The sequence below is a fragment of the Hippocampus guttulatus genome, chromosome 2, assembly GCF_054856545.1.
Source record: "Hippocampus guttulatus isolate MCC_2025c chromosome 2, RoL_Hgut_1.0, whole genome shotgun sequence".
Lineage (NCBI taxonomy): Eukaryota > Metazoa > Chordata > Actinopteri > Syngnathiformes > Syngnathidae > Hippocampus > Hippocampus guttulatus.
This window is the reverse complement of record NC_141262.1, coordinates 15,857,376-15,988,339: the sequence shown is the minus strand read 5'-3', so window position 1 is coordinate 15,988,339 and position 130,964 is coordinate 15,857,376. Positions and strand designations below refer to the sequence as shown.

The 130,964-nt window shown below is 41.8% G+C and overlaps 11 protein-coding genes and 1 non-coding gene across 14 annotated transcripts in view; 5 read left to right on the top strand and 7 right to left on the bottom strand.

Moving 5' to 3' along the window:
* Positions 1–14,017: 14,017 nt before the first annotated feature.
* Positions 14,018–16,327, bottom strand: her11 (hairy-related 11). Of its 2 annotated transcripts, XM_086106086.1 has the most exons (5): positions 16,274–16,327; positions 15,168–15,263; positions 14,990–15,083; positions 14,171–14,649; positions 14,018–14,128 (listed from the first exon to the last, which is right to left on the bottom strand). In XM_086106086.1, exons 1-5 carry the CDS (start codon positions 16,325–16,327, stop codon positions 14,018–14,020), a joined length of 834 nt encoding a protein of 277 aa, XP_085962212.1. The 2 variants fall into 2 exon arrangements, with proteins under 2 accessions (XP_085962212.1, XP_085962211.1); XM_086106085.1 differs by having other exon boundaries at positions 14,018–14,649.
* A 3,950-nt stretch (positions 16,328–20,277) lies between these two features.
* On the top strand, positions 20,278–21,712 carry her5 (hairy-related 5). The gene is made up of 3 exons (XM_086106078.1): positions 20,278–20,325; positions 20,408–20,503; positions 21,263–21,712. Exons 1-3 carry the CDS (start codon positions 20,278–20,280, stop codon positions 21,710–21,712), a joined length of 594 nt encoding a protein of 197 aa, XP_085962204.1.
* Positions 21,713–26,636: 4,924 nt separating this feature from the next.
* Positions 26,637–28,628, bottom strand: pfdn6 (prefoldin subunit 6). Its single transcript, XM_086138942.1, has 4 exons — positions 28,433–28,628; positions 28,194–28,264; positions 27,992–28,116; positions 26,637–26,911 (listed from the first exon to the last, which is right to left on the bottom strand). Exons 1-4 carry the CDS (start codon positions 28,494–28,496, stop codon positions 26,791–26,793), a joined length of 381 nt encoding a protein of 126 aa, XP_085995068.1. The 5' UTR covers positions 28,497–28,628; the 3' UTR covers positions 26,637–26,790.
* A 498-nt stretch (positions 28,629–29,126) lies between these two features.
* Positions 29,127–32,336, top strand: mmgt1 (membrane magnesium transporter 1). Its single transcript, XM_086138929.1, has 4 exons — positions 29,127–29,250; positions 29,522–29,574; positions 29,663–29,766; positions 31,634–32,336. Exons 1-4 carry the CDS (start codon positions 29,172–29,174, stop codon positions 31,779–31,781), a joined length of 384 nt encoding a protein of 127 aa, XP_085995055.1. The 5' UTR covers positions 29,127–29,171; the 3' UTR covers positions 31,782–32,336.
* A 2,115-nt stretch (positions 32,337–34,451) lies between these two features.
* On the bottom strand, positions 34,452–53,562 carry ints6l (integrator complex subunit 6 like). The gene is made up of 18 exons (XM_086138881.1): positions 52,745–53,562; positions 52,542–52,619; positions 47,697–47,846; positions 45,748–45,837; positions 45,445–45,628; positions 45,202–45,330; positions 44,720–44,883; positions 43,667–43,819; positions 43,372–43,504; positions 43,030–43,124; positions 42,820–42,930; positions 41,017–41,232; positions 40,812–40,938; positions 40,576–40,718; positions 39,450–39,681; positions 38,561–38,941; positions 37,829–37,922; positions 34,452–36,961 (listed from the first exon to the last, which is right to left on the bottom strand). Exons 1-18 carry the CDS (start codon positions 52,889–52,891, stop codon positions 36,859–36,861), a joined length of 2,730 nt encoding a protein of 909 aa, XP_085995007.1. The 5' UTR covers positions 52,892–53,562; the 3' UTR covers positions 34,452–36,858.
* Positions 53,563–53,618: 56 nt separating this feature from the next.
* Positions 53,619–58,364, top strand: mospd1 (motile sperm domain containing 1). Its single transcript, XM_086138917.1, has 6 exons — positions 53,619–53,720; positions 55,843–56,120; positions 56,206–56,281; positions 56,787–57,019; positions 57,564–57,725; positions 57,823–58,364. The coding sequence occupies exons 2-6, from the start codon at positions 55,967–55,969 to the stop codon at positions 57,852–57,854; spliced, it is 657 nt and encodes a 218-aa protein (XP_085995043.1). The 5' UTR covers positions 53,619–53,720; positions 55,843–55,966; the 3' UTR covers positions 57,855–58,364.
* A 107-nt stretch (positions 58,365–58,471) lies between these two features.
* pabir2 (PABIR family member 2) lies at positions 58,472–69,110 on the bottom strand. 2 transcript variants are annotated; one of them, XM_086138903.1, is made up of 11 exons: positions 67,505–69,110; positions 67,224–67,335; positions 67,030–67,108; positions 66,896–66,949; positions 66,588–66,631; positions 64,957–65,011; positions 64,568–64,669; positions 63,290–63,375; positions 62,869–62,933; positions 61,996–62,092; positions 58,472–59,888 (listed from the first exon to the last, which is right to left on the bottom strand). In XM_086138903.1, the coding sequence occupies exons 2-11, from the start codon at positions 67,313–67,315 to the stop codon at positions 59,747–59,749; spliced, it is 816 nt and encodes a 271-aa protein (XP_085995029.1). In that variant the 5' UTR covers positions 67,316–67,335; positions 67,505–69,110; the 3' UTR covers positions 58,472–59,746. The 2 variants fall into 2 exon arrangements, with proteins under 2 accessions (XP_085995029.1, XP_085995021.1); XM_086138895.1 differs by having other exon boundaries at positions 67,224–69,100.
* LOC147208657 (small nucleolar RNA U109) lies at positions 64,743–64,866 on the bottom strand. The gene has a single exon (XR_015100368.1). It is a non-coding gene; the product is annotated as a small nucleolar RNA U109 (small nucleolar RNA).
* A 1,863-nt stretch (positions 69,111–70,973) lies between the features above and the next one.
* Positions 70,974–78,606, bottom strand: hprt1 (hypoxanthine phosphoribosyltransferase 1). The gene is made up of 9 exons (XM_086138868.1): positions 78,345–78,606; positions 75,091–75,197; positions 74,333–74,516; positions 74,184–74,249; positions 73,929–73,946; positions 73,759–73,841; positions 72,888–72,934; positions 72,723–72,799; positions 70,974–72,329 (listed from the first exon to the last, which is right to left on the bottom strand). Exons 1-9 carry the CDS (start codon positions 78,369–78,371, stop codon positions 72,282–72,284), a joined length of 657 nt encoding a protein of 218 aa, XP_085994994.1. The 5' UTR covers positions 78,372–78,606; the 3' UTR covers positions 70,974–72,281.
* Positions 78,607–82,460: 3,854 nt separating this feature from the next.
* phf6 (PHD finger protein 6) lies at positions 82,461–89,817 on the bottom strand. The gene is made up of 11 exons (XM_086138855.1): positions 89,668–89,817; positions 87,870–88,012; positions 86,660–86,761; positions 85,055–85,188; positions 84,915–84,961; positions 84,606–84,760; positions 84,344–84,487; positions 84,093–84,197; positions 83,860–83,993; positions 83,582–83,718; positions 82,461–83,458 (listed from the first exon to the last, which is right to left on the bottom strand). Exons 2-10 carry the CDS (start codon positions 87,999–88,001, stop codon positions 83,589–83,591), a joined length of 1,083 nt encoding a protein of 360 aa, XP_085994981.1. The 5' UTR covers positions 88,002–88,012; positions 89,668–89,817; the 3' UTR covers positions 82,461–83,458; positions 83,582–83,588.
* Positions 89,818–93,195: 3,378 nt separating this feature from the next.
* Positions 93,196–100,092, top strand: cab39l1 (calcium binding protein 39, like 1). Its single transcript, XM_086138842.1, has 9 exons — positions 93,196–93,627; positions 94,000–94,139; positions 94,209–94,373; positions 94,595–94,713; positions 95,957–96,125; positions 96,209–96,268; positions 96,344–96,409; positions 96,492–96,635; positions 97,195–100,092. The coding sequence occupies exons 2-9, from the start codon at positions 94,023–94,025 to the stop codon at positions 97,384–97,386; spliced, it is 1,032 nt and encodes a 343-aa protein (XP_085994968.1). The 5' UTR covers positions 93,196–93,627; positions 94,000–94,022; the 3' UTR covers positions 97,387–100,092.
* A 6,765-nt stretch (positions 100,093–106,857) lies between these two features.
* gpc3 (glypican 3) overlaps positions 106,858–130,964 on the top strand; it is a 98,666-nt gene continuing 74,559 nt past the window's right edge. Inside the window, exons 1-2 of the mRNA XM_086138831.1 lie at positions 106,858–107,325; positions 114,852–115,013. Of these exons, the coding sequence (XP_085994957.1) occupies positions 107,106–107,325; positions 114,852–115,013 (382 nt within the window). The 5' untranslated portion in view covers positions 106,858–107,105. The remainder of the gene's footprint in view (positions 107,326–114,851; positions 115,014–130,964) is intronic.

Below are 130,964 nucleotides of genomic sequence, written 5' to 3'. Positions count from 1 at the left end.
TAAATTTATCTCCAGAAAGCCATCCCGCAGGCCTTGTGATGAGTGAGGGGTTTTTGGTTTTGTTTTTTTATCGCTTGTATCGCTGTTTCAGCTTAATTCACGATGGAGAACAATATCAAACCATGTTTAAAAATTTACTTTCAAGGCGCGCTTGAAAGCTATGTTTGACAAAAACCACAACACTGATCTTCACCAATAGAAAACCATACAGTACCTAAAATGAATCATGGGTGTGGGAGGATATTGGTCACATTAATGGTGGAATGAATTTTGAAATGACTTATTCTGGTCTCTCTCTCTCTCTCTCTCTCTGCAAGCTTGTCCTCCTCCTCACTCTAAAAAGTATCCATCCGCTCACTTCCCAGCAGCTAATCACGGCACAGATCTGGCAAAGAACAGACTCAATGGTCACAGGAAATATCATTGTCAGGTTGTCTTGAGTTTCAACGGAACCTCCGAAATTCATTTCCCATGTCATGATCAGGAGGATCTCCATGTTGTCTGCTTCATTAGGTACAATTCACTTTCATAAGCTTGGACAGACCCTGACAGAAAGCAGGATTGAATGTTTTAGGGCAGATAAAATTAGAGTTTTCTTTGAGTTAGTTTTTTTTTTTTTTTTTAAATGACATGTTGAATGTGTTGAAGGCTGGGCTGTTGGGCTAATGAAATTACAGTTACAGGGTTAAACAATGCAACTTGAGGTTGATATATGTGGTGATATTCAATGCTATGGATGGTTTGACTTGAGAATTATTATTATTATTTTAACGTTGGAAAGGATAAAAATAGAAATAATCTGTAACAGAGTCAAACTACACAGAGTATTTAAAAAAAAAAAAAGCTTTCCCAAAAACAGGTTAGAGGTTCGCTGCAGTTACTCTGGTTACAACTTGTAACCATTCTTGCTTGTGATTGAGGATGCCGCTTTATGCTTCAATGATATTTCATGTTGAGTTTTTCATGCTCAGGTTTTTTTGGATTTTTTGGTTTTGTTTTACAATGACAATGTGTGCAAGGGTCATATTCCCAGTGAAATTATCCCCCTACTTAAACCAAACCCTATCTGCATGTATTCTGCCTTTATTCAAGTTTAACGCGTTGAATGTTTTATATTAGGGTTTAGTATTTCTCAGCAATGTCTGTTTGGATCGGGTGTTGCGCTAGCCCTGGTATGTTTTTATTGGAGCCAAATTTATCAGTGAGATGATCAGAGACCTGCTGCCAACGGGGCAGGTCGGCCTCTCTGTGTTATGAAACCAGAACGCGTCATTAAATTGCTGAAGGGGAATAAAAGTACGTACCTTGATGTTGGCAACAGGTATGGTGCTCAGATTGTCGTGGACCATATGACAAATTCGTGGAAGCTTACCTTAAAAAAAAAGGAAGAATCCCCCCGATTCTTTTCGACAGCTGACGCCCACCTGCTTGGCAAGATCAAAGCGCTTGTGTGTGCGAATGCAGGGACTCATTTGAGCTGCTCCAAATGCCACATGGATGCTTAGCCACACATTCCCCCTGTCAGAACCAAACAAAGATAGTTTTCTGGGAGGCAAATCGCACGGCGTTTCCACAACAAGCCTCGACGGCGGTGACCAATCACAACAGTCGTTCCAATCCCAGGCCCTGAAGGTGGATAGGTGAGGATTTACGTTGTCATTGGTTGATGCTTTACAATAGGGTGTTATACACGGCGCAGATCGTGTTTATTTTCATAAGGACCACCTCATTCCTTTGGTCTGACCCGGAGAGATGTGGCTTGTAATCATAACAACATCGATAGGGACGCGTTTCAATGTCTGCACAGCGGCAGACGTTACACATCCATTCAGCATGCGCTGTGTCAACAAGCACCCTGTCATCCTGCAAAAAGTCGTCATTAGAAATATGTGCAAGTAGTGACACACACACACACACACACACACACACACACACACACTGCTACCAAGGGTCCTTTCTTTAATCGTGTCTTTGTCTTTTTGAGTGGTGTCTATTCTCCTCTTTTTACAATCTCAGTGGAGTTTTGGAGACAGAAGGTTCAGCCAAAAGAAAACAGAAGTGCCAAGTTCCCGAAGACAGGGAGTGGTGGCTGCTTCCTGCCTCATTGTATTTATTTCACTTAAAAAAGCAACTACAGTCCTGTGACGTCTAAAATGTTGCAATCTATTCTAAGTCATGGGTTGATTCGACTTGATTTTCTCACGATTCATGATAAATGCATTTTCTTGTTGAGCTTATTTCACCAATAGAGTTTTCAACAACTTGCTTTTTACTTTTATTGTATTATTGCTTTTACTGTAAATTTCCCCAGTGTGGGACAAATAAAGGATATCTTATCTTATCTTTGCACACTTGCCCTCAAAATAATGCAGATGTTCTTTAGCTGTGTTGCAATTTTTTTTATATTTTTACAGAAGTCCGTCACTGATAGTGTAGTTGTTCACTCCTATGATTTACGCACAGCCAGTGTCGTAGGATCAACTCCCACTCGTTGATGGTGTCTACGTAAGTGTTGGTTGTCTGTCTCTCTGTGCCCTGTGGTTGACCGGCGACCAGTCCGGGATGTAGTCTGACTTTCGCCTGATACTGAACAAGATAAATGGCAAGAGAAAATGGATGTTCCCAGGTGAGCGACACCACATTCTTGCATCCCATTCTTGCAAAATATAGAATCTTGACAGCATTTGGTAGCTTTGAAAATGGTAATACTGTAGATGGTGATAACTATGATGTCAGCTTCGATCACCTTTCAGAGAAACTCATGTGTTTCCAACTTCAAGTGAGAGCTGTGCCTCTACAGACTGTACACTCGCCAGCAAACATCATCAGGTTCAAAAGCACTGTCCAAATTTTCTTTGTTGTAAACTGATTTCGCCATACAATGCTATTTTACTTTAAGACAGGTTACTGATTCAGTTTCTGTATTCCTGCATCATGCAATATAAAGAAACATGTCTCCGACTCTTTGTCGAGTTATTTTTGTGGAAGGTGTATCAGGGCCACACTTACAAGAGAAAAATACATGATCATCTCCATATACCTTGTGACTGGTACACCCCGCCTCTCACCCACAGTCAGTTGGGAAAAAACACCAGCTCACCCGCTACGCTAATGAGGACAAGTGCTATAAAAATGGATGAGGAGTCGTGCCAGGCTGTAAGCAGTCCAGAGGTGAGGAGGCTGAGAATATGCTCACCAAACAGTAGAAAAGCCATCGACAGGGCCAAGCTTTACTTCTGAAAAAGGAGTAACGTGCCAACATTTTTTTTTTATTGATGCTGCTATGTTGTTGTGGGACAGATAAGAGAGAAGAAAAAAGCTGATGACAGGACACTTTCATGTTACTTATCGCGACGTCCTATCAGAAGCATCGAGATGTGCCAGACAGAGTACCACCAGGTCCCGTAGCAGAACTTCATCTCTTTTATCATATCTCGCCGCCTTTACTCCTCAGAGCAGATGAGAGCTTGGTGGTCTACACTGTTGTGCCATGTTCTGAATGACAGATAAGTTGTGGTGCATCCAATGGGGGGCATCTGTGTCTCGTAAAAAAAAAAAAAGCACACACACACAGAAGAGGAGAGAGTAAATCTCTGATGAACTACACACACTCACACACACACACACACACTCACACACAGTCTCACGCAACACTTCTCAAAAGGAGATAGAGCACTCATCTCTCAAATGTTCTGACGCTTCAAAGATGAAACGTCGGGATGGAGGCAACATGGATGAAGAGGACAGTGATTAGACAAGAAGGGATGAAAACCTGCACACACCAAATGTTTTTCAGGGCACATTTACTTGCTTGAATGGGTTTTCCTTGCGCACTCCGACTGCTTCTCACAAACATGAGTGTTATTTGCCCATATGTGCCATGCAATTAGCTTGCGACTAGTTCAGGGTGTACTTGCATTTGCGCAGTTATGGGAGTGAATGGAGCTAACTTATTTCTTGGTCAATGAAAGCAGCTCCACTCATTCCTTTTAAAGTCAGTGCAGGAGAGGCATGCACAGTCATTGACATTGTGGAAACAGAAATAAGACTCGCTGGAATCCTTGCAGAAGATCAAAGAATGCAAAGTATGTCTATAAGAAACTGCAAGCAGAACTCCACTTGCGGATGATGTAAAGTTGGCCTTCCGGACAATCACAGATCATCACTGTGAAGTGGGGACCGGCTTCCACCCTGATCGTTTGTGTCTGTGTGTGACTGACCAAAAATGTTTTATCATTGGAACTTAATTTATAAACCAACTTGGCAAAAAAAAATAAAAAATCCCAGAAAGATATGACTCACAAATGCAGCTCTTCGTAAATGATATAATACTTATCTGCACTCGGATCGCGGGTAAGCTGAAGCCCACCCCAGTGGAATTTAGGCAAGAGGCAAGGTACAGCCTAAACTGGTCGCCTGCCAAATGCAGAGCATAAATCGACAGACGAGAATTCACGCTCACTCATACTTACATAAGGTGTCCTCAACGAACCTAACTTGCAAGTTTTTGGAATCTTGGAGGAAGCGGGAGTGATTGCGCCGTAAAGCCACGGCTCGCACATGCAAACTCCACATTGGAAGCCCGGATTTGAACCCACAACCTTGGAAATGTGAGGCATATTTGCTAAACACCATTCCACCTTTTCATTGCAGGTAACCTCTAGTGTTGGCTTGGAAACCTGCTCATGGCTTATATGGATGCACCGCCCCTTGGAAGCTGCACTACCTGAGCAACTTGTGTGGGCAGCAGGTGAGTGCAGAGGAAAGATTGAAACCAGCAGATGAAAATGATTCGCAATCATCAACTGCAGGTTGATATCCCACAGACAAGATTGAGTTTCACCGTGATGATTATGCGTTTCCTGTTTTGAGGAGCTCTACATCATGCCTTTGCCGAGACACAATGTGACGGACATTACAAGTGCCGCGTCAGCAGTCGAATCAAATTCAATCCGATTTATCTTCTTGGGGCCGAGCTCGGCGATTGACTGCAATCAGTGCAACCTCAATCGCTGGACCGAAGTAGGCCTCGTACGAACACAACTGTTTATGTCTTCCCAGCTCAATAAACGTTGAAAGTATTTGGCAAGGACAGGATGTAATTTCCTCTTTTACTGTAGCTCCTTTTCACCGCTTGTTCCTGCATGGATGCAGGTGTTGCGGTGGGAAAACCCCGGCTAGCCAAGACTCAGCTCATCTGCAGCGGTGATGACAGGTGGCCGCTTTTGACACAGCAATAAAAAAAAAAAAAAAGTGCATCTATTTTTCCATGCTTGTAATGCCTGCGCTCAAATTCCACAAATAGCTTCAATTGCAGCCTTGTCATTCTTTGCTTAGTCTCTGGAGCGCTTGGTGGTATATTTTGGAGCATTGTGTGTAAAAGTACCTGTCATCTTTGATCAGATCATGTTCCTCTGCACTGTTAAATATAGTGCTGTTGTAATCGGAGCCACACATAGAGCAAAACAAAAAAAAACACATTTTAAATTCGACTAATTTTAGACTAGGTGTGAGCTGCAATATTGAAAAAGCGCATGTCTTAAGACGCTGCCGCATTCAAGGTGGAATTCTTCCATGGCAGAGATAAGGACAGACTGCTCTATTTGTCAGGGCATGGGGCCCCTTAAGGCCCTGGAGAATCTGATGGCCGCAGTCTCTTTTTTCTTGTGCACTCTGACATTTTCTCAGCAGTATGAGGTTACATGCGAGGAAAGGGACATCGGCATCACTAAGCCTCCTTTTTCGCAAACACACTCTTGTTTCTGGTGACATCCGGGCAGACGTTCCCATAAGGCTGCCCTGGAAATTAAGTCGTTTCTAAATGAGAACGGACAGAAGCCGGTATTTTTAGATGACCTGTGAATCACTCACTATTTTTATCGGCCGCCTCGGTTTGGTCCACTGACCTGTGGCCCGCAGGTTCTTACTGAATTCTGGAGGAGGGCAAAGTGCACAAAGTGTAGTGAAGTCCATGCCCTGGATTGCAAACGTTTTAGGGTGAGTGCTTGCAACCTGCGGTGGCTGCAGGCTAACAGGGTCACAGCCCACCCATAGGGGGAGGGTGGGCAGGGTCACAGAGGCTGAAGAGGAAGTACTTTCCCAAAATGAACAACTCCAGAACGTAAACACTCTCTCACGCCACAGGGAGAACAGAGAAAAGATTTGCTCGAGCAAAAGGATGAGAATGGACGCTCATTGAAAATGAATCATCATCATGAAGTTTAAAAGGTACCTGTAATCAGTGAGGAAATGATTAGAAGTGTTCATGGCAATACTCCTCCCAGAGGAAAATGTGATAGGATCTCTGAAAAGGCAGTCATTGTTCATCATCCCCAGCAAAAATGACTGTTGCAAAAATACAGAGGGCGAAAGACAAACCATCGCACCAATGCGATTGAAGCTCCTGATAGTGAAGCGCACTGATGCATGAATCAAGAGCGCCTTATGTCAAATGTCATTCTCCAAGCAAGCCTTGTCTCATTTGAGTCCCTCCTGTTTGGCTCAGGTTACTTCCTGTCTACTTTGAGTGTGCGACAGTCAAGTTCCTTGGCTTTAATTGGATTCGTGGTTGTTGTTCTTCAGAAAGGTAATCCATCAGAGAGACGTGGACCACTCTGATATATCCCACACCATAATTACCATTATAAGTGCATAAATATGTTTACACTGTAATGATACTTTCAGTTTTAGCGGGGGACTTACAAGTGCCCCAATTTAGCAGTTTTTTTTTTAGATTTGGATCATCGTTGGGTGAGATTTTTGCTTTGTGTTGCAGGTCAAAATTTTACTTTTGAGCGAGTTTCAAATAACCGCTCATGTGAAGTGAAAACGAAAGAATGGCTCACAGTCACCAGTGCAGCTGTTTTCAGTAGTTTTTGGACTGGAACAAACAGTCAAACAAAGAATACAAAATTAAAAGACTCGCAAGCCAGTAGGCAACAATTTACGTCTAGAGCAGCGATGGGCAACTTCCACAATTTTTCACCAGCGCCACTCGGGGCCACATAGCACCAGGCACGTCCTAACCAGGTAAAAGACAACAATATCATTTCAACCCTTTCAGGGACAGCGGTTACTACAGTGGCCAGTTTATCATGTTATCAGATTACAGGGTGCTTGAAAGGGTTTATATGACCCAATTTTTGTCCTGCATGTCATTCAAAATCCCCAAATGAATCGGCCTACTCCCCCACCTGCTTGATGCATGATGCAGTGCATAATAGGGTGGCGGTTCACTTAACTTGAAGGAGCCCTGCAAAGTTCGCCATCCGTCATGAGAGCCGCTTGACCGCCCTGTGTTTACAACACTATTAATGCCATTGAATACGTACGTGTTTTTTGAAGACACACATTTGAGTAACTTCTCATGCACGTCAAACGAATTGTCAACGGTTCTTGTGAAAATCAGCAGCTGGCTAACATCCATCACATGTGTACTTTTGTATAAGTCCAGGGAGATATCCTTGCAGTCATGCATAACCTGTTTCATTCAGATCATTCAATCGTGAATGTCAAAAACTCCATGGAGTTTTGTCAGATCCAAAAAAATGTCTTTTAAGTCTTTAACCAGATTAGCCGAAGCGCTGGCCATTTCATTAATACACCTCGACACAATTTCCGGCTTCTCAGCTTTAACAAGCTCAAGCGCATCAGCACAAGATGTCATGAGGGCAGCCTCCTGTGTGGTTGTGGCTCCGGCAGAAACCAAAAACAAACAAAACGACACTGTTGTTTGTGTACTTTTGGCTTGAGATCAGCTACAAGAGACTTTGAAATATTTCATATCTGATAGTGCCTCTATGATAACTCACCACATTGGTTTGCCTTTTAAATTGGTGAACATATAATCTGCTTCTGATTTAACCTTAGAGACAAGATTTGTTTCCTCTTGACAGGATGTGCACCGCTGCAATCTGATTTGTGCCGAATCCACTCGATGCTGCCTCTTATCTGATAGAGAAGACCCGGTTGAAGTGTACCATCTAGTGGTGAATGCTGTTGTTACAACTTAAAACCTGGTCTTGTTGTATCATTTTCACTTTCACTATAACGAATCTAGTGGCCACTCTGAATATGGGCGTGTCCACATTTGGCCCGCGGGCTGCCAGTTGTCCATCTCTGGTCTAGTGGGTCACAGAACTTGCCCTGTTTCTGAGGTGTACTCACTAGGCCCTTTAGATGCACACAGCATAAGCAGGAATTTGTTGCTGAGACTTACCGCTTGTCCCAACATGCAGTTATATGTTTAAAAAAGTAATTTATTTACATTCTACATTATGATGTTTTATTATTATTCTCTACAATACTGTGCTAGTGTTGTTTTGTAAAAAATAGGTAACAACAAAATGGTGGTGTTTTTTGGGGGAGCTGGAACGGACCAATGGAATTTCCCTTCACTTCAATTAGGAATATTGATTTGACATTGCAGTCAAGGCACCACTGTACTGGTATTTTCAAGTGTTCTGCAACTTTAGAATTTAGAATTTAGAAGAAGTAGTGCAGTTAATATGTGTGCCTATGCATCCACCAAAAAGAAAGCCCCTTGTCCTGAATCAGTGACAGACAGGCCCATTTGAGAACTCTGTTCCCTAACTGGTTTCGTTTTTCACCGGTGAGTATTGCATTAATGTTTGTGGGTCACTTAGGGTGAAGCACATTAAGGGGGCAGAGTTTCTCTGTGGACATCAAACATGCACACAATGAAAGCTACAATATGTGATACACGCACATGTGCCACCACATAGACTGTAGGTTTATTTGGATGATATTTGATCCCATTTAGTTCCTTTACTCCAGGCCTGTAATTACCTCCCACAGGTGCAAAGGGAGGAAGGTATTGGCTTGATTATTCCGTGTTTTTTAAGTTGCTTAAAGAACAACTTTCCATACAATTTTGTGGACAGATGGAACATGGAAATGGCAAGAAACCAGCAGCATCCCTTTTGCATGTGCAGTTTGAACCTAACTAATCAGATTATCAAGATTGGGATACTTTGGCCTTGGTGGATGCCCTCACTCGACTGACAGCATGTAGAGGGATTTATTTATTTTTATTTATTTTTTGGTGGGGGGTGGAGAAACAGGGTTCAAATCTGCATGAAAACAGAATGGCTATGATGACAAAATCGCCTTTTGGGATTGAATACCAATATACCGAAGCATATTTAAGGGCTCATATGCAATGTATGGGTTTCAGTCTGAGCTCATCCTTCTTGCGCAGTCTCCACATATTTGTGTGAGTTTTCTCCAGCATTCCCAAAAACATGCAGATTAGGTTAGGTTCATTAGAGGCTCTGAATTATCCTTAGATGTGAATGTGAGGGTGAATGGTTGTTTGTCTACACGTGTCCTGTGATTGATTGGTGACCAGTCTAGAGTGTACCCCGCCTCTCACCCTAAGTGAGGACAACCTATCTCGAAAATAGGGTTGAAGTTTGTCATTGTTTTCATTCATGATTCCTGTTTTTGTTCACATTCCATCAGAGAACATCGGAGAACTGCTGGAAGATTTCTCCACAGGTCGTTATGTTGAAAGAGCCGCAAGAGCACAGGTTCAGACTAAAATCTGACAAGGAGATGAATAACTATTACTCTTTAAGCATTCACTATACAATTAAGTACATTGTGAAGCAAGTACAGTATATTGTAATGACAAGTAGTCAAAGTGTGCTACTTCCGTACTTACATTGCAGTTCATTTTACGGTGGTTAAAGGCGCTGCTGGGGTGCGTTTATGTGTCAAATGTTAAACCTTTGAAAAGGTAATGACGGTTTACCGTAGCCTTCCTTTGGGGAGCAGAATCCCTTGAGACTGGCACGTTACACCACTGAGCCATCTTGGCCATGCATAGTCGCACACGCAACAGGAATGTTCTGGCTTGGCTGTGTGACTATGCGCTAACTTGAAGGGATGTTTGATTTTACAATTCGCAATTAAACATTGTAGTGACAAAATAGAACAGGCCCCTTAAAACAGAAAGTGCTGTCGGCAATAAAAATACAAAGTCTTCCTAGCTAATATAAAAATAATGTTCCCCTCTAATGTTAATACATCAGCAGCATTTTTCAGCAATATTGTGCACTAGTTGTCACATACAGCCTACAGTCAAGGCCATAAAGGTCTAGACAATTTTCAGCATTCCAGTTGTGTACAATACCACAATGGATTTGAAATTTTAAAAAAAATCGACACATGCTAAGTTCAGTCTCAGCTTGAATTTGAGGGTATTTACATCCAAATCAGGTGAACGATGTAGGATGTGCAAAACATTCTATACATGCCTCCTTCACCTTTTTAAGTGAACAAAAGTAATCGGACATAATCATAAATCAAATTGTCCTTTTTTCAGTATTTTATTAATCAAGGAGAGCCTAAAGACTTAATCTAAAAAAAATCCACATGGCAAGCAAACCCTGTTGAGGTTTCGGGACTGTGTCACGGGCGCACAGTGTCTCACATAAAACTTTTCCCCATTCTTCAGAAGTGTAAAAACTCATGCAAGCAACAGGAAGAAAATGCAGATTCCTCACAGGGGGGCCTGAGCCACGATTTCAACCTGAACCACCTGATGGTTAAGCAGACATGCTAACCACATGTTCCACCTGCTGCCGATATGTCGATTCATCACTGCTTAACACAGAAACAATGAAACATTCCTTGTGGATAAGCAAAATTTTCGTAGATTCCAAAGTGTTAAATGTTTCTAATACACTATGGAAGTTTCTTAACGATGATGTAATGACTCGTATTGTGTCCCTGTTCTCATTTTTATGAAACAACCGCAATCCATATGACATATGGACACATATTGATTAATCCCTGATGATGTCTTCATTTCGTATCGAAATAGATAATGTTGAAAATCCAAAATGAGAGCAAGACATCGTGATTATTCCAGATTTGGGATGGGGCTCCCTGAGAAGACGCGTCCGTCCGGCCAATCCTCAGGTCTGCTGTTGAGTTGTTGGTTTGGTGCTGAGATATCTGCAGTGGCCCTTCTCTTGGCTTCTTTCTGGCCAGTTACTGGCGGCCTGGAAGCATGTCCAGCTGTCCCATCATTCTGTCAGCGTCACTGTTTCCCCCAGCCTCAGATTAAAAACGGCAAAGGGGCCGCCGGGAAAAGTGGCTCGCCCCTTCTCTCAGGACATATGTCAAAAATGCTTCAGTCCGCAGGTAATTTGCTACAGTCTGGGATTCTTTCGCTATTTACTTCAAAGTAGCCTGGCAGAGAGAGAGAAATGAAAGGGAGGGAAAATGATATTTTGCTATGCTTATTGACAGATCTACATTCTTGAGCATTGACACACTATCTGAGTGTGGTCCTCGTCTGCCGGATAAAACGAAATGACTCCACTGCAAAAAAATGTGAAGTCCTGCCTGCTTAAAGAGACAACTGATAATACCATTAAGTGCTCATTTTATTGGTCATTTTGACAAATGTTCTTGTGAGGGTCAAATTTGGAATTGGAAGGTTTTTTTTCAAATGGCAACAAAGTTAGGTCCGCCTTCTGTGTAATATTATCCTTTGCTTTTGGGCTAGCTTTAAACTGTTTAAGAGCTGTGGAATGAGAAAGCGAAACCCCACTGGAACGTTTTGCTTTATTGAATGTAAATGTAAATGTACCATAAAAAAAGCAGTTATTGTTTTTTTTTTTTGGTGGGGGAGTTGTTAGCCTGTTTTTTTCTCCATTCCCTTGGTTGAATGATTGTGTAATTCTTGGTGCTTTTTTGAGTTTTATTTTCAGTATCGTACTTGACTCATATCAGTGGAGCCAGCAAAATAACACAATTAAACCTGAACATACAACATAATACAAGACAAATACAGATGCCCGAAAAAACAACTGAAGTACGTGGCTGTACTTTGATGCCTCCCATCACTGCATATCGCTGTTCGTATTTGTACAATGCACAAGCCGATTGAATTCACACATCTTCAGCATGCACCAACGCATCTCAAGTTTTCTCCCAATCAGGAATGCTGAGGCACATTCACGGCAAACAAAACGGCGATTAGAGGCGGAAACAGGATCAGCTCTAATCAGTGTGTCAGGAGAAAATGCCAGGAAGTTTTTCCACCATTGTCAGGTCACTCTTTTCCCCCTTTTCCCTATTAATTATGTGTGCCGTGCGGTGGAAAGCATCCTTCACAGCGTGGGCAGCCTTCTCCGCTTTCATACACTCAAAACATGTGATGAGGCGCAGTGAAGAGTCGAGCTGCTCAATGATGTGTATGCCCTCTCATTTGGCTGACAAAGAACAATGGCCGCCTCATAACTAATGGGACTCAAACAGAGGAGCTTCTTCGGAGCAAAGGGAGGTGGGGGGTGTGGGGGGGGGGTGAGTAACCATTATCCAATGTACATGTTCTATCATGTGATTAATTCTCCTTTTTCCCAGTTAGACCCTCCAGTCCAGTGATGGAACGATTGCAAGTTTTTTTCGAGAAATCATCATCTGATAAGTGTGTTAGGAGCATTCACATTCTGGAGGGAATTAAAAGAACAGAAGAATCATGACCTGTGATAATACGTACCCCGTTTAGCTAAAGTGAACAAAATATGCTTTGTTTGGTTCATTGAAGAATAAGCGTCTATAGGTGGGAATGGTTGTTGGCAGATTTTTCCCTGCAAGTGACTGGTGACCGGTCCAGGGTGAAGCCTGCCTCTCACCCAATGTCAGTAGGGTTAGGCTCCAGCACACCCACACGATAATAGTGAGGAAAAGTACTGCTAACGATTGCTGGATGACTGGAAGAATGAGAAGGGAATCGAAGTTGGAGCCCAGCACCTCGACTTTGCAACTGAAGTGTGTCAGTGCTGCCCTCTGCTGGCAAAAAATTAAATCTCTTCCAGAAGGGTGTTTGGCCAATATTTTCTTCAAGCGTTTTTGGTGCTCCTGAATGCAGTAGATGGAACCATGCATCCATCCGTTCTCTGGACCATTTTGTCAGTGGGATTTCAATAGTAACAATAATAATTCCACTAGTTACATGGTATTACATAAGTCTACTACTATACTACTACTACTACGACTTGTACTAGTACTACTACGACTAATAATCATCACCATCATCATCATCATCACTAGCATCATATCATAATAGTCATAGCAATAAATTATGGAATATTAAGTACTGTACTCCAACCAATAGCATAAGACTGTGATCATTATTCAATTGTTATTATGGTCATTTGAGAAAAATACATTTTAAAATATAAATATTTTGTGAATAGTTACAAATAAGTGGATCATTATCAGGCATCCATCAGGCTGCAAAGGGTTGCAAAAGTCAATACTAAAGTTTTAGGACTCCAACCAACCACGATGAGAGTCATTTTCCACAAATGAAGAACATGGAACAGTGGTAAATCTTACCAGGAGTTACCGTCTGAAGGAAATGACCCCAAGACCAGAGCAACGATTTATCAGGGAGGTCACAAAGGAACCCAAGACAACACAAAAAAAATAAATCGGAGGTCTCCCTCGCCTCAGTTGAGGCCAGTGTTCATGACTTAAGAAGAGACTGAGCAAAAACTTCAACCATGTAATCCATGAGTTCTAAGGTGTAAACCACTACTGACCAAAAATAACTCCTACTTTTGTTTTAATTTTTTCTTTTAAAAACATCTGGATCATCCCCAAGTTTTTTTTAGCAAATATATGATGAACTGATTTCGATGATTTGTCTCCAAGGGTTATTTTGTCTGAGGGCCTTTGAGGTGACCTTATTAAACGTTTTTCTTGTCTTTTCTTGGGGGGCGGGGGGCTTAAAATCTGGTTGAGTTTTGAGCATTTGTAACATTTTCTGATGAGGGGCATTGCAGCTCTCACAAAATGTTTAAGAAGAGGCATATTCACAGGCGACCTTTATCACACCATTATCGCGAAAGAACAAAAACAATAAGATTTATTTACAAGGGAATTCCAAAATAGTAGTCATTTCATCGTGTATTTACACTGTCCATTTGCAGGCATACTGGAGTTCCAGTCACTCATCACTAGAGGGCGCCACACTTCAGAACCAGGGTCTCCACGTGAGTGCGGATGACTTCTGTGACTGAGTGGGGAGCGAAGGGGACCTCGACGAGGTAACCGAGGGGTAGTGGAAGACCGTCGGGCCTGCCTGCTGAGCCAACGTGGGCGAGGAGGAGGAGGAAGTCACGTGGGCGGGCAGAGCGTGAATGGAGTGCGGGAGGGAGGAAAAAGAGGTGTTGGCCGACAGAGGTGACAGGCTGGGAGAAAAGGAGAAGTGACAGGCGAACGAGGGGAAAGGAGGAGAGGAGGAAGAAAATGTGGAGAACCAGGGGGAGGTGGGAGGAGAATGGAGCGGAGTGGAGCAACCATGAGGCTGAGGCGGGGAATGCGAGAGAAGCAGAGCGTTGTGGGAATCTTGAATCTCAGATGTGCTAATGACCTCCGCTGACGCCGCATCCGTCAGTGTCGTGCGGGAGTTGAACGAAGGCTGCTGTTCGGCCCGATGCTTCTCCGCATGGTGCTTCAGCCCTTCCATTAAGCCGGCTCGCTGCAACGCCGGCATCTTATGCATATAGCTGGCCATTTGCCACACACACTGCCGAAAACCTGCACCCTCAACGGTAAAGCAAGGAGGGCCACTCGGGTCGAAACTTACCACACCACTGGGAGCATCTGGTGGATACAGAGGGAGCGGTTCCCTCATTAGGTGTTGCAAAGGTTGACATGAACATGACTAGATCAGTGATTCCCAACCAATGTGCCGCGTAATTCATCCTCTGTCTTTAGTAGTGATATATGGTGGCAAGCAGAACCATTAAATGCTCTTCCACGACATGGCGGAAAGTATTTCATTAATCTGTGTATCCACTTGTCTCTCTCTCTCTCTCTTCCCCCTCAATTTTGCTTGGTGGTGTGCCATAAGAATTTTCAAAGATTAACTATATAGTCCACTTCAGCTCAATGGAGGTTGGGAAACACTGGCCTAGCGGATATAGCACATTGTGTGACTAACCATTGCTCATTTTCTTGCCATCTGTCCACTTGTGAAGATATTCCACAGTCAAGTCCAAAATTTCTGCTTTCTCAATTTTGGGATTCTGCAAACGCTGTTGGTGATATTGTTTTCAATACAGTTCCTATCAATAGATGCTATCTGCTCACATTTTCTTTTTAGAATAACGACAACTCACCGGATCCGCAGTATTAGTCAACAACAAGCTTCTGAGCTCTGCAAGGCTTTTGTTTATCCGATCTCGTCTCTTCTTTTCCACAGCCGGTTTGAGAATCTATTGATAAGTATCGACAGCAAGATGAGTAGATGCTGCAAATTTGGGCTTTACTAAATCTCCAAATAATGCAACACAATAGGATTTTGATCTGTAAAGCACTTTTAGTTACAATTTCTGTGAAAAGCGCTCTAATGTTTTGACTGATTGATTAATTGATTGATTGATTGATTCACCTGCCTGAGGCGCAAACGAATTAAGCAACTGCCTCGGGGAGTACCCCTAAAAGCATGAGGATGTTTATAGACATACTGTATTTACAAAAAAGAAATGAGAGGGATGACTCAAATATGAAAATCCTGTGTACTGTACCTGTGTCAGGAGTAGTCAAGCAAAGTGACTTGTGTTGATGGGAGGTGGGCCCCCCCCCACCCCCTCCCACATCAAACTCTGCTTGGGGCCCTGTAAAGCCCTGGGCCAGCACTGAATCTAATGATATTCAATATATGAGTCCTTACAACCACGACAATGCTCGTCTTGGCTTTACCTTGTCAAATATTAATTCAAAAGTATTTTTATAATTTGACTTATTGATTGACCTTTTGTCTCATACAAGTGTTTCTTTGTCTTTTTTTTTGTATACCTTAAATTGAAAAATATACAAAAAACACATTTAGCCGCAAACATATTTCATGCCACTTTTATATTATTTTGTCCTCTCATATAGGGGACTGGTCCACGCAAGCATTGCTTAAGTTGGGGTCCCAGCACATATGTTGTGTTGTGAACAGCTCATCATTTGAATTGTAACGACATAATACGTTCCAAACGTGTTTGATTTTTTTATCCACGTGGAGAGTGTGAAATGTTGTGAAATAAATCTATGATTGTCTTCAAATGAGACAAGAACTCTTCACTTATTATGTTTAGAATAACTGAAAACAGGGCTAAATCATGCAAAAGTCAAAACTGTATCAACCCACCCCCTCACCCACCAACTTGGTAGCCCGATCTTCGAGGTACTTTCTACGTAAATCCTATTTGAGCAAATGATAACATGTAAGTCTCACCCTTTTTCTACTCTTGTTATCCTCCTCGAGCGTTTTTGCAAAGTTCCTTGTCATGTTGGTCCCGAAGTGAGAGCTGGTGCAGTGAAGGACATGGTGATGTTGGTGGGAGGGGTGCTTAAGTAGGCGCCCAAAGCTCGCCTTTGATTGGCTGGCAGGCGTCCGTGGCCACGCCTCATAATCAAAATGCCTTGATTAAGATTTTTTGCTGCCCTTATCACAAAATCAAAACTACACTTAAATATATCTCTATAAATAGAGATCGGAAAAACTCAACTCATGTCACACAACAATGAAAGCTTAATTGAGCCACATCATCATAATATCAACAATTAAATGTCTTATTTTATGCTAGTTTTCTTTAATGGGTCACGCATTTTGTTTTATGTCAGTGCTTACTTACATTCCGCTAAAAAATCTTTTGCAATTAGTGATCAGAAAAAAAATGTGAAAAACAAAAAAATTCAATAGATAGAATTGCATACAATTAATTTAAAATTTTAATCAGGCGACGTATTCACCCTCACATGCCCCCAATGGGGTGCGAGGCTGGGAAAGAGCTTTCTTTCTCGTGGGAACAGAAATGAAGTGAGAAACTGCCCAACATTTTATGATGTGTGAGACTTCGATGTTTTGCATGAAGTGATGACCACGACCAAACGAGCACGACGTCCACGAGTGAATTTCCCTGGGTGCGAACGCAATTTGATGCTTTACATGCCTCTCGTTTAGAGAGACGCGTTGAACGTAACTGTAAAGAACTACGAATATGGAGTTTGCTTCCATGGGAGTAGAGGACAGGAAAAGGGGGGGGGGGGGGGGTCACGTTTGTCTGCTGATGAAGATGATGATGAAGTGTGAGGATGATGTTTACACCCGAGTGTCAAGTGTGCTGCTCGGGGGTGAATCATACCTCCTGTTTGCACTTCACAAGCCAGACGGCCACTTGTTGCCTTCACTACACGTCTCCCGGTGCCCCCCCCCCCCCAGCCCCCCCCCCCACACACACACGCGCACGCGCACGCACGCACGCACACACAGGCACACGAACTTAGGTCGGCGTGACTATGAAAGAGTTACGATATTGGAAGGAAACGGTCCTTTTGGTGTCCACAAAGCACACTTAAAAAAAAGAGAACTAATTAGTTCCATCACAGGCTCAAGCAAGCATTCTACAGTATTTGTTTTGTTTAAGAGGGCGTGTACACTTAACTCCTCCCCCAGAAAGAATATGTTAAATGAAATTAAATTAGGTCAACCAGATTAGATTCAACTTTAGTGTCACAAGTACAAGACAACAAAATGCAGACTGTCATGCCCATGCGGCAATTAAATAGCATACAGCAGAGGTGAGGAAAGTTTGGCCTGCCTGCGACATGCAACCCACTCCATTTTTGGGGGTGGCTAGATGAGGACATTTAAAATATTGGGGTGGCACACCAACACTAAATACCATAATTTCAGGATTTAAATATACCAGGAGTGTCAACGTAACTTTTGTTTAGTTATTTGTGTGACTTTTTTTTTCATTTGCTGCTGTGATTATGTTTTTGTTGTTGTTGTTGTTTTTATGATTTTTAATTTGCTGTTGCAATAAGTTTTGGGGCTTTAGGTTATTTTTTTGTTGTGGTTTTTTTTTTGCATTTGTGTTCTGTTTTTGTTTTTTGTGTTTTTGATTTGCTGATGTGTTCATTTTTGTGTGTGTGTGTTTTTGCTGTTGTGTTTAATGATTGATTTTGTGTTTGGCACTTCAAGGCCAAAGCACTGACATGTTCAATGACACAGACACTGACTTCTAAGAGGTGTTATAAGGATTTTGACAAAGGGAATGACTTTTGCGGGGCATTCATGATGTTTTGCTCTTTGTATGAATTGTTTTCAAAAATGCTCTTAGTTTTTTGAAAATTTCTATTCTGATCAGAGAAATGTACCGAAGCAACAGAGAAAAACTGTCGTTTTTTTTCTTCATCAAAACCATTTTTTTACACGTTAACCCGATTCACCCCCACTTGTCCCTTTTGAAAATCTAATGTGGCCTCTGCAGTATGGACGTTCACCCACAGTTGATATGCAGTTTAGCACAAAAGGGTATAGAATGTTGCAGTGACATGACTGTATTTCTACAGGTATGTGAAGGCTCTGAATTGGATAATTTACAGTACACCTTAGGCCTACGTACTAGCATTTTTGAATGAATAAATTTAGTGCAAATATATTCCTGTGAAGTCATACAGTTAAGCAAATATATACTGCAGTACATGATGCAGCACATAATGTGTGTTGGATATCCAGTATTTTACTGACGAATTATTATGGAAATGGTCAGGTTTATTTTATATCAATATTTAAGATAAGATATCCTTTATTTGTCCCACACTGGGGAAATTTACAGCCTCCAGCAGCAAGAATGTGGGTAGAAAGAAGAAAGAAGAAAAAACAAACAAACACCGTTCAATTAAGTGCAATATAAATACAAAAGGGATAAATCACAGTGCTATTTACAATTGTTTTTCACATGATGTAATTATTATTATTATTATTGTTGTTATTTTCATTCAGCAGCCTGACAGCAGTCGGTAGGAACGAGCGTCGGTATCTCTCCTTCTTGCAGCGCGGGTGTAACAGTCTCTGGCTGAAGGAGCTACCTAGTGCTGTCAGGGCAGGCTGGAGAGGGTGGGAATTTGGAATTTTTACATCACGCTTCACTCAAAATAATAAAATGACAAGATCATACAAGGTCCTTCATTATTTAGAGGAGCCCGGGGAACCATCTTTTGTGTCCTAAAGTACTGTAAGTATACTCAAAATGGATAAAATGTAATAAAATAAATACAGTTGTATTTTAGATAGATAGATAGACAGACAGACAGACAGACAGACAGACAGATAGATAGATAGATAGATAGATAGATAGATAGATAGATAGATAGATAGATAGATAGATAGATAGATAGATAGATAGATAGATAGATAGATAGATAGATAGATAGATAGATAGATAGATAGATAGATAGACTCGGTTAGCCATGGTTACCATCATCTTCGGGCCTCCACTAATCGGCCCTCTTTGATTTGAAGCGGAAGTATCAGCGCGTCTGAAAGGCGCTTAATCTCCGCGGGATAGCCATGATCCTATCATCCTTTAGTGTTATCTCCACACTTGAGCCTATTATAGGGATCAAGGCGCCACAAATGCAGTGTACACACTTGCCAAAAGTGCCACCATGCATGCACGTTGGTCGAGGGCAAATCAAATGTATGTTATACAACATCCGGCCGTTATTCAAACAAGACACGTGTTGTGGTGCACAAGTGTGCTCGTGCTACTCTTTACCAACGACACTCCTGGAGGGAAAATAAACAACACGAGCACGGGCGTTCGGGTGTGAAATGGGCGATCTGGTCTGCGGCAAAAGTTTGTGCGTGCGTGCGCGTTCGCGAGTGCGCGCGCATGTGCGCGCGTGCGTTTATGGATGCATTCATGGACACAGCAGCGACCATAAGAGGTTCACACAGTAGAACAAAAACATTATATACTTGTAATTGATTGTAATAATACAGTATTTTACTATCATTCTTGTGTGCTGTGTGCTGTGTCCTGATATTGTCCACTCTATTCCCTAAACTATTCATCTGTGATATTGTTATCAATCATACATACACTTTGTTGTATTTGCTGTTGTACTGTATTTATTTTTATTGTATTGTATCCTATTCCCGGGGTTTTCCCGAGCTCATTTACCTGTGCCTCGTCTTTCGCAATGTCGTTGAACAACCGGCCGCACATGAAAGACTTTTCCAGTTGAAGACGTGATTTTACATGTGAATTAAGGCGGTATCGCGGGACATGCATGCGTCAAAGAGGATTAAATGTAAATGAAATTGGCCTCGCTTCGTCTCCCCTAAATGCTTGGGGCGCGGCAGGGACCTCCTTATATTTGCAAACCAGGTGCAAGACATCCACTTTCTGGATTTGTGCAGAGCGAGCTTTGCCTATACAAGTCAGTATGAAAGCGTTCACTTCACCACAGCCTCACAGGCACAGAATGAGAAGGGTAAGCTGCACATTTGGAACTATAACAACAACAACAAAAGTGTTTCTGATTCGAGCGATATTTGACTGACTTTTTTTTCAAGGTGTCGAAACCTGTGATGGAGAAACGCAGACGGGAGCGTATCAACCGCAGTTTGGAGACGTTGAGAGTTTTAATGCTGGAGAACACACACAATGAGGTACACGGTGTGATAAGATTGCGTGCTGTTCTTGGTTTACGTTGTCGTCGACGAGGTTCCGTTTCTCAGGCTCCCCCATGACCCCAATTTGTGCGTAAATTGAAACACGCCACAGTTTAGCACCAAACTACGCGTAGTTCAATATTAGCATGAAAACCCCTTGACCATAAATGAAAAAAGAATGAAAAGAAAGAAAAGTAAGTGCACAGAGTCTTCATGTGAGCAAATTATTATATACCTCAGAACTTTAGTTGAGGGTCCCTGTCGACTGTGGTACAGCGTTTCACACAATTTTTACACCAACCACAACCTTCAAAAAATGGACCGCCCAAAAACATTAACATTTTTTAAAAAACACAAAAGCACAATGGAGCCCAAGGGTTCATAAAAAAGATTTTTTTTTCAGTTGTAGTTCTAAAAAGTGCATTCGATATGAATGGAAGCAACTACAACATTAAACAGTTTGAACATGAAAACTTTCCAGGACAAACTGTACTTCAATAATGCCAGAATTAAAATGTGTTGCACAAAAAAATCAAAAAAAGACTGAAAAGAAATTGTAGACAAATAATGTAATGACAGTACTGCGAACGAGCCTTTGTGTGATGACATATGTATTCTGATGCCAACTTGCAAACTGCAAACTTTTTTGTGCGCTGTGTGTCATCTCAAACCATGATAGGACAAAGGACAGACTGCATCCATGCATTCCAGATGATTCTGACTTTGACCGTTTGTCTCTTTTCTTGTTCATTTTAGAAATTAACCAACCCTAAAGTGGAGAAGGCTGAAATCTTGGAGAGTGTGGTGCGATTCTTGAAGTCGGACAAAAAGGACGACGAGATGGGTCAGCCTGCAATAACGTCGGTTTTGTCAACCCAGGGGCAGCGCCCCAGTGTCCCCCAGCAGCGGCATGATGACCGGGAGGGCATGAGGACATGTCTCCTCAGGATCAGACGCTTCATAGCCAGTGATGAATCAGGTTCCAACCAAGGGTCTCAAGAGCCCACTTCAGTGAGTCCACACAAACACGTCCACTCTCTGTATTCTGCGCATCAGAGTCAGCACCAGTTCCAGGAAGGCATTTCCCATGCTTACCAGCCCCAGGCGACCGTATATCAGTACTCCGACGCCACAAAACAGCTCTCCTCCCCCACAGCCTGCGCCCAGAGTCCGGACCCTGTGTGGAGGCCCTGGCCTCAGTCATGAATTTTTTCATGTTGTAAAGTGGTATATTCTATTTTTGATACATTTTCATGCCAGTAGACCAGGGGTCATCCAACTTTTTTTTTTGAAAAAGAGAACTACTCCTTCACTCCCTATTTATACGAAGGGATAGCAGATGCATCCCCACTTCTGAAATAAGACATTTGCCCAAATTACCTTCAATCATACGTTATTCCTATGCAATGATTTTTCCCACTAATTAGAAACAATGATTTCACAAAGTAAGAAACAGACTGCTATACAAAACAATTCATGTCTAGAAATCCCTGCAAGTCTTTACATTTTCAAATGATCATTTCTACAACATTTCCAGAAAATCACAATGTCCCATCACTTGTTAGCCCACTGACCACAGTACTCACGTGGGCCTTACGTCCATGTTGATGCCCCCTGCAGCAGACGGTGTAAATATATTGTCAATTATAAAGTACAGATGCTTTAATGTGACCTATTTTTCAGGGTTTTCTTATATTTTGATCATGGTCTTTTTTTTTATGCAAGGATGGGAACACGATGCAAATGATCAAAAAGTCTTGTTAATGTTTTTGATTTTTTTTCTTTTTTCTTTTTTTTTTTTCTGGGGTGGCTTGAGCAATTCTACAGTCAATTGGTCATCCAATATGAAAGGGCATTGTAGTTCACACATACTCGATGCACATTGGACATCCCAATTGACATGCTAATGACGTCTTGGATTTGCTTTCACATGTAGACGGACACACGAGTGGCCACTCACACAATGTCCAGCAATCCAGACAGCACCCAATCTACAAAGGCTGAAACACAATTGGATGATTTGATTTCTTTGGAACTTGTTTGCAACCACAAGGCCAATTCTACCGCAAAGAGTCTAAACATGTTGATTCAGTAAATTAGATAAAGTGATGAATTCCAACAAAACACAAAGTGACATGCAGTTCAATTCACATGATGATTATGTCAGAATAGGTTTATGTATGACTTCAGAAATTTAAAATCTGACCATAAATTCAGATAAATACTAAATCTAAAAAAAAAGGAAAACGAGTGTGCTCGGAAGAGTTGTTTCTCGGACTCCTGGGGTCCCCAGGCAGTAGGACCATCGTTAATTGACATGCACAAAACCAGGTCTCAGTTTTGCTAAAACATTTCACCACGCTTATAATTTGCGCTGGCCACCCAGTACTGATGTCAGTGTCGTGAAGCGACGTGTCGCTTTCAGTGTTGTAATCCTGATGGTACATGTTTTTAATCACAAAACATCTGTTAAAAGCAATCAGACTAACTAAAGATGTCAACATGAGGCTAACTTCTATGCTCATCCACAACTTTCCATCCTCACTCATAAAACCTCCTGCAAGTGATGACACAATGTCATATTATTTCCGACTCAATAAAATTTTCATTGACACACAGTCAGTGGATTATTGTCTTTATTGTTTTGGTGACCAAGATGGAGCTTTGCTTTATGTCATTGACTTGCTTCCTCACCACAAACCCTGCCAGTATAAATAGTCGAAAGACTATATGTCGATTAGTCTAGCACAGGGGTAGGGAACTCCAGTTCCTCAAGAGCCATATCCTGCCTGTTTTAGATCCCTCCCTACTCCAACACACCTGATTCAATTGTTCATGATTATTTCAGGCCTCTACAGGGCTTGCTGATGAGCTGCGTTTGAATCAGGTGTGCTGAAGTCGAGAGGGATCTAAAACAGGTCGGATATGGCTCTCGAGGAACTGGAGTTCACTAACCCTGGTCTAGCACGAGCTGAAGCTAACACAGCTAACTGCTCTACTCATCAAGAACCATCTTATTTTTGGACTCACGTCGACGTATCAAGACTGTGGCTCTGCGACGACCAGATATTTTGCTGTCCCACAAAGTGTTATAGTCCAGCATCGACGACAGAGGTGAGTTGGAAGTTTAAGACAAAATTTGAAAACCTTGTCGAGGATATGAACAACTTTCTTGAACAATTTAAGGACACTTGAAACTGGATGCCTGGGACGGCTGTTAAAGGCCACTGTCGTTTCTTTTCAAAGATGAAAGCCCTGTGAGATCAACATCACAATGTGCGCCTTAATGGTTCATCCATATTGACCATCAGGGAACAAGAGTGCAAACAGCCCTGCAGAAATGGTTGTGCTTGTGAAATGTGTGTGTGCATGTCTTCTCTCAGTATTTGATGAGAATGTAGAGCAGGTGCCGAACAACAAAATGTGAAGGGACCACATATGAATTTCTCAATAAATTTAAAAAACAGTCATGGTCAACAGCAAATTTGAATCAGAAATGGCTTTATGTGTCTCTAAAGGTCTTTTAGTACCGGAGACAAATTCCTTGTGTGTCCTACATACTTGGCCAATAAAGATTATTCTGATTCTGATTAAAAATGCCTTCCTTCACTTTGTTACTTGCACATCAGGTTATTGGGATGAACTATTTTCATTGTTTTACTTTTTAAATGTGACCAACAAAAGCTTCTGCATTACGGATTTTACCATGCCTTGTAATTTACAGTAGCTATGACACATGCTGAACCTAACAAGAGAGGTTTACTCTGATAAAAAAAAGGTTTATAAGATTTGTTGACCAGTGATATCGTCCAAAAAATTTAAATTGAGTAGTTGAAAAAAACAACGGAAACCTCTATCATAGTGATTCATCAAACACGTTTAATATTTACAATACTTTTCAGAACACCAATTTTCACCTAAGAAAGGGTACATTTCTTGAGATGGTTAATTTTTTAGCTGTAGACCAAGTTCAGTCATTATTTCACAATGCGTAATCATTATACGAGTTTCACATACATGATGGCTATACAGTAGTAAGAATTTGCGTTCACGTGTAATGAAATCGAAGATTAACATATACAGGTAAACCTGTCCACGCGGTAATTATAAAAACACAATTGAAACGCTAAACAAAATAGACATGAAAGTTACATTTTGCGGGGAAACTCCTCAAACAGCGTGATGTGTACTGTATATGTAGGTAGGGGAGTACTGTAACTTGAAAAGCACAATTTCCTGGCAGTCTGCTGCTCTGAATGGAGGTGTTAGTCCCGCTGGTTGATCGCATGGCCAGGATTCTCTTTCACACACGGATTAAACCTCCCGCAGCAAAGGAGCATCAATGAAAGGAATGAGATTAGCTTTTCATTGAGGGGCATTTGCTTCCCAAAAAACAGATTAAACTTAATTTATTGTCTCTGCGTTAAAAAAAAAAAAAGTCGCAAAGGAGGATTACTTGGCTGGGTTTGAAGGCACCCGCGTTGAGCGAGAGTACTGAAGGAAACGAGGTAAAGATACATCGCAAATGTGTTTGTGCTCTTTAACGCGATTTCGTTTTGGGGGAAAGTAACGCACCAGTGAAGTCACGTGGAGGCACCTTTTAGGTTGAACTACTTATCTGTGCGTAAACTAACCCAAATGTATTTGAATATATTGATATTATGACATCGCCAACTATCATTGCATTTCATCAAATAGCTGCGTGGATTGATTTGGAGCCAAAAGAGCACACGGATGCAGGTGTCACGCATATTGCATTAAGAACACTGCCACTCTTCAGAAGATTGTGACATAGAGGCCGTGTTTTTGGAACGGTGGGTGGTGTGTCAAACGGCAGCGTGGGATCGCTCACACCCACGCGCCAAAGACCTCGCAGGCTCGTGCGCACCAGAAGTTTAAGTGTCAATTCACACTGACGGCGTTAAGACCAAATCACTCTCAAGTGTTTCACGGGGGACTTCCACGTTACGGGTGCCACTATCGTAGTGCATATGAAATATCACATTCTCTGAACACCTTTCTTTGTCACAAAAAAGGAACAAATGAGTAAATCCCAACCCCAAGAATATACTCTCTGGAAACAGAAGAAAACAATGATCAGCTAAATAATTACAGACACCTTTGCAATTTGTCACAAGTCAACAATTGCTATGTTGATGGCATCCATCATCGAATCACTCCAAGGGAGAAATTAGAGCGTTCCATTAACCTACTATCCATGGAATGTGGGAGGAAAACAGAGTACCCGGGGAAAACCCACACAAGTATGGGGAGAACATGCAAACAGGAAGGATTCAAACGCTGGATCTCTGTAGAGTGAGGCTGACATGGTCACCAGTTGCCCATTGTGCCACCGTTGACAACAACATACCCCAAAATAGAAAATGATACTGCTGGATTTTGTCAACTGTATTCCCAACAGCATGAGCATGAAAACCATAAAACACTGTTCAAATCACAGTAGAAATGTCTGAAATGAAATACCATACAGTGCTGTGAAGTAGTATTTGCCGCCTTCGTGATTTCTGTGTTCTTTGCATATTTATCACATACAAAAGGTTTCAGTTCACCAAAACCAATTTTAATATCACACAGAGACGACCCAAGTAAATACAAAATGTAGGTGCTGAATTCCGATTAAATTTTTTCGGCACACCAAAAAATGCAAAACTTCTAACAAGTCCGTATGTTAAAAAGTACACAAACATTGTCTTGCTCTTTTAAGTTTCTTCAAGGCAGAGGGATGGATTTCCTTTTTCCCCCCTCCAAAATTAGACAACTAAAGTGATGACCCGTGCCCTAATTTTTTGCCATGGGTTGTCGAGTCATCCTGCATGTTAATAAACCATTTTCATTTTTAAAGAGTATCGAACAGGTATTTGTTTTTATCTTGGACGCTGGGGTCCACCTCCCCACCCCATCATTGCACACTGAATATCATTCGGTATTTGAAGGATTTTGAAGAGATGCAGACTCAATACATGTTCATCCTTTCCTCAAACCATATTAAAATTCATATGTGCATTGGTAATGTGTCTAATCGTGTGCATTGGTAATGTGTCTAATCGTGTGCATTGGTAATGTGTCTAATCGTCACCTGACAAGTCATCAAGACAAGCTGTTGAAACAGTTTCATGAAAAAGAGAAGGTTTATTATTAGTTACAAACAGAGGAGTCGCAATGCTTGCGTGAATTTTCAATCCCATCTTCTGAGCTGTTAGGATGTGATTATGTCTCTGTGAAGTATGCGCGTGCGTATTGATGAATCGAAATTCTTCACTTGGTCAGACTTTCCCAACAGCGAGGCCTTGCGCTTTCTGAAACTCCTGCTGTAAACTGGACAAAAGCTGTCTGTGCTGGTCAGACTTCTTCTCCAAGTCTTTCAGGAGTGTGTCATACCGCTGACTGTAACAAGAGACAGAGACAGAAAAATAAAAACAAAAATGGAAGCAATGTTTCAAGTCAGTTCTCTATTCGACTGGAAACATCTTCAAGACCTTAGAACTTGAGCACTGTGCTCACTTTGAGTCAATCACATCAAAATGTGATTTGGACCAAGTCTTCCTTTTATGAATCAAATATTGGACATTCTGACACTTCCAAACATTCGTTTTTTTAGACCATCCATCCATTCATTTTCTGAACCACTGTATATCCTCCCTCACAAGGGTCACGGGGAGTGCTGGAGCTTATCCCAGCCATCTTCGGGCAGTAGGCGGGGGACACCCTGAACCAATTGCCTCATTTAGACCAGTGCTTCTCAATTATTTTGTTGCATACGACCGAAGAAGAGGAAGCAAATTTTTGAGGGGCTTGAATTACGAGTGGATTTTCAGTACAACACTGTTCACTGTACTTATAGTCTTGTTGATACACTTATAACCATGTGGTTTTGTATCATACTATACTGTATCACTTTGACTCAAAAGGCCCCCCAAGTTGCGTTAAGAGTTGGGGTATGGGAATTTACATGAAAGATTACTTTGAAACCCCAGGTTCACTGTTTGAGTCACACTTATATTTCTAAACAGTTGCTGAAAAGATGGAAGTCTGCTTTCCATCTCTTGCCGAGATGCCTGCGAACGAGGCAATGAACCGTCTGAGAGGTGGGACATATCTTGTATTTCTGCATTTGTGCGGCGTGTAACAAAAATTCACAGCAGAGCGTGTATTACTACTTTCTTCTTTCTACCCACATTCTTGCTGCTGGAGGCTGTAAATTTCCCCAGTGTGGGACAAATAAAGGATATCTTATCTGTTGTTTTTTTATACATACAAATAAAAACAGAATCAGATAGAGTAGCACAGGTTTCTCAGTCGCCACTTCACCCCCACAAATCAACTAGCTCCAGCTCACCAGTGACGCTAATGAGAACAAGCACGACAGAAAATAGATGGATGGAGAGTAGCAGCTATACAAAAAAATAAATAAAAATACATGGGTGGACCGAAAAAAGATGACAGAACTCAAACGGAGTGACTCACATTTCTCCATTGATGTATTCCAATCTTTTTGTCACAGTCGCTTTTGCCTCGTCCAAGTCTTGTTTTACCAAAACAGGGCCAATCAATTTGTACACCGTATTTGCACTGTCTAATATATCCAGCTCCTAAAAAAAAATGCAGCCATGTTATTGCGCCGAATCATAAATCACGTGCGGTGTGCTATACGGCAAATGTACTGTACCTCTTTTACGATATTGTTCTCTGCTAGCTGCGTCTCCAGCTTCTGTCGTGCTGACATGCTCTTGCTAACATCTAAGTAGCACAGACAATCGGTAGTAAGACAATTACGTTAGCACTTTAGTAATCGAAAAACATAAATGTACAAAATCCAGACTGTGTCGAATGCGCGACTCCCCCATATATGGAAACCTAGCAAGTCATCATACCCCAAAACCTTGCAACGCCACATAAAGCACGTACCTTTTTGCATCTGAGTATATTTTTCTAACTCGATATTCAACTTCTTTTGAATGGCCTCCGCCATGTTGGCTTCTACTGAAATAACTACAAATGGTCAGTTCGTTAAGTGAATATTTACAACAACGGATTGACTTGCTGAATGTGGACCTGAGGACTGGAAAGGAGGGTGATGGCTCGTGCCGGATATTGTTCGTCTTCTTTGGTAGTTATTGATGCTTGGCAACCATCTATTACGTACGTTACCGCCATCTACTGACCTGCAGCCGACAACGCGACCTTGAAAAATAACAGTCATTGATATAAATTATTGAATTCCGTTGTTTTAAATAATTTCTAGAACAGAAGTTAATATAAATAACACTTCAGCAAAATAATTCCCTTTTGATCAATGCTTCTCAAAGCGTGGTACAGTACATGTCCAGTTACTCTAGTGGTCGGCGAAAGAATCACTTCCCAAGTACACCAGTGTAACTCAAATGTTCAATGCATTCGCAATTAATCTTTAAGAATTGCTTTTGAACATTTATGTAGCTGAAATATGTGTTTAATTGTGTGCACAACATATTAAAATTGAATCATAGTTTTTCCAAGTGCAGATTTGTTTTTAATTTGACCACAGTTCGGCCCAGTGTTAATGCTGAAACTGTGCGTAATGTTACATTGCGTCCATACGGGTGCGATGTTTTCTTTTTACGACACATTTCACTTTACGGCACTGCACAGGGTTTTCCTGTTGAAAATGGCTTCGTCGTTTTGGAAAGGTGTCGTCGGCGTTGGACTTTTTGCCTTAGCACACGCAGCTTTCTCAGCGGCACAGCGTGAGTTTATATGCGTGGAGTGGATGCATGGGTGTCGGTCCAGTTGTCCTTCGGGAGAGGGGCTCGGATGGCATTGATGCCTTTAGCCGCTCGCGAGGCCTTGTGCGGTGACGTCGAGCTTGCAAGATGCTAACTCAGCTCACGCGGGAATGATACCCTTGGATCTTAAATCACAATCTTTCCAAATGACACTTGTTCAGATGTTTTTAAATTTAAAATTTGCCTCGGTATCTCGCTGACTTGGGTTTTACTTCATGGTCTTCTCCCACAGATCGATCTTACATGCGACTAACAGAGAAGGAAAACGAAACTCTGCCAATCGACGTGAGTCTCGTTCATTTCTCCCACGTTTAAGATTCTCGTTGCACAACAAGAGATGTTTTGACACGACGACCCTTTGTTCGAGTTGCAGATTGTGCTCCAGACATTACTGTCATTCGTCATGACCTGCTATGGCATTGTCCATATCGCTGGGGAGTTTAAAGACATGGACGCCTCCTCAGAGCTCAAGAACAAGTAGGTTGCTGCATACACCTGAAAAATGAGTCTGCCTGTTCATACTTTAATACACATGTTGTCTATAAAGACTCTTTACACTTTAACACATTTATTCCAAAAGCAGATTAATCGACAAATCTGTGGAAACATGTATGAAATGAGTAGAAGATTTAGGTTTTTTTTGGTCTCATTTAATACAGCTCTTTAATTGCTCTTTTACTTCTTTTATCCAACACTAACCTGTCCTCATACATTTCTTGTGCCGTACACAAGTTGACAGACATGGCAGTGTTTGTCTCTCATACTTAATCTTGTAGTTGCATTGACTGTTGATGCGATTTTAGTTTGCGGGCCACAATCAACCCAATTTGATTTCAAGTGGGCAAGATCATTATATTTGTGGCCTAATGAGTTAGATTACGACAACATTTTGCCAATCTTTTGGTGCACATAATTCTATGTGCATTCTGAAAATACAATATTCAATTCACATTTCTTGATGATTAACTTTTTCCAAATTACGAACCATTTGAAATATCCTCAGAGAAACGAGTGCAACAATTGGATAAACATGAATCCTTTCATAACTTTGCTGCTGTGAATTGGGAATTTCTCCATTGCGAGACTAATAAAGGTTTTCTTATTTTATGATTTCAGCAATATTCTGTTCAATATTCTATTTCTCAAGTGGGTGTTCAACTTAATTCTTCACAGAACAAAGTTGGCACAACATTTGATCTAAAATGGCTTACTTTATTCCTGAAATTAGTTTTGTTTTTGTCTTATCTTTGTGTTAAACTGTCATTTCAGTTCTTATTAGTTTTAGTCATGTGCATACTCTTTTTAGTCTCGTCAAATTTTACGCAATACTTAAATGCGTCAACACGAATGTCTCGCAATAAATAAAGGAATGAGCTGAGCCTTTTCTACACTGAGCATTTTAGTCTTATTCTTATTTTAGTCAGAATTGTCTATGGCTATTTCAGTCTAGTTTTAGTTGACGAAAACTGCTGACATTTTAGTCTAGTTTGAGTCAAAGATAATTGATCACCCAGAGTGGGAGAAAATCCAGGATATAGCGAGAGCAAATAAAAACACATGTGAAAAACAGCCCCCCCCCCCCCCCCCGGCTTATTTAAACCTGTTCTCACGGTTCTTGCTTGCACAGTTTTCCAAATAAGAGGTGTGCTTGTATTAAAGCAGCATGTGTATTAAAGCTGCTAATTTGCCCCTCCCAGTCGATGTTTGCTGTCAAACTGGCATGGTCAATTCAACTTAAACACCTCATATTGACACATCAAAATGTTTAACCAAAAACCGTATAATTGCATCAAACAAAAGTCCGCTAGCTTCACGCTAACGTGTGTGGTAACGGAAATGATCATGGCTGTTCCCTGATGTGGGCACTTGGCAAAATGTTGTCGTCAGTCCATCATTTTTTTTCCCAAGCCAAATCAAACTGTACGCATCAGTAGGTCAGCCCGTCATGTTATTTTAACTGAGCTTCCATCATTGCTTCCGTCAGTTAAAAAAAGAAAAAAAAAGTCACACATCGTCCACCAGATGAAAAAATGTGATTTCAAATGGTAAATGGCATACACGTATCTATCAGTGTATCAACATCATTTGGTGTCTGCTCAAAGACTGCACATCAAAGTCGCGCGTTTCCAGCTGTTTACAAGCTTTATCAACAACAATACGCGCTGGGCTTCAGATGCCACAATATAGTTGGGGGGGAGTCCTCAATTTTAAAATATCAAAGATGTATTTCAGCTGCTTATTTATAGGGCTACTGTACGACAAAAAAAAGTTGGTGCATGTGTGTGCGTGACTTGCAGAAGTTTCCGTTTTATCGTGGCTAAATGCCATTTTCTTCCTTGGACAGAACGTTTGACACACTGAGGAATCATCCATCTTTTTACCTTTTCAACCACCGAGGACGAGTGCTGTTCCGCACTGCCGAGGAAGAGCCATCCTCTCAGCAAGCGCTTCCAAATCCGTTACGGCTCCGCAAGCTGGAGTATTTGCACTGAGACTGGCCTTTTCCCTGCCTGTGAAATTACTCATGTTGGTTAGGATTTTTTGTTGTTGTTGTCATTAGACGGAAGGGGCAGAGTCACGACTGACCATCCCTTATTTTTTTGATCATGCATTTGTACATAAAGTATCAGTCATGCTGTACAAACGTGCACCTCTTTTCACTGAAGTAGTCGCCTCCACCAGTGTGCCAACCCTTCAGTTGATTTGTATATACAGTATGGAAATGCTTTGGAGTCTTGCATACAGAGGCATCTTAGCCATGTGTCCCCCGCGACACGACTTGGGATATTTCTCTCCTTTGCACTGAATATTCTCTGTATCAAGGGTAAATAAAAGAAGCCGTTTCATTTCATCAATTTTTCATTGTCTTAGGCCAGGGCAGCATTTAGTTTTTACGTTTAGCTCCCTGAAGCGGAAGGTTCCTCTTAGATTTGTGTGGACCGGACATTGTTGACTCATCCCTCTTGACTTGGAAGAGAAATGATTGGTACATCTGTTTTCATTGACATTTTATTAATATATAATTTAATAAAAGCAACCGGATTTTACTCTTGATGTTTGAATTTCATGTGGTTTCCATTTAGACTTGGCATTTCAAATTAGCTCTGCTATCATTCTAAATGAACGCTTAGAGGAAAACAACAGACCATCGTGGCTTAAAAAAAAAGTTCTACGGTCGACTTTTGTTTCAAACACTAACTGCCCTCATGTCTTCCCTCTCGACATCTTTTGTCACCTTCTTTTCTGTTTTCCTCCACTTCACTTGCCTGGCAGTTCCATTCTCATCCTTCGACCGCTTTCACCACCATCCAAGCTGGCTCTCTGACTGTGTCCAAATTCACAGCGTGCCTCCTCCAAAAGCTGCATTTTCCTTCCACATGACGTCACTTCTGGCGTGACTCAAGCACATGTGGTTTACAAATTCTAGAAAGACAATTTGCAGGCTGGGACATTTGATGCCTTCATGGACCGCATAAACCGCGGTGAATTTGGACACCAGGCACAGTCAAGTCGCGCCAGAGGTTGACGTCATGCGAACTTCGGAGGACCCAGCCTGTGAATTTGGACACAGCCACTGACTGCCCCCAAAACATCTTCACTTTGGCTGTCCCACTCATTTCTAATCTTATCCGACTTGGTCACTCCTAAATGTCACAGCTCCTCCTGCTGGGGCGGTTTTCTCAGGCAGGCAGGGGAGGGTCCTTGGCTAGCTCAACCGGTCTTTAAGTGTGCTCCTCAATCCCTTGCTGGCCCTCTGCCCTCAAGTAACACTCCTTTGTGTGTTTGTTTCATTCACACGTACACCTACATTCATCCATGCACTTTGCGCACACTTAGGATACTGTATTTACGGGGCCCGCGACCCTCGTGAGGATAAGCGGATTAGAAAATGGATGCAAGTATTTACATGCTCACATTCCATACTTTTTATTGTTTGAAGTTATTTATTGGTAACAATAAATTATTCAATTGGCTAACGTCTGCCTCGCCTAATTTTTTCCCATGGGCTTTGCGCTAACTTCTGACAAAAAACAAACAAAAAAAAAAGAAACATGGTAATTTGTCTATGAATGCCCTGCGGTTGGCTGGCAACCAGTAGAACAGGACTGTCCAAAGTTTTTCTTTTGAGGGCCGCATACAGACAAACGGAAGGATGATAGGGCCACTTTTAAAATTGGTCAACTTTTTGAAGCACAATGAAGTAAGTCAAGAAAGCAATTATCTATTGTTTGTATTGTCTAGTATATTTCATCAGGTTTCTGTCAAAGGTGCTATGGAAAATAGCTGATGATTTATTTCCAAATTTTGGGGGGTGCCCAACAGCCATCTATCTCACAGAATAGATCCAGCTCTGCACTGAACCACAGCCAAATCCCATTTCCACATTCTGGATCACACTAGTCACCTCTTCTATGCTTCCTTTTATCCTTATTTTTCCCTCATGTATTCTCTCCCTCCATCCATCCATCCATGGGTGACTCTTGAGAGGAGCTGTAGCGGGCAAAGTGTAAGTGTTAACTTGAAACACCAGAGAGAGTGTAGGAGGAAGCCTCAAAAGCACGATGGGGAACAGGCAAACTCCACACAGGAAGCAGTGATTGGAATTGAGAATTCCTCCCCTGTGAGATGGACATGCTAACCACAACTTCACATGTTGTCTTGCAGTCGTTGCCAATTCCCTTGATGAGGGGAAAGGGACCTGGAACATTACTAGATATATTATTTATATACTATATGAACTAAATGTAATGCAACATGTGTAGAAATAATCCGTGTTTTATGGGTGCGTAACGCAACAGATACTATGGTACACTTTAAGGATTCAATGTATTTTCTATGTACTGGAATGACTTCGGGTTCAAGCCAACATTTTATTCCAATTAGTGCTTTTAGCAGGATGGAGCATTTTCGTGAAGGAATTCAACCACAGTGACAGGGAGCAAGTTGTCATTGTTTGGTCTTGCAGGCTATGAATATTTGTAGTGATATTTAGCTGGTGAGCAATTCCTTATCAGAAAAGTTTATGGTACATAAAGTAGGCTACCCCCGAACCTTACTTGTTTTAATCCATACTGGTCTAAAAATATTTCTTCAAACCAGAAAAAGTTTTTGGGGGGGGGGGGGGATATATATATATATATACACACACACACACACACACACACATATAGTTGTTTTTTATTAGAAACCTTGATTTTTCTCAAGCAGTCAAAATAGGCACACTGGTCGACATGTACACTTCTTTGAAACCATTTTAGAGCTGGTTTATTTGTTTTGTACAAAAATTCAATAAAACTCTAAGTTTACAAAATTGCCTTTCAAAATAGTTGTTTTCCTCTGAAATGAACAAATTCACAAAAATAATCAGTCTGCTTATGAACATGAAACAGTAGTGTACATTGGTCATGAAAACAAAGGAGGGGGTTGTTACGTCATCACTGCAGCAGATGTAACCGTCAGCCGAGGCCGCACAGATGCACAAATTCCTTCAAATGACGCTGTCACAATGCCAGTCAGTGGAGACACAGTCGTGGGGGAACAAGTGTGCACTGGCGACTTGGCACATGTTTTAGGGACTTACAATGGCAGATGGGATTTTTTAGGTCAGTGGTTACGGTTATGTTCAATTTCCTTGAAATCTGCGTAATCTCCCACAGAGCGACACTGTAAAACGTGTGCCTGTGTGCTCTCGATGGACACAGACAGCTGTAAGAAAACATTTTGTGACTGCAAAGGAGGAGGGGGGGGGGGGGGGGACATCTCTGCATTCCATCACCATCCATCCTCTAACACTGATATATTGTCACTTTCGAACATCTGTGTCCCATCATGTCCAAGCTCTCAAAACACTATTGCAAGTCGTTTGATTGCAGCACGTCAAATGAGGACAAAAACATCCCCAGTCGGGGTGTTTGTAGATCTCCTTATGATGTTTTTTTTAAATACATTTGTGAGATTGTGTCGTTATGTCAGGATGGTTGAGCTTCTCTGAACTTCTAGTTGAGAAGAACCGAACAGAAATAATTGCAAATGAACTAATCTTGTACAATCAGAGCACAATTAGTCTGAAGTTACTAAATATCGTCTCACGATGTGGAATGAGGAAAAAAAATATGTATAAAATGCAGTTTCCAGCAATATCATGCTTGCAATTTTAATTGTCGACCAAAACTGCTCAAAAAGTGATAAAGTTTTGCAAAAACAATTGTGTCAATTACAAAGTTTTACGGATAAAAACCGCTCTGCCCCGATTCCAGGGGTGCAATACTACTTTTGCAATACAAGTACAACATTTGAAAAGCCAGAACTAACGAATAAATTTGAGTTCTGATGTTATTGCTTGGCGGCCACATAAAACCAAAGATTAAAATAACACCATCCTTCGTATAATATGGTCAAGGTTGTCTTGCAGTCTTGCTTCCTGTACTGAACTGAATGTTTTCAGATGACTGAGCTGCTTAGTGATTTTTAGAGGACACTTCATAGCTAAGAAGGACTGATCCAAATCTCGTTAAAAACCGACAGAGTGAGTTAAAATCAGCCAAGTCAGAAAGTGTGCTGAAAATAAACCGAAAGACACGACCGGAATGCAGTTGTAACAGGACATTAGAGAGCTATGTGTTGAGTCATTGTGCCCACAGGTTGCACAATAGACATTTTTGGGTGGTGATGTTTTTTACATTACATAAAACATTCTAATTGTGCAAAGGTATTTCATTTGCATTGACCTTAATGCAGAGATAATTGAAATTCAATGGGACAATAATCCTGACCTCAGCAGTACGTTTGACTTCGGGCAGTAGGCGGGGGACACCCTGAACCTGGTTGCCAGCCAATCGCAGGGCGCACAGAGACCAACAACCATTCGCGCTCACACTCACACCTAGGGACGATTTTGAGTGTTCCATTAACCTGCCATGCATGTTTTTGGAATGTGGGACGAAACCGGAGTAGCCGGAGAAAACCTACGCAGGCACGGGAAGAACATACAAACTCCACACGGGGAGGCTGGAGCCGGAATCGAACCCGGTACCTCTGCACTGTGAGGTCGACGTGCTAACCACTCGACCACTGGACCCCTTTCTCTCTCTCGCTCTCTCTATAGAGTATACACACACACACACACACACTGTATATTGCTTTCACATCAAAGAATTGCAGATGCACACATATCAGGAACAGAGATGGGGAAAGAGCAGTCGTGGCAGTGGCGATAGGAGCTCATGAATTACTGTTTTCAAAACAGCGCTTTGAGCTTCAGAAGCACGCTTCAGACCAGCTGAAGAAAGCTCTGCGCTGCCATTTGAGGACGTTTTATGGCTTATTGTGTGTATGGCGGAGTGTTTGTCGACTGGATGATTGTGGATGTCATCTGTCACTATGAAGAGGATTATATTCATAAAGTCGCTCAACTTATCCCCAATGAATCTGTCGTGCAGATAAGCCAACAGGACGTGACGTAACATCATGTGGACCGTTCTCATCGAAGTGCTTTTGTCCTATGCTTGTCCTTTTTTAGCGTCTCACTCTTGCGTTGTCCATGGCGACACACAGTGCAGCTGACGTTCCTTAACTGCCAAGATCACTGGGAGGCTGTGACGGTGTCCCATGCTTTTCGTCCAGCTTGACGAGGGTCAGCTCTAACTGCTGGATCAGCATCCGCTTCTTGAACCTGGATGAGATTGTTAAGAGAGAGGGGAGATGGATGAAACTCCGATGGACTCATCAAAGGCGGCTTGATGCACGTACGGCAAAACGTTCAAAAGTTATCCAACATTCTTGAACGGCAGCTTGAGGTCCATGAAGCAGTATGCTTTCTGTCCTCACTAGTAAGACAATAAAAGATACTGTACTAGTAAAATGACAGGTGTATTAGTAGAACAACTAGTGAGGCAAAAGTCAGAACTAGTTGACAAGAGCATGTTAGTTGTACTAGTAATGAGTCATATTCTAACAGTCTACCAGCCAACATCTAGAAATTCACTAGTAGCATAAGTGTGTATACTATCTTTGAATGGGGGATGTGGCTGTGTTTAGAATTAACCAATCACGTTCAAATTTATCTGAACTGGGAGTTAGCACACGCCTTTGGATGCCGAATACATTCGAGAAAGGCTGATTGATTATAAACCCAGCAGGGCTCTGAGGTCTGCAGCCTTGGGTGAGTTAGTGGAGCCCAGCACAGTTCAATGCAAACATGGTGAAGCAGCATTGAGCTGTTATGCCGCACGCAAAAAAAGAATAAGCTTCCAACAGAAGTGAAGTGAAGGACTCTATTTCTTTGTTTGAGGTATTTTAAACATTTTAAACTTCAATTTCACAGTGTGACCTTTCAGTAATTTTGGAAACCTCTACTTTTGTTTCTTTACATTTAGATGGTTTTAAGGTCTATTGTTAATGTATTTAAATGTTGTCAATGTACATTCCTTTCGTCATTTTGGTCAGGTATATTTGGTTTTCTCCACGTGTATTTGAATGTGCATGCGTGTTTTGAGGCAACAGTGCAAGAGGAGCAACGCACTGCTCAACTATTTCTTACCTGAAAGCCTCTTTAATGGCATGTTGGATAAAGTAGCGCTGGATATTGACCGGCCCTTTGACCTGCTGCAGTAGTTCTAGTATTGCCTCAAAGTCTGGTGACGGGAACAAAGACAAGAATCAAAGTTGAGTCAAACAGCAAATAATGTCTCAAGTCACAGTGATGGTCAGTTGAGACCTTTCGGAAAATGTGCCGCCTTGCTTTGTCAAAAAAAAAGCCAGAAAAACGGACAATGCATTGTTTGTGATTTGCTCTAAAGCAGTGGTTCTCAATCTGGGTTCGATTGAACCCCAGGGGTTCGGTGAATCGGTCTCAGGGGTTCGACGGTTCGCCTTTGCCTTGGAGGTTAAGCGGGAAATGTTGTTCGCTCAGTCGTCAACAAGTGACTGTCGTGATAGTACGTTGTGTGATTTTTTTTTTGGACTCATATTCAGAACATGGATTCACATGCATCACGCAAAATGATGGGAGTCAGTGTCTTATCTGCATGAGTTGTCATGCCAAGTGGAGCAACTCAAAACCGAAGGAGCACTTCTTGAATCATATTTTTATTTTTCACGAATGAAGGGTTCTGTGAATGTGCATATGAACTGGTTGGGTTCGATACCTCCAACAAGGTTAAGAGCCACTGCTCTAAAGTGATAATATTACTACATTGCTACAGTATTGTCATATTGTGTTCATCAGAACGGGTCGGTTTTTGCAAGCTATACTTGACTGGTTCTTACTCACTTCGGCCAGGTTTGCGGACCTCCTTGATGACCCGCGTTCGCAGTTCTGCTTGACTGCCATCTAGTGGCGGTATGAATATGGTCTCCAGCACTGCTGGCTCAGTAACTGCGCTCTCTAATTGGCTCTGTGGACTCAGCCGCTCACAGTTGTATCTCTCCTCAAATGACTGCTCCTCTTGGCCGTCCTGGACCACTGGTTTCTCCTTGGTCATGTTAACCTCCTCCTTCTGATCCACTCTTTCTAGCGTGGCTTTTCCCTCCAAGCTGAGCGAAGGTTGGGTTCCTGTCACAGGGTCCTCCTCACTGGGCCAAATGTCCCCGGACTCAGGCCCGAGAATGACATCACCGTTACTCTCCGTGACCACCACATTGCCATCCAGCCCTGAAGAGAATAGTCATACAATATGTTTATTCGGGTTGAGTGAACGCTGGCGCGTTTTGGCTGCCGCTGCTCAACCCGTATTGTTTTGTGTTTTTTGTTATTGTAAAGTGTCCTTGGGTGTCTTGAAAGCCGCTTATAAATAAAATCTATTATTATTATTATTATTTGTCTTTTGAAATGCATAAAGTCGATATGACTTCCCAATGGTAATTGCCTATCATCTCCATTTTTGATGGTTTCTGGCGTGCCGGCACAACACAGCCATCAATTGTGGAAGTACACAAACAAGTAAATCTCTTGTTATCTTTCTATTTACAAAAATGTGTCTGGAAGCGAGTCATTCTGAGTTTTGTCTGATTGGGGAATGACAGTGTGGCTGATTTCCAAGATCTCGCCCTGGGGCTGAGTTCCTCCATCAATGGCTTGGCCTCTTGGCCTTGTACCGAGTCCGCAAGTGAAAGTACACATTCAGCTCATCTTTTTGACACTATCACCACTGAAGTCGTACCTTTGTGTTGCAGTATGACTTTCAGGAGATTCGGTTGCCCTTGACTTCCAACTGGACTCTTTCCAATCAGAATGTGGTTGGTGTTGACTGGTGCAGTCTGGGGCCGTCGTAGCAACGGTGACATGCTCCGCCTTCTCTTCAGAGTGGCACCTGCATTTGCGTCACTGGAATTTGCCCTTTTCTTGTTTTGAGGGCCCAAGACAAACTCATCGGCCTCGTCGATCATCATTCCCTGGGAAAACACATGGGGCAAACACTTGAACTGGCTGGCAAGAATACAGAAAAGCACAGACATCTGCCAAGTCTTAATTACATCAAGTGGAATGAGTGCACATCTATGACCAAGCACAAACATCATCCTGAATCGCAAAAATTACATCTGGGAACCAGGAAACAAAATGTAACTGGAGCCTACAGTCAAACCAGTTTTAGCAAACCAGATATTTCATGTTACAAACCCAAATGCAATGAAGTTGGGATGTCGTAAATAAATGTAAATAGAATACAATAGTTTAAAAATCACGCGCAACCTATATTTAATTGAATGCACTACAAAAACAAGATATTTAATGGTCAAACCGATAAACTTTATTCTTTTAGCAAGTAATTATTAACTTTGAAATTTATGGCTACAGCAAGTTCCAAAAAAGCTGGGACAGCGCCATTATCACTGTGTTACATCACCTTTTCTTTCAATAACATTCAATAAACGTTCGGGAACTGAGGACACTAATTGTTGAAGCTTTCAAAAACAATTTGAAATGTGGACTCGTCAGACCACAGAACACCACCCGGCCCCCATAAATCTTGCACAGTACTTGTCCTCATCAGGGTCTGGGATGAGAGGTGGGGTACATCCTGGACTAGTCACCACCATCACATTCAGACAGGGTGTGAATTTTGACCAGTTTCTCTTTAATGATTGTATGAAACCTCACGAAGTTTTGATTAGGAAATCTTTAAAAAGCCTACAAAATCTAGGTTCATATAGCCACCATATCCTCAGGTGTGTGCGTGAGCTGCATCCTAACCGAGCTGACTCTTGGCGAGAGGCAGAGTAGAGCCTGGGCCGGTCGCCGGCCAATTGCAGGGTACCAAACAGTGTATGCCCATGTTTTGTTACTACCTTCTTATCCTGCTTGAAAGGATTCCCGAAGGTGTGCAATCGTTTCGGTTGATCGGGGTCGATCTCTCTCAGAGGAGACGGCATCATCTTCAGGTACTCCTGGTAGTTTCCCATCTGAGCCACTGGGATACTGTGCAGGTAATCTAACAAGTACAGTACATTCAAACTCATTAGGTTCCGTAGTGTTTGTGAAAGTGTTATATGGAAAACGGTTTCTAAAATGCGATGCAACATACCTTCATCCTGCCCTCTGATTAGTTTTTGTGAAGTCCGCAGTAAATTCGACCGCATTCGAGTGAGCTGATCCAGAAGATTCCGTCTGGGAATGTCGTAGGCGTTTCGATAAGCTTGAGGCTTTACATCCTGGAAAGTAGACACGTTTCATTATTCCACACAAGTAAAACAAGTGTTTAGTACAGGGACATGTTGTCCTCCACCTGCCTTGTTGAGCAGGGCGATTTGGAATCCAGAAAACTCCTTTAAGTTGATGTCCACCATACGAAGTGGACCCTCCCCAGTGATTCCATGTAGTAGCTGCTTAAAATCTCGCCGGTGGGCCAGAGACAATGAGCTGGAGTGGTTCTTCACCCTTATGCCAGTTTCCTGGGGTGCCTTCTTCCCCACAGATACGATGAAGCGCTCAGATTCAATCTTTGCCTTGATGAAAGACAGAAAAGCTTAATTTAACAGGTTGGTATTCAGAAACCAAATGTGCTGTCATTGATAACACTCAACCGCATCAAATAAAAATTGCATGAAAACAGCCTGTGTTCCCCGCAGATTTGACCTGTGACATATTCTTGAACCAACCCACATCCACGGTTATGTGCTGAAAAACTCAGGCTAAAGCCAGGCCTGAAATAAAAGTAGGGCTTTAACGTATCCTTCAGTTCATCGATTCAAAAAAAAATGCTTGAGCCATTTTTTCTTTCGGCTTGAGGACCCGCTTATTTACGAGTACATCGTCAGGAAGAAAAACTCAAACTAACTGCAGAAACAACTGTTCATGTGGTGGCATTATGGGGAAATTGCTGCGTTTGTAGCTAAATGCTCCAAATGTATTTCCCAGTACGTTCAAATGTACTTGTGAGTACGTTTGAACGTACTCACGAAGGCGTTTGAACGTACTCACAAAGGCTGTACTACATTACTTAAATCTGTTCTAATGTATTTGTGAGTAGGTTTAACGTCTTTGTCGGTCAGAATATTTTTACTCCACATTGGTAGCTCCACACGTTCAGACTTAAGTGTGTCGTTTCAGCCTGCAAAATCGCTACTGTGCTTCTGGCGTCACTTTGTCTCATAGACCAAAATTTAGGGGGAGAGATTTACTTAAATTCTTGTTCATATCTGTAGAAAGAAAAATTGTGTACTACTCTGCACAGTTCAATTTTATAATAAGAATAAGAAAACCTTTATTCATCTCGTACAGTGGAGAAATTCCCAATTTACAGCAGCACGGATACAATGTTGATGATCTAAAATGAAAATCAGTTGGCCAGGCAAAAAAAATTCAGTGATGTGAAAGATTCATCACTAATTATCTCAAACACTTGAATTTAGTTATTGCTGCCAAGGGTGGTACAACCCATTAGTAGGTTCAGTGAGCAATTACTTTCTCACATCGGGACAGGTTGGTTTGGATTATTTTTTTTGTGCCTTAATGAATGAAATTGGCATTTAAAAACTGCATTTTGTAATTCCTTGGGTTGTCGCTGTGTGATATTAAAATTGGTTTGATGCACTGAAACCTTTCTGTGTGATAAATAGGCAAAGCACACAGACATCAGGAAGGGGTCAAATACTTTTTCATGGCACTGTACCCGAGATTGTCAGTACCAAGAGCTGCTGAGCATTTAATGAGCTGTGAGGTTGCACTCTATATTAACATGATGACAACTATGTGTTGATCGTAGTTGATGTATTTATGAAACTTGATTATCCCTGTCCACAGCCTCCCTTCCTGTGTTTGATTGTCACACAGGTGCATACCAAATTGCCTCCTACGGGCAGTAAAGTTCCATTGGCTAACAATACTGAACCCAAAGGAGATTCATCTGCTTTCGATTATTTATACAGAATTTTTTTTATCTAAGTTCAAACAAATTGGAGGTGGCCCAGCTTCCTGATTAAATACGACCTTGACAGTGCCACCCTAGGAGAACAACTGTCTACCATCGGCCGTCTGCAGCTTTCACACGACTGACGTGAGACGAAGGGATCCTGTAGGCATGGTATGTTTACCTGCTGGCTGAGCTTTTTCAGATAAGAGATGACACTGAAACTCAGACCACAGTCCATGCTGTCTCCTATTAAATTTGGTGCCCCCATCATCCTCAAGGCTTTTTTCAAAGGCTGTCAAAAGACATCAGAGAAAATTCAAGATGTTATTTTTTGCAAGAACAACAGCAATAAAATCACACGTAAGCCCCAGAAGGGCTGACAGTGACTTACCAAGAGGTAGTACGGGGGCATCGTCTTTAGGTACATCTCCAAGGCTTGTCGCCACTTGAGGTTTGGTTTTAATTTGTGCACTTTGAACAAGTCATCTGAGAGCAGAAAATAAAGAGCACTGAGCAGCCCAATTGACCTTCAGTTCATTGTATACAGTTAAGGCTGTTGCGGGTATGGAATATTGATCTCTCTCCGCTACAACAATGTTCTGTAGGTGAATGTTGACTGCAAATGATGTCCGAATAAAATTTAATGCCTAATGCTCTACATGATTAAAACCAGCTCACACTAAATAACCCAGGAGTTTGGATAGCATTAAAAAATTTAAAAAGTATGTCTCACCAAGGAGTGGGAGGAGCACTGGGTAGTTATAAGGCATGACAAAGAGGTTCACACAAGTGAGAGTGGTGCTGGCTTTAAGGTAACCAAAAGGCTGGCCCAGGTCACTTTGCTTTCCGCTGCTGCTCACAAACACCTGAGGCAAGAGGGTGGAGGAATGTGTTATTCTTTCATATGAAGTCAAGCACGATTGTGTCAACGCATATTTGTGCATCAGACCACATGACACACATGATGCTTTGATAGCGAACTTATAGTTTCGGAGCTTGATCTGACAGATATGTGTGTGAATACCTACCTGCCAGCACATGTGTGGAGACTTCCTTTCCAGAATGTATTGGGTGAGAGGCGAGGGCTCCAGTTCGTATTTGTCAAACGGAAGCTTGTCTATCACCATTGGCTCACAGTCCACACAGGAGAAACGCACCACAGGATGGGCAGTGCGAGGGGGCTGGGAGCAGGAAATTCAGTTTCAATAATTTTTTTCTGTGGTGAGGACAGGTGCAATACATTCACAGGCCACAACAATAGGTACACCTGCACACAATAACATCAACCCGGGAGGAGTAGAAAAAGCTGCGGATGCAAAGATACTATTGTTCAGCTTTGACTGACACACTTCAAGATGTAGTAATTGAACAATCTATTTAACTTTGTGGTTGTAGTTTGCAGGAAGCTGCACGGTGACAAAGTGGTCAGTATGTGAGCCCAAAAGTTGTGAGGTTCTGGGTGAGAATCTAAGCTCGCAAATTCCTGTGTAGTTTTCATGTTGTCCCCGTACTTGCGTGGGCTTTCTCCTGGTACTCCAGCTTTCCCCCACATTCCAAAAGTAGTTATTCATTAAGTTCCCCAAAGACTTAAAATGACTCAAAGATGTGAAGGTAAGTGTGAATGGTTGTTTGTAGATAACCGCCTGCGAATAGCTGGTGTACCTCAGCTCAACCGTGACCCTAATGAGGAGAACCCCTCGAGAAAATTGGTAAATAGATAGTTGCACAACATGGCAGAGGAGCTAAATATTACAAAAACTACATGTACAGTACACTGCCTTATAATCAATGACAATATATATCCAAATATAATGTTAAATTATTTCTCACCATTTGAATGTACAGAACATTTATTATTATTATTTTTCGCTTTTGGAGAGCACCTCACTAAACTCTACAGTCTAACCAACGTTGTAGCCGCTGAAAGTGAAACGAGAAAATTAAAAATTAAACAGCTCACAGTGAGACACCGGAGTTGGATGTATGATTTGACAAACAAGTTCGTCCTTGACAGATGCGATATCAGCAGGAAAATTCCACCACAGAAGAAAAAAAAGTTCAGCTATCGGTTCTTTACTCACCAGCGTAGGAGAGTTCTGGTCCGGCCAGAAAGACTCTGGTATGGGCCAATGCCCAACTGGCACCCCTGTTTTGGGGTTGGGTCGCACGTAGATGAGTTTGTGGCAACTGTGCCACAGCTGTGGACTGAAGGACGACACAGAGCGGCTTGACTCCACTGAGTTGTCTTCAAAATAAAAGAGGCCATTGTTTGGTCAAAATATTTCATGTTAATCCGTGGTTATGGATGTTTTACACGGAATTTTCCTGAAACAAGAGATCTTTCCATGCCATTAGTGTTATGAAGGGGGAAAACAATCTCACAGCTTCTATGTGCCACTCAAACTAAATTTTTAGTTGTGCGTCACACACCATGGACGGTTCTGCACAAGATTAATACGTTGCTATTGATAAGATGTGTAAAAGTTTTTTCTGTTACAGTAAAACAATTCAAGGAGAGAAACAGCTTTAAGTAGGATGAAGTGTGGATCGATAAGTAACTCACCTTCCCCAAGAAGAGGGGGATCTGGCCCACTTTTCTCAAAATTAATGACAACACCACTTTGAACTTTTTGGACAAGTGACTCGAGACACTGGTTCAGCATTCTTTGTGTTCGCACGCAGTACGATCGCCCTGAGACAAAAACAGAATACTGTATGTGCTTCTAACATAGAGCGAATAGAAAAATATGACTCCCCCCCAAAAAATCTCTTTGAAGACAACAAAAGAGTATGTGAGTATCTCAACCTCCTGTGACTTCACACATTTGGGTGATGGCGGACTCATCGGTGGGGACGCTGCCAAGTTGCTCGTTGTCTGCAGTCGCTGCTCCAGGGAGACGAAGTACCAGCGCGAACAACCTCTGGTCCCAACGGAAGGGCTCTTTGGTTAGCTCGCTGCCGGCCAGGGGTGAGTTCAGAGGAAGGTGCAGCTGCACAGAGGCAAAACGAAGCTTATGACATATACACATTTCAGATCACATGCTGGCTTCAGTGGTGCAAAGTAGAACATAGCAACGCATCATTGCTGTTTTGGGGGATTTTTTTTTACCTCCTCTGGGACACCGGAGCTGTGTGTGAGTTTGTTGCCATCAGTGATCGTGATGATTACGGAAGGCTCGAGGAAGAAGGGGTTACGGCCCTAAGAAGGAAACATCCCAGAATCATCTACAAATTTAGACAAAGTACCATCCATTTTCAATTAGCTTATCTTGTTGAGGGTGACGCCAGGGAAGTTGGAGCCTGTCCAAGATGACACACATAAGAGGCATTGTGTACACCCTCAAATGATCAACAGTCAAACACACAATGAGACAAACAACGATTACGTTCACACCCAAGTAGGATGCGACCATTCGTGACATGGATTTGAACCCTGGCACCCTGTATACATAGCTGTGTTAGCAACTCAGCAATCCATCACATCTTTCAGCCTATACGGTGTTGCTTGTAGATATCATGTTAAGATGTGGAAAGTTGGAAATATGCAAGAAAGCTAAACTTAGCGTACTCTAGCTTGCTGCCTGTGAACAAAGTGACATGCCTGTGAACCATTTGAATGCGTTGACCTGAAATGCCAACAGCAGGAATCCTTATGAAGAGCGCCGTCAACGTCAATTGCCGTCACCATTTAATTTTTTTTTTTTTATGGGAATGGCTCAAGAAAGGTTCTGATCAACTTTTCCCAAGTTTTTGCAAAAATGAATTTCAAAGAAATTGTCGACTATTATGTCATGATAGTTTTAAGAACTTACAACAACTTTAACAAACTTAAGTCTTATTTGCAATGATGTGCAAAGGCACATTGGCGGGAAAGATTTCTCAACTAGGGTTGGGGGGGAAGGAAAACCCATCCGATTACTTGATTATTTGATGGAATAGTCGATAAGATAATCGATTCTAAAAAGATTCCAAGTTGACAGCCCTACTCCACACAGAAAGAACCGCTATCCCAACTGGAAACATGTCGGTGTGATGGGGACTGTTGGAACAATATCGATAAATATATGAGCATCAAGTAAACAATAAAATGCTGTCTACGAAAGTTGGCCGTTGTTTCTTTGTGACAGAATTACTCCGTTCACAGTTCGAGAGGCTCTTTGTTACGTGCACAGAGGCCCCAAAGGCTGCCCTGTAGAGGTCAGCCTTGTCTTAATGCAACACAGACAGAATGCTTAAGGAGATTTTCACACTCCTGAACTGGTGTGACTACTTCAGCATCGTAATCCACCCGGCCCCTGTCAGAGGAAGAGATGCAAGACAGGAGTGAAGAATATGAAGCCAGATGGAATGGATTAGAATTAGATGTCTCCTATGAATAAAGCCTATCTACAAGCTTTTACGCTCATCAAATCTTTCACTCAAGCACCAGGCTAAGTTCAAGTGGATTTGGGAAAATGTTCTTCTCAAATTCAATCAATTTGTCGCACTAAGTGTAAAGTTTGTAAAAAAAAAGTATTATGGACACACTGGCCAGCATAAGTACACCTGCAAAATCTAATAATTTCCAATACAATAGCTGCAAAATTAAACATCTGATATCACCATGAGTCACGTGGAAGGCCACATTACCACAACACACATTGCCTGTACAGCATACATTGCCTCTGTAGAGATTAAGTCCACGGAGGAGTTTCAAGAAAAGGAATTGGATTTATTCCAAATGGGACAATCATAACTGAGTAGTGTTTAAGGACAGGGGCTGTAATCCAATTATAGTATCCATCCATGTTTTCAAGAATGCATGAATCCTTCTCATGCCATCAATAGCATTGAAAATATACTGCATTTAAACAAATAGCTTTCAGTATGACGCAGTGCAGTTTTATCCCACTGCAACCAAAATACTCAATTTACTGTGAACCGAGTTGATCACGTCAGTCAAAAACTGATCATCAGTTTCATCAAGCACTTTCTGAAGACGGCTGTGCACATTTTCCACTTTTCTCCGGAAGCAACAAATAACATTGCAGTAGAGGACGACGACATCACATATTTTACCTGGCCATAATTGTCGATGCCTGAGACAAGGCGGTTAAGGTTAAGCAGGTCAAAGGCTGTGCGGAGAGCGTGGCCTAATGTCGTCAGCCCAGACGCCTGCAGGTTCTTCAGCTCACACATGAAGGTGGCGTGGTTTTCCTTCCACCCTGCCTGCAATACAAAGAGCAATGAGGCTGAGCACAGTAGAGCAAGAATAAACATAAACAGAGTAACATGTGGGATTTATTCCAAAAGAAAAGCGGCAAATAGAGCTTTTTCCACAGACTGATATCCAAGCACTCAACATTTTTCAAGACATGACAAAGACCATTAGATGAGACAACGTTTTCAAATAGGCAATCATACACATAGACATATCCCCACTGAAGTGTCCGTGTCAGTGATTGCCAACCTTTACTGAGCCACGGCACATATTTTAAGTTCGAAAAATCGCGTGGCACACCACCAAACAAATATGTCAATTTCATACTTTTTGCCATTGAATAGAAGATCAACAAAGATACATTATTTGTGATTCATAAATGATTTTCTCATCAATTAACTGAAATTTGATAAGTTCCCGTGGCACACCGGCGGAGTTCTCACGACACAGTAATGTGCCCCAGCACACTGGTTGGGTATCACTGGTCTAAGTTCCTATAAAAGAGTCCAAAAATACACCTCCCACTGCTCTCCCTCTCTGTGAAGGATACATAGACACATACAGTAATCCTGCGGGAGAGGATGTGGGTGTGGAGCTACTCTTAGACTTTTTCTCCAGTGAGGTCAAGTACTTCAGTGCTGCAGCTTCATGCTTAATCTAAGGATGACCTGCAAGATTACCACTTCCAATGTTGAAAAGGGAGGGGCAGAAGAGAGCTTGAAGTGCCAGTATCAACGTGTTTTCTTAGAGCATAGTTCAGCGAGAGTAGAGTAAGAGTGGAAAAGTGGATGTAGGTGGAATCCCATTGTGCTTGCATGTATGATATTAGGTCATTTGAACCACAACGCTGAGCTACTGAGCCAGGCATACAGTACAGCAGCTACACCCTTGTGTAGGCTGGTAGACATATAAAGCCTTGCTTGCACTCAATAATTCAGACGACAGAATATTTTTACTTTCTTTCTGCCCAGGAGCCTCTCTCTCCTTCTACATCAACAATTTATTGCCTGTGTAACGGCACAATTGGAGAAGCCCCATGCAGTAAAATTGTGTCCTTCCATTACAATCAACCATGCACAAATCAGGCGCATACAACATAAGTTTAAATTCAAGTCCACTTTATTGTTCAATGTGCTCGATGTACAACATACAGCACAGATGAAATGTATTTCCTCTCAACCACAGGAGAGAGAGGAGCCGCTGCGGGTAAGGGAAGAGGAGAGAAAAAAAGAGCAAGAATACATCTTTCTGTGCAAATTCCTCCTCTTTCAAAGGAACTACAAATATACCCGCAATGAAACCATTATCTGTGGTGCGGCTGACATGTAGCATCACAGCACCATTCAAAAATACTGGTGTAAAAACGAGTGTGCAAATGATTTGGAATGCTGTGCCAAAACAACAGAATGATTAAATTTTGGGATTGAGAAAATAGTAAATAACTGTGTAACCATGCAATTCACTAGTTTTGCAAATGTATTGACAGCTGTTTTGGCAATAATGCTAACCGGATTAAGTACCCCAAAAAAAAAAAAAAAGAAGACTTTTTTAATGTAACTTTTTTTTAACATACACATTCTCTTATCACGCCACTGTTCTACTGTGTAATTCGTATGAAAATTAAAAATTTAAGAACTGAGGGAAAAATGCTCTCACTTTCAGCCTGTAGACCGGTGGTGGCCAACCCGCGGCTCGCGAGCCGCATGCGGCTCTTTGGCTGGTTCAATGCGGCTCTCGGGCTTTCACACGACAAGCGTCGAAAACGCCTCGGCAGCGGCGATGCCATTCAAACAAGGCGCCAACTTCACAGAACGTACTCCGTCAGCCTATCATCAATCCCGTTACTTGATTGACATAGAGAGCAACCAATCAGATGACTGCCTCACCGCTCATGCCCAAACAACGGTGCTAAGTGCTAAGCTAGTCAGCGAATTACCTCTGATTTTAAGGCAGCGGTGCCCAATACGTCATTCAGAATCGACCGGGAACCAGCAAACTGGTCCCAGGTCGACCGCAAGGGTTGGGAGGAGGAAATCCATGGGGAAAAAAAAGATTTGTTTGTTTGTACAGTATCTTGAGCTTTCATTCATTTTCGGCCCGTTCCGACTTTTGCTCATCGTAGTGTGCGTGCATATGTGCGCGATCGGGTCGTTCGTGAGAAGTTGGTCGCTTCAAAAGTTGATCTTTGGCCAAAATAGTGTGCGTGTGTGTGTGTGTGTGTGTGTGTGTGTGTGTGCACGCACGTGCTCGAGGAGGTTATGATGTGGCTCTTTGCAGTAACTCAGTAAAAAAATTGGCTCTTCATCTGACTGGTTGGCCACCCCTGCTGTAGACTGATTTAAAATCAAGGCCCAAATTTTCTGCCACAGTATAAATAGGGAATGACAATCACAAGCATGCCCAGTGAAGAATGTGTAACGGTGGAGTGCCCAAATGTGGTCCTCAAGGGTCGCCATTCTGCATGTTTTAGATGTTTTCAACCTCCAACTCCTACTCAATTAAAATGATCAGGATTATCACGATTACCAGGCTTCTGCAGAGCTTGCTGATGAGCTAATCATTTGAATCGGGTGTGGTGGGGGGAAACATCTAAAACATGCGGCAGCGCGGCCCTCGAGGACCAGATTTTTGACAACCCCAGTGTAAAGAGACAATTGACAAAGGACATTTCCAAAATGAAGCAGAGTACCTAATAATCATGGGGATACAGCTCCGTGTCATTGATGGAAGAACAATGTATGCACTACATTGATGGACTACATTATTTCTCTTGAATTTTATTCAAAAAGAAACGAAGGAAGTGAGAAATTGGCCAGTACAGCCAATTGGAGACTCTGGAGAGAATAGCCCACTGCTAAGGTGCAGCAATGGAGTACGCTAAACTTAGCCGTGAGCACATTTACGGACACCAATGGAAACTTGCGAACAGTAAGTCGAGCAACTGAAAGCCAGGGAGGTACCATTCAGTGGAAAAGGAACAGCATCCAATCAGATTGTCACAATGTCATAATGAGACTGCTGTGATGCGCTATGGTTCTTTCTTTGGCATTCTACATTTGGACTCAGTTCACAAGGCAATTGATAGTTTTTGATCAGTGTTTGTTGGCCTGGTTGAGATCGAGATAATTCTTAATCGAAACACTCAACAACAACTAACATGGTGGTGTGTGAAGTCATGAGAAAAGTATCCATTGCAATTTCTAGGATTACAATGTGCAAAATGTCTTCCTTACAGCATTTGTATGTACTACTTGAGCTTTGGAGCAACACATGTGCCTAATGAAGCTGAAAATGGATAAAAACCAATTCCACAGCTGAACTTGGCATTTCTCAAGAGGCACAAAACCATATAATGAATAGAAATTTGGATGTTATGTCCCAATTATTTGTAATCATTCGATTAATGAGGATGTGCCTTTGTGTCTTGCACAAAGGCACTTGAGCTACAACTACAGTTCTACAAATGTCACAAAATACAAGCCTACACAAATAAGTAGCTCGCTATTAAAAGTAAGCTCCAGCAAGAAAAAGAGACACCTTTTTTAATGACTGTAAATGGCAGGATTGTTTTCAAACTCAGCCTGTATATAAGATAAGATAAGATAAGATATGATATCCTTTATTTGTCCCACACTGGGGAAATTTACAGCCTCCAGCAGCAAGAATGTAGGCAGAAAGAAGAAATCAACACAATTGTTAGGCTATAAGGGATGGGGATAAGTACATTATATTCATTAATCAATAGGAAACAGTCCCAAATTACTGTGATCAAAGTTTGTGCTAAACAAACATTCAATGTTCCATTTGTCAATGTCCTGGTGTTAATAAGCATTGAACTGCATTAAATCCTCTTTCAACATGTGTTAATCTATTGTCCTTTTGTTGTAAACCTCTTTCAGTTGGTGCCACAAACAGATAGGATGTAAATTCATCTGGCAAGAAAACCCACAGAGTCAGGTGCCAGGTTATAAAACATGTCAAACAAATGACATGTTGAGTGGCTCTGTAAGAACTGTAGTGTGTCACAGGTTGCATTAATATTTGTCCATGATCCAGGCTTTTATTAACTTATTTTTATTATTTTTTTAACGACACATCAATTGAAAATGGCAGACGCTTAGGGAGATTGCCGGGTATTCATTTGAATGCAATGTCAACACTGATGAGTCCCTCCGAATATCCATCACACAATGATGCGTGAAAGAGATGACGTGAAGGAGGGGCAGGTATGATTGTGTACTGAAACACAGTGCTCGCAGTATCCGTATGAAAAAGAATCATCATACAGTATATTGTTCCATCGCACTCAAGTCCAGTGAAGGCGGTTTATCAACTTCCAGTCCATGTTTGACCAATGGTTATACGCCAATAGGGCAAGGGGCAGGGTTAATGATGACTGACGGCTTCTTTTGCCAATGAGGACAGTGCACTGTGAGGGGAATGTGACGTCACGGACGATAATAAAATTCTACGCCTCCATCTCAACGCCCAAGAGTTTTCGCTACACAAAAGCAAAATGTCCGCTGGATGTAAGGAGGCTGCGATGCTCTGCTTCTGCGGATAGCGCGAACAAATAAATTGCCGCTGTTTTGCTACCGGAAGGCCACCGAATGCTGGCAACGCACCAGACGGACAATAAAATCCCACGAACAGAAAAACAACTTGGGCTGGCAAATGTATCAATTGTATCAGTTGCTAATTACCTTCACTCCGTATGGTGGATCATCGAATGTAACTAGCATGTACCTGTCGCCTCTACTAGCCGGGTCTCGGGCACGCAGCTGTCAAAAAAGGAAAACCAAAACAACATATATTAATTTCGACCGATTTCGCCCAAGGAAGCCGACGCTCGCCAAAGGTGCACACTTGCTGAGGGGGAAAAAGTCGGGGTAAAAGCGTTCGTTACCTTCATAAAGACCTCAACCGCGCCTTTAGCAATGTCCAGATACGTCGTACCCAAATAAGTGCGCTGATTCATAGAGGCGGACGTGTCTAACAGGAAAACTAAAATAGGCATTTTAAATGTAAAGCTGCGGTTGTATGCTTTTTTCATTAACTGTTATCCACATATGACCTATAGTACGGCCAAGCAGGTCACACGTGCGTATATATTTGTTATAATAAGCCCCCCCTCCCCTCCAGAAGAGGGCCGCTGCCTCTGCCCTCCCTCTGTCCGCCTTCCCAGTGTTCTGGCTTGGCTCGCGCTGTTCAACTTCTGTTCCCAACCAAAAGGAACGCCTCCTGCCTCCACCCCGACGTCATTGGCTCAGCGGGCCTGCTATGGGCACGCCCCTCACGTGCCACATCTATATAAACGAGCAGCAGCAACGCGGTTGACGTGGTAGTGTTCGTTCTATACAAGTAGAACTGTGTACTACACAGTGATTGTGGTTTGTCTCCTGTGTCATAAATGCGTAATGGTTGTAACAGTAAATATAAATGAATTACGTTTTCAGAATCCACATATATATATATATATATATATATACACACACACACACACACACACACACACACACACACACACACAGTATATATAAAAATCAGATATGCATGACCCTTAACATCGTGACATGAGTAAAAATGCAAATTTATAATGGACTCAACGATCGTGGTTAAACATATGTGCATGATGTACTTGATGAAGCCAGCACTTGATTGTACTATCCGGTTTGTATGGGGTGTAAAGAACGTAAACAACAAACACTTGATGTCAAGTCGTTTTGTTGACGTCTTCGCACGTTCTCCGAAGCCGTCCCAGCATGCCTCGCGAACTCTGCAGCCTATTACAGCACTGTATTGACAAAACAGACTAGAAAGGAAGAGCAGCACTGGCATCGGCACAAGAAAACCCTGGCGGTGACATTAACCTTACAATTGAGGTAATTCTTCACTTTGATTTTATGGAGTTCCAAAAATTAATTGTTTGATTACCATGAAGTATGGTAATTGCGGCAGGACATTTTACAGATTAGCCTTTGGGTTAGCATTCGTGTTGTCGTAGCATGCTAGCTCTTTAGCTACAATAATACGACAATATAACTCTTCGGATGAAATGTCATCGAATTTAAATCTGTTAGGGTTAATTGGCGATTGGTGGTGGGCATGTATCATAATCGTATAAAAGCCCGTTTCAATGAATATTAAGCATTAACATGAAAGCTTAATTGTGCATTTTATCTGTGAGCTTCTTTTCCAGACGAAGAATAACAACATAACATTCCTTACATGACATTGAAAGTGTAACATTGTGTGTACCGTTGTTGATGCCCACACGACGAAGACGATTACATTTGTGAGTTTTTTTCTCCCCGGAGCATTGAGTGTTGCGACACGACCACTAGTCCTCGTGTTCAGACCCTGACCATAAAAACATGTCAACAAATGACCGCGTGGAGCGAGTTATGGCCTTCTGTGACATGCATTAGAACCTAACCGACACCCATTGAACGTTTTAGCTACTCGATGCGACATTTAGTCTTCCTAAGGGATAAAACTGCACAAACGGTTGCATTGAGGTAACACAAAATTTAATTATAGGCAATCACAAAGCAGTGCAACTAACACCAATAACAAGAATGGCAGGTTTATCTGTCCTGCATAGGATACTTACTGAAATAAAAATATATAATTGACATTTTTTGTTTACTTGACTTAATTTGATATTATTCACAGTTTTTCGCATAGAAATGATGTGTCAGTAAACCACATTTTTCCCAAACATTTTGTATCGCGCTTGTCCTTAAGGTCATGTACAAATAACCATTCACACTGCATTCACATCTTTAGAAAATTTCCAGCCTTCACTGAACCTAACATGGACACAAGGATGTGAGAGGAAGCTGGCATACCCAAAGAAACCCCATGCAAGGGAGCTCAGTGAGGAAATGCCAACTTGAGAGTCAAATCCAACACGTTATAACCGTTAGACAGACATGCAAACCACTTAGATCACTGTGCTGCCCTTGCTTTCCCTCCATTAGATTTAATTGTACGGTTGCACTCCAAAATATTGAACTCAAATATCTGCACTTACTGTAGTGTGCATTACTACAAATATTACAAGCGGCTCTTTATTGTTTTTATTTTGTCAAAATCTAAGAACGAAACCCATATATTCGATTACATTTAGTATTTAAATTTGTATGTTAAATAGTTCCACCCACTAATAGTCATATCTTGTTATTTTTGTGTTGAACAAAATGTGTCGGTTTATTATGACAATATATTTTTTTTAATTATCCAAGGTAAATATTTATAGTTCATTCGTTAAACACAGGGCGGCCCGGTGACGAGTGGTTAGTGCATCGGCCTCACAGTGCAGAGGTACTGGCTTCGATTCCAGCTCCGGCCTTCCTGTGTGGAGTTTGTATGTTCTCCCTGTGCCTGCGTGGGTTTTCTCCGGGTACTCCGGTTTCCTCCCACATTCCAAAAACATGCATGGCAGGCTGATTGAACACACTAAATTGACCCTCGGTGTGAGTGTGAGCGTGCATGGTTGTTCGTCTCTGTGTGCCCTGCAATTGGCTGGGAACCGGTTCAGGGTGTCCCCCGCCTACTGCCCGAAGACAGCTGGGATAGGCTCCAGCACCCCCCGCGACCCTTATGAGGATAAAGCGGATCAGAAAACGGATGGATGGATGGATGGATAGTTAAACGCAGGTTACCTCAAGGCACTCTAGCTTCTTTCCACATCGCTAAAATATGCATGTTAGGTCAATTGAAGATTGACAATAGGTGTGCATATGTGAATGTGCCCACTTTCGAGTATATTACGCATCTCACTCCAAGTCAGCTGGGATAGGCTTCAGCTCACCCATGACCCGAATGAGGACAAGTGTCATGGAAAATAGAAGAATAGTATGAAAGCTGAACAAAAAAGAGCGATGTGAAAAGAGTTGCCAGATAAAAATACACGGCTCACTGTTTGATGTTTGTGTGCATATGTGAATGCTACGACAGAAGGCCTTATTAATATTGGCGTCCACCTCTGTCCACTCACAGTGCCATGCCATAGAACCCAGGGGTGCCATTTTCTTTGACACAGCCTGCTAGAGTTTGCAAAGCGAGGGAAGAGGGGGCCCGGCAGACTGTGGAGGGGGGCCGGAAAAGAGCTCGGTGGGTGCCAATGCAGCAGCAGCATCGACAGCCTGAGCTGGTGGAAGGAAACCTTCCCGTGTTCGTGTTCCCCACTGAGCTCGTCTTCTATGCCGATGAGCAGACGTCTCACAAGCAGGTGCTCACCCTCTACAATCCCTATGAGTTTGCTCTCAAGTTTAAAGGTCAGTAGGCACACAATAGTGACTTGTATGGACGTGACTTGTATGTTTTGCCAATGAACATTGATGTCTTTTTTTTCTCCCCCAGTGCTGTGTACAGCGCCAAACAAGTACACTGTGGTGGACGCCACCGGAGCTGTCAAGCCGCAGTGTTGTGTTGACATGTGAGCTTCTTTTGTGTGTTTGAATAGGCAAAATACACTACTGACAAAAAGTTAGGGAAAGTTCAGTTGACATTTCCAGATGCACCTAACATGCGATATAACCTTAACCTTAATGTGTTTTGCCAATTGAAGTTGGCTGAAGCAAGTTTTACTTCGACCAACCAGTCACATTACAGAAAAACTGCTGATGTCATTTTGGGACAGCTAATTGACCCTATGAGGCAAATTTGAAAGTCCACTTTGAGTTGAAGAGGCATCGGTCAGCTCTCCTGACTGGGAAGGTCTTGGGTCGATTACTGTACTGTAAGCCAGTGCAGCCAAAAGAAATGCTTGTGGGGAATACATTTATAAAATTTCATAGCGGGAATGCTAAAATTTAGGTAGGAAATGTAAGTCCGCGTTTCTGATTGTGTTTAGGCCAGCAGAGAAGGTTTTGCTTACCCTGACGTTACGCCAATGATTCCAGTGAACTAACTTTTCTGTCTGTGTGATCTATGTAATGCAGCGTAATTCGACTACGAGACGTGCGGCCATGCCATTATGGCGTGTACGACAAGTTCCGCCTGCAGGTGTCGGAGCAAAGTCAACGCAAAGCTCTGGGCCGCAAGGAGGTCACGGCCACGCTCCGTCCCTCGGCCTTGCAGGAGCCCGGCGGCCTCCGTTCACAAGATGACGAGCGCAGGGCCAAAGACCAGCTGGCGGACAGCGAGTTTTTTGAACAGACTGTTTTTCAAACAGGTAAGGGTGTAGCCTTTGGCCACTAGAGGGAGCCGATTGCTCATTTGGGGAGGTATTCCTTCAAGCAGCCTATCCAATGGGTTAGGCCAGGGTAAAAACCAGTTATCAAGCAGGCCCACATTTTCACAAATTTAAAAATTCACAAGTCTTTTTGGTTCATGATCTAACCGTTACATTTCCAAGAAGGTCCACTTCCACAAGTATGCCTTTGTGTGACACTTCCAGTCTCTCTGTAGCTCTGTTCCAAACAGTTGATGAGACTATTGTGACAGGCCAGATTAGACACTACTTCCTTTGAAATAGCCCATTTAAAGCCTCGCAATGGTGAGGTGTTGTTAATCACTTCCTGTTTTCAGGTGTCATCTTATTCACATGTGTGCGCGGGGACACACACACACTTCCATAAAAACAAATTGTCCCAAATGGTGTCCACTGCTGGAGCATTTACACCACTGTTCAAATATGTACCCCCCCGTGTCAGAATTAATGTCACAGGCTGTTTGGTATGGAGTAGCAGTTTTGTTAAATGATGCGTGTCTCACAGAGAGCCGTCCTGCCGCTGGAGGGCCCAGTTTGTTGACGGTGCTATTGGGGCTGGTGTGCGTGGCAGCCCTGATGCTCCCAACTCTGGGAGAGCAAGAATCCACTGTGCCTGTCTACCTCCACTTAAGTGTTAACAAGAAACTTGTAGCTGCTTATGTTCTCGGTGAGCTGAATACATTTGATACATTCATAAGTTCAATTGGGATAAAAGTAATGTTCAGTTTTGTTAAGAGTATGGTGTCCTAATTCTTTCATTTCAGGACTTCTCACAATGGTCATCTTGCGCACATGAAATGGATGAAGCTGAGGGGGCTGAACAAATCAGACATTGCCACACACACACAAATTGTTTCATTGGTCAAGCTGGCTACAGGTGGGGGGTTTCTCTCCCCATACATATTCACATCTGAAACATTTGAGTGTTATACGTTACAACTGCAGGTTTGTTTGTGGCACATTGATGGAAACAGACCTGTGGCGTGTCCTTGGGCAGGACCTGTGAAGAAGCATGATTCTTCCCATCTATTGCGATGAAAGTGAAGTGAGCAGCAGTGTGAATGAAAATGCACCCTACATACATGTGTATAAAGCCATACCAATTTTCTTACTGTATTTACTTGTAACCAACATTATTGATGTTTCAAATCAAGTGGATTGAAGAAGACGCAATGCAATTTTCTGCATGTATCAGTACCAATCTGAATTTTTTTTTTCAAGCAATCGTGTTACGAAAAAGCCTTTTGCTTAAAATACATGTACTATTCCAATATTCCAAACATTCAATAAAGTGTCAGTACAGAAACCTGGTATAAATGACAGTACTTTTAGTTAGAGAGCCGCGTTAAGGCTGTAAATGAGGTCTGCTGTTGATGGCAGATTGCATGACATGCTCTCGAACGGGAACACAGCAGACATAAAGAAATAATTTATTTCATCTTTGATATGAACGCAAACAAAAAGCAAAGGCAAGTTTGACATTTGACGTCACTAAAGTCATGCATCGACAGACAGGCAAACTAATTGCTTTTTCCATGTTCTAATCTTGGATAGGGTAAAATGACATTCACTTGCGTAACTGCAAACAAACCATTCTTCAGAGTAAAAAGGGCACAACTCCTTTAAAATCATTACAATCACATCCTTGTTCGTACATAAAGGGGGACAGGTGGGACTGGTGATCACAAATTAGGTGCAAAAGTCACAGTATAGGCTTAAACTTGACATACCGTTCTATTTTTCTAATAATTGGAGGTCCAGTCAAACTCCTCCTCATTCAAGACTAACACAGGCTGAAAACAAAACAAACAGATAACCCTGTGCAACATGAACCACAGCAGGAACAGCAGCCTCCCATAAAACAAAGCACTGGTGCCATTTGGATGTGAACTGCACTCAAAATAACACAAATGTTCACTTATACTCGGGATAGAACGCTATCGCAATCCTATATAGTTTTTTGTTTTACCATAAATAATCCCCCCTCCCCCAAGAAAAAATCTGTACAACTATCGAGAGGCCTTCAGTGTTAAACACTACCAAGACCACCACCTGTTGTATCCAAGTAACTGCAAGGTTTTTCATTGCTCCTCCTGGTGTGCCATGTGACACACCAGTATAACAGTAAAGTTTCCTTATATTCTTTTTTGCAGACGCATGGTGTCACCATTAAACCTCATCACATCAATTTTATAATCTATACAAGCTAATCCATAAGATTACTATGTACACGATAGCAAACAATAAATTAAATCTTTTTACCAAAAATAAAAAATAAAAACTGAAGTCTTTACATACAAAGGCCTGTTGGACAAAATAGGGTCCAGCACAAAGGGGAAATACACAAATCCAAACAGGGTTTTGTCCAGTGCTTCATGTCTCATCTCTATTGAGGGGAACACACATGAATGATAGCTATTGTAATTGTAGCGCCAATGCCATTCAAGCCGAGCACTATCCATCCAATGACTAGCAGCTTGTACTCAGCATCTTCAGTCTTTCACACTGTCACCGTTTGTCACTCCACAACATGGCTTTCACCTCTTGACTTCAGACATGGCCAGAAAACCAGCAACTCTAGAAACCGCGCGTTCCTCTCGGCATTGCTGAGGTGGAGGGTCTACAGGGAAACGTGTTTACTGGCCAGAGAACACTGGCTTTGGGATGTGTCTTATTGCCATCGCGCTTTCACTTGGGAGATAAATCCTGGAGGGGAGCAAAGGGAGAGTTGCTGGACGACGACGGTGACACTCCCTCCATTTTACCCGGGGAGTCAGTCGAGGAGCAGATGCTACTGAGGCTGCCATCCAACAAACCATCCGGAGAGTGGCTGCGTGAAAACACAGACATGGGACACACAAGGATATTTGAAATCCGAAAATATTTTTTTTAATATGTGACAGACCCAACACGTAAAAGACTGGCTTTAAACAATTTGTCGTATTGTGTGATGCGACAACCTCAACACACAGCACCACACGCAAAGATTCTGTTCCAATATTGATCTCGAAACAGGTCCTCCAAGGCAAAAATCTCATGATCTCTCAAAAACAAAGACGCAGACACGCTCTGCGCAAAATGTTCATTGCTTATGAAGACGACTGGAGGTGGTCATCAAGAAAAGAGTTGCAACGGAAAAAAATACTTCTTGGTGTGGAGAACCCACCTTCATACTAAATCAACTTTGGGTGGGACCAACATTTATTGCTGCAACTTAGTGGAGAACCTTCTATGCCTCTTCCCATTGCTCTCTATTAGACTGCATCTACTTCCAGAAGCTCTCAGTGCTGCCCTAGCATGTTGCGGTACAACATGTCACTCAATTGAAGGCATGCGACTCTGAATTCAGACTTGCCTGTGCACTGTCAAAACCCGTGAAAATATGCAATAAAGCTGGGGCGTCAACCATGAACCACGACAGAGCAGGGTTCACTGTAGTTCATGTTGATAAAGAAAGTGTAACTGCTCAAAGGCTACGAGCACATCCATTCCTTCAAGTACAAGTTGCCAGCACCGCCTCAAGTGCCCTAACCAAAGAACCTGACTGCTTATGTTATGACAGGCCAGAAATAAACAGTTCAAGGTTACAGGCGTTGTGAAATGAATTAGTTTCCGCAGCAGTTAAACAATGTCATCACGTGGCAAAAGAAGGGATGCGCATTTACCACCACATTTATTGGTTATTTGGTATTTTTTTCCTGAAAAATGTTTTTCCATAGAAGTACTGTAATGATGACTTTACTACTGTAGCATCAGTTCTCATGCTGGGCAATATGGAAGAAAATCTCTCATAATATAATTCACAATTATCTTCTCAGTTTTGGTATTCTTTGTGTTTTGATGAGGTTCAAAATGCTAACTGCTATGCATGTTTAGTTAGGAGTACTCAGCATGCCTCAAGGAGCTTTTTTCTAAATAGTTAATACAGTAGTAACGTTAATGTTCCGTAAAGCGCTTTGTTAAAGCTGCAGCTGTTGTGAAGTGCTATATAAATAAAAGTCTATTGTATTCATAATGTTAGGTTATTCTTTCTCAAAGCAGTAGTTACCATTATTTGCATTGACCCACCTCGTTATTTAATTTTGAATTACTTTTAGATGTTATTTTGCACCTTACGATTGTAATGTAGGAAGTCTTTGTGTCCATGATTCACTTCCATATCCTGTTGTTCAGTCTGCCACCTGGTGGCAGTTGCATCGCACAAGATTGACAAGTGAAAGCTTTTGCCTATCAAATCAAGCTTCCTCTCACATTGTTGTGACAAACAGCTTGCTGCAGATGACCAGTGACGGCAGACACAATTGTAAAAAAAGCGACACGATAGAATCTTTTCTATGGGCTATGTTTCGCAATGTGTATCATCATATGTCCAGTAGGTTACAACTTCAAATTCAGAACTCCACTATAAACGGAGGACCCACTATCTAGATTTTTTTTTCTCACGCAAACAACAACAAAGCACCCTATTTCGGGTGTGTCATTGATTATATTAAAGTGACAACGTGTATGGGGTTTATTAATTCATGATTCATTTCTCCATTGCGAGACTAATAAAGGTTTTCTTATCTGCTCCTATTAAAGTGGCAAGTACAGATGTAATATCACACCAGGCTCATATTTGTGAACAATCTAAATGTATCATGGAAAACAAGTTCAGATACTTCTATCAGACAAATCACATGATTTATGATGGATTGCAACAGCTCTGAGGACTTATTCAAAATCTGATGATACTAATGCAGCGTGTTATACCGGAGACAAATTCCTTGCGTGTTCTACATACTTGGCAAATAAAGATCATTCTGATTCTGATTCTGATGGCTTTCTCAACAGCTTTGTTGAAACCTTTACCATAATCCGAGCATATAACAACAATTACTTTTTAGTGAAATCTGAACCAGTTCATTTATTGGTCGTGGCTGCTGAGTATATCTTACCAGGAGCCAAGATCTGCCAAGTTGGAGACATCAGATGACAACATAGTAGTGGTGCCTTGAAAGAGTCTTTTCGGTTGACTCTCTGTCTCCATCTCACCTGCGCGTGAGAATGCAACAACAAAATCAAATGTTTGCAGAATTCTGATTTGTGTTGAGAAGTATGACGTATTGAATGAAGTATTGATTTTTTTTCTTCCCCCACAGTGACTTCGGACTTCCTTGAGATTTGAAGGTGACAACTTGAGACGTATCTGACTTACTCCCATCTCTGATACTTACTTTTGAAGGCAATTGATTGCACTGTGTTGTATTTGTGGGTATCAGAATATTAGGGGATCAAAAATTAGGCATCCCACACTTTTCAGATTTATATTCGCTTATCAGTTTGAAAAGTGCATTTCATTTTCCTTTCAATTCACAATTATGAGCTACTTTGTGTTGATCTATCGCATAAAATTGAACGGACATCAAAGACGTTCAGCCGGTTTCTGCTGATTGGAAATTGGAGCAAAAGGATTGTTTTTCTTCATTTTCTGAAATTTACAGGTCACATAATAACCAAAAATCCAAAGCACAACAAGGTGTAATCAGGTTAAGCAAAAAAAAAAAAAAAAGCTTCTAAAATAGCCCAAGTCTGCCTGATACAAGATCAGCACACAGAAGACCGTAAGAGTTGAGAGGGCGACAGGTTAGCAATTATGATGCGGCAGTTATATTTTATAACATATCCACACATACGAATGATATACCTTGCGATAGGTCTAAGTTCAGGTTGGTGGGTCGGGGAGGAAAAATGAGCACCAAACATCAACCTCAATTGCTCATTTCAGAACCATGCCCAATTTTTTAAAAATGTAATATTAACATTATTACCTTTGCGTTTGATGGGTCCAAGTATGCTGGCTCTGATGCAGTTGATGGGGCTCTGGCTACGCCGGCTGAGAGTAAAAACATGGACTTGACAAGTCAATCTCAAACTGGCCACTTCAGTCTTCTTTAATTGTCATAATGATTGAATAATGAACAGCACGTGTAGCATTGCAACCAAAGAAATTGCATGCCTGCATAAGTGTGGGTGTCTAGTAACACTATAATAGTGTCTTTAAATGTCACACAATGTACATACAGTACACAGAAAGCGTCAAAGGTGAGGCTGCTTTTCACACAGTAGCCCAGTTGTGACATGTGACCCCACCCACCAAACCCCTGAGTTAATGATAATCAAAATCAAGCCAGCAAACAGACGTCAGGAGGTCAAGTGCACATTGATGTCGAAAAATCAATCGCGACTCACCCAAAGCGCCTGGTTGGACTCGGTATAGGACTGGGAGTGAGGCCATTGCTGCTCACAAGGATTTGAAGGGAAGGAGAAAAGCACTGCTGCTCCCAGCAAGAAACACAGAATGACACACAACACATGAGACAACCTTAAATCATTGTCAGACGTCTGCAGAGCCATTCATTTATTGTACTCAAAGGCTGGATTTCAAGGGAAAACAACAACTAGGAGGTTTCCCAATTGACATCACTCCTGTATGCATTGTGATAGCATTGATAGAAACGAAATGATTTGGATCAGACTTCTTCCAAATACGGATACAAATTCGGATATGTAATGGAAACCCATCAATACAAATCCATTATAAAGCTTGGGTTATGCATGACGCCCATAGAGGTGTTTTCAGTTTACCGATTCTGTTTTCAATTCTTTTGTTAAATGTATGGAGACGGTGCACCCCTAACTGTTGTTTTCTGTTTCTATTGTTCATATAGGGGTGCCCACGCGATATATCGCTCGGCTGATTTTGTCAATTAGCTCTCACGGCATTAACACAAATCACTGCCAGCCATCCCAGTTTTATACTATGGATAGAGCGGCCTTGTCAACGGCAGCGAATGAGTTCAAATAAATGTATAAATAGAATAAGTAGATTTCCGCCTGTCATCCGTTGTGAAATGTATCACTTGACTGACATAGAGGGCAACCAGTCAGATGCCTGATGCATGCCTCACCGCATTTATGAGAGCAAATGTATTTTGAATTTGAGAAATATAAAAAAATAAATAACACATACTGTGGCTCGTTCTTTTTTTTTTTTTAACATAATACACAAGTGATGTAATGTCTTATTTTGCGGATCCGATCCATGATGTCATTGATGTCACAAATTATGACATTACAGTCAATCAGCAATTACGCATAAAATGCTAAATATTGACCGATTTGGATCCATTCCATCAGATTGTTGAAAAGTCTCCAGTCAAGTGACTTTTTCTGGACAAGCAATAGGTTCTCCACTCTCAGTCAAATAATGGAACGTTTTTTGGAAGTACAGCAAACCGAAAACAGATATGGCTTGACAAAGCAGCTTCACTGAGCCCGTGTTTGCTCACAGTCAATCAAGAAATTACTTTCTACCAGCTGGCACAAAGCATTGTCATGACCAATATCTGACTGAAGGTGATTGGGGGGAATAAGGTTAGTTTAGGGTACCTTAGGTGTACCTTCATCTACTTCGTGGCAGTACAATGAGTTCATGTGCATTTTAATACATGAAAAGGTCAGCTGTACCTTTTTCCCTATCCCTCTAGTTGGAGATGGTGCTGGGGACACAGGCACAAAGTCGATGCGCTTAGGAGACGACGATGCAGACTTTTCCAAATCATTGTCGCTCTAAAACAAAACCAACCAAAACAAAAATATGAAAATTGTTCATCACCCAAACTGACAGTTTAAGTCATTAAAATAATGTTGGAGTATTATACTACCAACTCAGCCTGAACTTGAAAGACTGGTGGCCCTGTTAACTCCCAAACACAGTCATTGTATTTTTCATCTAGCATGTTATTTCACGCTAACTCCACACAAGAGCAGCAATGCCCAGAGGCCAAAACATGCCAAGAAGAAATACAGCCGAGAGATGACAACCGGTGTGTGACAAGTGACCTGACGGAGCTTACCAGACTAAGACTTTCCTCCCACGACTGGCTTATTTGCATAGCAGCTTGAACTTCCCTGCGTGGACAAAAATAGAAAACAAGAGCTTCAATTTTACACTTTAAGGGACAATCCCACCAAATGACAGTTGAACTCTTGTTTGCCAACAGTACAGTTTAGAAGAGGAAACTAAACTGGCTTGTGTGATTGCAGGCATTGAGGTGTCTGTCAGCTTTGCCATATTGTGACATAACAGCGGTTTGTGATGTTCTTTAAACAATAAAGTACAGCATTCTGAATGCTCCTCGGCTTAATGTACTGCACTTTTAATGTGCTTTGTGTTTTCATACCAATCCATTCTTGCAATCGAGTGTCAGATTTTTTTGGGGGAAAAAAACTCAGCTCATCACAACATAAATTCCAATAAAACTTGCAATTGGGAGGGGGCAGGGGTTGGCGATGAGGGAAGTGCTGCAGCACAGACACTGTAATGGAAAGTGAATTATTTCCTTGCTCTAACAGGTGCCATCATAAAACTACCGCAACTATTAACTGTACATACATACACACTGCTAATGTTTTTGGAGCGGCGGGTGGGGGGCAAATTTTTTCTTATTTCTTCTTTCTACCCAACAATCTTGCTGCTGTAGACTGAAAATTTCCCCAGTGTGGGACAAATAGAGGTTATCTTATCTTAAAATTGAAATGATTTTCTGACTCCACAAACTCAACAGTGATTTGCGATTGGATGATTAAGGCTGTTGCGTTGGAACTTCCACCTACACATCTAACGGCTTCCGCTTTAAGCCGCACAGGGGTATCAGTAGTTTTCAGACCACAGCTATGTGTTATGCACGTTGCCAATGATGGTTATGCGGCGCAATGACAACATTGATCCACCCACTCGATCATGCCAAGACAATTTGTACAGTATATCAAAAATGGTAGTAAAATAAAGGTCATTTTTCAACTGACATTTTGTGCATAACTCGAATTGTACTTTAAAGGGGGGTTCATAACCAGAGGCTCAACAGAATATGTGTGTGCATTTTCTACATTATTAATTTGAAATGTGCCAGCTTTTTTATATTAATGGAATGGAAATTCGGATAGAAAAATCTGATTCACCTATTCGTTGGAGAAAAATAACTGACTTCCTTAGTTCTAATGATAATGATTATTAAAATAATCATTAGTGAACAGGTCTAAAATTGAAAAATGTCCAGCTAATCAGTGTGGTCAGTATCGGAATAGGAATCTGCAGCAACAACCAATCGAAGGGTTAGCCTTTGAAATTCACATGACCAAACTCAGAAAACAGGTGAGCCGTGACTGGTCAGTACCTGAACCTTGAGCAACTGTGATGCCATTTTCAGATGACAGCAAGTGGCAAAACGGCCACCTCATCAGCGAGTTGTAAGTGTACAAGCTAGAATTTTTTTCAGTGGGACCTGTGTGAAATTTGGGCACGCCCGAGAGCCCTGATCACACTCGCTAACAGCAATAAGCAGACACCTTCATTGTTTTTCTCATGTGTGCGTCTCTCACAACTAAAAAAAAATCAGTTAAGATCTTTTAATTTAGTTTGTGAGGAACCGCTTTAAGAGGTTCCCTCAACAGAAAATCCTCAAAGTGCTTCAATAAATTATCTTACCGCTCATGTGCAGTTTCTCTGTTCATCAGATCGACCCCCTCTTCCTGCGATGGCATATTTAAAGTATTAATTTTTATTTACATAACCACAACAATACTATTAGACAATCACTGACTTGACCCGCACTTCAATGTCTCTGTTGGAGTCTGGTACTACCAATTGATCATTTCAAACCAACGGTCTTGCTAACCCCAAAATGTTACTCTAGCATGTTTATAAAACACCATTAATCCCTATGGTTTGAGAGGGAGATGGTGGTCTGCCATGCTTATGGCCACATGACTGGGTGCAGATGTTCCTTTTCTTACTTGTTTGATCTGATGAAGCCTGGTGCTGGGAACACGGATGGGCGACGACGAAACCTGCAATGAGAGATGAGGGGTCAACATTCGCAACTGACTAACACCAAAAGCAGAAATTATATTGAAATTAAGTGTTGTACCATATTGGGCCTGTTGACAACCGTTGTGCTATTTCTGCGGCATCGCAAGACCTCTCTCTGAAACACTTGGGAGTTATCACTGCAATGTGACAAACTTGTCTTACTTCAGAGCTTACACTTAAAAGGTCAGTGTTGACTACACTTAAGTAAACATATATAAGTAACACGTTTGGTGAAATAGTTAACAAAAGAACCTTAGGCCATTAATCATGGGTGCACTGTTGGATCTCCTCAGCTGCCCCTCCGTCTGAACTAAGGAAGATGGGCTCTCCAGGTCTAGCTCCATCTTTTCTTGTGATAGGACTCCTGAATTGTGCATTGTGTCAAGTTAATGTTGCGATCCCAAAGGCCAAGTCTAAGTTGTTACATGTTTGCTCTCGAAACGTGTCAACTTCACACGTTTGAGAAAAAATCATCAATCAGCCTGGTGCGAAATAAATATTTTTTAAAAGCTCCAGCGTCAGACAGAACCCACCGCAATGAACGAGGCCCGTCTCCTGAACAACTCTACCGTGCAGAAAACTTAACGCTGTCAAACAAAATAACGTTGTCACTACTATTATTTACAACAGAATTGCCACGACACGGATGGTCCGCGTTAACGTTATTTGTAACGTTACGTGGATTCACCAACTTTCCAGATGGATGGCTAGCATGCAATGGCTAAATGCAGCACAATGACCAGTAACTCGAGCTGATAGTTGCAAGAGCGTGCCTACTGACTACAACGGTTACCATCGAAAGCACGTTCGGTAAAGTAGATCGTGGTGGCTACAACTACTAAGTGATAACGAAGTGCACAATGAACGTTCAAGTCAAATGCAGTTTTACATTAAGTGGTTCTGATAACGCGCGGTTAACACAGAGCTGACGTTAGCGATTGTTGGCTTAGCTTGTTGCTCGCGAATATTAACAACCGCTTCAACGGCCGTCAGTCGCTCAGCAGCTTAGCCAAATAAGCTAACTAGCTAGCTGCGTTAGCATTAGCGCCAATAGTCGTAATGCCATGTCCAGAGATCCGGGTAACTCGTTCTTAGCTGTACACTCGAGTCCGTCTGTTTTGATGTCGACAAGGTCCCACGAAAACAAGCTAAGCGTTACTCCGCTTCTACAGCTCGCCGACAACTAAGCATTGGATCGTCACAGCATCGCATTACAGTAGCTACTTGTTAGCATAGGAGCCAAACTTCACGCCCGTTTGGGGATTGCGGTCAGGCCAGCCCCGTGGACTATACGTGTTTGCTACCCTGCATTACGGTAACCCGACGTGAGGAGTTCAATAAAAATAAAAACTCGGGAAAAAATGGACATTGATTTTGATTTGAAAAAAATCTATAAAATAATCCCTCCGCTATTACGCAACCATTCTGATGTTGGATTTCAAAATCAAACTAATTTGGAATTCGCATGTGACTACATCTGTCTGCAAAAACAAAAAGAATTCGCCTTTTTGCACAACTATTCTACCTCTGAGGTCTGCAGGTGTAAGCGTAAAAGTTTCATTCAGATCTGATGTTCCATTTGAAAAACAAGGCATTTAAAATATTTTACTGTAATTAAATCCCCAATAATACGAATTTCAAAAGTTATTTAAAAATCGTTATCACGCAATCATTCCAGATGCTAAATGGAACTAGACAATCCCATGGGTGCATGGTGGTTTCATGAAGATCCGATGTTACGCTTCAAAATAAAAGTATTTTAAAATCTGTACAATACTTTCATCAATCCATCCGTTTTCAAAGCCGGTTTTCCTATTCAGAGTCCCGGGCTGCTGGAGCCTTTCCCAGCGGACTTTAGGTAAAAGGGGGAGATGACCGGCCATAAGTGGTCACCAGTCACTCACAAGGCACTGTGCACACATAGATGGACAGCCATTCATGGAAATGGAACCCACAAACGTACCACTGCACCGTCGGTGAAATAATGCATTCAGTTTTTCAAATCTGGAAAGATATCAGTATCTGACTGAAATCTTATGGGTGGTATCATGGTATAGTCTTTCTGATACATTTTATTTACATTGTAGTTACAATATCCTGCCATTAGCTGGCAACCAATTCAGGGTGTAGCCCGCCTACTGCCCGAAGACAGCCGGAATAGGCTCTAGCACGCCCTGCGACCCTTGTGAGGATAAGCAGATCAGAAAATGGATGAATGGGTGGATTTACAATATCGCCACTGATGAATGAAAATCTAATAGCCAGTCCCCACAATTTTGTGAACATATTATTGCTCATTCTAAAGTGTTGGAAATGGCTCGAACTCTTTGACGACAAAATGTTAATAATGACTCAACAAACATGCCATTAATCTTCGTGAAAAGGGAGGGTTTTGTGCAAGTATTTTGCCTGGCACCAGCCATACACAGATCTTAATACTTTTATTTAGAATTAGATCAGATCCAACTAAAACCGAGCTCCTTTGTACAATCCCATGATAGTCTAGATTTCTCAGAAGTGGGATGGTTGCGTGATAATGGACGTTGATATCGACAATAAGCAGAGGCTGGTTTAATTGAAATTAAATACAGTACTGGCCCGAGTGCAGGCTTGAACACTCGTAGAACTGTCTAATCTGACAGCGCTGTTATCCAGCCGGCGTGCACGATCGATTTTCTTCCTGCGTCGCAAATGGAGATACTTGCCGTTTTCTTTCTCATATTATTATTTTGTAGTCTTATAACTTTACATGATTTGTTGAAATTAAACTCGCAAACCGACGACTTGACTGCGAGGCATCTTGATTATTTTACTTGGTGTTCTCCATCTTAAATGGTGCGCCTACTATAGTCCTTTCCCCATCTACTTTTCAGTATGTCCGCATTATAAACTATCCATCCATCCATCCATTTTCCGAACCGCTTGATCCTCACTAGGGTCGCGGGGGGTGCTGGAGCCTATCCCAGCCGTCTCCGGGCAGTAGGCGGGGGACACCCTGAATCAGTTGCCAGCCAATCGCAGGGCACACAGAGACGAACAACCATCCACGCCCACACTCACACCTAGGGACAATTTAGAGCATCCAATCAGCCTGCCACGCATGTTTTTGGAATGTGGGAGGAAACCGGAGCACCCGGAGAAAACCCACGCAGGCCCGGGGAGAACATGCAAACTCCACACAGGGAGGCCGGAGCTGGAATCGAACCCGGTACCTCTGCACTGTGAAGCCGACGTGCTAACCACTGGACTACCGGGCCGCCCCATTATAAACTACTCATTCATTAATAGTTTGGGAGATCAGGCTTTTGGGTGAGATTTCCGGACGACCCTAAGATTTATTACAGCCATCACCGATGAACTTAAATTGACTTCAAATTTTCTATGCTTTTTGCCCAACTTTCTATCCTCTTACAAAAAGGAAATTTCCAAGGATGTCAATCAAAGATATCGTGACACTTTGTGGTCATTCCCTCCGATAATGTTAAACTCCAGGAAACGTAGCGATACAAAGGATCAAAAACCTGTTCTTTCTTGTGAAGACCCCCCCCCCCCCCCCCCCGCAAGTTGTGTAAAAAGTACTGAATCTTGAACAGTTGGACATGTGCATTCAAAAATGTAGAGGTCAAATTAAGTTCACTTTACCATATAGCACATTTGACAATAAAGTTGTATCCAATGCAATCCAATTAACAGGTTATCATGCATTTTAGTTTCTTCCTGAAATTTCACCCATAGGCACAATACCCCAAACTTATTCCAAGATTTGGGTTTAACATGGAATATCAGCGCAGAACTAAAGTCTGAACTACCCAAGTGCAAAATAAACATGTTCTAAATCCTTACCAGAAAATATTGGATGTTATTAGAACGCGTGACTGGAAAGAATATTTCCTGGAAGCAGCATACAAATACCAGATTTCGGCATGGCATCTGGAAGCAAGATACATTAATTCAATTCCCAGATAACGTTTGGGCATAATGTAAGGTATTAAAATACACAAGTCAGGGTGTGCACATTTATTGTGCAACACAGCAAAACATAATAATTTATAAGGGTGACACCACTGGTTGAAAGCTTGTGTTGAGAGAAACAGCTAAAGCTGAACACATTGGTCAGGTCTGCCTAGTTATGACAGTTCAAAACTAAAATTGTTTCTTTTTTGAGTATTCGTGATTAAACAGCAAAAAAAAAAAAAAAAAGACTTAACAGGTTATATACTATGTTGACAAATATAGTACACAATATGATCAACTGCTTTGCTTTAAAGAAAAAAAAACACTCATAAATTCATCACTATTCATCTTGGGCCTCTATGTGTTTTGGGACAGAACACTTGATTTGCGATTTCCTTGTAAAAGCGAATGACAACATTGTCATCCCACAACATTCATGCAGAATAAGTGAAAACATTGAAATGCGGGGATAAAAACCACATAACTGTGACTTTCAAGTACAGTTGAGAAAAAAAAACATTTAAAAATATTTGTAAAAATCCACAAATATGCAAATCCACGGGTGTCCAAGCAAAAGTATTTGGGGGTCTATTTTATTATTAATACAAGATATACACACAAAATTAGATTTTCCCATTATTTTAAGAGCAGTCATCAGAAAAATGAGGTGACAAAAACAGCGGTCTTTACAATTAATTTGTGGTTAGCCAGTTTCTTAAAATTCAATCTTCACAGCTTTTACTGTAAATTTTAAATTGTTAGCTTAATTGCCAAAATCTTTTCACAATTCACAATACAAACAAACAAAAAATACCCATGTGTGTCTGTGTAGATTGTCACGTTAATCTGCAAAGCTTGAATTGAAGCAACTGTACTCTCATCTGTTGAATTAGCGGTAGCTGCGTTTTGGTCCTTGTTTTTTGAAAATGTTGCAAAATGACTGAAGCAATGATGCTATTACAGTAATAAATTGAAATTTAGATAAAGTAAAAATCTTGACGATTCTGAGAAAATTGCCTCAGTGCTATTCGTTCTTTGACATTTTGGCAGCAAACATTGGGTCTGATCAGAAGCTAGTTTAGTATTTACACACAATGTGGACAGACGGGTAACAAGGTTCACCATTTCAGATTTCATGAAGGTTAACTATTGACCTTACAGCCATACTGTATTTCCGAAACACGCCTTTATCTGAGGTAAGAAACAGAATCATTTGGGAGTGGAGAGAACGAAAATATCACGATACCCGTGCACCCCCTGGATAATCTGAGCAGGCATTGTTTTTTTGTGATGCACTCCAAAATAAAATCGGTCTTTAAAAAATATAACCAGTCGTCCAAAAATAAAAGGTCCTCTTCATGCCTTGTACTTCTCCTTCCCTGTTTCGCTAATGACGCAGATATGCTGAAACGCAAAGGAAGCCAAAAGTTAAGAATTGTTAAAAGCCCTGGGAAAAAAAGGACACACATTGGAAATCTAAGTACAAGGAAATGCACAGATAATAGCTTGTCATCACCGTCTTTTTAACATGATGATATTTTCTCCTGTACTTCCTCTTTGGACCACACTGCTAACAAACGGAAGATGACATCCAATCGATGTTACTTTGAGTGACAACAACTTTGCATGCCATCCTGTTTTTGACTGACAAAGACATATTTCTGCCGAACCAAGTCTGACACATGCTTGTTAAAAAAAAAAAATTAAAAATCAATGGATATTTTTGGTCAGCATAAGAAAGCAATGAACTGTCATCAGAAAACGGCAATATTTCATTGACAGAAAATACATACTCACATTTAAATCTCTAAAGTACTCGTTGTAGTCTAGTGCATATCCCACCACAAATTTGTCAGGGACCTCAAAGCCTACAACTGAAACACAGAGACCAAATATGTCAGACATCTCAACTCACCGAAAACACGTGCCTGTTGTTTTGAATCAAACAAAGTTTCAACTCACAGTCTGGTCGGTACCCAACACTCCTTGGTGTCCTTTTCACCAGCAAACTACATGGAAACCAAGTTAAAATTATATTGAGAAATAGTTTTTTAAAAAAATAATTAAACCTAAACTGCTTACAGTTTTTTTCCCTATGTGCCAGCTTAGTTATGACCAGGGGTATTTGGATATTGACAAGTTTGTCACATTTTTACAATGGATTCGAAATGCAGTCACACTTCGGTCCACAAATCGAATTCCTTCAGCAAAGTAATTTTTCTCATACAAATGAATGGAAGTGGGATTAAGCCCTACAACTAAGTAATGTTGACCTTGTTTTTATAGGTTTCCTGATGTCCATGTATCTGTATCTTTGTTTATACAATGATGGTAATACTACCAACTGATTATTTTGGTCACGATTGGATTGGATAAACTTTATTGTCAAATGTACTGTATGTGTAACATACAGCACAGATTCAATTTCTTCCCTCTCAACATAAAACAAGAGGAGCCGCTGCGGGTGTCAGCGCCGCTATCAAAAGAAAAGTTAACAAAAAAAAATGACGAAATAATACAAAACAACACATGAGACACAGACAATCATGCACTCTTAACCACTTTGTTGTCTGAAGCAGTATAAGTTATAGGATAATTGTGACATAGAATTTGCATCACACTTTTGTTACTTTTTGGTTATTCCAGTAAACAGTTCTTAAATGCAGACTCAAAATTTCTACGACTCTTGACGTAACAAGGGAATGCATTGCAGTTGGATAATTAATTCTTGTTTGGTAATGGAACTACTCTAAACAGTGCACTGTCCAAATACTTTTGCCCTTAACCATAAGCACATGGTTTCTTAGTTGCACCGAGTAGGGATTTACCTAACCTTGCCACTTTAACCATCTTGGGATTGTACTGTTTAAGGAGTTGCAATAATGTCTTCATTGTCTTCCCAGTGTCGATAATATCCTGAGGGACATTGCAAGAGAAGCTCATATTAACTGGGATTCAAGTAGAAAGCAAACTACAATCGTATCAAATGCAAAAAAAACATACCTCCACAATCAGCACATTCTGTGGAAAAGAAATGAAGTTGAGTCGAGTTGAATTGGAAACATTTTATATTCCCGCAACCCTAGTGAGGATGAGCGCTTCGGAGAATCAATGGACTCAACATTATCTTATCTTAACGTGCAGACTTGAGTATGATTCCTTTTCTCTGTGTCGGTGTATTGCACAGTAATGCAGGGAAAGCAGGCCAATTAGTGGCATTTATAATATTATAATGTGACCATTTGAAGAAACACTCACCTTGCCTGTCAAAGTCGACAAGTCATCTCCTCCGATGACTTTGATTTCTCCTGTTGACTGGTCATTCTGCACCCATTGCAGATGAAAAACGCACGGTTTAAAAATGTGAGGTTTTTAGGCAAACAAAATATTTGATAAAAATTAATTACGCAGTAGCTCTTGAGGCGAATGAAGTCCACCGTCATAGGGATGGAGCGGTCGCTGTTCCTGTTCAGGGCCTTGATGTAGTCCAGCAGGTCTGCAAAGAACTTGTAGCCCCCTTTCAGCACACAGAGGGCAACAATGTGGTGCGCTCCCATTTCCTTCATAATCTCCCTGGCCAATCGTTCTGTCCTGGGATCACATGAGGGAGAGGGAGCGAGAGGGTGGACAGCTCAGTTTTCTGCTCTACTCACAGAAGGTTCCACTTTTCTTTTGTGTCAGCAGGCATCATTTCTAAAGCTCAGCCAGAGTCTCGTCCATAACACCAAACTTCATTTCTTTCCCTTTGACTAATATCAAGCATGATTTTTTTGCTCGATATCAATGTAGCAAAAAATGTATCCATAAAACAAAACTTGTCTTTCTCCCGGACCCCGTGAACAGCATGACCATTAATGTTTTATTTTGCAGTGCTTACTTTGCCATGACCGGCAATTCGCCACCTAGCGTTATTTTCCTGTGAGAACTTGGTCGAGAGAGCAGTCATCAACACACCCCATCTCAAAGAAAAAAAAGTACTTGTGTAAAGCACAGCATTTTAGGAATTAAAAGACACATAATACTCTTTGCAACACCTAAGATTTGAACTACAAACATATTTATTGAATAAGCACTGATTTAGACAGACCACATTTTTGCATTCGAGGCTGACATTATTCGCTGTCATATTTTTTGCAAGCTCTTGAAAAACGTGTCTAAAAATCACCTGTCCAAAATCAGTCCGTGTGGGATGTAGACCCTCTCCAAGTCAGATGCATAGTGTTTTGGGATGCAGAACAGATCCAGATCGTACCCCTGCTCATCGTCGGTGATCTGAAAGGAAGCAAGAGACAGGGGTGTTCCCTAACATTAATCTGATAGGAGGGCAGGACAAGGTCAGATGACTAGGTCATTGGAGCTTTACTTTCCCAAGAAAAGGTTCCAACTTGTGGAATGTATAATATGCAGACTTTGACCAAGTCCAAATGATTATAATTTGAAAACTCATAATATAGTCCATACTCGTACTGTCGATACTAACAATTTATGGCGGCATTTTACCACCGAATTACACAAATTGTTCAGTGTGACACTGGTAACAAACTAACAAATCAGTCTTTTTGCAAGAGGTAAAGACTGCACGCTTCAGCCCGCAACAAAGTTGGACTTGGCTGTAAAAGGCAGAGAGCCATGTACAATTTAGACATTGTGAAAATATCAAGTGGGACTGGAGGGGTTCCGATTGCAACCACTGAAGTGTCTACACCTTAAAGCTATACATGCATTTCCTTTAAAACGCAATACTGTACGTTTCCTGTATTTTGTCACATATCCACTAGCGCTGCACAACTGTTTGCCTTGATGAAACCAGATGACAGAACTGGTGTCATGTGAAAGCTGAGAAGCTGGTGCAGAACTTGAGGTACCTTGGGAATAATGCGAGTACTGTAATTACAAGCAGGCTAAACCTTTTGACGATAGTAAGTAATGTAAACCATGAGGTCAGAGGAGTCAAGCGTCCGCATCTGCGTCCTAACGGAAAATGTGGTTGAGTTGTACAAGGGTACAATTAAAGCATATGTGAAAGCTGCAAAAAGCATGCCCATCTGTGTGGGCTACACAATCGCAAATCCAGATAACCGTGACACACAGCAGATGTCCCTCAAGGTCACATGATTTGAGAGAGTGTTCCCCCCACACCCCCACTGACATAATACGCGGTGAACTTCTGGGACAACTTTGAAGTTTGTACAGGAAAATTCCCTGTTCGGCAATAGTGTACTTAACGGCACTTGAACTCATGATACAGGAGCACTCTTACGTGAATGTACAAACCCAATTCCAGTGAAGTTGGGATGTTGAGTTAAACATACCGTACATAAAAACAGAACACAATGATTTGGATTGGATTGGATTTTGGATTGGATAAACTTTATTGTCAAATTTGCAAATCATGTTAAGCATATTTAATTGAATACACTACAAAGACAAGATATATATTTAATGTTCAAATTTTTTAAACTTTATTGTTTTCGGCAAATAATAGTTAAAGCTGGGACATATTTAACACTGTATTACATCACCCTTTCTTTGAACAAGATTCGAAAAAACGTTTGGGAACTGAGGACCCTTGTCAGGGTTATCAATTCGACATTCATAAAAAAGACCCAATGAGGAGAGGAGACATTGAATTGTTGAGGCTTTGTAGGTGGAATTCTTTCATTCTTTTCCATTCTTGCATGATATCCAGCTTCAGCTGTTCAAGAATCCCAGTACTTTGTTGTCATATTTTACGCTTCATAATGCAGCACACATTTTCAATGGGAAACAGGTCTGGACTGTAGGCAGGCCAGCCTAGTACCCGGGCTCTCGCACACTGTTGCAACACGTCAGGAACGTGGTTTGGCATTGTCTTGCTGAAAATAAGCAGGGGCATCCAAGAAAAATACATTGCTTGGATGCCAGCATGTGTTTCGATAAAACCTATATGTACCTTTCAGCATTTACTGGTAGTCAAAGTCATCCAGTTTTTCTTTAGTCAAGTTTCAACAAAACATAATTTTAATTGTCTTTAAGCGGGTCAGATAATGGATGTACATACATGCATACATTGTCACTGACGAAATAAATGAGTACCGGTAAGTAGGAACTCTCTGCTCCTTTTGAAGATGCTTTAATCCATCCAGCATACTCGCCTGTGTTTGTCCCCCATTTTAGTACATGGCTTCCATGGGCGAGAGTTTTTCTCTTTTTATGCCCTGGTTCGTCCATATTTTATCACTTTTGTAACAACCCATGGTCACAAGCAAAAGCAGTCACAAAATCAAAGAAGGGGAAATAATTTTGACGCCTTTGTCCAAAAGGAAATAGATTTGCAGTGTGTTCCCAAGATATGCTGAAACCATACAACTTCACAGTTATGAGAGTACAGTCAGAAGGCCTCAGGTACAGATCATGCGTTTTCCCAACAGCATAATGACCCAATATACACATTAAAAAAAAAAGAAGAAGGCTTAGAGCAAAACATTCTTCTAAAGTGGCCTTCTATGGACCCCGACTGAACATCTGTGTAAGACACCCTTCAAACTTAAGACAACCGGAGCAGTTCGCTCATGAGGAGTGTGCCAAAATAGGACAGGTGCAAGATTGGTGCAACACAAAATTCAAGGTCCCATCATTTGTGTCTCGGCCTGATTTATTCATTTTCTTTTTAAAAATGATTCTGTTGAAGCCACAATTCAAAAGCAATGTATTTATTTTGTAATGTATTACCGTACTGTATGATCAATTCAGAAGCAATGTCCAATTTTATTTGGCTAGTTTTAAATATTTATTTTTAAATGTATTATTACGTTTGTCAGTATCATCTTTTTTCAGTGACAATCATAGATCACATCCGTTGCATTATTAATATATTTATTGTGTTCAGTTAAGTGTTTTGTTTCAGCTGCAGCTGTTGTGAAAACGCTGTACAAATAAAGATGTATCGTATTCTATTTCTTACCAACAATTTTGTCCACGAGTGTAAAACACAAGACAGTGCTAACGCATGAAATGCAAATCACGTTTGTGCAAAGTATAATTCACAAATGTATGATTTGTACATGTTCCGGTCTTGTAGCTTGCAGGTTTCTTGCTACCGGCTGTTACAGAGTATGATGGAGTCATAATGTTGATTTATTGTGGAAAAATCCGCACGAAATGCCACTGTGGAGGTCAAACAATAAATTATATTTTAAAAAGACGTCTGAGTGACGTACACAAAGCATAGTGGGCACGAGGGTAAGCGCTTGAAATTGCTAAAAACGGTGACAAATACGAAACACGGTAAGACGAGGCGAATTACAACCACAGTATAGATGGCATACACGGACTTAACAAAACACATGAGTAATGCCCTCGTTCGAGCCGCGGGAGTGCGCCCATATGTCGACTGTATGAGCATGCCGACAAGCTTTCTGTGAGGCGAGGGAGACCTACCACAACACACTGGCCTGATGTCGCCATGTCGGTTCCCGCCTGAGCTTCCCTTGGGTGTACAGTGCGTGTTCCCCGATATAACGGAGACAAAGATGAACAGTTCTTAATGTTGCAGTCCCCTGTGACAAGTCACATGGGAGAAGCTAGCTGCGTGATCTACGTCGCTACTGTTGCGGTACCTTTCCGGCTCGATCGAGCTGCACACGTGACGCACGTAACTTACTCCACTCGGGTGGAGCCAGTAGGTTGGCACTATGACGTAAGAACGAGGCTTGCAATCAAACAGCAGGATTTGGGAGACTCGCCCCCTTTTACAACGAACGCATTTGTGAGCCTTTTTTGGAGTGATGGGAATCCGGCTCCTTTTAGAGAGCCGGCTCTTTTGGCTCGGCTCCCTAAAAAGAGCCGGCTCTTTCGGCTCCCAAATGGCTCTTCAGTTTTTTTGTTGCTTAAATTAATTTACTACCAAAAATAACGTAATATTATGCGTAAAATGAATTACCAATGCAAAAAATAGACAGTATATCAAATATTTATTATTTATATGGCTTTATGTATATTCCTCTGAACATACTCAACATGGAGTACAACATGGAGTGCTACAAAAATAAAAACAAAGTACAAAGACCCATATCAAAACAAGGTCAACAAAAAATTCCAATCTCTGAATGTGTATATTTATAAGCTTTTAACTATTTACAATAAAACAACATAAGTAAGCTTTGAATACCACACAACAAATTATAAGTTAAAATTTGTAAAACAAAAAGAAGAAAGCAGCACCCAGGTAAAAGTTTTAACTTGTCTTTCACGAAGATTGGCATGAAGAAAAACCAAGTGCCTCAGCTTTGAGGGGTTGATCCTGTTTCTCCTCTCTGTTAATATTTGCCCTATTTTGGAGAAGATTCTCTCTGAGGGGACAGATGTTGCGACAACACACAGCCAACACAAAATGGCTGAAAATCACTTGCAATCATTTTACCCAGTTCCTCGTTGTTGAGGAATGTGAGCGGTCAAATTGCTCTTGGTCCTCCTTGGACACAGGTTCTTTTATCTCTCTATAAGGTGGAAGAAGACCCAACACCACGTTGTCTTTTCTTCAGTTTATCACAACACAACACGAATCGATTCGGGCTCCTGTGAGTTTCAGATTTCATCAGGAAGCCCCAAAGAAACACATTCATGAGATTATATAGAGACAATATGATAATGAGAGGCGGGGAGGTACGCCTCTCATGCAAATCCCTGAAACAAAGAAAGTAACATGTCATCTAACCCGGCGTGGCTGGAGGAAGTTGGGAGCGGTGGGGTTCGAGGGCACTAAAGGTGATTGTAAACACAGCGAGCAGGAAATACCTTTAACAGCATTCTACATTGTTTCTCTCAAGTGTCTGAACAAACACAACTAGCAGAGAGGAATAACACCATAACCATTAAACCTAACTAAGCAAAAAGTAGAGACAAAGAAGGTCAAGCAAAGTTCGACCTTGATATGATGACAAAGTATAGACCACTGCTGTTGGTCACAGATCTTGAGATTAGGGTTCCTCTTTGAGGGCACTTGACAGCCTTCAGGGATTTATACAAGGTGGTGGAGGCAGGAAAACCCTCGGGGGCTGTTAATTAACCAAGTGAAAATAGGACCTAAACTTCACACTACATTCTTTGTTTTAAGTACTTCAGCAGATGTTCAGGACAGAGACTAGTGTCAATAGTTCTCATAGCAAGATGAAATTCCTCAACAATGCTCCACTACTACTTCTAGCGGAATAATTCCTTAACACTCGTCAATTGTGTTCTGTTTTGCTGGTTTATAGCTTTTTGCATAAAGTGGCTCATAGAGCTCTGGATTGTACATCTAGGCAGTTGTGACATTGCAGCAGCAGCAACAGTTGCAGACACACTAGCACCTTCATTAATAGCTGGTTCCCTTGCTTGTCTTTTCTCTTCAAATTGTACTGATGGGTGGACTTTTCTGATGTGTCTGTGCAGGTTATTTGTGGAGCCTGATCGATGGGATATTTTAACCTTGCACAGTCTACACGCTGCCTTTGAACTATCAATTAAATTGAAATGAGTCCAAATTTCACTGCGTTTCCTATCCATTTTCTCACCTTTCCGCTTTCCACCGTGTTGTTTTTTTTCGCTAACTAACTCTCGTCTCGTTTGTCTTGTTTGCGTGCTGCTCAGTGTGCTGCTGTGTGTCTCTTCTCTAACCCCTCCCCCTTCTCTAAACTGCAGCGTGTGCGTGTGTGTGTGTGTGTGTGTGTGTGTGTGTGTGTGTGTGTGTAAAACCCTCCCCTTCCTCTTCTACCACGGACCTTGACCAATCACGTGCGGCTTTAACCGAAGGGGGGGGGGGGGGGGGGGAACAGGAGAAAAAAAAAAGTCGGCTCCTATTCGGATCGGCTCCCAATGAGGAGCCGGCTCCCAATGAGGAGCCGGCTCCCATCGTTCACTTCAAAGAGCCGGCTCGTTCGCGAACGACACATCACTATTTTTTGGGCTAATGTTGTACCTGGGCTGGCAAAAGTACCCTGCCCTAGGAAGAGGAAAATATTTCGCGCCCTTCCAACTCTCTACCCCGACTATGATGTCATTTGTCTGCTAATAACATCCTTATAAAAATAAAAGAGAACCAAAAAGGAAAATGAAAGAAAAATGAAATAAATAGATCAACTTAGATCAAAGAATAAAACTGTTTTTGTGTCTTTCTCCTTTCTTTTCATCCCTGTTAAATATTTTTCATAATTTCTTTTACGAAAGGGTTTGTTCACTGCACGTATTTCCTGCTCTGTGCTGTGGGTGCACATGCTGGAAAAAAAAATCTCGGCCTCTTGGTATTCCAGTTTATGCTCGGGCGACAAAGCTCGCAATGCATCACCTGCCCGATGCATTGTGTCCTGCAGTCAGCACATGCTGCGAAAAACTGCAGAAAGTGATGATGCTCTAGAATGCAGCACTCATTATCTTCCGTGATTAGTCCGCTTTGTCACATGCTGTGATGAAGTGGTACTCAGTTCTCGCCTGTTTGGTTCCTCACAACAAAAGGGCATTCAAAGACTGAACTACAGAAAACCACAAAAATGTTCTCCGACAAACTTTACAGTTTGCTTCATAGTCCTCTCAACTGACGGTCTCAAACCATGGTTTTGCCTCGTCCCACTCTCGTCTATATTTTTGTTGTAGTTTCGTCATTTGAGGTCAAGCTGGAGTCTCGGAGTATCTGCCTTACTCGACATTTTTAAAACCCACGGTGCAGCCTGGTGTTTAGTGTGCAGTGAGTGCACTACAAGGCAACGATCATGACAGACAGAGGCAGCGCAAAGGGGTGAGCTGTCTGCGTGCAGGCAGACAGACAGAGGATTTGGCACAGGACAGAGGAGAATGGACCAATACCACTTTGCTGTCTTTAATATTTCCTGTCTTCTACCTTGTTCATTATTGTTAAATTCACTCTTCGCATTTGTGTGTGACAGACGCATGGGACAACTAGGTAAATACGGAAGAAATGGCGTCCCATATTCGAAGCATTTTTGTCATACATCTGGTTAGGAAGTGCGTGGTACTGTGTGGCCCTCCAGTCACACTGATGAAAAATACTGGCCCCATCTAGCCTTTATGTTTCCCATCCAAACCCGACTGACTGTATATGCTGGGGTTCATTCACAACATTATCCTACCACTATTGTAGATCCATCCATCCATTTTCCGAACCGCTTGATCCTCACTCGGGTCGCGGGGGGTGCTGGAGCCCAACCCTGCTGCCCGTCTTCGGGCAGCAGGCGAGGGACACCCTGAATCAATTGCCAGCCAATCGCAGGGCACAGAGACGAACAACCATCCACGCCCACTCACGCCTAGGGACAATTTAGAGCGTCCAATCAGCCTGCCATGCATGTTTTTGGAATGTGGGAGGAAACCGGAGCACCCGGAGAAAACCCATGCAGGCCCGGGGAGAACATGCAAACTCCACACAGGGAGGGCGGAGCTGGAATCGAACCCAGTACCTCTGCACTGTGAAGCCGACGTGCTAACCACTGGACTACCAGGCCGACCCAATCCCCAAAACGGAACATTTAAGTGTTGAACGGAAGAACCAAACAAATACCGTACTGTATGCAAAGAGACATCTGTGCATTTACATGAATTAAATGCACAAATCAATTTATTGAAAATACTAAAAAGGCAGAATGAATGTTCCAGGTGAGCATGATAAGCTTCAGTCAGATTCAAGAATGTAAAACTAAATTCACAAAGATACACAGTGACTTCATGATACTTTGGCTGATGTGACATACCTCTCTTGGAAGCGGAGCATCGAGTTACCAGCTACATGAGAAGGTTTTTTTTCCAAACAGTCAAATAAGACCACATTTTCTTCAGTAAACATGTAAAATACAAAACATTTTCTATTTCCAAAAACGATTGGATATATTTGTAGAGATACATGTAACATCACACCAAACAAAGTCAAGCCAACTTTCCTGAAGAGCTGTGTACTGAGCTCTTTTGCGGCTAAACAGAAAAACAAGAATCCACCATTAAATGTGGACAAATGCAAGTGCATGCCAGTAAAACTTGGACTTGTGACCATCAGATATCCAAACATTCAAAATTACTCACGATGATTACACAGAGGCAAATGTGTTACGTATCAAGAAAGAAAGGCTAACATGAAGAGATTTCGAAAAATATGATGAACAAAACAAAATGATAAAACTGCACAACTTGGGAGAGACTGGTGACAGGTATTGCAGTGAGGGAAAAGGAACAATATGGTTTCATCAAGTGTAGTACTCTGTGGGGTGGCAATTAGAACTTTAGTCATGACAGTAGCAGAAAACGGTTGAAGATATGTCCACATGACTCTCTTGTGAAAGTTAACCTTTGGCTTTTCAACACAATTTTGCACGAGTCCATGCTCTGTGGGTATCACCAGTGCGTGAAAAGCTCATCTAGTCTCAATGCATGGCATCCGTTTATTTGGGAGGGCGAGGTGCTGAGGACAATTGATGGGAAACTAAAGACCACAGCGTTAAGAGGAGGCTGAGATTTTGTAAAAAAACGCATAGCTCCCCCGACAAGTTTTGCTGTTTGCACTCCGGTCAAACCTGTAAAACAGAAAAATCAACCAGGTCATTAAAAACTGATTTTGAAGCCGAATATATTTTTCGATGTTATTGTTGTGGGCAGAAAACACGACCGCCAACGGATTATGGATTTGAAATTCTTACATTGTAACTAGTTGCCATTCACTTGCATTGACGGTGTTCCTCCGTGGTCGATCGCTGCTCTTTCTCTACTGCGATTCTCTCGTTCTTCATCTTCCTCATCCCGTTCCTCATTGCCACTGTGGTTCTTACAATATAGTCTAAAACAAAGGGGGATTTGTAACTAACACTGAACAATAACAATTCATCCCCCACAAAGCTGTGGCTCAAAGCAGCGTTAGGAATGGACTGTGCAAGCATTTTACTAGACGAGAAATAAGACTGGTCTTAACAGTGCTCACTTGTAGATTCCGCGTGCCATGTTCTCAATGTACTTTGCTTTGTCCTGCAGACCGCAGTGATAGTGGTAAGTCTTCACACAGGCTTTGATCTCACAGCCAATGGTTGCACCCAGCTGGGTGCAAAGTGTGCATTTCTTCAAATACAACAAGACAACCACAAATTCTGATTAGATAATAATCGGCTACTTTCACAGTTGTTCATCAAAAAAACGGAGAAAGAATTTTTTTTCAACCATTCTTTTCCCTCTCTTTATCTCTTGGATTACGGTTTTCACATCAAAGTTCCCGAATTCCGCCCGTGACGTGGTGGTCAGCTGAACTGTCCCAGACGAAAAAAGCTGTAAAGCCAGAAGAGAAGATGCGGTAACACAGCACCGCCACTTAACTTCACTGCAACAACCTTAATGGCACACGAACACACACACACACACACACACACACACGCAAGCATACACACTTGGATGTACACGCACACAGACCTTACCATGCATTTGTAGTGAGCAGCCACTTTTTTGGAGTTATCGGTATGAAGTACGCCCCTCGTTTCGTTTTCTTCATCACCAGCATGGCAGAAGCCACAGCGCTGCCCGCCATCAGCCGGACTGGCCCTAAGAGGTGACCTCTCCCGCTATGACACACAGTACAGCACATAGACACCGCTGAGAGACCACCTAACAGTCAACCCACCATGCAAGTGAATGTGAGGCACACTGGAAATGACCTTGTGTGCAGGGAAGTCGCCTTACATGTGAGGAAGTCTCCTCATCTGCAGCCTGGGAGGAGGTGGAGCGGGTGTCTTCTGACTGGCCACGAACCTTGCTTCTGCCCTTCTCAAATCTTCCTCTGCCCCTATTTTGTGGCGGTGAGGAGTCTGAGTCATTGGCCACACCTTCCTCTTCGTCTAAAAACAAACAAAACATTGGAGAGAGACCTTTAGAAAATGGATCAAACAACTTATTCATAAATATTGCACAAGTGAAGTGCGGGGGGGGGGGGGGGGGAGTGCATGGAGTAGACATTACAAAAAATACAATTAACATTGTGGACAGACTTACCTTCGATGCCATCTCGAGAAGCATCCCGATGTTTGCGGCAGTAAACTCTACAATTGAGAGAAGGTAGTAGTTCAATAGTTAAATGAAATGATGTATATTTTAAAGAGGTCTAAAAGGTGTCTAAAGGGAAAGTAACTTACAGGTAAGTTCCTTGTGACGCATTCTCTTTAACCTGGGCTTTGTCCTTTACAGCGCAGTAATAGTGGTAAGTCCTCCGGCACGTATTCACATCACAGCCAATAGTAGCACCCGGCCGGTGACATGATGAACACATCTGTAGCGAGGCCTTCATTATTACTTTCAAAGTAAAAATAAATTCCCTTTTTCCTAACAAGTTGGAAAATTGTAATTTTAATGGGTTGGATAACATACACTCATGCTAAATGATTGAATGGTTGCAGGTAAGTATAACTGGGACAGCATTACCGGTGGGCATGACTGGATTGCTGCAGGATGTAAACTACAATTTATGACAATATGAAAAAAAAAAAAAAGTTCCATTGTGAAATAAACTAGTTGCTTGGGGGATTAATACAAAAAAAGAGCAGGTGTGACATTTTGCTTTCTGTATTTCGGGAAAGTCTGTGGTTATATTATCAGGCATAGTCAGGTTCAGAGGTTGCCGAGGCAAATATTCAGGCGTGGGGAGAGTTCGGTGAGGCCATGAAAGCCGACTTTCGGACTGCTTGGAGGAATTTCTGGTCCATCATCCGACATTTCAGGAGGGAGAAGCAGTCCACCATTAACACTGTTTCTAGTGGGGATGGGGTGCTGGTGGCCTAGATTCGGGACATTGCGACTCGGTGGGCAGAATACTTCGAAGACCTCCTCAACTCCACCAACATGCCAGGGCTCTCCTATCCATCTGAAGTCACCGACATGGTTAAAGAGCTCCTCGGGGGCAAAGCCCCGGGGGTGGATAAGACAAAGCTCTCGATTTACCACTCGGTCGATCTACGTTCCCGCCTTCACCTATGGTCATGAGCTATGGGTCGTAACCGAAAGAACGAGATCCCGGATACAAGCGTCCGAAATGAGTTTCCGCCGCAGGGTGTCCATGCTCTCTTAGAGATGAGAAGCTCGGCCATCCAGGAAGGGCTCAGAGTCGAGCCACTTCTCCACGTCGAGAGGTGCCAGATGAGATGGCTCGGGGATCTGATTAGGATGCCTCCTGGACGCCTCCGTGGTGAGGTGTTCTGGGCATGTCCCACGAGCAGGAGGCCCCAGGGATGACACAAGACACGCTGGAGAGACCATGTCTCCCAGCTGGCTTGGGAACGCCTCGGGATCCCCCGAGAAGAGCTGGAACAAGTGGCTGGGGAGAGGGAAGTCTGGGTTTCCCTGCTAAAACTCTTGCCCCTGCGACCCGACTCCAGATAAGCGATAGAGAATGGATGGATGGGGGGGATTTATCAACAAGTGACGACCCTTGGATCAATGGTGAGTCTGCATATAAAATGGTACCGAACGCTGGACAATCAATCTAAGAACCCCTTATTGAAACTGGTCTCTTTAAAAAGATTAACTCACAAAAACACAAAAAAGAACAAATAAAAGTTAACCCTTTGAGGCTGGCTGGGCTGCGCTCTCATAATGTACAGGACACTAAGATCTCACACATCTTTAAGTTTTGTGATATTTCCGATGAAATTTCAGAACCGAACGGGTAGATATTCAAATTTGGAGTGTTCTCTGTTCCGCTTTACCACCGCCTTTGTTAATGCAGTGTTTAAAAAAAGACTCACCAATTTGTTTCCCCTTTTGATCTCCTTCTTGACATCTTCAACAGAAAATCCTCCAATGTTTTCATTATCTGAGTGTGATGACACCAGTGCAGAGGAGAAAAGCTATGCCACAAACACGAAAAAAATAAATAAATAAACATTATTAGTGCAGTCTTGGATCCACCATCCAAAGAAAACCATTCCACATTTCATGTCTTGCCAGTGACTTTCGTAAACTAATGATTGGAAAAATAATGGTATAACAACATTTGGACATTTCACTCTTGCAGTCAATGCATACCATTTTCCCTCTTTGGGTGCAAAATTAAGTAGGATGCCATCGACTCGGAAAACACCATAAATGTAAGACAATGCCAAACTACATGACAAATGCTAGAGACTGAGACAGAGGCCACGGCCACTAATAATAATATAATAAAGAAAGCGTCAAAGTGATAACATATTGGGTTTGGTCCATTTTTTTTTTTGTGAGTGCAGTTTTGTTTAATTTTTAACAATCATTTAGCACTTTCACCTTTATTGCATCTAGACTACCTGCCTGTAGCTGCTTTGTTAATTGGTGACTCGTTAGTGTACAAAGTGCAGCAGACATCAGAAATTCCATGTAAAAATATACAGCGTCCTACCTCACTTCTCTCTCACACTCACTTATATTAATTAAGTTCAACCGTGACTTTCTTCTTCGGCTCTAATCCTAATGTTGGTGGTGCTATCTGCATGTGTGATGTCACAACTACGTGACACAACAAATTCATAATAAAATTGATGCCAACGCTTAATCATCAATTTTATCAACTTTTTGCATCCCTATAATTGTCTTCAATGCCTGCGGGCCTTTAGCCATAGGCATTGACTCTTTTTTGTGTGTTTGTTTAGTTTAGTGTTAGATCCCGCCAGTAACAGTTCCATTAATAGCAATATTGTAAATTACCGTTTATATTCTGTGTCATATTCCACATAAGGATGAACAGTATATTTATCTCCCAGTATACAGTAGCTTTTACAACATCCAAAGATTCATCTTCAACAAAAACATGTTAACAAAATCCATGTAGGTTAGATATGCATTTAAATGGTGATTGAATAACCCCCCTGCCGCCCTCCCCCCAAAAAAATATTCCCTCTGTAATTATGTAATAATGTTGGTGTGGGTTAACGTAGTTTCTCCAGTCACATGCTACAAGTAAAAAGACCACTATGCTGTGCTTACCATGCACTTGTGGTGGGCTGCCACCTTCTGGCTATCAGACACTAGCAGCTGCCCGCAGTCTTTTTCCCTGCTGGTTCGGCAGAAGGCGCATTTAGGGAGGCGAGCTGCAGCACTTTTCCTCTGCCCAGACATGATCTGGAGCGCTGAGAGCGGATGAGTTTCCAACGAAAATCAAACAACGGAAGTGAAAAAGACCAGCTGGATTAGAAGGGCTTTATAACAACTCATCCTCATCAGTAATACTGCTTCAATCGTAAGATGAGCGATAAATTTAAGTCTGAGGAAAAAAGCCAAAGATACAACTGGAACCCAAACTTTGAATGAGTAGAATAAACTCTAAAAAGATACTAAGACAACAAAATAAGAGCAATGCATCCAAAAGACAAACTTGTAGAGTTGTGGTCCATACAGATGCTGAATCATCTCCTCTTGCATAACATATTTAGTACATCTGTGACATATAATGAAATATGTATAGATTAAAGGTTTCTCAAATGACCATTTGAGGAATATTGTTTGTGTATGATGGCAGTGATAGTTTATTATATCGGCACAGCAGAGGCCTGTGGATGCAACACCAGGAGTCAGCCTAAGTATAATTATGTTAAACTAGGCAAAATCAGGACCAATCCAATTATATCAAATATATTATACATACAGTACATACACACACAGTATATATGAGGACTACCTATGCATATATCATTCTGAATGATGCAATACATTTTGCTGACACAAGCTACCCAGTATTTATGAGTCCTGCATATGTATCAAATCGGACTCATTTTTGCATCCACTGTCTGTAAAAGTATGATTTTAACATAAATGGGACATTTTAGAACACGGTGTCTTTTATTTTACGCTTTAAAATATTTCAAGATTACGTAGTTCAATTATTATACGAATACATTTTATTTAATAATAAATTAAAATGACACATTAATTAAGCATTTATGAAAAAATTAAAACCACTTCTGTCAACAAGGGACAGTTCAATCTCTATTTTTTTCCCAGGGATGGTGTGTTTAAAACGCTGCTAAACGAGGTCGATGGAAGTAATCCACGTAAACATTTCAAGATGAGACTCGCCATTAACGTCAAAATCAAAGTGAAGATTTTTTTTCTTACTTATGACAAACAATGTACTGCGACGCCTACAACGAGCCATTACTGCCATGATAGCAGAGCCACCATCGCCTCACTGCGGCGGCTACAGCGGCGTGCAAACACACAATAAGCCCATGGAACCGACACTTAATCAAGTCTTATTACAAAGTCAACTGATCGCTAAACAATCCTGATCAATGAACATTTCGGCATATTCCACGGCGAACAATGTGAGGAATATGTGGCCGCAGTAAATGAAACGAGGAAACTCCCCTCGATTTCTTCCCCCAAAGTTTTGAATTAAAGGGGGTGTGTATATCCTTCGCAGACAAACTAGCTACAAACTGGTGATTTTGGGGGAACTGGGAACGTTTCAACGCCTCGAAATGTTTTACAAGGCCCGAGTTTAAAATAATAAATAAAGAAAGAAAAAGGCCCAGGTATGAAAAGAGGACTTTATGTTTCGGTGGTAGTGTGAAGCGCAAAAGCAGCGAATATTTCCCTTTAAATGCGGGATCTAGTCATGACAGGCGCGGGTCTTTGCAAACCGCTTCGAAAGCAAAGAGCGCCATACGTGATGTATCTCTGAGAAGAGAGCAGCTTGGCTTGAGCGCCAGCACATCGGCCTCGAACCACAGCAGGCCACGAAACACACTGGCTGCCTCGCAAGGCCGTGATACAAAGGTCTTACCTGCCAACTATTATCTTACGGCGCCAAGAGGTTAAGAAAAGGGAAAGTGTGGCGAGTGGCGACTGAATTTCTCCCCGTCCTTCACAAGTGATCGTGTGCATTCCCCACTTAACCACGGTGAAGCTAGTAACCGAGGCCTTACATTCGCTACTTCCGGACGTGGCTTTCAGAATAAAAGCACAGGTGACGAGTTGCAATCTGGACTTTGGATATGTGAAAATAAATATGGTTTGGTCGACACGGATGCAAGATACTTCACTATGTTACGGTATATTGTACAGTATGTGGAACCAGAGCCGCTGCAGGTAACCACACTTGATCATCCATGTTTGTAATAATGACATCGCAATCTCATATAAAATTAACAACTGTAATTGGGAGTAGGTACTGTATATTCGAATGTGAAAAAAAAACGTTTATTTATTTCAACAGTTCATTTTAAAAAGTGAAATTCATAAATTAAAAAAGATCAATGGCAAATTGTGCATTTGGTTTCTGGTAACTTGGTACTAACTCTTTCGTTTCATAATCACATTACAATCGTATGCCTGTAATTTAATGTTAAATTATGATTTCTTAATTTGTAAAAGTGTGACGAAAGGTGCATTCACATTTCAGATTTATTTTTCGGTCCGGTGGTGTAAAATGTTTTGGTTTAGTTTTACTTTCAATTTCTTATTTAGGGTCATGCACAATTGAAAGTGCCTGGTCCCATATCACCAACATGTCTCACGTGACATGGTTCCAAACCCATATCACTATTCTGAGCAAGTTTAGGAGCATTTTATTTACCCCTAAAAAAATAACTTAAAGCTCTACATTTTCAAAGTGGGCTTGTTTGCAACAACCCCACACCCCAGCACCATAGTCCAACACGAGACAAAGGCATAATTTGTGGTGATGATTCTGTGCAGGTATTGAAGTCTAGATGGCGTCAAGCCTGAACTTTATTAATAACAGGTCCGAGGTCTCTCCCTACTGATTCAGATAATGCTTTTATAACAACAAAACTAAGATATTTGTACCTTTTAGAAAACGACCAAATGTTATCAACAAAATGAAATTCAAAGTTTGTCAACTTAGGCCCTTGTTTACTGAAATGTATCACTTGTGGGGGGTTTTCATAGTTTATCTTCATTCTCATTCTATTCCACCATGAATAAACAACTGTCAACATTTTTTAAACGTCAGATTTGTTTTCTGCAACCAGTATTATATCATCTACACACAGCAAAATGCAGTTTCATGTGACAAGAAACATAAATGGTAATAATAAAACCTGAAGACCAAGAAGAAAAAAAACCTCGAGGCATCAAGTCTCAGACAATTTAGCACCAAAACTCATTGGGACATGCAAACCCCTCCAACCACAGTAAGGTGACGGCTCATGGAGGGGAAGCCGGTTATTGTTTTGTCACTTTTGCGGCATAACATTTTATTAAAACTGAAGTAAAATAAAAAACTCTTCCTCGAAAGAATTCTGGGTCATTTGAGTTTCAGATGGGAGCATAGCTGAAGTGTGGGGAAATGGCGCAAAAGAGGTGGGGCCAGAGAGCACTTCTGAGAATTGGGACATGCGACATACTCGCACCTTCGACTGGAACACGCGATTGGGGGCACACGGGTTCGGACATTGAGATTGCGTTCGACGCCAGTCTTCGTAGAAACGCCTCCTGCGCCTTGACGGACGGCAAAATAACGATTTGTGCCTGCTGAAACCGTTGAAACTCTTGTAAAGCATATAGTCCTGTAGCCATTTACATAAGCGATTAATGTATCTTCTGAAATTGTCATATCTTGCTGTGCGGCCGGATGTACTAATAGACAATGGCGTAAAACAAACTTGACGTTTGCTTTGCGCAAACATAGGACGGAATGTATAAAAAAATCCGTCAGTTAGCATCATAAGCAAGTTTTACCTTCGCCATTACAATGCGTCTTGTCCCCCCGGTGTGAGCGTAACATCTCCTACCAGGGACCCAGCCAGGGACAAAAAATGGTATGCGTCCAGAGTTTAAAAAGCTTTTAAATCAGCTCCATTGTAAGAGGATTGAAAACATAATGATAAATGTCTTGTGCTGTGAATCCGGCAAAGTCGGCGATTTGATTAAAAGGGTGAACACAGTCGTTAAAGTGGTGGATGCCATGGATAGATAGGCAAAATGAACTTATACAGCCGGTAAATCGCAAAATCGCTCCGTTTTCGGTCCACTTCGATTTGGCAGTCATTAAACTTTGCTGTTCGTCATGGCACACTCACGTGATCACGTGACGTAGCTGCAGCGGGTCAGTACTCCCCCCGTGTGGCCAAGGCGGCACACCAGAAGGAACACCATTAAATAAATGCGACGTGACTAAAAAGTGGGAATTCTTTTTAATTCAAATTATGTTATTACTGTATCAAATGCTTTCATAAAAAGCCTTTTCTTTTTAGTAAAATATAACAAGTCTTTTCACGGGGAAGGAAAATACATTATTTGACCCGCATAATAATAAATCATCAAAATTCATCAAAAAGGTGACAACCAGATCACTGGACTCGCTGTTTGTTTCAGCGCCAAGCAAGCACACTCCGCCCCTATCCCCACCGCCCTCCCTTATGTTTCCATGTTGTGCCGTCGCATGTGACTGAGCAAGGCGAAAAAATCAGTCCGTCCACCCACCAGCACACACAATGCATGGATCCACAGATATGAAGCAGCTCAACGGAATCGCTCACAAAAACCTGTATCCAAAACCATGTTCTGGTTTACCTACAGGCTTTGGGGAATGTTTAATTCCTCACACTTTATTATATTTTTGCCAATGTTGTTTTTCAGAATGATAAAAGAAGTGCATTGAAGGGAATAAATGTTTTGTCTTTGTATTTGGACTCCCTGAATTTACATTACACTTGAAAAAATGTTCTTTTTAAAATGTTTTATCATATTTGTGATGAATAATTTGATGACTTTTTTACAATTCAAATCCATGAAAGAAGTGCAATAAAGTGGGATTTTTAAAAGTAAATTTTTGTCTAGCAGTTTTTGCACAGTACCTGAAAACGTTTTCTGGTCACGGTGATACTTTTGTGCACTTTGTTCAATAATAAAAATAGCCACACATGACAATGTACGGGGGAAATGTATTTTCTATTCACCAATAAAATGTCCTAATAATTATACCCTGGCTTTGAACCAGTTAATAATAATAATACAAAACATCACAGAAACATTTAAAGATTGTAAAGATTAATTGACATTTAGTAATTCGAAAGATTTAGCGTCCTTAATTATTGGAAATTACCGGTATTGGATGGCCCTGTGTCAGATCGATTCCAAAATAGCACACATAACACTACAGTTGTTACTCATTAACCAGAAACACGGATTTAGATGTACTTGATCACAGTTATATAACACATTCTTGAAACATTGTCACGATAAACGGATCCGCCCAAACATAATACTGTACTGTATAAATAATCCCCGAAACAAATTTTCGTCAAGAGGGGACGGTGGCCGAAAAAAAATGTGCCGTATTCCTAACATGATTGGCTAAAATCGATGTCAGTCATCGTAGGGGTAAAACAAGCCCACCTAGCGTCCCCGGGAATAGGAGAGGGGAGATCGTGAGAGGACGACGATGCTTGCAACTGCACTGCAGTCATTCAGGGAAATGAAGTTGTCAGTCTGGCCAGCCATCTGCTTGAAACTAGTCAGTTAGCTAGTTAGGTGACAGCCGGTCAAGAGTAGCGAGGTTTACATTCATAAGCACCGCTACGATGGTCGTTCGTCAGAGAATTTTGTAGTCGTATTTTGTTACGAGTCGGGCAAAGAAAGCGACTGATCTGAGATAAGGTTACATTTAAACACAACCTAACAGTGACAACAGGAAAGTAGAAGCAACTCGCTAGCCTACTAGCTAAGCTTTAGCCACCGTGCTTCCTCCAACTTTAAAACTACTCCTCGCATTTGGTCGGTGAGTTTTGACACTTGAGAATCGTTAATCCGTGTTTGGTGTGATCGTCGTTTTCACTGTCCGTGTAGTATAAGCGATTGCTAGTCTCTTGTCACTCGGTCACAAGCTAGCTAAACTTTGGCGATGAACATTGCTGTGGCTCTGACAATTGAATCGTCACGCGAAAAGTGTTTAACTTTAATGAAAAGTTACTAGAGGAAGTTGATGTCGTCGCTTGCTAGGTGTGTTGATCTGGTCTTCAGTAGTTTGTTACAGTGTCGATTTGCCACTAGAATAAGCTAACCAACTCTCGCCGTGGCCTTGTTTCTTAAGGTGTGCGTTTCGCAACTATTACCTAATGCAAGTCACGGTTGTATTCTTTTTTTCTGACAGGTACTGGGTCATCTCATTCAGTCATGCCTTTTCCTTTCGGAAAGTCTCAGAAGAGTCCAGCAGAAATAGTGAGGAGTTTGAAAGAAAATGTGGCATATATGGAAAAGCTGGATGCTGGGGAAAGTAAAAAGTGTGAAAAGGTGACTGTTGGGTGGGGTTGTTTATACTTGGAAATGAATGTCTCTTAATTTTAACTGTGCACTTCTCAGGTGGCAGAGGAAGCTTCAAAAAATCTCGCTTCTCTGAAGGAGGTCCTTTGTGGGACAGGTGACAAGGAGCCTCAGACCGAGGCAGTGGCTCAGCTTGCACAGGAGCTGTACAACACCAACCTTCTCATTTCACTCATTGCAAATTTGCAAAGGATTGACTTTGAGGTAAGATACATGCTTCCCATTGCTTTACTTTACAGTAATCCCTCATTTATCGCGGTGGTTAGGTTCCAAAAAGAACCAGTGATAAGTGAAATCCGTGAAGTAGTCATCTTTATTTTTTTACAATTATTATTTATAAGATACAATGCTGTATTGAATGAAACCAAAGATTAAACCATTTTCAGGCCCAACCATTAATATATATCTATTTTTTTCTTAAACAGGGTAAGAAGGATGTGGTTCATTTGTTCAGTAATATTGTCAGACGGCAGATTGGAACACGCACTCCGACGGTAGAATACATCTCTACACACCAACAGATCCTCTTCATGCTGTTAAAAGGGTAAGTCCCTCTTGTTTGAATCACATCAGAATCATGACTATTAGAGTAATTTAGCCTCTTATTGACACCATGAAATCTTCCCTGACAAAATGACGTTCCCTTGACATGCCTTACAAATTTTAAAGCTACCCACCAGAATATGTTCCAACAACTCCCAGAGAGCGAGCTTGAACTTGTTGCATTTACCTGTGTGACAGACGTATAATTGAAAAAAATGGTTGTCAAAAGCTAGTTATACAGTGGTCTGAAATGGGGTCAGCTTGCGTATTGTGGATGTACAATTTATATTGAGTTAGAATCAGCTGAGGCTGCTGTCTCTAACTGATGGGCTCGTTTGTATGACCTAGATCAATTTGTATGACCTAGATCATCACTGGAGAAATACACTAAATCTCAAGCACAACCTTTTCTTTGAAATTTTGTCTTGAATAAGGTGATTGTGATTTTTTTTTTTAACCTTTGCTAAAGGGGAAATCAGAAGAAGACAGCTGGCTTTATGTGTTGCGTTTTTTAACACATGCTATCATGAAATTGAATGATGTTTCCATCCATCGCCCCTTCTGAACTGCTCATCTAGGTTAAATCATAGAAAACCAAAGGATGATTACTGCATGTGTTTGGAGTTGACACTTCAGATTAAGACTTGACACTACTTTGGAACTGCACTTTCCATTCTTGTTTTGGTATTTTTGTTCAACTATTGCTTGAATCATATTGTATTGCCCACCCAGTACAGGGACAAATGAAGCATATCGCTGTCCTCTGAAAAACGCATGCCCTTTTTTTCATTTTTCACATTTTTTTAAAATTAATGGTTGTCCGAAATGCGGGCACCCCATTAACGTAAAAAATGGGAGAAAAAAATCCCCCAAAAATGGGCATTCGTGTTTTTCACAGCACAATGATATTTGGGACTGCACTACTGCTGTATTGCAATGGGAGCCATTTTATTTTCTATGGTCATCACTCTTTTCCTCACTGGGTACGAATCGAATCCTAAATATGCTCACTGTGCTCAAGGCTTATAAGAGTTGTTGAAGTTGGAGATGTATGCTGGCATCCAATCAGTGGTTAGACTTGCTGTGGTTTTATGGGAATTTAGAGCGGAATTGTACAACTCCAGGGGCATTCAACCTCAGTTGTTACACTATTCATTGCACATTATTACTTTCATTCGAAGAATAAATATGGCTATTGCATGTCAATTACGTAAATTTGCATACCTGACTTGTATGGTGTACAGATATGAGAGTGCAGAAGTGGCTCTGAACTGTGGAATGATGCTGAGAGAGTGTCTTCGCCATGAGCCGTTAGCTCGGACTATACTCTTCTCTGAAGAGTTCTATTGTTTCTTCCGATATGTGGAGCTCTCCACCTTCGACATAGCGTCAGATGCCTTTGCATCATTCAAGGTACGCTGAGATTTATTTTCATTTTTTTTAGTAATCCTGTCTGTTTGGGTAATGCGCATCTTCTAACAACCTTTTTCTGGCAGGACCTCCTCACAAGGCATAAGCTTATGTGTGCTGATTTCTTGGAGACCAATTATGACCGGGTAAATGCTCAAATGCCCTCACTAGAAACAATGTTGTGACTTGATCTAATATTCCTTTTGAAAAATGTCTGCAAGGTATTTACAGAATATGAGAAGCTCCTGCATTCTGACAATTATGTCACCAAGCGACAGTCTTTAAAGGTACCGCCTTCACAGGTTTAACATGAATCAAAGTCGTGCTAGTATTCACTGTCTACAATTAAGATTGGAAACATATTTTCAGCTTCTGGGGGAGCTTTTGCTGGATAGACACAACTTCACAGTGATGACAAAGTACATCAGCCGAGCAGAGAACCTGAAGATGATGATGAACATGTTACGAGATAACAGTCGCAACATCCAGTTTGAAGCGTTTCATGTTTTCAAGGCGAGTAATCCGTTTCTAATTGTTCCGATGTCAGTTTTGCGTTTTTTTTGAACTTGTAAGAAATTCTCTGGTTGGTATTTTCCTGTGATGCTATCTCTAATGCAGTGATGTGTATTTGTTAATTGCTGAAATAAAGCAAGTATTTTCTGATCGTTAAGATGAATAGCATGGGAGTAAACATGCTTAAATAGACATTGGTATTGACGTATCAATTGTCTGCTTAACGGGGAAGTCAACCCCCAAATTTTGACACTAATAAGTTCTTTGTAACCCCACGAGTCGGAACACGGCATTCTGATTAATTTTGTGTTTGTGGAATATGAGTTAAGCAGGAAAATCCACCCGTTTTTGTTCATCTCAGGGTCGACCATTTTGCCACTTGCTGTCGACTGAAAATGACATCACAGTTGCTCAGGTAACGACTAATCATGATTGGTCATTACCTGAGCCCTCATTTCTCACAAATGCAATATTAATCTGAATGCCGTGTGGAGGCGCATAGTGAAGAACATTGACTTCCCCTTTAATGATATGAAATATTCCTCATTGTATCTCTCAGGTGTTTGTTGCAAATCCCAATAAGACTCAGCCAGTGCTGGACATCCTGCTGAAGAACCAGACCAAACTGGTGGAGTTCCTGAGCCACTTCCAGACTGACCGGTCAGAGGATGAGCAATTTTGCGATGAGAAAAACTATCTGGTCAAGCAGATCCGGGACCTTAAGAAGTCCACAGGCCCTGAGGAAGCCTGAGGCTGCAGAATGGAGTGTTCCAAAAGTGGTAGATGCAGTAGTGCCAGCCAGCGTCGAAAGACATGCTTCTGTAAGGCTTAGCGGCTAAGTTCATTACAAAATATAGGAACAAAGTAAAGATGACTTCTGTCTGCTTTTTAGTTTGGATGGGATTTCCATACAGCAACCTGAGTGGGCCAAGAACTCTTATGTAAACGTAGCGCTTCTTACGTGTTGAATTGTCCATTCTTGTATTGTCAGACCTTAAACTGTTACGCTTCCCGATTTTCCTTTTTGCCAGCACAGACCTTAGAATGACAACATCACTCCATTGGCAGCATGAGCTCCAGCAGTAAGACAATGACAGAAACTCACGTGCGTGTGGACTGAAAAACTGTTCATGTTCCAATATGATCTCATCCAACCGCTCTCGTGACACATCTGATTCATTGCCTTATTGTTCATTTTCGCGTTCATTCGAGTATTTAAACAATGTCAAAAGACAGCTTCGGCATGTGGCTCATATTAATAACCTAGTTTGCACATTGTCGTTCTGCGTGCCTAATATGCCGTTTTTAGGCCTTTGTCTGCATTTTGCGCTCGTGGAGGTCAGTGACGAGAGTACCAATGCGTTTGTTGGCCAGCACAGCAAGAGAAAATCAAAACAGCAGAGGAATGAATTGATTTGTGAAGGTGGTTTTAGCCAGCGCTCGGCGGAGCTGGCATGCCTGAAATGGAAACGAGGCATCAGATAGCGCTGCGGGGTAACACCCATCCCTGCGCCATCCACACAATGACCAATTGATCTCACTGGGAAGACCCTGTTCCATCCTCACATTGTCATGTATATAGTATGAGGGCCACACTCAAATGACCACGCACTAATAAAGCCATTCTGAGATTACAGTTGGAAATATTTACACAGTAAGGTCAAAACATTTGAATTAGGTCATCATTTCAAAATAGAACATCACATTACACTTGACAAGTTTTAATCACCTGCAATGTTGTACCACGTGAATGCTATTGCCACGATGTGCATTTTATTGTAATTAAAAAAAATTTTTTTTGGATTTGTTCAACCAGAAATGTTCTCACCAATATTCAATAATATTACTTGGTCAAATATGACAGACCTCCATCTTCTGGTCTCAGACTCAGGCGTTTTAAGTTTGAGGGAATTTGGACACAAACACGAGGAAATTACATCTCCCGTCCTGAACTGTTTTTGATAATATGTTATTTCTGTAATATCACATCAATCTTAAATTTTCCCTTGTAACCCCGCCCCCCCCCACCCCCCGGGGGGCCTTACCACTCCTCATATGTCCTCTTACAAACAACGATAAACGAAAAGACCTCTCACTGATAGCAGGCAAATTGTGGAAAGTTAAGATGGCATTAATCCGCTGCTGCTGCAAAGGATGCACCACAAGTATTTATACAAACATACAGAAGTCATATGCCAAAGTCTGTTTTCTAATCAGTTAGCATGAAGATTTTGTTTTCAAAAGGGCTTGCTTTGTTTCATGAATTGAACTTGATTCAGAAAAATGGAGACGATAGGAAATTTAATATAAAATCATGCTTTGTTTGAACTATCTAACTAGGATTCTTTGGCAAATATGTTTAATTTTACACACACACGCAATGCACAGGGTCAAATGTCTTTGTGATACTTTTTTTTAAAAATATGATTGTAATATTGCATTTGTTCCACCGTGATGCATTTTTTTGAAGCATTTAATCAAGAGGGACTATATGATATGATAACGAGTGGAGAATATATAAATTTCCTCACAGTCATTTAATTTGGTGTATCTGCTTGACTTCAGCCATTGGGACGAAAATGTTAAATTTCAGGATGCACTTTCTAGGTGCACAATCCTAACTATGGAAAATACCTCAAACGTTTAAAAATTCCTTTTTTTTTCTCCTTTGCATTCCCTAACATTTCAATTGCTGTGGTTTGTATGTGTGCATTATGTGATCTATCTACGTGGTCAAACTTGAACAGGGTTTTTCTTTGTGGCAAACATTTAAAAACTATTTTATTGGGTGGTGCCACATGGACGCTACTTCATAATGAATTACCATGTGGGACCTTTAGAGTGAGTGATAGCTTATTTAAAGATGTTAAATGGATTGTCGCGGTCACGTTCATTTCAGTAATTCTACATTTTTAAACCAAAGCCTTTCTAATACGGAGACAAATACAATTCCGTTCTCCTAATTTTTATAATGTGCATCGATTATCATAGGTAACTATAAGGCCAAGAACACCCACATGGGATATATTCTGTTTGAATATCCATTTTAAATCATCCAATATACACAATAGTTACTAAGTGTGTATAGTACAGGCATCTCCCTGTTATACAGTCACTTACCGAGAGGGAACTCCTCGTATTATTTGGCACCTTGTTTATATTGTGCTAAAAAACATTTCATGTTTCTTGAATCCTACCTCCAACTGCGACTACAGACAGTAAATCACTGGCAAGATCATGACATGAAGTCCTTGATTGTTATACTATAGAGCAAGACAATAATATGCTGTATAGTCTTCTAATTATGGACGTGACTGTATATTTCCTGATTCCGGTTATATTTGATGCCGTCTCCCCTATTTAATCATGAACAGACTTAATTTGGGTGGAATTCTCTGTACATTTATAAAGAAGTGTGAACGCATTCATTAATAAACTTTGTTGCAATCGAACCGCATATGATCTCCAGATTGTTTCATATTCACAAAATTGCAGAAGTCTTGAGGTTCACGTTTGCAAATAAACGCTGTTCCGGTGAATTCATATTTAACATGCTGCATGTCGACCTGACTTAAGAGTTCTTCAGGATCACGTGACACAAACCTACGGAGCTGTCGCGAACATTGGGACTCTGTGGGTGGACGGTTACAAAAACGTCTCCGTTGGTGTACCCGTAGTTGTCGGGACATCACTGACCTCTCACATTTTGTTCAAACATGACAGTCATAGTCAAGTCAATTCATCTTGTATAGGTTGTGAAATATGTTGGAATCTTTACAACTTTGAATTTTGGAAAATTGACTAGGTTTGCCAGTGATTTAGTAATTATTTTTCCCCTTTGTAACCGAATCAATTTGCCTCTCTCGTAACGCCCAAATCAACATTTATGGGATAATAGGTTCAAGAGTAATTGTGTATCAATGTTTACACTCTCATGACTTCATTATGTAAAGTTACTGAGCGTTTGCCTTAATTGTCTCCCTTGTTTGCCAGCATATTTACTTGAGTTGGAAGCAATCACCTCCTCCCCCTCCCAGGCTTGGGGCAGGCCTGTTCAAAAAACTTCTGACACACACTCCATCTTGCTAGGAGGGAACCAACACAAAGACTGCTCTCTCTTATCTCTGAGCACTTTGTTTTTTGAATACTTACTATACCCGAAATGTTTACCGCGTGTACTTGAGTGATTCCACCGGCAAAATGGTCCCTGGTTTTTGAACCGCACTGAAGTTTGTGCAACAAGTTAGTCTATCTGCAGGTCAATTCAACACGTGGATTTCATTTGAGTAATTGTTCCAAATGCCACAGTCATTGAATAATGCAAATATGGGGCTCCGGCGTGACCACGATCTACGTCGTGTCCACACCGCGCCAGCAGGGAACATGCAGAGTGGGAATGTAGGTCAAAGTTCGACCCGGGAAAGAGGCAAGTTAGGCAACGCTGGTTCCCACAATAATGAGATGGGCGAAGGGGGAAGGGAGGGGGGTTGCACCGAGCTTCTAACGGCTTGTGGGCGGACAAGAAATAGTAGTGATGATATCTACGCGTAAATGAGGCGGGCTCCTGCAGACGGAGCAGAAGGGTATGTGGGGGCAGGGTTTACAAGGGTGAGAGGTCACAAGTCTCTCTTGGGCTGCTGCTTTTACCGGCAAACAGATCAATGCAACCACGTTGCCGGAATAAAAAGAATACGCCCCGACGCTCTTTATTGCCGTCGTATTTTTTCCCGTTTGTTTGGCTTGTTTACAAGAGGTCTTTTGGTGGCGATTTACACCCTCGAAGATTTCGTCGCCGGCGCGTCCACCCCACCCCCACAAACAGGAAAAACTACTATAAAGGTGCTCTCGCGATTTCATGCATGACAAAACGTTTTGTTTGTGCCAAAAAAGGGTCGCGCAGGTTGCAACATCTGTGGCCAAGGCTGAGTGGAGTGGAGTGGAGCTCGCGGCTCTGCACGATGAACCAGGCTTGACTTTCCTTCTTTTCCACCCTCGTGCAACCAACTCAAGGTAGGCTGCTCTATCTCACGCGTGTCCCATTCATTGACGAGACCGTTGGTCGTTAAAGTAATGCGATGCATTGGTGTTTTACAAACAGTGTATTTATATCACTACAACTTTACGTGAAGCATGTTTTGAAGTCGCGGTACATTAAGTTTAAAAATGCTGGTTGTGGGATAAAAATCAATACGTTATCCTATTAGTGCCGAGGTATTATCGAATAAACTCTGATGTTAGTGTCCCTGGGACTTTTTTTTAAGCATCGACGTGCTTATCACGAGGTGCCCTTGGCGCCACTTTGTAAAAAGCAGGACACATGACCTTAGAGTTCGAACTTATTTTCCTGTGTCTCAACTACTTTCTAACTTGTTTCCGTTTTAGACAAGCCTTTTGCAACTCTTGAGAATTTGGTAATAAAACGTAAACTTCATTCATTCCAAGATTGAATACATTCACCCCCCTCAAAATTCTACACACAACACCCCATGATAATTGTCATTGATTTTTCTTTCTTTGCAAACGTATTTAAAAAAAAAAAGTAATCACATATACATGGGTATTCATAACCATTGCCACGAAGCTCAAAATTGAGCCCAGGCACATCATGTTTCCACTGATAATCCTTGAGAGGTTCCGACAATTAACTGGTGTCCACCTGTGGCAAATTCAGTTGCCACGGGTGACTGTGCATGTCGGAGTACAAACCAAACATGAAGTCAAAAGAATTGTCTGTCCACCTCAGAGACAGGATTGTTTCAAGACATAAATCTACGGAAGGGAACAGAAAAAAATTCTGCTGCTTTGAAGGTTCCAATGAACACAGTGGCATCAAGCATCAGTAAATGGAAGAAGATTTGAACCAGTAGGACTCTCCCTAGAGCTGTTCGCCAGTCTAAACTGAGCAATCGGGGCAGAAGGGCCTTGGTCAGGAAGGTGACCAAGAACCCAATAGTTACTCAGAGCTCCATTTGTGGAGAGAGGAGAACGTTCCAGAAAGACAACCATCTCTTTCAGCACTCCACCAATCAGGCCTGTATGCTGGAGTGGCCAGACAGAAGCTAGTCCTTCATAAAAGGCACATGGGCAGCCTGCCGAGAGTTTGCCAAAAGGCACCTGAAAGACTCTCACACAGAGGAAGAAAATTAGCTGATCTGATGAGATTAATTGCTACCAAAGGTGCGTCAACAAAATATTGAGCAAAGGCTGTGAATACTTAATACACGGGTGTCCAAACTCGGTTCATCAGGGCCAAACTCGGTTCGTCAGGGCCAATCTCCTGCCCGTTTTCAATCTGTCCCTGCTGCAACACACCTGATTCAAATGATGAGGATTGTTCTTATGTTTCTTCAGAGCTTGCCGATGATCTGGTCCTTTGAATCAGGTGTGTTTCAGCATGAAGGGATGGCGAAATGTGCAGTACAGCGGCCTGCGAGGACCGGAATATGACCTGTCTGACTTAATACATTCGATTTCTTACTATTTAATGTTAAATTTGCAAAAACAAAAAAGAACCCCCTCACACTCCCCACATTGTCATTATGGAATGTTGTGTAGATTTTTTTTGGGGCGGAGGGGAGTTCATTTTGGGGTGAGGCTATAACCGAACAAAATGTGGAAAAAATAACGACTGAATATATTAGTTAATCCTGCATTCAAAGTATGCATTCAGTCAATGAAATCAAGTGTGCTGCACTGATTTGTGGGATCAGGCATCGGGCAGTCAACAAAAACAATTGTTTATGATTTTGATTAATTATGTACCTGTATGGTCAATGGAATATTTTTTTTAGATTCTTGTGCAAGGGGAATCAGGCACTTGAAGTCATACAATCACCCCAATTCTAGTTCTGAAGATTGGTATGAATTACTATGAGATTTGATCTAGAGAATGCATGCTGATGACCGGATCGTAGGCATTTTCTTCCAGGTAAATTGGATTTTTCTGTGCATTTCTTGATGAATTAAAGAGAAAGAGTTAGAGAGCACTGCAGCAAATTCACACAAGCACTCGTGTTAATAATGTACTTCAAAGAACAACATTGAGGAGGTCTTGAAATAAATCTGTCAAATCTAAACAAGACAGCAAGTAATGAATATGCTAATATACTCCAGCGATATTTGTATGATTAGCAAAGGACAACAAGACACACAGTTCAGCAGAGGTTAAACTATTCATTCTTCACAAGAGATCAACACCTATCTACACACGCGAACCAACAGCAGTAGAAATCAATCAAATGCACCAAAAGACTCGAGTGTTTTAAAAAAACGCTCTCAACACAAATGACTGTAAACATCTCCAATAAACTGTAAATAAAACAAAATTTCACCCGCTCGAAGATATTAGTTCCTGAGTATCAGACGCCTCAGTGGACAGCAATCGGCTCATCCGTTGTGCTACATGGCTCCTCCCAACAGAACGACCCTTAAAAAAAGGTTGCTATCCTTGTCCACAAACAAATTGCATTTGCAGTTGCAGAACGAATCATCTGGCTTGACGGCATTTGTTCTTTCACAGTGATCCAAAGATGAATTTCGAGTGTGTCTCTTCTTTACGTGACGCAATCAACTCTTTTTATTTCCTTTTCAGATTGATTGGACATTGTCTTGCTTGCAATGGAGCACACCAATCTCTTCTCGCCAACTACGATGAGCCGCTTGACCCCAAGGCCCTCCAGCTAAGGTGCATCTAGTGTAGTATCGTGAAATACTTGATAATCTACTACCCTAGTTGCTCCTTCTGGCTGGAGAGCTTTTTTTTATGCTGACTCTCCGAGGAGTTCTCTGCAAGCAATCTGTGGGAGGAAGGGACTACACTTTAACACCATTAAAATTTGTCAGATAACTACAAAATCATAAACCCCGCTGTTTAACGCTTGAAAAGAAAGGGCTCATGTGGTTCTTTCTGGCTAACAAATCATACTTTGTCTTCATGCCAACAATCAATGGTGCAGATATAATCCCATTATATTACATAGCCAGATAAAGTGGAACCTCCACAAGCCATTCCAGGACACCGGTGGCAATTTAATCCATACGATTTGAACATTTAAGTCTGTTCCAAGGTCGATCGAGAATTGCTGGACATTTTGGCTTCAAAATTCTTGAAAATGATTCATTCACTTTTCTGATTTTCTGCTAGACATTCATCAATAATAGGCAATAAGCTATCATATGCTTGATTGGCTGTTTTATTAAAATGTGAAAAATACAAGAGAAGAACTTTGAAGTGTGTGTCCCCAAGTGATTTAGGAGGAATATTTTTTGACCTCGAGGGGTTTTGAGTTGACTTGACAGCTCCCATTGTAGCTGAGAAACACATTAAATCTCTTCCATCTGTAATGCTGTGCATATGTCCCGTCATTGACTTGGCTGTTCCAAAGTGCTCACAGTGCAGGTAGTGTTCACTTAAACCTACTGCAGTTTGTGCACTTCAGGTGTTGCCAGTCACTTGGCCTTCCACCATGCCTCGTCAATCAGTAATTGTGTGGACTTATGGGCCGACGGCGAGTTTTGTTGGTTTGCTTTCAGCTTCTGTCGCATTTTGCTGTGCAAATCCATGCAAAGCTCTCTGTTTGTCACACAAAACCCACCGAAGATGTCCCTAAATCCTGAACGTTATACATATTGTTCATAGTGGCAAGGCCAAGCTATTCGATTCTCTCTGTTGCGCTCAACTTTATGGGAGACTTAAAACACTGCTGCTTTTATCTTGTGGTTTTCAGGTGGATGATCTCGCAATTCCAACACCTTAATAAATGAAAGGAATTGCACAGTATCCATCTGTCATCCGCCAGATGATTAGCCCATCTCGGAGTTTATAAGGCTGTGGCAATTTTTATCTGAAGAGATGGATTGCAGTACATTGCAGTATGGTGGCCTGTTGGTGGTTTAAATATAAGCTCTTCTGTGTGGTGCAGAGGTTCATCCGCTACTTGAATGGGCTTTCACGGGGTACTCTGGCTTCTAAAGGCTAAAGTAAAGACTCTGAAATGAAGTCACACTACTGCAATGACTGAATGGGTGGCTAAAGGGTTACAGGATATCTCCTGAGCTGCGACACGCCGTTTGAGAGTTTATTTGTTAGCGTTTGTTTATCTTAAGGTCCATGCATACTAGTATGCTCTTTTTCCTCGCGAGCAACACAATATAGTGCACTGGTAGAATGACTGCATTTTATTAGTAACATTTATTCCACTGCTAGAGCCACTTCTGGCCTACTAGTATTAAATATTTTCAGTAAACAGATCTGCACCAAGCCCAACTACTGTAGTAGCCTCTTGGGCCCTACTTGTAGCACCAAAATGCCTGTTAGTAGTTTCGCCTTACTAAGGAATGAATGTAGTTGTTCTACTTCTTAGGACACGGTGTACTAGTACAGGGACGATACCAAAAATGTCAAATTTGAGGCTTGCAGTCTGTATATGGTAGGCCATGTCCTTTTTATGTGCCCCATCAGAGCTATATGTGTAAATGGTCGTCTTAAATTAAAAGTGTCGCGCCGACCTCCTTTAGTGTATACCACTTGTGTAAAACTTGAGGCCCGGGAGCCATCTTCAGCCTGCCATGTTGTTTGTGGCCCAATGAAGCAAATAAAATCTCATGATTCTTACAAACTCTGTCTCATTTTGTCAGAAATTCAAACATCACTCAACATGTGTTGAACACTGATATTTATATTTCATTGTCACTTTCCCCCCCACAACTTCAGATTTTTGAAATCCATTTTTTGTTAAAAATCTTAAATTCGAGGGAGTTCGTTTACACGTAATATGGTGAGGTGATTATTTATTTTAACACGGCTTGCTAAAGGAAAACGATGATGTGGTCCGCAATTAAAATGAAAAATATACTCCTGGAATAACTGCTGAGTCGTTTTAGTATTATGAATTTCTGTCTGCATTAAACAAATGTGGTTGGCATTCAGGTTGACCGCTAGACGGCGCCATTGACACTCAATTGATACCAAGTGGAGGCGAGATATTTTGAAACTTGCTAACAAGCGTCTCATTTGGCGTTTAAAATTAAGAGTGAACTTGAGAGATGTGAGAACGTGTAGCTGAATAAAATTCATTCCCAACCATGTTTCCCTCTGTTGTGAATACTGTAGCACAAAAGATCATGTGACCCGAATTGCATTCAATATTATTCTCGGGACCGTTTATCAACACAACTGCGCCACATTAATCGTACTCGGACATCGTTTCACATTGCTGCCGCTGATACGAGCACCAACGAAGACCTCAATGTGCACCAAGGTGTGTGTATGTGCACGCCCCTTCGAGAGCGCGCGCGCACGTGCCTTTAGTTGACTCGAGCAGTGTTCGGTGGAGGAGATCACAACTTGCCAGCGTCGGAATTGCTCGCGTGGTCGCTGGAGCTCGACCCGCCGAAGGATGCTGGCCCACAAGCTCGCAGTCATCAATCCGGCGCTGAAAAACCGAATCTTCGAACTTTGAATGCTTTCATATGTTTTTACAGACTTTGATATATGACGTTTTTGCCATCGCAGTTAAGTTTTGCTTTCCAACCATGTTTAGTTTAAGAGTCAGCAGTGCCCTTCTCTTGTGCGCCTTCCTCCGGTTGTTCTCCGGGATCGGCGGACAGGTGCCGAATTGCCAGGAGGTCCGCGCTGTGTTTCACACTCTGCACCCGGGATCCAAGTGGGTCCCCGAAACCGCCGTCTCAGGTAACTACCTCGCCCTCAACAGTATATCCGCGAATTTGATCCTGACTGTTAACCACATGTCGATTTAAACGACAGTCCAGCATTCCAGTCCAACGCTTCCTCTACGTACCGTGTATGAGCTCCTTTAACCGCCTGCAAGTAGCAGAAGTGGCACACAACCCAGGCTCCTTAGCTCAAATCTTCCTAACCTGCAAAATAAGATGTTAAAATTCAACTTGGCTCGTTTCAAACAGGAAGGGTGGAAATCAGTGAGTATTAATCTAAGCATATGGTTGATTTCCTTGGCTACTCTTTGATTTTGCTCGGACCAAATTTGACATTAAGTTGTAATGATGGAATGAACACAAATCAAGACTAATGGCCTCCAATAAATTACTGTGATCACGGGCAAGCTCGCTTTCCTCGATAGTGGATACATTTAAATTCACACCAACTTAAAAAACAATTTAAAAAATACTTGGTTAAAACAAAATGACTCAAAGCCTCTAAAACAACCAATTCCGTTTTGGGAAAGGTGGCAAATGTTCATTATCAGGTGTTTGAGTGTCAATGTCCTCCAGGTGAACTGTCACACTCTCCATTCTGCTTTTTCTCTTTGCCAGAAAACATTCTTCCAAAACAGGAAAGAGTGTAGCAAATGTGAAAAGGCTGCAACTTTAATAGCGGGGAAGAAGCGTGACATGCATTGACGAAAAAAAAATTGGCTTGCCCTCTCGACATTTCATATTCATCTCCCATCTGCGGGTACATGCAGCTCCAGCACCGTGTTTTCTCCATGCATGCACTTTTAATCAAACACCCTGCACCTGGGCCAGCAGATATCGAACAGCCGCTGGGGAAAGATCCATAGAAATATTTAGCCTTCACCAATCTTAAAGTCTGTCTCTCTTCAACTAAGGAGAGATAGTTCAAGAAGAAACCTCGCCGTGCTGTCAGCCAAAGGACAGTTTGTCACAGTTGCGGCACGGTTTACTTTTCCACACGCACATGACACCTAGAGTTAAGATATCCTTTATTTGTCCCACACTGGGGAAATTTACAGCCTCCAGCAGCAAGAATGTAGGCAGAAAGAAGAAAGAAGAAAAAACAAACAAACACCGTTCAATTAGGTGCAATATAAATACAAAATGGATAAATCGCAGTGCTATTTACAGTTGTTTTCCACATCATTTAATTATTATTAATATTATTGTTGCTATTTTTTATTCAGCAGCCTGACAGCAGTTGGTAGGAACGAGCGTCGGTATCTCTCCTTGCAGCGCGGGTGTAACAGTCTCTGGCTGAAGGAGCTACCTAGTGCTGTCAGGGCGGGCTGGAGAGGGTGGGAGGGACTGTCCATCATAGCTTTTAGCTTAGTTAGCATCCTTCTGTTGCCCACCTCCTCCAGAGTGTCAAGGGAGCAGCCCAGGACAGAACTGGCCTTCCTGACCAGTCACTCCAGTCTCTTTCTGTCCCGGGCTGAGATGCTGCCTGACCAGCAGACAATGCCATAATGGATGGCCGAGGCCACCACCGAGTTATAGAAAGTCTTAAGGAGCGACCCCTGAACCCCAAAAGACCTCAGTTTCCTGAGTAGGAAGAGTTGGCTCTGTCCTTTCCTAATCAGGGTGTCCGTGTTTGTAGACCAGTCCAGTTTGTTGTTCAGAGGAACACCTAGGTACTTGTAGGAGGTCACCCTCTCTATGTCCATACCCTGGATGTTCAAGTTGCCCTGCTACAATTTTGTTAAAACGTTAATCAGGATGACGTGCCCAATTGGGATATCTATTTGGAATTATACAGTATATTCTAAAGGGACTACCGTAATTGCTTCTGTCTGTCAGCTCGACTAAAACCTCTGCAACACCCTTTGATGTAGCTTCAAGGAAAGGTTTAATATGAGGTGCACCAGTACCACCTAATAAGATCCAATACAAATGTTCCATTTTGATGAACACTGTAAAAGATAAAAGATATTAAAATAGGATGACATTATCGTGAAAGGTGTTCCCTGCTGTTTTCCTTAAGCAGCTAATTTAAAGGTGGCGCAATTAGATGCATTGCCTTTGGACACCACATCAAATGTCAATGAATAATAATTCTTGTTTCATCTAGAGTGCTTTTCTAGATGCTCACTGATGCTTTACAGCAATGGGAAAACAAATTTGAGGAAAACGTGGTTTTGTTCAAATGTTAATATTTCTGATAGGCAACACGGTGAAACAGCGGTTAGCACATGTGCCTCCGATGAGAGGTCCTGGGTTCGAATTTCCGCTCTGGCCTTCATGCGTGGAGTGCATTTCCTCTATGGGTTACATAAATAGGGTCGACTGAAAACTCTAAATTGCCATTGGGTCTCAATGAGAGTCAATGATTGATCTTCTGTATGTACCATGAATTTGGCTGGCGACTAATCTTGGGTGTACAAAAAGTGACATTCTGCTCCCTTATGACCCGAATGAGGAGACTCGGTAGAGAAAATAGTGGACGGGTAATACCTCTGACAGCGTCAATCAAAAGAGAACACTATGGCTACAGAATGTGTTGGATTTCTTTAGATTGGTTTTGTGGACAGTGATAAACAAAACTAGATATTTTAAGTGATATGTCTACTTTTTCTTTTTCCATTTTCCATTGTATAATGTGTGTGTACAGTACACACTAAGACACCCAACCGAAATGTGTGGATGTGAAATGAGTGAAGAAGTGAAAGTGCAATGATGACTTTGTAGGAGGCTTCAAATGTCCTCTCACACAACAACAAACAATCAATATGACATTATTCCAAAGTTTCCTCGCGGGAGGTCAAAAGAACATGATTAAGGGATAATTATCCGGATCAAATGTCAGGCAGGCAGCTGTAGAGGAATAAACAAGTCTAATGAAATATTTTATCTCATTTTAAAAAACATTTTATCTTAATGTCCATAAAGTTTGGGGTGCCACTTTTTTTTTTTTTTTTTTTTTTGTCGTCTGTGCTGAAACAAATACTTTTGTCTTACATGAATGAAGATGGCAAAGAATCTTGACAAATGTGCACTATTGGACCTCAAGATGAGAGAGCCGCCCTTGAGCCTCATCATATACCTCGCAAATGTGATAAAAACCCTCCCGAACTGTTGTACAAACATACTAACGTGCAGCCATTTATGGTTATTAACAATGTGTTGAATGTTAGCTCTCCTTCACAGGAAAATAGTGAACTAAAGTGATCCAATGTTTGTATCAAGTGGTCGGTGGTGGTGTTTCGCTTTGCCTTATAAAACCCAACTTGAGAACTGTGTTTGATCAAACAATAGGTTTCGGTCAACACTCAAATTTAACCCGGCTTTGGTGGTGGATGCTTCTGTTGACCACTGTAAGCTTTAAACTCATTCTTAATTATAGTCAGCAGCAAAGAACAAACACCCCTGCCGTCGACACGGCACCAAAACTAGCCAAAAAGTATGACAAATGATGTACTTTAAGTCTAATTCAGCACACATTTGTCTTTGTGAAAATCTCTCTTTAATGATGCAAACTTTTCTTCATTCAAATCCAGATTGGTCTGAATGACAGAATCACATTTCCGGTTTTTAAATCACTCCTTCATTAAGTAGCTTAAAGTAAAGTAAATAAGAAAATCAGGAACACTTACATTTTTAAATTAATCCCATTTGCCACCACATCAATATTGAGGTTGGTTGTAAACGGTGTTGTCTAATTCCTTCATTCTCTCTTATTTGATTATTGTTTCTAGCTGTGAGCAAATATCCCATGTGGTTTAAGATTACACCGGTAGTTGATCTATAAGGTATGCTCTCAATGAATACAACTTTTAATACCTTCTGTATATTAATACCAGTCCTTTTCCCTAATGTGTCATCATTAAACTTGCATCATAGTAATTGTGTAATTGGTGCGCAGAAACTGAAGCGGTGCACTGTTCTGTGGATTAAATTTGTTAGACATGTGAGAGGTCATCCTCAAGCTCCTTTCCTTTCTGTAAAGACACGAGTGGGATTGTCAGGGATTTTTAATTATTTTTTTGGTCGAGTTAGCCTCAAGTACCCTGAAAAACCTTGACGGCTGTTCTGCATGTTGAATTGTTTGACCCCCCACCTCACTTTCACTATATTGATTAAAAGTACAGAATTGAAAGGCATCACCTTGAGCTGAGTTTGTATGTTTGAGGGATTTACACGTCAATTGGCATGTACGAAAAGGAATTCATATGCAAGTGAGGATTTTGATCCCCGAATTTGATTGACCTCAGGGTCAATGACGTGTCAAGCCTCTCAGACAAAACAAAATCATGCAACATTGACAAAGTAGGGGGACCAAATCTTACCACAATACGAGCTGGTGCAATCAAACTCACAGATGTTTTTGGATCAGAAAATGATTTTTTTTTTCCATTATGATGAATTTAACTAGTAAAGCGCATTTATCATCTGCCCCTTAACGTGTCTATATTGTCTGATTTGAAAGTTTCATTCCAGCATACTTCCTCTGCATTGTTTATGCTAACCATGGTGTTGCTGACAGTTTAATAATTTTCCCCTGCAGCTTAAAATTGAGTTGATTTTTATCAATTGGAGACCATCGTCGGTATTGCTTCAAGGTTCTCAGCGTGCACAAAAGATGTGTGACAGTTTTATTCCCTTATTCACTGATTAGACTGCGCTCCTCCACCAGGAAGGGGAGTCGGTTGAGATCAGGATGTTTGGTGAATTGTTTTGCAGTGTTGTTCTCTGATGCTCATTAATCAGTTCCACTGATGCATCTCTGGTGCATCTCCTCACAAAATGGTCATCTGCCGTCTGCCATTTATAGTCTCAAGTCTGTTTCTCAAGATCAATAGCTTGAAGGGGCCAATAGGCATTCACCTTTTTAGGGATCTCCAAACACTGTCTCAGGTGCCAAAAAATGTCTCTTTTATAAGGCGAAGGCAATACTATTTATATCCCAACATAGCAGTTCGGCTGTTGAAAAGGACTTTGGATATCTGAATAAGCAAAATAAAAAAAATGGATGGACTGATGGAATCAGTTGTTTTGATTTTGCCTTTCTAGCTCACCACAATGAATTTGAAACAAGATAGTCAAGATGTAATTGGAGTACCCACGCTCAGCTTGACTTGAAGAGGTTTCACAAAAATTATTAACATTAAGGAATGACTGCCTATTTAACAATTTAAAAGGGTTAAAACTGTCATGCCATCTAAACACTGAAATACTGTTTTCTAAAACAGAGGACATTTGCATGTGCAAGTGTGTCTCATTCATGAATAGACAGCGGAGAAAATGTCTTGGCAAAGTTCAACATCATCACAAAGACTAAAGAATGCAGATTGTTAAAGCATTAATGTGTTTCGGCGGCCCTGTGGTCCAGCGGTTAGCGCGTCGACCTCACAGTGCGGAGGTACCGGGTTCAATTCCAGCTCCACCCTCCCTGTACGGAGTTTGCATGTTCTCCCTGGGCCTGCGTGGGTTTTCTCCGGGTCCTCCGGTTTCCTCCCACATTCCAAAGACATGCATGGCAGGCTGTTTGAACACTCGAAATTGTCCCTTGGTGTGAGTGTGAGCGTGGATGGTTGTTCGTCTCTGTGTGCCCTGCGATTGGCTGGCAACCGGTTCAGGGTGTCCCCCGCCTACTGCCCGAAGGCGGTTGGGATGGGCTCCAGCACCCCCCGCAACCCTTGCGCAAAATGGATGGATTAATGTGTTTCTTGTGTTGGAGTGTCCAATTGGCTCTCTGCTTGGCTCTCGACAAAGGCGGACGCTTCTGCACTGCTCCCCTGCCCTCCCACCTTTTTTTTTCCCTGCTCGCCACTTAGTCTTGTGCAGTCCGGGGACACTTGCTGCCGGATACGCCCTGGATCCATGGAGAAAGTGGAGACCGGTGTGCCTGACAGTACTGTCCGTGGAAGACGTGGAAGACATCTACATTATTGGCCTTTTGATAACAGGTATGCTGCTGTTTGGTGTTGGCAGCTTGCTGTTCTATCGCAAAATTCAACCGACGGGAGCAGCTCTATTGGAAGTGAAGAAGCTGCCGGTCACTCTGGATGGCTTGGCGCGAATGTCCAACACTCAGACTCAAGCGGTGACTGAGCTCAACCGCAATATTGTTGCGGTTTGGAGCGACTCCGTGCGATCGATAATACCATGGAGACGTTGGAATTTTCGCTTCGAAAAGGAATTGAGGATTGGCTGATCGGCGCCAGTGAGAGATACAGACCAAGGACTCAAGGCAGTCTGGAATTGTTGGCGGCCGTCTCTCCAAAACAAACAACGCTATCTGGCCTTTCCCCTGGATGGAAATACGCATGGAGTCTAGGGCCCCCCGCCACCAACCCCCCTCCTTCTCGGCCATGGACTGATAAGCCGGGACTGTCTTCATGATGAGCAGACCTCGACGAAGCAGCTATGACCTGTACACGCATACACATACACAACTGGACAACCACACGCGCATACACATCCTTGTTATCACCGTCTTCATTGCTCCGATTCTTTTTCCCCCGTGATGTGGTTCGATGATGCGGAGCGCAACGGTGACCGTGCGGCTGGTCATCGTCAGCCGTGTCGCGGTTACCCTACCCCCCCCCCCCCCTTCCCATTCACCCCCCCCCCCCCCCCCCCCCTTATACATGTTATGTCTTGTGACTTGTTGTAACTGTCTAATGCTTATTCATGTGCTAGGGTCTTTTTATCCTGGACTTAAATTATCCTCGGAAGAGGATAGTTCGAGCGTGGTTTTTTTTCCCTCTCCGTACCCAGCGTTTTTCCTTTCTGAATTCTGATTGTAATTTCCCCATTGTGGGACAAATAAAGGATATCTTATCTTATCTTATCTTATCTTGAACTGGGCTGTGTTTTTATTACTGCAGTGTTTGGTGCGGTTTTGTATGGGGATTGACAAAAGTGACTTTGCAACACTGTCTCATCGCTCCAATTACCGGAATCACGCAACATTCATCTTAATTGTCTCTCTTCCTTCAGATGTCAATTTCTGAAATGAATTCCAGTTATTGTTCAGCTACCGTGCCGAGAAATATTCTTAGTTTATCCACGTTTGAGAAAATTTTGTGAGCCCAATTAATTCTTATCATTCGATGTGTAAACGACCGAGGGAATCACTTGGCAACTGCACATTTCAACCTCGCCAGTCTTACCAGCGGTCGTGTTATCTAAGAACATGCTGGCTTTGTTTGTCTGCAAGAAACACTGCTCCTGGCTCCCAACTTTGTGGGGAAAGAAAATACTTTTGATCTCACTGAAGCCTTGAGTGGTCCCGAAATTTCTCTTGACCAAATTGATCTCTGTGGGAAACAACACGGCGCAAGTCTCCAAATGACTCATATTTTTAGCAGCTGTTTATTTTTCCCGAAGCAACACTGGCTCAAAAATCTCAAGTTTATTCAGGCAGGATCTGGTCTGATGACTGCTCTGATGGTGTGCGAGGCAGAAACCGTTATAAAATTACACATCAGTCGCAGTTTGGCTTCTTTCCTTGTACTCATCAAGACTCAAAGCCTCATGCCCCTGTTGATTTCCTGCCAGGTGCTGACCTGCAGGTTTGCCAAACCAAAGGCCCCGCCTGCTGTTCTAAAAAGATGGAGGAGCGCTATCAGTTTGCCGCTCGCAGCAACATGGAGTCCGGCCTGCAAGATGTCAGTGCTCAACTCAAGCGTATTATCATCCAGAATGCTGCCATTTTCCAAGGTAAGCGCTGAGTTGACAAATATCAAATACGTGCAATGGTTTCAACTTTAGAAGCTTTTATGGGACAATTACTGCACTGGTATCCGTAGCTACATCCTCAGACGCACATTCACAATGTAATGTGCCCGTCCGTTCTAGAAGCGGCAACGTGTTGCTGTTCAAATCAAGGATTCTAACAACAAATGGGAGATTGTTGACGAGACTTTTGATGTCGTTTGGCTCTGGGAGGCAGACGTGTCGCTCCGGAAAGGGATGGTACACTTCCACCTAAGACTGGGAGCTATACGGTGAAAAACAGCAGAAGTTCAGACAGCCACTCAAGGTGAAGAGGTCAGACAGGTGGTGAGATAAGATAAGATAAGAAAACCTTTATTAGTCTCGCAATGGAGAAATTCCCAATTCACAGCAGCAAAGTTATGAAAGCAAGAAGTAGAACAACAAAATATAGGAGCTGCTGGAAAGGCAGCCACTCTCGCGGCGCCATTTTGAAGTCAAAATAACAAAAATAACACAACACAACACATAGGACACAGACAGTCGTGCAATCTTCACCAATTTTCTGCATACACTTTGTTGTCTGAAGCAGTTATAGATGAAAGAGGAGAGGATCAAAGTGTCCTTTCTCCAGTGGATCAGAGACGTCATGCTGAAAATGTGCACAGGTCTGCTACAAGCTAAGTTTTGAAAGCAAACACGAAGCTATAGCGTCCATTGACGAAAAGAGATTAGTTCACTTCTCCTGTCCCACGTAATCCGCTTCAAACTCCAAGCCGCGACTCCTAGCTCCAAATCCGCATCGGCGCTCCGCGCTAACGCTCCTTTCTTCTCATCGTCGGCTCCTCAAGACTTACATCCATCCAGCCGCAGACCGTTCAACAGCACAGATCTCTCCGCTGAACAAAGCGGGGCTGTGAAAAATGCTGCCCATTACAGGCGCAAGACACAAGCGCCCCGGGACTGTCCAGCAACGACAGTCAAATGGCGCCGACATTCCTCCAGTCAAAAACAGTGCCGGTATACCCATGCTGCCGAGAAGGCGCAACCACCAAGCACAGAGTCTCCTCCTTGATGAATGTCGTGGCCAAAAAATGCTGAAAAAAGTCCACATCAGGTCCACACGAGGTAACAACAAACACAAAGTGACAAAACAAACACAAAAAAAAAAAAAAAAAGCAAGGCTCGTGAGAGCACTTGCTGACGGCTGCCTACTCGGGCGCCATCTTGACTTCATATATATACACATATAGATGACGCGTAATGTAACTCATTCAAAAAGAGACTTTCAGTATTGTAGTCCTAGAAAGCACAATGAACACACACACACACATGGCGAACAGGCTGGCCAAGTCTCCTATTGATCTTTCTCTCAGCATTTCATGATCGCTAAGCACAGTGAAACTGCCTGTGCGGTCAGGTCCATAAACATTGGAAATGGACACCATTTTCATGTTTTTGGCTCTTAAAACCGCAATGGACTTGAAATGAAAGAACAAGGTGTGCTTTAACGCCAGACGTTTTGATTTCATTTGCAGGTGCAGTATTTACATCCAAATAAAGTGCAGGAATTACAACAGTTTGTACATGCGGCTCCCACTTTTTAAGGGATCAGAAAATGGATCGTTTTCTTTATAGTCAATTATCAACTTGAAGGAGTTACAACTGCCAATAAGCCATAAAATCCTGTCTGGGTGTAACAAATTGATGTACAGAGTCTTACTATTGTCGAGGGACACTTCATGCGGCTGCAAGACCCTTTGAGACTTTTTGTGTAACGGGTGCTATAAAATGCTTGCATCAAAACTTCTTCACCGGGTTTATACCTCTTTATGTGTAGAGAACTTTGGAATGACACACACACACACACACACACACGGCAATTAAAACATGGGGTTTAATGGGGACTGTGCGGTTTGCTCGACTTGGTTGTCCACAGCTAACAACATTAGAGAGCGCTGTATTTTCCTAGACGGGGTTCAATACTAATTGCTTTAGTGAAGGGCTGCAGAGAGCTCCCAAAACATCCCACCGACCTGAAATCCTTTTAACATCCTGGCCTTATCTGTCTCCCTCTACTTTATCTTCCTCTTCTTCCTCAGACCCTGTCATCTTCTCTTTCCATGTCTGTCTCCGCCAATGTATTTGACTTTCTCTTTCTCCCCCCCCCCCCCACCCCCACCTTTCTCCCTCTCCCTCTTCCTTCATGTGTTAATGCTACCAGTACTGGGAATTATATTCTTTGCTGTTCTATTTTTTTCACTTACTCCTAGCACAGATCAAAAGGCTTCCGCTCTCCACTCATCTATCTCCCATCTCAGAGTGTTCCAGCTCTGCACCTCCTTCTCCTTGTGGCTCCGTTTGCTTTCGCCCACCCTCATTCGTTCAGGAGAGGTGGCAAAAATGCTCACACTCTGTATTTAAGTAGAAGCAGAGATACCTGTTTTAATAATAGTTTGGTAAAATTAGTAGATGGATTGTATCAACTCCTTCAATAAAAGTAATAAAGTCCAAAATCTAAATGAGCAGGTTCAGAGGAAAACTGTTGATTATGTATAATACACACACAATAGTTTCCCTCTTTCATTAACTTGCATAGTGGTTGTAACTGAGAAGAAATAAAAATCACTGGACAGAGCCTTCCTGCAAGTAAATATTGACACATTAGTCAGGACTGAAATGGCAACTTCACAAATAGACCGATACCCAGTGTGAAATCTGGCCCTGTTTAATTGAACACAAAGCCGTCATACTTGATGGAAGCTACGATTTACTGTTGTTTGAATGGCAACAGGTGGATACACAAGTTTAATTTACCTCTTGCCATCTAATGGCACTAGCCTTTTTAATTGTGCTGTCTGCCACCATACATCACTCGCATAGATGGATCAACCAAGAGATGGAATCAATAATAATTCTTCGACAAATTGAGTGGAATTGGATCTCACGGCACTCCTGATGATCAGCGCACACTAGTCTGCCACGGCACCTTGGTTGGGCATGACGACTTCAATACTCGTCCTTGCTTTCAGACCGATGGTTAGGCATAGGCTGCGATTGTCTGGCAACCGGTTCAGAGTGTCCCCCGCCTACTGCCCGAAGACGGCTGGGATAGGCTCCAGCACCCCGCCGCGACCCTAGTGAGGATTAAGCGGTTCGGAAAATGGATGGATGATTAGGCATAGGTAAGATGTTAGGCCTTTCTAGTAGTGTACGGCGCTCACATACATGCAGTATGCCTTCTTTGCTCTTTGGCAATCTAATGAGCCCTGACTAATATCTTGATGGTATATTGAGGAAATAATGTGCATTGGAATAATTGCAGCGCCTACTCTGATTTGTGATAGACTCAAATTTCATTTTGATTCCTATTACCGAGATCATAATATCAACTTCCCCCGCGTGCCATGATTGCCTCACTCGTAATGGCCCGATGCTTTCAATTTTTGTTCAAAATGAGAATCTGCAAACCTGTTCTGGGTGCTCATCTTTAGAATTAGAAATGAGAAGTCAAAGTTGCACATGCTGGGAATTTAATTCCATAAATGAATTATGAATATTCTGTTAGAGCGTGTCAGTCAACACATAATGTAGCGCAGTGAAAATGACGATACACAATGTCATTGCAGCTGTCTGTGTCAAGGCTGTGGGAGAAGTCGAAAATAAAAGTTACAACAAAAATACTTTGAATTAGAGGTGGTTGATACAACGATATTTGATGGTGAAGGACTTTCACATGTTAACGATCTCATGAAGCTGAAAGATCATGACATTGTCTATAGGGCACATTCTATCCAGTTTAGCTCTATTGAGGCCCAGAGCCGCTGACGTGCACCCGTACAACCAATCACAGCAGGCATAGTGAACTGTACAGTCAATGTCCTGTTTATTTGTATAATGGAAAGCCAAGGCTCAAAGCCTAAGTGAAAAAGAATTGGTCCCAAAAAATAAAATAATTCCACCTCCATAGTGTGGACTTGGTTTGGCTTTTCCCTCATCGGACAAGGCGCAAACCAAAGTTATATACAAAGTTTGCAGAGACTCCGTTCGGATGTCGGATGGCAACACGACAAACCTATTTAACTTTTTCGGGTGTTTACATACATTTTAAATATGTTTTAAAATGTCAGTAAAATTAGTCAAAAAAAAAAAAAAAGAATCATGATGAAAACGTGATCGTGTTTTTTTGCCATATCTCCCACTCATAATTTGACTGTAGTTTTATCATACAGGAATAGTCAAAAGACCATGTGATTGCTATTACCATGTCACGTACCTATGACTGCTGCCATGTGCTACTGGTAATCATTCACGAGTCATTGACTGATTATTCAGACAATTTTTAAAATGCCATTTTGCCTACATTAATTCCACTACAGTTAATAGTAATAAAACAGACTTAACCACAAAACATTCGGCCTTGAGATGACACATACAGTATGTGAGTCTCACTGCTTCAAATGTCAGTGCACAGATTTTTTTTCCTTCTATTTTTCCATTTGCCTGATGACCTATTGAGACTGGTCCTTCCTTTGCAATGCTGTAAGTGTGGCAGCAAAAAAAAAACAAATAAAAAGCAAAACACACTCCCTTTAATAGTCAGTAAACTGTGACACGTAAGCTGAGGTCTCGTGTGAAGTTACAATATGATGAGTGTTCACTTCATAGTTGAACGACTTCAAAACGTTTTTTTTCCACAGCCCATCGTGATTGAAGGCAGCATGGTAGAATAGTTGTTAGCATGTTCACGCTCAGTCAAGAGAGCAGCACCTTCATGTGCAGTGGAGCAGGCAGAATTTGTGTACCGGTACATGTGCTTATACAGTCCTTGGGTAAAATGGCACATCCACAGACCACAATCCTGTCGGCTCAGTTTCATCACAGTCCATTGCTCCTTTTCAGCCGGCGGGGTAACAATCCTCACCCTCAAGGCAATCACAACCAAATCCAAGGAGCAAACCCAATTAATAAACATGAGATGACAGGATTGGCCTGGATTGTTATAATGTCATGCATAGATATTTGAGCATGTGAGTGTGATATCTGCTTTAAAGTGGGGCAGGCCGGCCCAGTCCACCAACACGCTTGATCAGTGAACTGTTCTCAAGGTCAGTGCATGGATGACTTTGGGTACCTTTTAGGCACAGACAATCTAGTAATGTGTTTTTTTTTTTGTTTGCGTTTCATGCGCGCACCAGCTGCTTTCCTGTCTGGTCTCATTCAAAAGCATAAGATGTACAGGATGCGAGCCATCCCAGCATGCAAGCACATTTCACAAGCAGCTACCAAAGACTGGTAATACTGTGTAAAGGTTTGAAGTCAATAGATTAGATTTGTACTGTTTTATCTGTTTTTAATTACAGTACAAAAACACGGGGAACATGTTAGTCGCATCAATGACCCCCGCCCGGCCCGCCCACAAAAAAAAGAAAATATGTACACATACTTCCAGTGTATGGAAAACCGCATACGAAACAGGATCACTGTGTTGTTACAAAGTAAGCCAAGCCCATCCTTAAAAAACAAATTACCCTTTGATAAATGACGAGTGATAGAAAACGTCAAAAACTGATGGTCTAAGTGGGTTTTCGTCCATCGATGTAATCGTCCCTAAACAGGTCAGTATCGACGGAACTTCTCATTCCGTCACTAACAGACTACTGTTTCAGTGACGGCTGATGGAGACACGCGCCGCCCGACTCGCATCATTAATGTTTACAGCTGTAAACAAGTTTTGGAGCAACATATGCTGTCACTCAAGCAGTATCTTTTTCATTGATGTCCCTGCTTATTTCAGCAAGATGACACCAAACCACATTCCGCATGCTTTGCAACAGCATGGCCTTGTAGTAAAAGAGTGCAGGTCTTATACTGGCCTGCCTGCAGTCCAGACCTGTCTCCCATCAAAAATGTGTGACACATTATGAGGTGCAAAATCTGACAATGAAGACACCGGAATGTTGAGCAACTGAAGTTGTATATCAAGCAAGATTGGGAAGGAGTTTGACCTTCAAAGCCTCAACAATTAGTGTCCTCAGTTCCCAAACACATATTGAGTGTTTTGTATAAAGGAAAGGTGATGTAACACAGTGGTAAACATGACCCTGTGCCGGCTTTTTTCGCGCATGTTACAAGAATCAAATTCATAACGAGTGGCTTTTCGAATCTTGTTCCGAGCAGCTACTATATTTATTATCTCATTAGAAACCTCAAATATTCAATTGTCTTTGACCCGCTGTGGCCGTGGCCATGGTTGACCGTGACAAAAAGAATTCCCATCATGTGTCTCCAATAGTGCTGGATGGACATTTTCAGCGCTAGTATGTCAAAACAAGATAAAGCAGGAGGTGAATGGTGGAGAATCTTGGCAGGCTCTGGTAGCCAATAATCCAAAGTGGACCTCGGTGTCCTCCACATCTCTTCTCTTAATCGGCTCGTTAGCTATCCCCTTGACCAGGGAATACTGCAGGTCAGTCTTGTCATCATCTCCTTTCCTATAATACCTCCTTTGCCTCACTTCCACCATTCAATCATTTTGTCGACCGAAGTAGTTTCCCCTCAGTAATCCAATAAAGACTGGTAGGTTGTACAGTATGCATGCTGCGTGAAGTTGTTTACGTGCTGCCCTGGGCCAATCTAATAACTTAATGATGTGGAGAGGCACTTTTCCTGCGTCCAATGGGCTCCTCGGAGCATCGTTTAGCAGACACAATGGGGTACACCAACCATTACCACAACTTCTTCCATCAACTTGCAATTTTAACTTGAACCTAATTGCCGTTGAGTGCGTTTTATCATGATGCCCATCACGCATTAGTTTTTTTTTCTTACGCTCTCTCTGGCAAACTATTGTACAAAGTAATGCTACAGTATGTGGTGTGTGCATGCTCCCAATTTGAGTGCACCAATTTTGCTTGGAGTTTAAAGGAGTCATCAAGGAGTGTTTCTCAAAGAAGTGAAGTGCCTGAGAGAATATTTTGAGTGTGTAAGGAACAACATAAAAAAAAAAACTGCACCTGCGAATCCAACCCAACTGTGATTTTTTTCCCCTCATTATCCATTTGTGGATTGAGTCAAGAAAATCTGGTATGCGTCCCCAGAGGCAAATGCAAAATTGATGCACTTTGTCACTCGATTAAGATGACAGACTTGGCACAGATAGTCGCTGACAATATGTGCCCTGTGTGTTTTCATCATTATGCACATACATAAACGCTTATAATGATAGTGGTTGCGTTCACTCAAGGCCTTGAGGCACAAACACTATCAGAAACACAGACTTAAATTTACAACTTAAATGAAGTGGAAATAATTTATTTCGAACAGTGTATTGTCTTCATTTCATTGCTTATGACTTTGCCGCGAGGCTTCCAGTCCTTTGTAGGTATTTCTTTTTGTTTTTTTTCCGTCCGATCAGATTTCATCTTTGATTTGCTGCCATGCACATATTCTTTCGTCCAGCGCCTTCAGGGCCTCGAGTGCAGGCGTCGACCACACGTACACCACTGAAATCGCTGGCTCTTCTCTTAGTCAATCGGTTTGAAGAGTCACCTCCGGAAAACCATCCGGCTGGCCCTGTGACGAGTGTGTTTATCCATCTTCTTATTGGTTCACTACAATCACTTATGATTGGTTCAGCTCGATATGCGGCCGAAGCTTGATTTTCGACAGAGGACGATATCGGATCATCATCGAAAATTCCCTTTCAAGGCGTACTCTTTAAGAAAAACTGGACTTTATGAGACTACAGTATTTCCACTGTAAAGTGGCCTGTTTTCAATTCTGAATTGTTTTTTAGGGGGCGGGGCAATTTTGGAGTAGTTAGATTTTTAGGTCCTATCACTCAGCCTCCAGTGTCCATTTGAAGCAGTTAAGTCTCTGACAAGAATAGGAGAAAGAAAACACATGAGCTTACATTTATGTATAAGAAATGGTTACATTCAAGCAACATTTAAAGCATTTACGGTGATTGGTTGTTACACATACTTACATATTTATGTACAGGTATGTATGACAGTAAGCAGTGGTTCTTGCTTTATTGAACACATTTAAAAACCTTGAAAAAGCATTGCCCCCCTCACACAGCCTCTTTCGTTTGCTTGTTTTATTTGATTTACAGCTTTGAATGTTTTGATGGTACGATGTAATTTTCTTTCATGTTTTTAAATGATACTGTACATAGTGACTAATGCACCGAAGCTTGATTTGTAAAAGGCCAAAAAGTGGACCAGGCCGACTAATATCTGTAGCTAGCTTTGTTTTCATCATGCAGGCTAGTTAACTGTGAGGGATGTGGGGGATCCTTTTTCATGTAATAAAGCTAGCCTTTAACGATTATCATGTGAATCATTTAACACGTTATACCCAAATATCACTTGGTTTTTATTTAGTGTCAGTGCTCTCATTGTTCATTGTTTGGCTTCGCAAAAAGTCTGTCTTATCCCTACAGGCTTTATGTAGGTTGCCAAGCTCTCCTGTCTCCACAGGAGGCCTCGGCTTCCTTCTTAGCAACAAAGCTGGCACTCTGTTGAAAGTCCATTTAGAATGTACCTTTTTAATTAAACCCTGTCTTTCTATTTGACCAACCCAAACATGACGGCTGTCTCTCTGTTGATAATATTTCAGCCGGTCAGCACTGCATGGGGTAAAAATTCTTCAAAAGTGGAATTATGAAAGAAAAGAGGCTCTGTGAGACACGCACACACTTTGGCCTGCTCATCTTACATGTGCGCTTAACAAAGGGTGGCTTCTCGTCTGAGAGTGAATGTGTTGTGTTGTATTCATCCTGAGCTGATCTCTGCTGTGAAGGATTTGCTTGTTTTGAATATGAAGGAGGAATAAGACATTCGGGTAACTTTTGTGAGCATTTCTAATGCTTTTAAAAGTGTTGTCATAATTTCTCTCTGATGAACAACAACGTCGGTGGAACAAAAAGAAAAATCAATGAAAGTAATGGGAGTTTTAGAATTAGCCTGTGTAAGGCAGAATTGGAGGACATGTGTCCCACCCATCAAATTTTAAATAATCCACATACAAAATACAAAAAAAAAAGTATTTTCTGAGTAAACATTTACTTGTCCTGAGAACAACTCTGAAAAACAAAGAGCTGAAAAACAAATGCTTGAAAATAGTTTAAAAAATACCAAATAAGTCTAGAGTACCGCCTAAAATGCCTGTTTTTTCTTGTCCCAACCTCCATCACCAAATTGAATCTCAAATAAATCCGTCGAAATGAAACTTAAATTTCACAATTTTATTTTGTCTCTTGTACCCATTGGAGCATTTGTTTTAATAAATGTAATATTTTAAATAATAATTACTCCTGGGATGTGTGTGCAGCAAAATGCACGCATCCCTGTTACCATAGCATTTTTAGCATGGTTGAAGAAGAGGAAAGCAGTGAATAACATGATACACTGTATTTCACATTATGAAATAATCTTCCAAAAGAATGGAAAGCGCATAGATTGGCCAGCAGCAGCAGTTAGCTAAAAAGCTAGCTTCTACTCCTGACGGATCGCTAACATTCGTCCGATTTGCAAATCTCTTTCCTGCAATGCTGTTACTGTGATTACAGGCACCACCAAAAAAATATGTAATCATGAAATAAAAATTGTACCATTGATCAAAAATGAGCGAATCAAAGCCTTTGAAAATGTATTCCCGATTGTTGATGAATATGTAGAAGAAAATCAGAAAAGTGAAGGTGTCTTTTTCAAGAATTTGGAAGCTAAAATGTCCTGCAATTCTGGAATGAGACATATATTTGTACCTTTTGAGATCCCAAGGTCATTTATTCTCGTAAAAGAAAAAAATGTTTTCACTTGAGTCTTTGTGTCACCACGGCGGACTATTTTTCACATTTGAGAATACATGATTTCTATTCATTTGTAAACTCCTACACCACCTACCGCACTGTTCTTTATGTTGATGTGACCCAAAATTGTCACGAGTGGTTTTTCAGGACAAGCCTAGTAGCTCTCGGTCTTTGAGACACATTTTAATGATGCGCCTTGTTGCATGCCTCTCGAGCTGAATTTCATCATGGAGGAAAAACAAACAGTATGCAGCGAGGATCAAAGTGTCATTTGAAATGCTCTCATCAAACAGAGCAGAAGGGACTGACAGCTCCTCCCATCTCCAGCTGAGAGAAGGAGCCTTTTGTTTTTTGGGCTGTCTGATGACATGAGTCGGGATGGAGAGCTGACAAGAGAGGGAATGCCCCATATTGACATGGGCAATTAGCAAATGAGCTTCTCCCAATGAACCCTGTGTATTTCCATATGTTCCGTTTGCTGCCAAATGCATACCGTTTCCTCGCATGCATGTCTCTAAAATCTAAAAAGTACATGGATGCAAATTGAAAAGAAATAAAACTAACAAATCTGTATCAATACTACATGGTTTTCTTGTATTTCATTGTTGACTGTACTCATTCTCCTGTCACAGAGAAGCATAGAGGTCGGTCATGCTGACTTGACTAAACACTGAGTTTAGAGTCTGTTTAGGGAACAAAGTAAAGGCAAATCACATTCACACTATTAATTCCCATGGGACTGTAATTTGTACTTTATCCATGACAGTACAACGGCACTCATGAAATGTGAAGAAATTCAAATAAATATTATTTTCAACACTTATCTTGATGAGGGTGGCGGCCGTGCTGGAGCCTATCCCAGCCGTCTTCAGGCACTAGGCAGGGACACCCTAAACCGGTTGCCAGCCAATCGCAGGACACACAGAGATGAACAACGAGCCGCGCTCACACTCACACCTTAGGGACATTTTAGAGTGTCCAATCAGCCTGCCATGCATGTTTTGGGAATGTAGGAGGAAAACGGAGTACCCGGAAAAAAACCCACGCAGGCACGGGGAGAACATGGAAACACCACACAGAGCTGGGACTGAACCCACGACCTCTGCACTGTGAGGTCGACGCGCTAACCACTGGACCACGAGCTGCCCTTTTCAAGCAAAATGATTATACTCTAACTAACCTGAACTTTTTTTTTTTTTTTTTAACATATAAACCTGATCAATCAATGTCTTTATGTTTGTAACACTTGTATACTACAATATTTACTGCCTTCATATATAAGTACAGTGACACCTCTAAGGTGGAAAGCAGTCCGTTCCAGAATGTGAGATGGTTCCAACCAATTTTTCCCTTCGGGAATCATCAGAATAGAACTCATCTGTTCCAGGGTCCAACTCAACCCCTCTAAAACCTAAGGTGGCCATTCCATCCATTTTCTATGTCACTTGTTCTGGTTGCTGGTGAGTTGGAGTCTATCTTAGTTTACTATGTGACACCGAGACAACCTGCAATCCCCACACAGGAAGGCCAGAAATGAGATCCCATCACTGAACCTCAGACCTGTCGGTAGAAATTCGAATCACGAGGCCACCAAAAGTGACTTTGGGTTTTGCTGTTTTGAATGGGAGTCAGCTTTCTTCAAATAACGTCCATTGTCTGTCTTTTTCTCTTGTCACGTTCGTCACTCAACAGCTGTTGTTGAAGGTGCTGCTTCTTTTGGAGGAAGGAATACAAAACATGCGCAGAGGTAGTCCTTTGATACACTGAGGATGCACAAGACGCTGATGTTACATCATGCATGACATTGATTGAAACCTTTTGGAGGGATGGGGGGGGGGGGGTGAAGGGGGAGCGAGGGGGCGGTGGCTAAGTCCCCATCCTGTCTTATTTGGTGGACCTGGAGAAATCACATGGTTCCACTTAGTAACCCGTCCAACGTCAATTTTGCCTCACATGACCAAATATAATTCCTTTCTCAAAAGTCTTCAGGTAAAGCCTAAACATACAGTATCTTTACAATTGATGTGCCGGAGCTGGAAATGTTTGTGAGCCTTTTCAAGTCAAAGTCGTCACACCTTTTGATCAAACTCTTTTGAGTTTAGTGAGTTCAACCTCACCAAGACCACAAGGTGTTTGTCTGTCTATCTTTTTCTTTGTGCTTACTTATTTGTCAGGTTGTGATTTGGGACCTCTGCTCCGGGATTAATCTTCAAGGTCTTGTTTCTTATGAAAAGCATCTCAGGCTTTGGCAAAGTGCACTCAGATGTCACTTTACTCGCACGTCTAAGTTGTTTAACAGAGGTAGGTTGCGGTGCGAGTTTAAAAATTGAGTGAGTAGCTCCCCGTGAATTGTTCACTTCAGTTTCTACGGTTCTCTCTGTTCTCAATTTATGACCTCACTGCTTGTCTTTTGCCTTTGACCATCTGCCACCAAAGTGATGAATTGTTAATATCTGCATATGAAATATTCATTTGCTTATGCAACATGAGCTCACCTATCGAGCCAAAACAACCATGGTTGGTTGGGTGGAGGGGATGAGCTTTTTGGAGAGAAAAAAAACAATGGTACTTATATTCTGCTAAGGCCAAATAATCCTAAACCTGTCCATCTCATGACATGGTTTGGTTGAAAAATGATTTTAAAAAAGAAAAGAAAAAAACAACAACCCCTCCCTCCCCGCCCACCTCTATTGATGACAATGAAATAAATATACAGCTTCCTTATATTTTGATGTAGCCAAATAATTATATCATTCCTGATGATTGACAAATCTACTCTTATAGTTTTGACAAAATTTGTTTCATCATTGAATACTCCCGAAGACAATGAACAGTTGAGATGACCAAAATGGTGTGTCAAAAGGCGCGGTATTTACTGCTTTTAGTTTACTTCAGTAACTTTTTGAATACATTGTCCAGTACTTGTCTGAATAGGTTTAATGCGACATACTTTGTACTTTTACTTGGACCGTTATGTAATGAAGGAATGCTACTTTTGCTTCATAACAATGAGTTACTGTACATTCTGCTCGTTACTTCATTATTTTTTAAAATCTATTATTACTTGCGTGGTCTACACAGAGAGACTTCTGCCCTGGGTGCTGTCACAGGAATCTGTTTCAATAGTCCAAGGTTACCACTCGCAATGTTTGACTCCACTTCATCAATCAAACGGAGACAGGCAGTCACATGACTGCACAGCAAGTCTCTGTGGCCCCAGTTGCCCCACACAGAAGCAATGTTTTCAAAGTGACAAATTTACATGAAATGTGGCAGAAAAAATGGAGTTGGACCACCACTGGCCTCACTTTCAATCTATGAATACTTTACGGACTAGAAAAAAGATGTTCCGGTTTTTCCATGTAATTGCTGCCTGGTTAGCCTGCTGTGCTGTTTTTAGAGCATAAACAAAATTTATGTACATAGGAGCATTTCTCGTGGAAGAATTTGCCTTAATGTTCTACTCTTACTTGAGGAACATTTTTGGCGAGCCGATCCACCTCTGGTCAAAATCCATTGTAGTATTGTATGCTGTAAGAAAAATATTCGATTTCCTATGTTACTTCTCCTGCACGAAGTTAAAAGAAAAAGCTCTGAGGCAACCAAATATGGGTGAAATTTTGCTGTCATGCCCGCTGATATTATTGTTGTTTCTTCACAAACACATAGTACGACACTGTGATCATCAACCATGTTATTTTTGCCCAGAATATTTTGAGTTCTCCAAGTGGGATATGTCCTACTTCCCATCAACCTCAAATGCAGCACCATCACCCTTTTACACAGAGAGCCTGGAAATATTTCACACCAGAGACATTTTAAGTGCAATTGAAACGGGACAATGCCAGGATAAATAAACTTTTAAACTTGGTATTCTTTCACACATCTTTCCAAAAATCACAAAATTAGATGCGTGATAAGATCAGCAGCAGCGTCTGGCGTGGTTTATAAAAGTGCTAGCCAGCAGTAAATGCTTTGAAAGAAATGAATACAGTCCCAGTCATCTTTGAGGCTGCAGCCAAAGGTAGAATTGTCCATACTTAGAGGATATTGAGTGATGAAGAAGGACACCATGTTAGCCCAGCAGGACTGTGAGTGGATGTCAAGGTCAAGCAAGAGACTAATTGGGTTACACAGCGAGACTGAAGAAAGAGGAGCGGCGCAGAGAAGCGCTACGTGTTTCTCTGCCTGCATGGCGTGACTGATGTGAGGAGAAATGTTTGGGTTGCAAGGAGTCTGCGCAGAGTCCCATAGGAGCACCTCTGCCTCCCTCGGCTAGAAGAGAGGCTAAGTAGTGTGAAGCGGGGAGCACTCCGGCGAGCTCCATTACCCCGCCCACCCTCAGTTGATTCCCGGTCGGCCTGTCAGTGGACTGGTGGCTCGATCAGAGTGCTCGAGTAACTCTCACATCATCTGCAGTGTACTGGATCGGATTTTTGCGGAATCTTCATTACAGCTGTTAAAGTTGTTATTCTCTCGAGCGTCCATGACTCTTTGACATTCAGCTTTTGTTCTTCTCAGGGACAAACCAGCATACAGATGGGAAAGGCTGTAAAAGAAATAAACAGGAAAAACATTTCATGGCAAATTCAGACCTTGTTAGTATCGATCCCGTCCGACTCGGCGGCCGTTCATTCATAATTTATCCCCCGCCTGATGGCCAAGACGCAGGGTGCAAGTGGATGGAGATGAACTTGTGTTTTAGTACGTTTTCATTATGAGTCTGAAATATTTTGTTGTTAGTTGGAATGAGCCACCCGAGGGTTGTGCATCGTCCTTGAGGGAGGGCCTCTGGCTGTGCAGGCTTTGGAGGGTCTGACGAGTGCTGGCGACATGTTGGCCTCACTGGGTCCACTTGAGGGAATTTGAACAAGAGCAGTGAAACATGCCCTAGTAATATTTGTGGAACTCTCGTCACTGCAGCGCTTTACTCACCACAACACACTCGGGGACCCCCTGAAGAGGAGCTGACAGTGTCACCCTGTCACTCAAACCACTTGCCCCCACAACACCCTTCCCATGAGTCTCTATGCTGTTACCTGTCTTCTTGTCCCAGAGCAGCATCTCTCACTATCATCCATCACGGAACCCTTGCGCTGTTTTACTACCTGTCAACCTCCGCAGGGAGTCTCGTTATTTTGCATTTGTCGTCCTGTAGCAAGTAAATTAGGTGAATGTATTGACCCCGTCCTTTCACTTGGTGAGAAATCTGTATTCTGTACACTCTGTTGTGCGCACTTTAAAAGAAATAGAATCATGGAGGTTTTGACCAGCATTTACCAAGCTTATCACACATTCCTTCTGTTCACGTGTTCATCGCTGCTCTGAAGTCAGACAGAGTTCAAAAGTCCATGCAGTGTTAATAACTTGAGAGTACCCCCATCATTCATCGTGTTTCTGTAGTCATGACACAGTTCTTCGGCAGAGCAAAGGGTTTCCATTAAGAATGTCTCAGTGCTACACAAAGACTTCAGATTAATCAGAACAGAAAAACACCAGATCCGAAATGACTTTTTATACAATGAGGTCAAGTGTTCTTTGTTGGCTTGTCTGTCTTTCGAGTATTCCCCACTGCCGTTTGACTGATCTCACTGTTCTCCTATCAAATATAAGGATGAACTGTAGAGGCCTTCACTACAGCCACCTCAGCTTCAGATGTGTGGTAAGGCACGGACATTAAACTTAGATTTACACATTTAGCAGCCAAGCAAAGTGGCACTGCAGCCTGACGTCAAAAACTGATTTAAAAAAAATCACCATTGTTTTCATGCATAATATTACTTCTTTTTTTTTGGTTCTTCATTGGATATGCTGCTGCACTAAACTGCGGCATGGAAGCAAGGAACATGGTCAACTCGTACTCGTCTGTCCCCTTGATGTGCTCAAAGTTCTGCCGGAGTAGGAATTGAAACACCTCCTGACAGAAGACTCCGTCGGTCATTCTCAGCAGAGCCTAACAATAGTTTGCCAGACCAGGATCCTTTCCCCCACCATCGTAGCTAACTCATCACCAGGTGGTGATTGGTTGACAGCTCTGCCTTTCCCCATCCAAGACGCTGCTGCAAGTCAGCTGACAAGACCACAAATTTGATCATTGAACCGTGGCTTTTGGTGTTTGGATGCTAAGAGTATATACCTTC

Bases quoted from the DNA above. Each gene is read 5' to 3' on its own strand.
- her11 (XM_086106085.1), bottom strand. From the start codon at position 16,327: ATGACAAGGAACTTTGCAAAAACGCTCGAGGAGGATAACAAGAGTAGA. The intron at 15,264-16,273 runs GTGAGACTTACA...ACTTATCAATAG, and splicing joins ATAACAAGAGTAGAAAAAGG to ATTCTCAAACCGGCTGTGGA. The intron at 14,650-14,989 runs GTTAGTCACACA...TGTATCCACCAG, and splicing joins TGGCAAGAAAATGAGCAATG to ATGCTCCCAGTGGTGTGGTA.
- her5 (XM_086106078.1), top strand. From the start codon at position 20,278: ATGAAAGCGTTCACTTCACCACAGCCTCACAGGCACAGAATGAGAAGG. The intron at 20,326-20,407 runs GTAAGCTGCACA...TTTTTTTTCAAG, and splicing joins ACAGGCACAGAATGAGAAGG to GTGTCGAAACCTGTGATGGA. The intron at 20,504-21,262 runs GTACACGGTGTG...TGTTCATTTTAG, and splicing joins TGGAGAACACACACAATGAG to AAATTAACCAACCCTAAAGT.
- pfdn6 (XM_086138942.1), bottom strand. From the start codon at position 28,496: ATGGCGGAGGCCATTCAAAAGAAGTTGAATATCGAGTTAGAAAAATAT. The intron at 28,265-28,432 runs GTACGTGCTTTA...TGTGCTACTTAG, and splicing joins ATATACTCAGATGCAAAAAG to ATGTTAGCAAGAGCATGTCA. The intron at 28,117-28,193 runs GTACAGTACATT...ATTTTTTTTTAG, and splicing joins AGAACAATATCGTAAAAGAG to GAGCTGGATATATTAGACAG.
- mmgt1 (XM_086138929.1), top strand. From the start codon at position 29,172: ATGGCTTCGTCGTTTTGGAAAGGTGTCGTCGGCGTTGGACTTTTTGCC. The intron at 29,251-29,521 runs GTGAGTTTATAT...CTTCTCCCACAG, and splicing joins AGCTTTCTCAGCGGCACAGC to ATCGATCTTACATGCGACTA. The intron at 29,767-31,633 runs GTAGGTTGCTGC...TTCCTTGGACAG, and splicing joins TCCTCAGAGCTCAAGAACAA to AACGTTTGACACACTGAGGA.
- ints6l (XM_086138881.1), bottom strand. From the start codon at position 52,891: ATGAAAAAAGCATACAACCGCAGCTTTACATTTAAAATGCCTATTTTA. The intron at 45,629-45,747 runs GTAAAAAAAAAT...GCCTCTGTGCAG, and splicing joins GCTCCGGTGTCCCAGAGGAG to CTGCACCTTCCTCTGAACTC. The intron at 41,233-42,819 runs GTAAACATACCA...TCTTTCATCAAG, and splicing joins TGAAAAAGCTCAGCCAGCAG to GCAAAGATTGAATCTGAGCG.
- mospd1 (XM_086138917.1), top strand. From the start codon at position 55,967: ATGCAGCAGCAGCATCGACAGCCTGAGCTGGTGGAAGGAAACCTTCCC. The intron at 56,121-56,205 runs GTCAGTAGGCAC...TTTCTCCCCCAG, and splicing joins GTTTGCTCTCAAGTTTAAAG to TGCTGTGTACAGCGCCAAAC. The intron at 57,726-57,822 runs GTGAGCTGAATA...CTTTCATTTCAG, and splicing joins TGTAGCTGCTTATGTTCTCG to GACTTCTCACAATGGTCATC.
- pabir2 (XM_086138895.1), bottom strand. From the start codon at position 67,348: ATGCACAATTCAGGAGTCCTATCACAAGAAAAGATGGAGCTAGACCTG. The intron at 67,109-67,223 runs GTTCTTTTGTTA...GTCACATTGCAG, and splicing joins CCCATGATTAATGGCCTAAG to TGATAACTCCCAAGTGTTTC. The intron at 63,376-64,567 runs GTACAGCTGACC...TGCTGGGAGCAG, and splicing joins CTAGAGGGATAGGGAAAAAG to CAGTGCTTTTCTCCTTCCCT.
- hprt1 (XM_086138868.1), bottom strand. From the start codon at position 78,371: ATGGCGACATCAGGCCAGTGTGTTGTG. The intron at 75,198-78,344 runs GTAGGTCTCCCT...GCTTCCTTTCAG, and splicing joins CATCAGGCCAGTGTGTTGTG to ATCACCGACGATGAGCAGGG. The intron at 74,250-74,332 runs GTAATTAATTTT...CAATGGGTGCAG, and splicing joins TTCGCCTCAAGAGCTACTGC to AATGACCAGTCAACAGGAGA.
- phf6 (XM_086138855.1), bottom strand. From the start codon at position 88,001: ATGTCTGGGCAGAGGAAAAGTGCTGCAGCTCGCCTCCCTAAATGCGCC. The intron at 84,761-84,914 runs GTAAGTCTGTCC...GTTTGTTTTTAG, and splicing joins TTCTCGAGATGGCATCGAAG to ACGAAGAGGAAGGTGTGGCC. The intron at 83,719-83,859 runs GTGAGCACTGTT...CCTTTGTTTTAG, and splicing joins ATGGCACGCGGAATCTACAA to ACTATATTGTAAGAACCACA.
- cab39l1 (XM_086138842.1), top strand. From the start codon at position 94,023: ATGCCTTTTCCTTTCGGAAAGTCTCAGAAGAGTCCAGCAGAAATAGTG. The intron at 94,140-94,208 runs GTGACTGTTGGG...TGCACTTCTCAG, and splicing joins AAAGTAAAAAGTGTGAAAAG to GTGGCAGAGGAAGCTTCAAA. The intron at 96,126-96,208 runs GTACGCTGAGAT...TTTTTCTGGCAG, and splicing joins ATGCCTTTGCATCATTCAAG to GACCTCCTCACAAGGCATAA.